The 108,066-nt window shown below is 39.6% G+C and overlaps 2 protein-coding genes across 2 annotated transcripts; one reads left to right on the plus strand and one right to left on the minus strand.

The window, feature by feature from the left end:
* Positions 1-3,325: 3,325 nt before the first annotated feature.
* Positions 3,326-81,146, minus strand: ppm1lb (protein phosphatase, Mg2+/Mn2+ dependent, 1Lb). The gene is made up of 4 exons (XM_041805844.1): positions 80,146-81,146; positions 27,036-27,252; positions 9,312-9,473; positions 3,326-4,712 (listed from the first exon to the last, which is right to left on the minus strand). The coding sequence occupies exons 1-4, from the start codon at positions 80,542-80,544 to the stop codon at positions 4,372-4,374; spliced, it is 1,119 nt and encodes a 372-aa protein (XP_041661778.1). The 5' UTR covers positions 80,545-81,146; the 3' UTR covers positions 3,326-4,371.
* A 3,025-nt stretch (positions 81,147-84,171) lies between these two features.
* On the plus strand, positions 84,172-103,412 carry nmd3 (NMD3 ribosome export adaptor). The gene is made up of 16 exons (XM_041805832.1): positions 84,172-84,300; positions 84,671-84,772; positions 85,885-86,019; positions 86,103-86,199; positions 86,619-86,699; positions 87,452-87,580; positions 89,375-89,465; positions 90,350-90,428; positions 93,363-93,459; positions 96,808-96,925; positions 100,139-100,284; positions 100,620-100,732; positions 100,816-100,888; positions 101,109-101,215; positions 102,640-102,710; positions 102,889-103,412. Exons 2-16 carry the CDS (start codon positions 84,729-84,731, stop codon positions 103,020-103,022), a joined length of 1,515 nt encoding a protein of 504 aa, XP_041661766.1. The 5' UTR covers positions 84,172-84,300; positions 84,671-84,728; the 3' UTR covers positions 103,023-103,412.
* The last annotated feature ends 4,654 nt before the right edge of the window (positions 103,413-108,066 follow it).

Consider the following 108,066-nt stretch of genomic DNA (forward strand, 5'->3'; position numbering starts at 1 on the left):
TTGCCTTACAAGAAAAGTTTAAGACAAGCATTTGAACAATATTTTGTAAAATAATAGATAAAATATATGATTTTAAATCATATTAAATTTTTCTATGTTTTATGGAAAGCATCCCGCAACCCCCCCTTCACTGTCCAGCGACCCCCCTGGGGGTCCTGACCCCCACTTTGGGAACCACTGCTGTAGATTGCTTGTGTGAGTGAGTCAAGGCCATGTTTAGCATAGTATAAAGATGCCTGATTCTTTAACTACAACTACATGCAAAGGTACCTCTCTATGCAGGGGCGTAGCACAAGGGGAAAAAAGGGTACTGATTACCCAGGCACACAGTAGAAAGGGGCCCTTGAGGAGCCTGCAATGAAAAGTTTTCATTTATTTTTTCTTAATAATTACTGTCATTATTGAATCATAAGCCACTAAATGAATCAGTCAACAGCCTGCAATTTGCATCAAATAGAGTAAAATACAATATTGAGGGCCCCTGCTCCTTACTTAAAATGTCCAAATGGTGTAGTACAGCACTGAAAAATTAAGCAAGTAAATTTAAGTTAATCGTAGTAAAAATATTAATTATTGATGGGGAAATAAAGGTTAAAAAATACATTAAAATGCATAGATATTTGTAAAAATAATGCAACATTCATTGCTTGGCTAGCCGGCTAAGGTGGGCCCTTTGTTATATTTTTTCTGGGGGCCCCAAATCCCTAGCTATGCCCTTGTCTCTTGTACAAATGTTGACACAACAAATTTGTCTTTCTAGAAAGAAAACAAGAACTCAGATTTTGCTAAGAAAATGCTTTTTTCTAGGTGTTACTGATCCTTGATTTCCAGCAACCCAAAGGCAGAGTTCTTTAATCATTTGAATGGATTTAAAGTGTAATGCAGGTGTGGTTATAGTAGCTTCACCTGTAGGTGGTGCTCAACAGCTTCATGGCAGAAAAGCTCACAGCTGTCAGACAAGATTCCTGTACCACTGAAAGGGCGAAACTCAGCCTGAGCAGCATGTAGCCAGCTCTACAGTGAACCACCCCCTAAACATTGTAGACATTAGTTTAGACTGAGGGAATCTTTCAGTGTTCAATGATATCCATTCATCCAAGCCCAATTGTATCTAGGAACATTCGTTCTCACACTGCTCCAAGAACAGACCACTCCAGAGTTAACTTTTTATTTACATTTCAAAATTTCAGTATTCTGTCTTTTATTTTCTTTACAGTTTATTAAAGTCAACAAAAACAGGTACAAATGTCACACAAACATTCTGTAACATACATTTTCAAGGAAAAATCTCAACTTAAAAAGCACAAATAAATCTTCGTCTTTTATCTGGTTTATATCTCTGAAGTTAAACAATCCATGGACAGGCGCATCGCTGTATAAACAATGGAGGGTGATACTAACAAGAGGACAGTATGTACATTCATCTTACAATTTTATGTCTCTTAGAGATATCATTTATGCAAACAATGCTTTTCTTTACACGAGTTGGAGAGATATGACACAAGGTCGTGCAGTGTGCATGGTGAGATCAACCACGTTACATTAAAAACTGAGACGTAATTTGGCAGAAGACTTCATACCAGGAAATGAAGAGTTAAAAACATAAGGCAACAATAACGTATTTCATTCAAATGCTTGTTACATTTTTGTGACGTGACCTGCTTCAGAATAAAGGACACTGACACACTGAGGAGTAAATGATATGAACATGAGAAAGTCCTGAATATTAATCTAATACTGAAATCATACAATGCCACTTTAATTAGGATAAAACCCAACTGTTACCTTCTTGACAGTTTTGATGAACCCTCAGTGTTACCTTTTCATTAGCATACAATAAACTGAATGTAGAGCTGGTTGGATTAGATCATGGCCACAATATCTGAGTAGTATTGCTTTAAGGGTTGAGTTTCATGAAAGAATCATTTGAAGTCACTGGTTTATTTGCTTAAGACAAGAAAGTGAGTGGAGTAGATATTTACGAAGAGATAGTGGACAAATAAATCCATACAAGGAGTTACAAGCTGGATTCAAACTCTGGCTGCCTGCTTCAAGGATTGGATATGGGGTCCATGAACGAACCACAAGATCACTGGCACCCAATTTAATGTTGGGTTTGATTTCAATTTGCCAGCCCACTTCGTTATTCAAGATGAGGACATTACTACATCTGATACATAGTGTGGCTGGAAAGGGTGATAGATTCAAGTGGAATCATTGGGTTGTTTCCCACACATAGACAATACTTGGGTGGGTCACCCATGTATATTTTCTGACCATTTTTTAAAAATCTGTGCATGCTAGAGGGACATCCGCTACTTCATCCCTCCTGTAAAAGCAGGAGGCAGAGGTACCATATGGTATGTTAAAAATTAAGCATAATATGCTGTCATTTCATTGTCCTCTATAAACTTCTTCTTGCCGATATTATCCTGACAGATACACGACCTCACCAACAGTAAACCTTCACATGCAGCTCTCCTGCAACGATTACTGACTATCAAGTAAAACATTACAAAAGGCAAGTGATGTTACTGGAGTGTCTTTATTGAGGAATGCATGATATTATTGTTATAATATTGGTAACGGCAGCTATTAGCTTAAAAAGTGAAATACTGGTATAGGCAGATATTATTTATTGCTTAAATCAGCTGTAATTATTGGCCATACAAAAAATAATTTAGTGGAGTTTTAGACCGGACCAAAAGACCTACACCAGCGGAAGTCGGTTTCTTTATTCATCATCATTCCTCACAATCGAACTGAAATTGGTTTATTTGTTCGAACATTGTGTGTTACAAGGACCAAAATTTTAGGTCTGAACTGCATTTAAATATTGATATCAGTATCTTTATCAGCTATCGGCAAAGTTCCAGTATCATGCATCCGTAGCCATTATATACTAGCCTTGTAAAGCAGATGGAAACGCCTGTTCCCGTGTTTCTCACTGAAGATCCATCTTGCAAAGCTCCTGTTTGAACTGTTTAGGGTCCAGTTAGAAAGTGACAAGACTAATCAGCGACGAGGGGCAGTACTTTTGGTTGGGCGGAGTCGCGACATAAGCAAGCAGCGACAAGAGGCTGGTGCAATTATGGCGGAAAACATTGGCGTGAATGCTGCTAAAGCGCAAGTTTTATCAGAACTTGACATTTTTTCATTAACAGAAGAACAAAGAACAGCAGTGAGTTGTTTTCTTTTTAAAAACGACAAAAGTTGTGTACTGACATGTCTACAGTCGCCATGGTTCGCGTTATGTAGTCCTCTATGGAGTTTACTCTAGCGGCTACGTGTTTTGTTGCTCTGATTGGCCCGTAAAGATGTGACAGACAGAACGTTCATCCAATCACCTCCGAATTTTTTTTAAAGCCTCTGCCCTTTCCCAAACACTGTCTATGAGTGGTTTACCAGATGGATGTGTGAAACACATCCATCTGGCATGTCAGGTTAACAATGTACTGCTTTAAAGTCAATGGACAGAATTAGACAGGGCTGCGTGGTCATCCTTACCACCCAAGTGCATTGTCATTCTGTTGGAAACACTGAAAAGTAAACAATTATATCAGATACAAACTTTATCAGCACAAAAAATAACAGCAATGATAAAAACCGTCCTCTAACAGTCAATGAAATGTAGCAACTCAATGTGGCAGCTCAAAACATAACATAAGAAATCCATCATGACTTAAGTGTGATATGACTGTGATGGCTTCTCTTGCTGTACAATATGAATGGTGATAGCTGGACAGTCACATGCATTTTCTCATCAGTGTTTATTATGTATGAATTGAAAAAGGATGATTTTCACTGGTGAAATGTATTTGATCTTGGAAAAGACCAACCAGCTGAAATGATGTTTGACTTTAATAAAATGAGTCACAGACATTGAGTAAAATAACGTGGAAGGAAAACTCCATGCTGTCTCATACATGTCTTATTATTTGTTAGACAGTGACTTGGATGTTGATGTGACACTTGTGTGCAATCATCACAGAAAGACTGACATCTATCACTGTTTCATCTTTCAGTCACTCTCACACACGCACACACATAGACATACAAATTTGTGCAGACTCATGGAACAGCTGCACAGCACTGAATCTGTTTATTTTGCATAACAGTGACCCAGTTTGCATTAAGGTGTCCGAACAACATTTCTAAGCCTAAGTTAAAGACATTTTACTTTTCATTAAGAATAAAGGAGAAGAGACGGTTCATGTTTTGATGCATTGATAATTAATGTCTGTAAATATCTGTGATAAAAACAGTTCCTCTCAAAAAAAGTTGCGCTTTCTCTTTAAATTTTAACTCTTAAATCTATTTATTATTAATTATATTCAAATATTATAGTGATACTGTGTGGTAGATCAGGGTCTACTTCTCGCTGGTCTTGCCTTTGAACTTGACCACCATGACGGTGATGTTGTCAGGGCAGCCACGATAGAAGGACTGGAGGACAATGCTCTTGGCGCCAAAATGTGGCTCATCCAGTCGTTCCCTGATGAAGCGGACCGCCTCCTCGTTGCTGAAGGTGTCCCACAGGCCGTCTGAAGCCAGGATCATGAACTGGGGCTGCAGCTTGTTCAGGTCGAACGACATGATGTCAGGATCGGGAATGACCACGTTGAGATTCTTCAGCGGGTAGTCGCCAAGGGAGCGGGACATGGCCAAGATGCCCTGAACACGCCATGAGCCGTTGAAGCTGATGAAGCCTCCTGATGAGGAAGGAAAAAAGGAAAATATTTGGAAAATGATTAGAAAAGGATCAGGATGTGAAATAAAGGGCGGAGGTAGAAGAGAAGAAGAGAAACATGAAGTAGAGAAGCAGATGTTTTCCATGTTACTGCCTTTAACTGAAGATTAAACATCATTTTTGTTCCAGTCAACAAACTGGCAGCGTGCCTTTTCATTATCTATTATACATCCATTCAATGCCTGTCGTTCATGCTCATGGAAAATCTTGTTTATATTGGATACAGTTCAATTTATGTCACATCCTGAAGTACAGCTGTGTGTCCTCTATGGCTAACAGATCTGCAAGCAGGGAATAGTACTGGAAATGATTCGAGGAGACTTCCATTTTCAGTCAGGCTGACCTCATAGTTACAAGTCAGCAAGGCCTCAGCCAGCTCTTTAAAAACAGAGAGTTGGAGAGTTCAGGCTATGAAATGTTGTTTTCATCCCAAAAGAAATCCCATTACGTGTAACTTTCTATAATAAACTGCACTTAAGTTATCTAAAAAACCCCAAATGCACAGAGAACTCAGAGAGGATGTGACCTGTTTGTCCTCAGGAGTTTCTACTTTGGCAGCAGCTTCCTTTTTAGCTGCATAACTGTTCAGATTTCATTTAAAAAAATAGGGATAGCACATGAGAATCAACCATTAAATAGAGACACTCCTTTTTTAGTGCCTATCATGCTCTTTTGCAGTTTGTCACATTCAGACATCTAAAACTACATGAGCATAAATCTATCCTGATATTGAAAGACTTTTTTGTTATCCATTGCATATACATTTCATATCAGTCTTGGAAACCTCCCATAGTCTGTTCATCGGTAGGGCAGACCCTTAAAAGAAATTCTCATAAGGTGATTAGACAAATAGTCTGTCAAACTTATTTGAAGCCAATTAGAGTGTATAAATACATGATGTAGTGGTCGCGCAAAACTTCGGTGGCTAAAATACATAACAAGCCTAACAGGTAGGTGCTGTCGTTTACTAAGTTGGAGCCAATTGGTTAAAAAAGCTCTCAGTGGGGTTTTACCCTCTCTGTATAATAAAGAAATTTTGTCCAGTTCTTTTAAACCTGCTGCTATAGCTCATCCTAGCTAGGCTCACCAGCAGTTATTAATACAACAAAACCATCCCTTTTTCTCCTCAAATGGCGCTGATTGGTCCATCATTTCTCAAACCGAGTACAAACATCCCAGACTGGAGCACTGCATTATGCACATGCCTTATAACTGCAAGTTTAGACACTACTTGCTGTAAATGTAAAGGTGATCCTGGATTACTTGTAGTACTAGTCATGGCCTGCATGGTCTGCCATCTTTTGATATAGTCCAAGATTTAGATTTGCCAAATGCAAAATTCCATGTGTTAGCCTTTTCATCTTTGGCAACTGTACTGACTGTAAGTGGAAGGATCCTGTCCCTCAATCCTTAGAGACAAAATGTCTTGCTTAAATCTGGAGAACATCTGCTCCCCTACCTGAGGAATGGAAAGTACATTTTATACAGTGTGGCACCCCTTATTTAAATATTCCCAGAAACCATACAGGCTACCTTACCATTTCTTTATTAGGAAGGACTGTTCTTTCCTGTCTGAATGTTTATCTTATCCTTCAATGATTAAGAACAGCTTCCTTTGTGACCAGCTGATGAAGTATGTTTATTTTATGTTGGATGTTATGTGACCTAGATGAGCATTCTTGTTATTGTGGGAAGAGAAAGGGGGCCATGTTTAACTGTAAAACTGATGTCCTTTTCATTGTTATCTTCAAATGAAAAGACCTTTGAAAGTAGGAAAAAGGGATATGCTAAAGTCAGGAATAGAGCTATTGAATGCATTTGTTATTGTTAACTGACTTCTTATTGTCTTCACATAGCTGCTGCTGCCTTGTATATATTTAAAAAAAATCCTCTCATATTTAATTTATACCCTACACAGTAGATTCAGTAAAAAAAAATACATTGTTAAAGTAAGAGCCTTGTTTAAGTAGACTGAGATCACACTAAGAATATAATGACAACAAAATTTAAATAATTTGGTAGCACTTTATTTTTATGGGTCTTAATTAACATAGAATTATATAATAGTAAGTGGTATTTATCTAGTAATTTCTCAAAAATAAGGTAGTAATTACCTTGTATTAAGTTGACAGTTTAATTTATATATTTAATGTATAACTTGTTGTTATGGCAATATCAAAGAAGTATTTTCCTGATAAAAATGCATTAATTATCAAGTAATACCTCATACTATTGTGGGAGTTCTCTGGTAATTAGGTAATATTTTGACCACTAATTTCTTATGCAAAATAAAATAAGAAATAAGATGATAATTTTCTATAGAAGTTGCTGGCTAATTATCTGGTACTCTCTTTTTTTGGCCCACTAAATTGAAGTGAGTCCTCCCTGAGTAACTTTCAAGTAATTTTTAGGGTTACGGGGTTAGGATTAGGGTAAGGGACTAGGGTGAAATACCATATAATCAACTGAGAATTGCCACAATATTACAAAGAATAACTTGATAATAAATAATTTATTACTAGGTAAATACTACCTAAATATTACCATATTTCTGAGTTATTACTTGTAAAATACCAACTTAATAGTAGGTGATTACCACCTTATTCTAGAGCAGGGGTGTCCAAACTATGGCCCAGAGACCAAATGCGGCCCACAGTCCATTCTTGATTGGCCCCACAGCAAATTCTAGAAATAAAATGAAATATGGCCCACATGCTTGTGCTCAACTGGTACTTTTTAGTTTCAGCACTAGTCAGTGCTACCATGTTGATTCTGTAAACAAACATTTTGACAAGAACATATCTTGAGAAATAATGTCCTGATAGATTATAGTAGCACCGATAGCATTTCAGGGGTGGAGCCAGTGGTAACCAAGGCCAAACAGGGCTCCCTGAAATCTGATTGGCTCCCCCGAATCCTGAAAATTACTGTCTATTTGCCTTGTCAGCCATTAACAAGCCATTTAGGTGGATTCAATCGCTTAGCATGTATTAACTTACGCTGGATTGGTCTTACTTACTTAAATATCCTCAAGGAGAAGAATATCACAGTGGCCCCACCATTCTTATACATTTCTTTATGTGGCCATCCGTGGAAAAAGTTTGTACACACCTTTTCTAGAGAAATTACTAGAAAAATACACATATTACTGTAAGATTATTAGGGCCCACTGAAATAAAATGCTTCCAATAAATTTTGTACTTGCAACATGACAATCACAGTAAACGTGAAATAACAGAGACAAAAAGTCTTGCTGACTTAAATAATCCCAACTTTGACTTTTATACTGATTTTTTGAGATCCCAATAATGGGTTTAAAATAAAAAAATACCCTGCCCCTCATGCAGCTTGGCCCCAGAAAGAAACAGCAGTCATCACCAAACTGTGAGTTTGACTGGACCACTGCTGCTTTCTCTCTCTTTTGCTGTCCGCAGCTTTTGATAAGGAATATAAAGCAAAGTTTCAGGGGCATGACAACTCAGCTGTGCCTCTTGTGGTGTTTGCATAAATTCCAACCAGACTATCTCCCTCCATTTCATTCTCATATTCTAGACCTCTACTTCCCACCCTTTTTTTTATCAGTCTCATTTTTTACTCCTATCCACAGTGGGGTATGTCTTGCCTGGGAGCATCCTGCATATCTGTAGTTATTACTGAAATCTGACAAACTTATTTTTCAAAAGTCTTAACACTAAAAACTGTCAGTGATGAGGATGATTTTTCCAACTAATTAGTGTTAAAGATGAGCCGTAGTCTGTTGCTCTTAAATTAAGTTCTTGTTTCACGCTGCGAGGTTGTGTTTTTTCTTTAGCATTCTGAGCTCCTGTTTCAAGTGCAGTCGGCACTTCATTAAGAGTCATAACAGTTTATACAAAATGAGCTTTCTCTCATTAACATGTTAATTTATGCAGCAAGGTGCTGTAATCTCTAATCAGATCATCAGCTCTACCTCTGAAGCCTGTGGTGCAGATGTAAAGTTTCTTTGAGTGATTGTTTTTGAGTTTCTGTTTTACAGAGAGACAAACATCCTCATAACAACAGAGTGTGACTACATCAGCAGCATTTGAGTGGTTCTTATGTAGGAGAATGTATAATTTAAACAACAGGGAATCATATATTTACAGCTTTATATGTGTCACTTGATATAATGTGAGCTAAACTGCTTTTTCTGTACCACATAAGACCAGAAGATGGAGCTAGAGAGCTGACTGAAGTCAAACTGACTGATCTGGCATCCTGCCTTGAAACTCTTCTCAGCACAGTGAGTATGCAGATATGGTAGCAGGGAGAATTATGCTCAGAAATTCACCTTAACTACAGTGCACACTTTGTGGCTGCATTTGATAACACGCTGCCTTAGAGGCCTTTTGTGTTATCAGTCAGTGGAGTCTGATGTCAGCCTGAGACATAGGATGATAATGGTATTAAGCTTTGATCATGAGAAGACTTATTTCACGCTCTCAGGACAACAATCTGTGAGTTTTAACTAACTCCTTTTGTTGTTCAGCTCAGAATTAGTAAAAAAAAAGGCTGCAGCTCTGGCCTGCAGCTGTTTCCTCACCAGCCTTCTTGATCCTCTTGCGTTCTTTGAGTTGGTACGGTTTGTGATCATGGGATAGAGGAATGGCATTACCATCTTTATCACACAGAACTCCACGAGAGTCTCCAACGTTGGCCACCGTCAGCTCCTTATCAGACAGCAGGGCCACCAGACAGGTAGTACCTGGAACAGACAGAGGAGGAGGAGGAGGGGCAGAGGAGATGGGGGAAAAGAAAAGAAGAGGAGGAGGGAGGGAGAGGTTGTAATAAATTGTCAGAAAAATGTAACTGCTTTCCAGGCATTTGGTTTTAAACACTGACAGAGTTTCAAACAGATGAATGCACAGCAGATATAATCAAAGGACCACAAATTTAAACATGTTATTCAGAGGGTAGCTGACTGCTAGCTGACTGCCTTCAAGTGGAATGCATAAGACAGAAGACTGGACAGTTTCAAGTTGGTGACAGAAGACATGGACTTTGTCTTTTTGACATCTATTTATTCATTTACTTTTACTCAGTTATGGATGCTCTGTAAATTGTAGCTGACTACAACACATCCCTAATGAGTACTACAGTAACAGCGAAATTAATCAAAAACCTTCCCGACTATGGCAACACAAATGAATGTAATTTGTCATGTCTGTAACTCTGTTGATTGTGCTGCTGCTCATCTTAGCTAGGACACTTGTAAACGAGATTCTTGATCTCTGTGAGACTTTCCAGGTAAAATACATTTAAATAAATAAATCTGTTGATATACCTAACATACATCTGCCATCCAAAATTATGCTTATTTATGAGCTCAGAAATTGGTTGGAGCTCCTTAAGCACAAATTACTGCCAGTAAAACCACAGTCAGGAACAAGTTTCAGGTAGTTTTGGCTTCACTATGGGCAGGGGCAGTCCTGCTGGAAAAGGAAATCGCTATCTCCATAAAGCTTCTCAGCTTCTGACTGTGGAAACTGAAGACTCTGGACTTCAAGCACCTTGGATTCTGTGCCTTTCCAATGCTCCTCCAGACTCTGGGACCTTGATTTACAAATGAAAAACAAAACTGACTCTCATCTGATAACAGGACTTTGGACCACTGATCAACAGTCCAGTTCTTTTCCTCCTTAGCCCTGGTGAGATGCTGATGACACTGTCTGTGGTTCAGGATTGGGTCAACACTAGGAACATGATACTTGAAGCCCATTTCCTAGACTGAGTGTGTGGTGGTACTTAATCCACTGAATCTAGCCTCAATCCTCGTGAAGCTCCCCTGAGTTTTTGAATCTGCTTTGCTTGACAATCCTCTGAAGGCTGTCCTTTGATATGGCCTCTGAGAACAGCCTGCCCTTTAAAAGTGGCTGTGGCTTACCCTCCTCAAGGAGGGAGTCAATGATTGCCTTCCTGGACAGCCGTCAAGTCAGAAGTCTTCCCCATGATAGTGGTTTTGTGTACTGAACCTGAGCGTGAGAAGTAACTGGCAAGAACTTGGACTTTTCAACAATATTCTAATATTTTGAGCTTATGTGTTTTAGTTTTTTTGGGGCTGTAGCTGTAATCAATCAGTCTTGCAATTTTATTTTGAATTTGATGAATCCAGACTATACTCTTGCCGGCCACTTTATTAGGTACACCTGTTCAATTGCTTGCTAACAAAAAAAAACCTAATCAGCCAACTGCATGGCAGAAATTCAATGCATTCAGGCATGTGGAAGTGGTCAAGTCGACTTGCTGAAGTTCAAATCGAGCATCAGGAAGGGGAAAAAAATGGGATTTAAGTGACTTTGAACGTGGCATGGTTGTTGGTTGGTTTCAGAAACTGCTGATCTATTAGGATTTTCACACGCAACCATCTCTATCTCTGCAATATTACAGGGCAGGCGCAATATCATATTTTATCTGTAACTCTCTCTTATTCTGGGTCAATGTGGACCACTGTCTGTCTGTTATTGCCTTTTTGTTTTTGTTTTCTTTTCTTGTGATGAATGTATTGATTGTGAGCAGCAGTGCACTTATGTCCATGACAAATTTCCCCCCGGGGACAATAAAGTTTATCTTATCTTATGTTATCTCTAGGGTTTACAGAGAACAGTCTGAAAAAGGGAAAACATCCAGTGAGCAGCAGTTGTGTGGACAAAAATGCCTTGCTGATGTCAGAGGTCAGAGGAGAGGGGCAGACTGGTTCAAGATGATCGAAAGGCAACAGTAACTCAAAAAACTACTCGTTACCCCCAAGATCTGCAGAATACCACCTCTGAATGAACAACACGTGGAACCTTGAAGCAGATGGGCTACACTACAGCAGCAGAAGATCACACTGGGTGCCACTCCTCAGCTAAGAGGAGGAAACTGAGGCTGCAATTTACATGGGATCACCAAAACTGGACAAAAGAAGAATGGAAAAACGCTGCCTGGTCTGATGATTCTCAATTTCAGCTGTGACATTCAGATGGTAGAGACAGAATTTGGCATAAACAACATAAAAGCATGGATCCATCCTGCCTTGCATCAACGGTCCAGGTTGCTGGTGGTGGTGTAATGTGTGAGGGATATTTTCTTGGCGCACTTTGGGCCCCATAGTATCAACTGAGCATCGTTCGCCCCTGCCTACTTGAATATTGTTGATGATCACAGTGTACCCATCTTCTGATGGCTACTTCCAGCAGGATAATCCGCCATATCACAAAGCTCAAATAAAACTGGTTTCTTGAATATGACAATGAGTTCACTGTACTCCACAGTCACCAGATCTGAATCCAACAGAGAACCTTTGGGATGTGGTGGAACGGGAGATTTGCATCATGGAGCAGCCGACAAATCTGCAGCTGCGTGATACTATCATGACAATCTGGACAAAAATCTCTGAGAAATGTTTCCAACACCTTTTTGAAATTGTTCCACAAAGTAGTAAGGCTTTTGTCATCAAAAGAGGGGTGCAACCCAGTACTAGAAAGGTGTACCTAATAAAGTGGCCAGTAACACTTTCCCCTGCAAACACCAATGTTTGAGAACAACATGAAGGGTTGCAGATGTTTTTTTGTATTAACTGTGCAGATTATCAGTCTGTACTCTTCTTTATTGAAAATATTTCTGAAGTAAAAAATCAATTAGTCATTAACAGTCCTCCTTAAAAACCATTTGGCTCCTGAAAGAAATAATTTCAACAGATGGTATATCAACCCACACTAAATCACAGAAACCTTCAATAAAATCAAAGAAAGAAGCAGAAAAACACCATCTTTGTGCCTGACCTTAGGAAAGACACCCACTGCAGTATACACATGTTCCTCCTGCATTAAAATGGAACACATGAAGACGTGTGCAAACATCACAAAAACCCCCTTTGAAGTAACTTCCCTTCCTCGCACTGCTCTCCAACCATGCTTTTCTTTTCTTCTCCTCCTTCCTCTCTTTGTTTAGCTTCCCAGCCAGCCAGAACAGAGTCTGGACTCACAATCTGAGGACTATTGTGTGAGATCCAAAGTCCTGTAGAGAAAGAACAGATCTGCCTGCTCGGCCATCTGCTCACATAGAGCACAGACAAAAACAGGAGAGAGAAAGAGAGACTGAGGGGGAGCAGAGCATAGGAAATAAAAGAGGTGAATTCTACTGGGCTGGACCACCTGGACAGAATGAGGGTTGGGATTCAAGGACAGAGACGGACAAATGGGACATATAGTGAGACTTTCACAATATTTTAATGTATAAAATGTCCCAAGGGATATAGAAAAGCTTAACACAGCTGGCTTAAATGTAATCATAAGAATGTGAAAGAGCTACAAAGATTCAGCCCTTCCTTTAAAGTCCCACTTGGTGTGATACTAAATGAATAAATGAGAAAACCTTTCTTTAAAGAGCAACTAAACCCTCAGACCATTTTCAAAAGCTTTATTTGTTTTTTTTTTTTGGCCTTCATTGGAGAGATGGGACAGTGGATAGAGTCGTAAACAACAATGAGAGAGGGGGCAATGACATGCAGTGAAACAGCCACAGGCAAAACTTGAACCTGGGCCGCCAGCGTACATGGAGCGGGACCAAACCACTAGACCAACTGAGCCCCCCTGGACTGTTATTTTTCAGATTAAATTTAAGTACATGTGGATTTTGCATCACTGTTAATCAGTTAGATATTTAGTCTACATTTATTTGGTAAAAAGTGCATAGCAACTGCCCTCTACAGGTTGGAATCGCCCACTTCAGCTATATTGTTTTGAAAAAATTTGATTGGACATAAGTATGTGATGCCATGTGTTGTCACTACAAAGCTCAAAAGTTGCCACCCACTGTTTTCCCAAACATTCATTTTTGCTAACAGCCATCCACAGCTGAAATTCGCACTCCACCAATTAGAGATGCTGCTGCATTAAAAACAGGAATGATTCTGAACAAGAAATCCCTGCATGGGCTCAGGGACACTTCCACAAATCATTGTCTGTCAACACAGTTGGCCATGCCATCCACAAATGCAAGTTCAAGCTGGTTCATGCAAAGAGGAAGCCGTGTTTGTGTCCAGAAACACTGCTATCCTCTCTGGGCCAAGGCTCATTCAAAATGGACCAAGGCAAAATGGAAAACTGTTCTGTGGTCAGACATTATTTGAAAAGTTTTTGGAAACCACGGATGTCATTTTCTGTGGATTAGGAGAGGGACCATTCAGCTTGTCATCAGTGCGTCAAAAGCCTGCATCTCTGATGGTATGGGGTTGCATTAGCCTCTGATGTGGGCAGCTTACACATCTGGAAAGGCACTATAAATGCTGAATGTGTATAGAGGTTTTAGAGCAATGTCTCTAGGTAATTTAATTTACCATAATTTTGGTAATTTAACTGTGAGCTGTGGAAGAGTGCATCAATTCCACAGCTTCACCAGCCAGCTCCCCTCTGCACATGATTTGGCTCCAAATTATATCACCAGCATAATATGTCAGCACCTGCTGTAGGGGTATTTTGGCTTCACTTTTGTTCAACAGAAAGTTGTAATATATAGGCTAGTCAAAGGACAGAAGAGAGAGGAGTAGAGGAAGAGGTGGAGAAAGGAAGAGAAATGAGGAAAGATAGAGGAAAGAAATTACTTCTCTGCAGGACAATGCTTTTATTATTCCCATTTAAAGCTAGGGGACAGAAAAATAAGTGATAAACAGAGAACTGGGATGAAAAAAGGAGAGAAAGAGCGGTAGTGCTTCCCCGTGGAATGAAAAGAATATTGATGCCACTTAATTGTCAATGACTTACTAAATCTTACACACAGTTTGTGAAAAAATCAATTTCTATTAGTTTCATCATGGTATGCATCCCTAATCCTTCTCCTCCCGCTATAGCTGCTGCTGCTGCTGCACTGTGCCATGCTGTCCAGCCAATTATCCTTATCTAGTTCCCATGGCGATTGAGATAATGGACTGAGGTGCCTTGCTAGCACACCCTCCCCCAATTAGCCCAGCCATGCCAAGCACACTTTCAGAATTCCCCCATTAAAATGGCACCATGGCCGGCATGCACCCGGTGCTCATGCTAATTATTGGCTTGGCTCGGCCAGGCACACCTTCAGCCCTTGGATAGGATTACCATCTCAGCCCCGGATAAAGTCCCACTCCTATTTGTATGATTGCACTGATTCAGTCATTTGGCATTAGCAGAGAATCTGTGCTTGTGCTCTCATTTAGCCTGTAGAGTACAAGTGTCCGCTTCAGTAGAATATTCAATAGACTGATATTCTTAAACAAGCTGCTTGGCTTTTAGGTTGAAATGTGGAAGCAGGACTGCCACTCTTCTACAGTCTCTATAAAACACCACCTGTCAATTAGTAGTCCAACAGCATCGAGTTTGTTGAGCTGCATACTGTCTTACCTGCCCTTCTTGGGTTGTTAACATTTATAGAGGTGCTATTTTTAGCAACAGCTTAAGCATCTTGAGCCACTTTATCAAGTCTGTGCAACACTTTAAATTTACATACTGTGTCACTATAAAGCTTTCAATGACTTTGCTTTCTATAACATATAATTTTATTCCATTCACTCCTTTCAACCCGAGCTCTGAGCCAGCCTCAGCCTATTTGGAGGCCGATGTGAGATTTTGCTGTGGGCTCTTGTGTCCTTTTTTTTCTTTCTTTCTTTTTTTTTTTTAACCACCCACTCCTTTCTCCACTATGTTTTGTTCTTTTGATGATTTTTCTCTGAAAGAAGATGGGGATATAAGTTTTTATCATGAACACAGCAACATTCAGGGCAGGAATATCACACATCACATTCAGTCTTGTTGACTGGGTGGTCTAAAAAGCACTCCTTATAACATTATAGGAGAGCTATAACCCATTAAAACACAAAAAGGTAACCACAAAAGTCTCTTTTAACCCCAAATTATTTTGCTTCTACAAATTCCAGCTCCCTCAGTACCCACAATGCAACCTGACCCTGCTTGAAATCTGTTTTTACATAATTAGTTGTACTCCAAGTGACCCTGAAGTCTATGTGTTCCACTTAAAGATAATCAATCACCTGAAATCCTTTCTTCACACAACTCAGTGGGTGCAAAACAATAAAAAGTCCTTGGGCTAGGCCCTAACACAAAACATGAAATCCTTGGGTCAGACGGTTGGAGCAGCTTCAATGCCAAACTTGCAAAAGTTTCTTCAGCAGGTAGAAAATTCAGCACAAAGAAAAATCATCATCATCATGTAATAGAGCTTCTGTTGTGAGAGTTGTGTTTGAAATTCAGAAGATTGATGACAAAAATGACAGGGACAATCTCGTTATTGAATAAAAACTGTGTGAAAAGCCTGCTAATATATAAACCTTTGAACGCCTTGCAGTAGGGTTCAGTCTGAGAAACTTTTGTATGCACTGAGCTCGAAAGGATCAGGAGCAGGCTGGAGTTTTTGATCACTTAATTGTGTGTTAATGAAGACAGAGTTTTGCATGTTTATCTGTTCATTATTGTACTGTTTGATTTGTGAATATTTAAGATGTAGTGATGTTCCTTACAAAGGCTAATTCCATTGAGATTTGGTCCTACGAATGTGAAGTGATTGCTAAAAAAGGGCATCATACCTAGTGTTATGTTTTATGGTGTGTTGTACATTTATGTTGTTTACACTTGTTGATTTTCTTTTTCCTTTAGAACCATACATAACCATGTACTGTGTACAACTCTTTTGATTGAAAGGGAGCAAAGAACCACACTGAAAGCCTGTCTTGGTAGAGAAGATGTTTTTACACTTTTTCTGATGGCCTCAGCATGAGTTTGATCTACCAATTAGCTCCACCATACGTAAACTATGACAGCACCTGCCCGTTGAGCTCATGTTACTTAACAGAGCTGCGCATGCGTCAAATTCATTTTTTTGTCACTCTGATTGGTTCGTAATGAATGTGACAGACAGAACATTTGTCCAGTCACTTACCTAGGATGTTTTTAAAAGTCCTGCCCTTCCCAAACACTTTGTATGGGATGTTACCACGATGAATGTAAAATACATCCCATGCCATGGATATATGAAACAGTCTATCTCAGGGCTATTCAATTACAAAATCAACTGGGCCATATTTTCAAATTGAGAAATTTAGCCAGGCTGGACATGTTGGCGCCCAGTAAGCAGCTGGCAATATCAAATTCTGAACCAATACAGATCAATTTGATGAAAAATGTGCACTTTTCACTCATAATCTCCCTTTTAAATTTGGCAACATGACAAAAGCCCATTAAAAAATTGGATAAAAACACAACAACAGAGCAGTATTTAAACATAGCCTGAGGTAGTAAAAATGTTTTTTTTCACTTAAATAAAAATAAAATAAAATTCTGTAAATAATATTTTTTGTCACATCTTACCCAGGCATATTTTAAAGTGCATAAACACTAGATTGGCACAGTTGTAGGTAGACTGTTGCTAGGCTATGTAGAGTGTTGCATTTATGGCCTGAAATACTGTGGGAATTTATGAAAACTTGAAAAATAGGTTAAAGATCCTGTTAAGTGAAATCCAAAGTTTTTGTCTTAACACTCTAGAAATGTTGGAATATGGTCGCTGTAAACATGTGAAAACTCTGAGATCTACATGAGACTAAATTCTGGACTTAGGCCATTTCATCACCTCTTTCCTGGCTTGGTTTCATGTGGGCAGGGCCAATGTGTAGGCTCACAATGTCATGAGCCCACAGTATGACCCCGCCCCTCTAACACGACAATATTGTGGAAGGAAGCAGTCACCTGGAGCAGGGACTTCTGGCTCATTTTGTGCAAAGGAATTCAGTCTTGTAATCTTGAACCGTTCTATAATGTTCTTGTTTCAGTGCAAAGTTATAGTTATGCATGTTTTATTTAATGGTTCATGTTTAGGGGAAAATATTTTTCCAAGTATGACACCATGAGTGAGGGGGTTAATGCTTCAGACTACCTGTGTCCTGAGTGGGCGTGGTTTCAGCTCATTTAATAGACACGCCCACACCATCCTGGAGCAGATTTTACTGCCTCATTTTTCATGATTTGAAGCTTAATTTTATAAACTTGGAGATGCTTTATGTGACTGAAATTTGACCTGGGGGTTCATAACACAGTGATCTATCATACGACAAACCTAAATACAGATTTATTTTTACTTTACAGGGTCTTAAAAAAAAGGGCTAAAGAGGGATATTTAGTCTTTAATCAGACCTTCTTTTTTCCTACACCTCTGTTTCTACTCCTGATCCTGGCTCAGTGGCCGAACAATGAATTTGAACTTCAACTGCATGAACTTTTTTCCATGTCAGAAAATGTTTATGTTCAGATCTTTCACTTTTTGTAGTTGCAGCCACTGTTGCCGAACACCTTCCAAAATGCAGAAGATGCCAAGTACTCTCCAAATATTATGAAGATGGCAAAAACAAATAAAGGATTGTTTAAAGTGCAGAAAGATTAATTGAATCTATGTGTACACTGTAATATCCAAGAGAAGATGAAAACGTAATGCCTCAGCCATCAGGCAGCTGTATACGGTAAAGATTAATGAGATCCATTCTGAGATTACTGCTTGCATTAATGCTGATGCACCACGCTGCTGTGCTGCTGCTGGCAGTTTAACCTCCTCCACTCCAACCACCTCCTTTATAGCATAAAGCTTGTTGCACCTTCATATTTAGATTCATGCTACTGTGGATTAATTGCTTTTGAACTAATTTTATTGTATTCAACATGCATTGTCATAAATATATCTATCCATATGGGGGTTTCTAGCCATAAGCTCCCTGGAAAGTCGAAGCATGCTGCTCGTCTAACACAGGGAGCATCTCTTGAGGGGAGCCTTCTCCGCCAAGTAAAATTGTTAATGTATCCATGAAGTACATTTCTCAATGGAAGACTGTTGCTTTGTCTTTATTTAAGTGACACAGCACAGCCATGAAATCAGAAAACTGTGTTTTTTATTAAAATGATCAAAGCCATCTGGTCTTCAGTACAACTACGTTTTCAGGTTCAGTTTAAATCTACAGTTCTCCACACAAAACCCCAACAATACAGCCTCAGCGTTCAGTTCCACATGAATTTTTTAGACTACTGTCAAATGAATTTAAATATATATGTTCGCTTGTGAACATTTCAATAAATAGCAAACAGGCACTCTGTTTTGAATGGGTTACATGGCGATAACCTACATTCACAAGTGTGAAAAAGTTCGATGTACATAGTTGGGATTTTAAAACTAAAAAAGGGGAACATTTTTCATTGCTGCCATCAGTTTAAAAGGCGCATTACTTGAGAAGGAAACACTCAGGAGTTTGAACAAAGTGTGGTACACATTCTTGGTGTGAGCAAACATTTAGTTTAAGGGGACTGGAATGTAATGGAAAACAACAAAGCAAACAGAGACTGACATCACTGGAGTCTAAGCAAAAGAAAAATGATTGATAGCAATACAGAAACTGCTGACAATGACATCAGCATGCAGTTCATAATGATCATACTGCAAACAAATGCAAAGCTTGGAAAAGCAAAAACATAATGAATGGTACTTAACCAAATGGAGCTTCACTCAGAGAAGAGTTTAATGATGAAGCTGCAGTGCATTTTCAAAAGATTTATAATGTACTGGTGGATCAGGAAAGCCCTGGGGTTTTATCCTTATAGTTAAACAGATGCACTGTTCAATGAAATTTTTTTTCACAACAATATTGAATAATAGTCCAGCAACAAAAATAAGAATATATCTTAACTCACAGCTGAGGCTTATTCCACCATGCTATGAAATTATGACTGTTTGTCATGGTGCTGTTTGAGTAAGAGGATATAGTCTCTATACACAGACTGTTTTGTATTATTCACCAATGAGGCATAAGCACTTCATAATGCACTGATGTACAAAATATTTTACCAAGATATTTCTGCAGATTCTTCCAGTAACTTATCTGAAAAATAGTCCAGTGCCAACTTCCCCTTTACTTTGAGGCCCTGGCATTTTATGCAAGATATGGGTACATTTTCAGCCCAGTCTCTATAGCGCTGCTCGCAACTCTAACTAATAAGATGCTGTAACTCACAATACAATATGATATGATACCATACCATACCATGCAATAATATAAGATACAACCAGACAGTACAACAAGACTCAATACAATAAGATACGTTTACATTAGATATGGCACATCAAGAAATAACATGGCATCGTATGACATGATATGATACGAAAAGATACAATAACATAAGATTCAATAGAGTAAGCTAGTCTGATACTCATATTTGTCTAAATAAGAGTTTCAATGGTTTTTGTTTACAAAATAAAAATAGAGGCCCTGTGCTAAAATAAGCTCATTCCATTTAACTTAGCAGCTATTATTGCTGTGAAACACTTCTAATCAAATTTCTACTCAGAATAGTGTAATAGCTCTGTTTCACTTTTATAATTACTCAAAAAATCAAGTTACATGTTCACCTACTGTAGTGTAGTATTTGAATTAAATCAGACAAGAATCTAACCTTGCAAAAGCAGATGGATTCGCCAATTTCTGTGTTTCTCACTGGCAAATCCATCTAGCAAAACTGCCATCTGAACCGTTTGATAGTTAAAGATAGTTCAACAATAAGGCACTTCTTCAAAAATGGATACAAGACTATCAAATGAAAAGTCTCTAAGAATGGTGTCAGATTCACCTCATCTCATGATTCTTCACCAACTGCTGACAAACATCTCACTGTCTTCTTTTTGCCACTGTTGTCATCTTATCCTGTCAATTAGGCTAACTATTCACATTACCCATGCACGCCATAGGCAGTGCTATAGGAGTTATTAAGAAATGATGCTGTGAAAAAATCTGCAGGGGAACCAGCTGTTGAGCACAACATGAGTCAGGACAATATATTGTAGTATCAGTATTTCACCCCACCACTACTGACTTCACATTACAGATGTATGTATTGCACTTTTGTGTTGTAGGTGTGTGTCCTAAGAGACATGTCACACAGCAAAAAGGTTAGTACTACCATCAGAACATCACATCAAAGAGAACGTTTCCATAATAGACTCTAAGCTCCTGGCATTTCCATCAAAGTCCTATCTCTCTTATCTTTCTTTCAGGGGTTTTTGTTCGCAGATAAACAACGGAGGGATGAACGAACAAGAGGGATAAATCTGATAGGCTGTTGTCCTGGGGACTAAGAGGTGAATCTCTCTATTTTCCCTCCATCTTCTCTCCATGCCAGTTTAATTTAGGCCCCAATCGGAACAGAAAGCAGGGAGGTGCTCACCCTAAATGATGTGATTGTGATCAGATACAGGACCAAGAATGCACAACAATTACCTGATCAGCAGATCAGCCCTCTTGAGACGCTGACAAGCATGTTAAGACAAATGCTGCAACAAATCCGATCCCTGAATGTCTAATGTTTGTGGTAGACAACACAGGCTTGTCTGTTAGTTTTATCTCTGACCTTGGTGTCAGTCCCTCTTTCAGTGCAGTCCAAATAAAGGATGATAGGAATATTGACGGAGAGGAAATAGTTTTGGACAGATCTGTGGAGCCTGGATGCAACAGGTCATGCAGCTAAAGAACAGAAGTAGGCAGAGGGATCAGGAGGGGAGATTTTCTCAGTAGTTGTTTTCAGAGCAATGGAGATCTGAGAGCAGATGCGTATCTGCAGCTGAGGAAGAAGTGAAGGAGAGGAGGATGAAGAGGTCAGGAGTAGGTGAGAGAAACGAAAAGCATACGTTTTTCTCTGTCAGGAACTCATAAGCCTTTAAACCAGACGGTTTATTCAGTTCATCAGTGAATCATATGACCCATCATTCTTCTGAGGATGTGAGGCCCACTTAGAGCACCTTCATACCAATGAAGCCCCCCTCACCAACCTGCATATGAGTCAGATGGCGGCTGCTCTTTTAGCTCTTACACTGTTCAGACTCTTAATCTAAGGCTCTGTTTGCATTTTGTATTAACTAAATGTTTTGGACAAACAGATATCAGGTGAGTTCACTTAGTACTACGTACATCCATTGCATAAAAACATACATCTTAAGTGAACACCTGATAGCAAAACTCACTTGCCCTTTTTCTTATGTGAACAACATATTTCAGAGACTCTCTTAGCATGACTTGGCCTTCCTGCAGGGTATGAGCAGTGTGGCTGCTGGAGATAAGAACAAATGGAGGCGAATTAGCCACAAACTAACAGGCTATTGGTACCTCTTTAACGGCTTTTCTTCCTCATTTTGTCCTTTGCATGATTTGAAAGTACACAGTGACATATTTCTTATTAAATGAATCCTGTAGGGTACATGATAAATTTAAATGACAACTTAGATCATGATGTCAAAGTTACAGGGAATCATGATGTGTTATATGCTTTCTAAGAGCTGGATCCTTTTGTGAGTGACAGGGGCCGGCTCTTGTTGAGAGACGGTTTCCCTCATTTCATTTCGTTGGTCTTTAAAAGTCATATCAATGTCAAAATGGTACCAAATAAAGAACTGTTTGGTAACTGAAAGAACGGCTCTTATCACTAAGCTGAGCTAAATAACCAGATCTCTAAAAGAGTTGCAATCCCCATCACTCCCATAGAGGCCAAATAAAGTCATTCCAAATTACAAAGTTGTTCCAAATTATTATGTAAATCATACTTTTCTCTGGTTTTACTAAATGGTCGATGCAAATGACAGTCAGTATAATTTTCAAGTCATCAACTATAAGAGCATAATTCAAATTCTATTAAACAAACCTCCCAGTGATAGCTATGTTTTTTTAAAATAAAAAACTCTAATTGCACTGTTCCAAGTTATTATGCACAATAGAGTTTCAGAATATTTTATAGGTTGTAAAGAACTGAAAATGGTCATTTGTTGAATTTGCAGCATTAGGAGGTCATATTTACTGAAATCAAAGCTATTTCAATCAAAAACATCTTAACAGGCCAACTTACATGTTAACATGGGACCACTTCTTTGATATCACCCTTACTTTCTTGCATCCATTGAACTTGTGAGTTTTTGAAGTTTCTGCTTGAATTTCTTTACAAGATGTCAGAGTAGCTTTCCAGAGCTGCTGTTTTGATGTGAACTGCCTCCCACCCTCATAGATCTTTTGCTTGAGGATGCTCCAAAGGTTCTCAGGTCAGGGGAGGATGGGGGCCGCACCATGTGGTTCTCTCCTTTAATGCCCATAGCAACCAATGACACAGAGATGGTACTTTGATACTTTGCAGACGTCATTTTCACAGCTTCAGGGACCCTAAAGGGGCCTACCAGCTCTTTCCCCATGATTCTAATCCGATGAATTCGTCTGGGAGAAACCTTCCTCATTATGCCTTTATCTGCACAAACCTGTCTCAGTACAATGATCACGCTTAAGTTTTCATGAAATGTCAAAAGTTTTCATACCTTGTCCAAGGCATTGCACTATTTGAGGCTTTTTGGCAGCAGAGAAATCCTTTTTCTTTCCCATGTTGCTTGAAATCTGTTACTTGCTTCATAACGTGGAATGTCTTTCTTAAGTAGGTTTCCTTTAATTGGGCTTACCTGGCAAAATAATTACCACAGGTGTCTAAGATTGATTTCAGTGATCCAAAGAGCCCTGAGACACAATACCATCCAAGAGTTCAGTTGAAAAACAAAGAATTGAATGTTTATGACACTAAAATCCAATTTGCATAATAATTTGGAACGCGGTGTACACCACGCTGGCACGTCAGTCAACAAGCAACTCTCCTTGTGAATTACTGCTAGCCTTCATAAAATCAAACAAACAAGTTAAAAAGTCATTCACAGTCTCACGCTCCTCACCCCGATGGCCTAATCAGGCCAAATCTGGTTATAACCATAGACTGTTGAAAGAACTGGACAAACCCCATGTGACGTCAGTCGTCTGCTTACAATAGGCGGACTCAAATGGCTTTTGAAGCCAATCCATGGAGGCTTCCATATTGAAATCGCGGTCTCAGCCGAACTTTGGATCAACCTAACGGCCCGCCCACTAAGCACGACATCCTGTCAGCCTGCTAGCTAGCATTCTGGTTGAGAGAAACGGAGCCTCTGCCTGCTGAGCTATCTGTCAATCAAATGAGACTGGCCCATCAGCTTTCATCCTAAATATAATCCAAACGGTCATGGTACAAAAAAATTCACCCCCCCGTACAGTGGGAGCACAATAAGACACTAGCTAATGAGACACGCTTGGTGTTTTGAACCAGGCTGTAAACCAGTTTATTTTGTGTGTCAAAACCAGCTGTTTAACATGTGTGCAGACGGGACTTCCGGTGTTCCTGCAGCCAGCCTCAAGTGGACACTCGTGGTATAGCATTTTTTGGCACTTCTGCATTGGCTTCATTTTCAGGACCGGAGGTTGCCGCTTGGTTATAAACCAGGCTGTAAACATGCTTATTTCTCAAGTAGAACATAACCTTTTTTTAGCACAGGGCCTCTTAAACCAGCCTCAAGAGGACAATTAAAGAACCACAGGTTTTGGTGCTTCCACACTGGCTTCATATTTCAACACGAGAGGCTGCAGCTTGAGAAGGGGTCATGTTTTCCACTGTTTACCATCACTACTTCTTTTAATAACACTCAGACTGGAATGGTGTGTCATTTCCCTTTCAAAATGATAGAAACTGCATAATTTAGTTCCCAAAACACTTACAGAGCATTGTTCAAAGAAGAAGTGATGCCACTCAGTGGTAAACATGATCTTGCCCCAACAAGTATTACTTGCACCAAATTCAAAAAAGGGATCTACTTTTCCAAAAACCATGATAATGCTCAGTTTCAGCATTTGCTGTGCTATCCTTTAACTATTTCAAATTTGATGGGGATTAGGTGTTTTGCAAATTAACCCACTCTGCTGGTATTCATGTTTTGCACATTGTCCATACTTTGGGGTTTGGGCTTGTAAAATGTTGGGCAGTCTTTTCCTTTATCTCTCATCTAGAGGAATCTTTTGATGAATGACTTTGGACTGATTCTTCAGCCATCTTTATGTCTTGGCTGTAAAATAAACCTCACAGAGCAACTTTATGCATCTTGTACAAGTTGACGTTGCTGCATTTAAGTCAAACATGATATGGAAACACATAGAGATAGATTATAAACAAATTTCTACAGATTATGTGAACATTCACAACTTTGTTTCAGAATTTACACCAGTTTAGACTAGGACACCAACTATTAACTGCAACATCTATGGTCTGAATAGTGCGTTGATTTTAGTGATGTCTTTTAATACTTGCACACATAACAAAAAAAAAAAAAACTATATTAAAGAGCCAGAATGCACCACAAGCCAGTGGACAGGGCTGATGATATTTACATCCTTCAAGTGGCGTATGACTGATGTGATCATCCTGCATGTAATTAAGCTGCCTCATCGTATTTTCTGTTTGTATCTTCCCTTCAACTTAGAAATCAGCTGAGTGAGTCAAAATGCACAGCGATGTAAAGGCAAAAATTTTCATCACAGAGTCAGAATCAGTCATTTCTCCCTTGGGACATCCACAGCACGACCAGGGAGTCATGGCAACCCTACTACCCAGCCTGACGGTACCCTGGGCTAGGGTTTCTCGAATAGCATGCCGTGACATCCTGAGGAGCCTGGAGGCTCAGGGGTGCCTTTAAAATATTCTAAATTCCATCAAAAACTACAATGAATGTTAAAAATTGATCAAAGTTGTCTCATATACCCTTTTCAGCATCAGGGTCAGTAAATAAAGGGCTTATGACAGAACACACTGTGCAAGAATCATGCGTTTTGTTTTACCCCAAATTGGCAGGTGTGCCAGAACATTTCAAAGCGTCTTTCTAAACGCCTACATGGCCATTTCATTAAATTACAGGTATTTTAACTGTTTTAAGAGATTGCTTTTGAGATGTATCTTGCAAAATCTATGGCCACACCTTTCTAGAATTACAGGGATGTTGAATGTTCTCATATTATCAGCACATTTTGACTGGGATGACTTGAGATTTTTTTTAAATTTTGAAAGCCCCCAGCTTTATTATTATTTTTTATTTTGTCTCTAGCATCAGCCAGATAAAGGGAGACAGGAGTCTTGTACTAAGTAAGAGGCTAGCAGAGCCCCTTTAATATATAAAATATCCCTATGTTGTCAAAAACATGCCTTTAATTAAAACAGTGTTATACCTTCAACTAAATAAACCGTGTGGGGTATGCAACCAAGTCATGATGTGCTGTTCTATGAAACAGTTCTTTAATGGGAGCCACAGTAGCTACCTTATATTTGAATGCCTGATTCCTTTCCTCCCTTTTGTTTTTTCTTTTAATTCACATTCAAAAAGTCAAATTATTCATCTTTTTTGACTGAATATTTCACTGTTTTCTGGACATAAAGCTAGCTTTAGAATGTTTTCATTTTCGTACCTTAAACGCCCTGCATAGTTGTAAATAGCACAAAACATGATAGCATTTCTTTATGCCAAAATCACATCTTGCCCCCCATCTAGAGATTTCCTCTGCTGCGTGACGTCATCTACAAAGAAACTGGTTTTATTTGTCTCATTTAATATTCTATGCTGCACTATTGTCTCCCTACAATATTGATGCTAATCAGTATGAAACTCACTACTTCTCTGGAGCTTTACCTCACATTAAAGCCTCTCTGGTGTTTATAATACCACTCATAATCTTTAGTGTAATCTATCAATCATCTTCATATGTTCTTCTTTCCTTTCCCCTTTGTCTTAGCTCTTCTCTTTACTTATTCTATAACTCTTCCATGCAAAATGTCCTCCTACTAGGCATTACATACTTCCCTCTGACCCTTCTCCTACCTCTTTGCATCCAACACACACTCTCTCTCCCCCTTCTTTCCTCACCCCTCCATGCCTCCCTCCAGAGATAATTACAACAAGCTTTGTGAAGATCAGCTTGTATTTAAACAGCTGAATAAGCAAGGCCCAGGGCTGCTGACACTCACTATTCAACAGTCAAGTGAAACAGTGGAGGAGAAATTAATAGTTTGCGTGCAGCATCATAAGAAACATGTTTTAAAACAACGCCCTGCACTTACAGCTCCTTCCTTATAGTGTCTCTTGTAATCAGTAACACTCTGGGGTAAAGAATCCATTTGTGCGTGGCCTCTGCCCTTGAATAAGGCCACACCAAGCAGACACGCATTTGCATCGTTACTAATAGATGAATCAGCATAGCATCTAGATGGACAAAACAACTGCATGGGAAGTTTCCCAAAATTGCCACAAGGCCATTAGTAATTTTTTTTTGTATGGAAAAGCTTTTATATGTATAACTGAAACAGTTTTAGGTGCTGCTGTGAAGAAAAACAACACATACCTGCTTCATTGTAGGTGGCTGACAGCTTTTCCAGCATTTCTCTGTCCAAATTCAAGATCTGCTGCTCCAGGATGGACGGATAAGACAGCCCGCCTCTCTCCTTCTTCTCGTCTTTTTCCTTGTCTTTCTCTCTATCTCGCTCTTTCTCCCGTTCATAGGTCAGCAGCTGCTGGCGGAGAGCCTCGGGCAGGTGGGCCTTGGCGAAGTCAGCAGCAGCCTGGTAAGGGAGAGCACAGAGAAGAATGAAGAATTAGATTGCTGCAGCAAAAATATAACCTGCTCTGTAAAGAAACACTATCCCAGTTGAGACAAAATATATTCTGCTCTTGACATGCAAATGAGGGGGCAAATTGGGGGTTAACTTATGACATGATAAATGAATAAATAATCGACCCTAGGGGTAATTTCAGCAGAACAACATAAACAACAAAAGGCATAAACTTCCATACAGGACAGCACATAAAACATTAAACAAATTCAATAATAAAACCTCCCCTAACACCCACATAAATGGATGAGATGTAACTCTGCATGCTGAATACAAGCACATCCTTCATATTCCCATCCATATTTACTGAAGTTTCTTGTCAAAAACTAATTTTTCCCATTTTTATGTGACATTTAAACATATCATAACATATAGAGTATTGTCATCTAATTTACTGAGGTTACCTGAATGCATCATATTCTCCTCCATCTCGTTAAGTTTGCTAATAAACTTCAATTCTGCCAATTCCACCATGGATTTCTACACTGGATTAATGCTTTTAACAAACAAGACTTGCTACAAAGTTTGGGAGCATTTTTCAGCATTTATCTGAGCAGCTGAAGAAGAGAACTGTCTTAAATCAGCTGAAGACAGTGAAATGAGTGTCTATTGCTTCATGCAATTTACAGGTGGAGGCTTTTTTTCCTCAAGCCGACAGATGAAGGAACAACACTCTGTTGATGGACAATACTGATGTGCTTTTAGTTTACGTTCCCCCTGAAAGAACTGATGCATTTTTTTTTATACCAGTTGCATCTTAAAATGACGTTACGTCACAGAGCCCATGAGACTCGACAGCAGTAATAATAAGCTAAAACGTTATTGATTTTTAAGGAATTAGAAAAATATAGAACCGGGTCCATCCTTAGTTTTACAATGCAACATTCAAAGTAACTTAACTCACCTTCTATCCCATTCTGATGCCTGCTTTTAACTTTAGCAGATCATCATGACCATGTTTGAATGCCAAGAAGCACTGGTTGCTGCCATATCATTGGCTTATTAGATATTTGTGTAATAAACAGTTTGACAAGTATACCTAATAAAGTGGTCAGTCTATATAGTAACTGCATGGGCCAAAATCTGGGGTATTTTGCCTGTAACCTCTTTACTGATGGTGGAAGTGGGTGTATCACTCAAGCTCAATTATGGATTTTATGGATCAGGTGTGTGTTTTATGGTAAGTTTTATGTTGCTTGCACTATTGTGGACATTGCTTCGATGACTGCTTTGAATATCAATGGTTTTTATTGTAGTGTTGTCTGCCTGTCAACAGCTCAGCATTGTTAACATTGTCTGCAACCTACAGATAGAGGGGCACCAGAGGGCTAGACTATCCAATGTGGTACAATACGATCCAATACAATATGATATGATTCACTGCAATATGATATGATTTTATATGAAATGGTACGACACAGTAGAAAAATAAAATTAACAATATGGTACAACACAATATGACACAATAAGATACAATGCAGGAAATAAAATTAAACAATATGATATGATAGGCTGTGATGCGATGCCATAGACGGTAAAAAAGAATTGGACAAAGCCTGTGTGACGTCAGCTGTCTGCTTACAATAGGTGGATTCAAACAGCTTTTGAAGCCAATCTGCAGCGGCTTCCATATTGAAATCACTGAACTTTGGATTGACCTAACAGCCCGCCCACTAACTCAACTTCCTGTCAGCAGGCTAGCTAGCATTCTGGTTGACAGAAAGGTAACTTCTGCCTGTCTGCCTGGTACAATACAATAAGACACAACAGGAAATCAATTTTAACAACCTGATATGATTCCAGTAGATGTGATGTGATGTGATGAAATATGATACAAGTCATTATGGCACAACACGATAGGACATGACAGGAAATAAGACAAAACAATGATATGACACCAAAGGATGAGATACGATACGATATACTGCTGTGATGCAACACAGCACAAGAGGGAAAAAAATTAACAACACAATACGATGCAACACAATTCTATGCAATGCTATAAGATATGATGCAGAGGATACAACACGATTGTATGTGATGCAATAAAATACAACACAACAGGAAATTCAATTAAACAAGATAGCACATGATGCCATCAAATCACTTTGTTTTAATGAAACAAAGTGATACAATATGAATCAATACCAAAAGCTACAAACAACACAAAAGGATGCAATACTATACGAAACGATGCTCAGCACCTGACTGATCTTACCAATAGATTTCATGTTAAACAGCTTTTTAATGACCATCTGCTCAGCTCTATTAAAGGTCTACTGAAAACAGCAGAGCCACATGAAGTTGTAGGTCAGTGGCACTTTAGTCTAAAGAAACCAGCTTCACCTTTCTTTCTTGCTGAGGCAGATAAATCACAGATAAAACAGTAGATAAAGAAAGAAAAAGTGCATCGCCAATCAAACACACACAGGCTTACCTTCACATCCTGCTGCGGAATAGAGCTGAGCCAGAGAAACTCAAGCCTCACCTCTATCCTTTTCAGTCTAAAGGGCAACACCAAATATCCCAGTTCTCCTTTATTTTCCAACACATTCTCACTGCAGTTTCACAGCCAATCATGTCTCCCCTCTTCTGGCTCATAGCTGAACAGGGGAGACGAGTCAGTCCAAGGTTGAGAGGTTCAAGAAGTTACAAAAGCAGGATAGTATTCTGCCTACTTGTCACTGATCTTCAGCAGACTCATACAGCTCATATTTCAAGCATGGATTTCATTTGCAGCAATTAAACAGATGGATGTAGAGAGCGCAAGGCGGTCCAGCCTTCAGGAGAGAAAACAATTTCCTGTCGCTGAATATAATGCTGGGAGGTCATATGACAGGGACCCAGAGATGAACTTTTATGTCTCAAATGTTCTGGAGCTGTCCCCATTTCGCTCTCTCTTCAATCTATACTGCCTTTTCTCTCTCTCTGTGCCTATACCTCGCTCTGCTCCGGGAAATTACTTTTGAGGACTCAGATAACCCTGTGTCCTCTGCTTCTTCTCGACGCATGAAAACAACTCATCCACTTCTCTTGTTATTTTGTGTTAGTGTTATTGAATCTTTCCTCTGCAAATATGTCACTCTTCTTTTATCGTCTGCAAAGAAACCCAAACACTTGTGATGTTTTCCATTTGTGGGTATCTTCTTTTTGTATTTTTCATTTTCCTTTTGGTTTTTTTCACTCATTTTTCCCACATTCCCTCTTTTGTCTCTTCTGAAGACAATCACCTTTGTCTTTCCTCCATCCTATGGTTACTATTCAGAGAATTGGAGTCATAAAATGGGTTCAAAAGGTCATAAATAGAATATAGAATAACAGAGAACAAGAAGACTTTTGTCTGCCAGGGTTTTTACTGTGCTGATTATTGAGCCGGTTAATTGTCTGCCTGTCAGTCCTTTACAAAGCACAGAGGGGGTGAAGAACCCTTTTCCAGCTACCCCCCTACAATCCATTTGACCGTACAAGCACGTGGACATACCACTCAGTGTGAATGTGTTAGCCTCACTGACTGACTGAATGAGACTGAGTGGAAGCTAAGTCTTGTTAATCTGACCATCTAACTTGCTGGCTAACCACATTGATACATCCAACATCTGCAGGATACAGCTTCTGCTCAGGGATGAGGGGAGGGAAGAGAGGATGAGGGAGGGATCACAGTTTGGAGGAGGATGAAGACTGTGGGATAAAGGGATGAAGAGGGGGGTAGAGGGATCAAAGGTAGTTAAACAGCAGGAAACAAAGTGGAAGATGAGATTAGTGGGTAGGGTACGCGCACAACATAGGAATCAGGAAGGGTAAGAGGAAAGAACAGAAATAACTGAGTGTAAAGGAAGAGTTTTTCTATCTGTAAGAGCTCAATTACCTTTAATGCAAACACTCCTGGAAATTTCTAGAAAGTTTTAGGACAGTCTGCCCCTGAAATCTTCCTGGTTACAATTTTTTTGTGGGAGATCAAGACATGGCTCACTAAAGCTGCTGCTTGGTGCTTTAATGCCTGTGATGTTTCTAATTGCCAAATAGTGAAAGTCCAGCAGTGAGTTAAGAAGAAGGGCTTGGGTATTTTCCATGGTACAGATGATTTAAGTAAGAGAAGCCCATGGACAAAGCCCTTGACAAAGCCCTGAATTGAAACACACTGAGAATCTGTGGGTTGAACTGAAGACCAAGGTCCATAAAAGAAGAGCATCAAATCCGGAGGAGCTTGAGAGATTCACTAAAGAAGAATGGGCTGGGATTCCTTAGGAGACATGTCTAAGACTAGTTCAAAACTACAACAAATGACTGCAGGCTGTTATCCAGCAAAAGGAGACTATTAGCATCAGGGTAGTTTTTGTTTTTGTCAAATAACTGAGTTTCTGTGTGCAAAGTAAAATAATGAAAGAATCCAAAATAAAACTAAAATGTTTGAAAAAGCTGTTTAAAAAGTCCTTGCTCTGTTTAACAGCACTTGGGACATACTTACAAAAAACAATAGTAGGGCTAATAATTTCATCCTCATCTCTATGTGCAATGTAGGAAGAAAATCCCACAAACATTTCTGAGACATCACGTTCAACAGCTGGGATGCGCACAAGCTCAATGACCTTTGATGTATTATTTCTAAATTTTTCCAGCCCTTGAGCCAGGAGGAGTGTTTGTGTAGAACACTCTAAAGATATAGTGTTCACAAGAATGGCCTGGAAAGCAAGGGATGAACATGAGGCCTAACTACATTGCTTTTATGCTGCAGAGGTCCTTACTATTTATAAGATATCAAGATTTCATTTCAGTATGCAAACATGATTAGAACATGAGATCAGTTTTATTTTTTAATGTGCAAAGACCTTCAGAGTGGAAGATAACTTTTGGCAAAAAAAACCCACCTGAAGCTGCTTTACTCCTGAAAATCATCCAAACTTTAAAAGAGTGGCTTAAAACAAAAAGAAAAATTAGCCAGTAAAGCCAGGTAAAAATGAAATATTTTTATTGACATATAGTGTGCAGCTACTCTCTGAAAAATATGGAATTTTATGTATGTATGAGAAGTGAGGGTCAAAGAAAATATTTTATCTGATTTTTTTTTCAAAGCTTAGTTTTATAGTGAGAGGTCATGGTGTGCCTGCAAATACTTTATAATCACAATAAAATGCCGGCAAAACCTGATATCTGATGTAAGAAAGATTTTTTTATCAACCTACAGGTAGTTTTTTGCTCATCCATCTATCCGTTATCTGCACCGCTTGTCCCGTTCAGTTTGGGGCTGGAGCTGACCAGGGTACACATTTTGAAATGGTCACATAGAGACAAATAGCCAAGCACACTGGCACTCACTATGGACTAACATGACCCAAAACTGTCTTTGAACTGCAGAGAGAAGTCAGAATACATGCAAACTCCACTATTCCTGCTGCTTGGCGACAGCGCTAATCGCTACAGTGCTATGCAGTCCACTTCTTGCTCAATATCAAGCCATTTTTCAAGATGAATGACTGGCAACCATTTCTACACAAAAATATCAATCTTTTAAAAGCCAGATGATTCAAAACGTCGACAATCTGAGTGGCTATTTTGTTTTTCTGCTGTTTTGGTGCACAGATTTTTTCAGTGGGAGTGGCTTCCATTTGAAGTTGAAAACTGATGAACAACAACAAAAACAAGCCCAAGTGTAAAAGAAATTTTACATAAGCTATCCATGAGAAAATCACAATTCTCTTAAAATAAAATCATTGATGGTTTAAGTCCTACCACCAAATGGGTGTGTATTTTTGCAGTGGTGAAAAGTATAACAGTGACTTGTAGTCACACCACAGCAGAGCTGGCTCAGGTGCAATCATTCATGGCTGTGCAGAGCATAACATTGTGCTCTCCTTCACACCACACTTCACCTGCACCATTCATGCAAGCACAAAGACTCGCGCCCTAAGTGCACAAACCCACATGAACAAACACATAAACCCTTCTATCTCAACAGGGCCACCTACACACTTTCCTCCCGCTGCATCATCTACCCCGTTAACCAAACCCTCCCTGCTGACTGCTAACTGTGAGCCACTCAGACGAACAGTCCGACAGAAATAGTCAGGCTTTTTAAACACTTCCATCCATCATGTCGCCGGGCCAGCAGAGAAGAGGAAAGTCATCTGAGTTTTCCTGCAGAATTGCCCTGAGGGAGTCTCATAACTGAAGTAGAAAAATCTCTTTCTGCGGTCTCCCTGACAGATCAAGCAGGCAGATGGAGAGAGGAGGAGAAAAAGAGAAGGGAGGGAGCTGAGGAGGAGTGTAAGAATCATTCATTAGCATCACTCAAGCACATCATTAAAGAAAGAGAGATAGAGACAGTCCCTCTACATTAAAAGACAGATCATAGGATAAGTGACAGAAAAACCATCAAAGCACTGGAACATAGAGAAAGCTGTGGATAATAGATAAGAAAAAGTCCATTTTCAAAATATTTCTCCATGCTCCTGGGATATCTACTTTATATATGATGGATTATCTTCACAAAATTGATCACTGAAGAAGTTATGTGTGCAGTTTCCATATCCCAGTATAGGATCACATTAAATTAAGCAGAAAAACTGAATAATTGTGTCATAATTATAGTTAAATTAAGGATGATCCACGTGATCCATGCAGAGTTGTACATCTCTGCTCAGGATGACTTTGCAGAGCTTGGTGTGTCCAGGGCAGACAGCAGCATGAGCATAGAGCCCTAATTTTATTATCTCACACCTGAGCTCTGTATGTGTCAAGGCATTGCCAAGCACAGACTAGGAGAGAAATGTGTGCGTGTGTTGGCAAATATTGTCTCTGCTTCATAAATAGATGACCTCTCATTTGTACTTATAAGGCATATGAATGCAAGCAAACATCACTGGGGTTATAAAGCAAACACACCAGTGAACACGCAGTTCTATCATCAGTTTAAAGGGTAGGACTGGAAATAGTTCACTGGTGTTGAAAATGGCAACAAAATACACATCAAGGTTCACTTTAGAGCTTATTTGGAGATTTAAGAGGGCAGGTACAGAAAGTTCTGAGAGTGGCACGATTCAAGTCCATGATAGATTACAAACCTCTTCTGCTTTTATACAAAAAGCTGCAAAACATTGCCATTCGTCAACTTTAATTATTCTTAGAGCTGACTTTCCTCTATAAGTACTATTATACTATTTCCAAGTTTTCTGTAGAACAAACAAACACAGTGATAAATCAACTTAATGTCTCACCTTCTGGCTCGCTGCAAAACTTTCAACCCTCTTACATCATCCAGATTTAGCAAGAGAGAAAGAAGTTCAACACCAGTACGATGGATGAATCATTTTGTTTATTCTGCCTTGATAAAGAATATTGATTTTAGTCATCAATCAAGTAGAATGTAAGCATTTGTTGCGAGAAATGTTTGACCAAATTTGTGGAATGTCAGACAGTCCACTGGGTGTTTAAAACAAGCTCACAAACAAACTAATTCTGTGGGATGCATAGCATGTCTGTACTACATGATGCAATACAACATCAAATGATATTAAGAGTGACAGGACAGGATAGGAGAAAATACGATACATTAAAATGCAATATGGAACAGTATTATATTACGGGTATAATGATCCGTCAATGAATATCAATATCTTCTATTTTGAAAATCCTCCCACATGCCAGTTGACAGCTTACCCCCAACAGCATGTCAACAATGTAGCGGTAAACAGCAGTTACTAACAGTTAGCAGCCAAGATGAATAGCCACTCTTCTCCCAGATGTGTGGACATATTTTGGACAAAGACTACACCAGGATGGGTCTTTTGCTTTATTTTGCCAACTATGTCTGCATTTTTAATCCATATACAGATAAAAACGACTCTCCCCTTGTTATGGCCGAAGTAGCGCAAGCGGCGTCTGATTCAGACTCTACAGATAAATGGAGAGGAAAAGTCTGTCAACATGTTTCAAGCAGAACAACTGCTCTCTGTCACCCAACCATCTTTTATCTACTCATAGCAAGGGAGACAGTACTTTCAAATTCGTTAACACTTTGTCCTTACTTCTCCATTTTTCAAATCAATACTTTTGTAGATCAAACTAATGTAATTTCACCACTGTAACATGATATGGTACAGATTTAATCAGCATTAAAAGCTCAAGGTATTACAAAAATTAGAGTAAGAAAGGCTAAAATAGAGCAGAAATAACTATTCAAGTCCATGTGTGTAACAGGAAAAGTACATATTGTTTGTTTAAGACTGATCAGAGTACATGAAAGGAAATAAAAATGATATGTACTTAAAATGTTTGCGGTCAGAAAAATCAACATGTTTTTACTCAAATGGCCTTAGTGATGTTCCTAATTTAAATGTAATAAGATGTGCTCACCTGGATTGGGATGGGTTTTTGTTTCTGTTAATTTTATTACTTCATCATTATTGTTTTTCCTTTTGTTTGTTTGTTTTCCATATACACGTATGATTTAACATGTTTACGTATGGTAAGGGGCTGCATACAACAAATGCTTGTCTGATATGTTTATGTACTGGTACCCAAAAGGATTCAGAAGTGGACTCAAGCACATGTATCTTGGTATGAAGACATTTATGCCCCCCAAGCTCTGTAATATTTACTGTTTGTACTCTTTTTAAATTGTCAAAATGGAAATAAAAGTTTGATCACAAAAAATGGCAGCCTACTGTGGTGAAACACAGGTCTCTGACCTTTTATTTGTCTAAAATTAAACACATATACTTATAGAAATTATTAAGATTGATGGTAGAAGATTTTAACGTATTCTTTATTCCTACTCAAAGTCCTTAACTAAAAACTACTTTAAGAAACTATTTCACTTGTTTTTAGCAAGTGACAGTTAAACTGTGTTGCACCTCAGTAACTGCCTTTCTGCAGATTGAGCCTAGAACCAGATTGGGAGCTCTTGCGTGGCCTTGAAATTGCCTCCTTGTGTCAAAACACAGACATGCTACCCAAAACTATTTCACTCTCCCTTTCTTTAATTCCAACAGAAACCCCGGGAAGCACTTCGAGCACAGATGGTGGGTGGGACATCGGTGGTGGTGTTGGTAGCACTTTGAACTCTAAATCTCAAACTGCCACGCACAAAAAAGCACAAACAGACGCTGCAACTCCAGTGCAAGATACATACAAAAATAAACCACTCTGAGCAACATTCATATTCAAACATCGGCCTTGTTTCAGAGGGAGCATTTAATAGCTGACACTGTGCTAAAGTAGACAGAAATGCTGTCTGTAAGTGAATGAGGATTTCAAAATTGAAAAAAATGAAGAGCTATAAAAGTGGATCATGATGGGAAAGTTGAAAAGAAGTCCATTAAAAGTGTCAGGAAATACTTCAGTGCCTCCAACCTTCAGCAGGAGAGAGAGAGCTCGACATGAAATACTGCTTCTCCTCTGAACAGAGTCAGCCTCAGCTCTTTTTCTGTCTGTGAAAGAATGAGAGGTGAACGGCTGGCAAAATAAGAACATCTGGTTATCACTTCTGCAGCTGCCAAGGCCTCTGATTGGCTGAACATCTGTGCCATCTCAACATGCATCTCTTCCCCTTAAACTTTGGGTCAAACAGAAAGTCCTGTCCCTGAGAACAGCAGGCCATGGGTTGTTGGCTCATCATCTGCCAGTAAAGCAGATTTTACAGCAAAGGTGACCGTCTAGCATCACACATACAAACACAGGTGCACACTCACAGTGGCACACAAACAGGGTCAGAACTCGTCCCCCTTTCCTCATAAAGAAAGGCGACTGTTACAGATGTGATTGGCATTCAGGCAGTGAACAGACTCAGAGCCATCATCAGTCTGAATCTCCTCTCTTACTACCCACAACTTAAGAGAGAGACCTCACTGTGTGTCCTTCCTGAGACAGCCGGCTCCATTAGCGGAGGTGAAAACCCATATTAAACCTAAACAGTCTATTAGACAGAGGCCGTCTGGTTGATCCATAGCTTCCTACAGCTTCACAGTGAGAGCACCTTGTCAGAGTCTATGGCCAGGACTCAATAATAGACTGATGTTTAGTTTAAGAATGGAGCCTCAGCATTATTTCAAGGCCCTGTGATGGCACAAATGATTCACATAACTGCTATAGCATGCAGGGAAATGAGCTGCTTGTATTACAGCCTGACTGATACTAGATACCTGCTGATGACACTGGTATTGATAATTGATTACATTAAAAATAAAAATTAGATTATAGATTTGATGATAAGATCGATATTTAAGAGACATTTTTGTAGGCTTCCTTTAAAAAGTTTCTAGTTTTTATAAACTGACAGGCTCAGTGAGTCAGTGTACGGATGCACCACTACACTCTGCTCTTGATTTGATATTGTCATGATGCCAGTGCAACAGTTGTGCAATGTCTCTTGGATTGTGTAATGACCCAGGTATAAACTTAATCCCTTTAACATGGTCGAGTACATTAGGAAGTTAAAAGGTTTTTGATTCTAGAGAGGATGTGAGGTTTTACATAAATTCCTTTGGTTTTCCACTTCAAAAGTTAACTTTTCTACATCCATGGCGTGGTGTTACCTCTGACTAAATTATGACCTTTGGCTTATACCACAGGATGGGCTGTCTTCGGAAATAGGCCTGGCACCTACACTTAATAGACAAAAGCATTTGGCGTCCTGACCATTACACCAACAGAGACTGTAATGGCATTGTGTTCAAATTCATATATGGAGTTTGCGTCCCTTTTGCAGCTTTAATAGCTTCCACTCTTCTTGGAAGGCTATCCACAAGATTTTGGAGTGTTTTTGTAAAACTCTGCTTTTGTGGACAGATGAGACTAAGGTAGAGCTTTTTGGGAAAGCACGTCATTCTACTGTTTACAGAAAATGGAATGAGGCCTACAAAGAAAAGAACACAGTGCCTACAGTCAAACATTGTGGAGGTTCAAAGATGTTTTGGGGTTATTTTGCTGCCTCTGGCACTGGGTGCCTTGACTGTGTGCAAGGAATCATGAAATCTGGAGACTATCAAAACATTTTGGGCCGCAATGTAGGGCCTAGTGTCAGAAAGCTAGGTCTGTGTCAGAGGTCATGGGTGTTCCAGCAGGACAATGACCCCAAACATATCTCAAAAAGCAACAAGAAATGGTTGGAGACAAAGTGCTAGAGAGTTCTGAAGTGGCCAGCAATGAGTCTGGATCTATATCCCATTGAACACCTATGGAGAGATCTCTAAATTGTTGTTGTAAGAAGGCACCCTTCAAATCTGAGAGACCTGGAGCAGTTTGCAAAAGAAGAGTGGTCCAAAATTCCAGTTTTAAGGAGAGGTGTAAGAAGCTTGTTGATGGTTATAGGAAGCCATTGGTTTCAGTTATTTTCTCCCTAGGGTGTGCAACCAAATATTAAGTTGAGGGTGCCAACAATTTTGTCCAGCCCATTTTTTGAGTTTTGTGTAAAATTATGTCAATCTGCTCTTTTGTGTTGTTCCAATTCACATAAAGGAAATGAACATGTGTACCAAAAACATTTGTAAATTGAAAAGAAGGAGCCAAAAAGGTTACGCCCTCCTCCTCCTTCTTAAAAAATGACAACATATTATTGCCCATACTTGTATTGATTTTAACTACATGGAGAGGTAAGGTTACATCAGTAATTCTGTCCAGACTCTGTTCTTGTAATATAAGAAGAATGACAAACAAAAAATATTAAAGTAATTGTTAATGTAAATCCAAGCTAAAAAAAATACACTGAACTTTCATGGATTAAAAAAAAGAAATTTGTTCAACATTTTGGAATTTAATTTATACTTTATTTCACAATTCATGAAATTTTGTGACACTCATTAGTCCTAGTGGATACTGATGCAGATTTAAAACATTAATCTAGGCTATGCCTTTGCTATTACACATGAGTAACTTTATTTTTTTTTAACTGAAAGCAACAAGAAAACTGCTGCCTTTTGTTCAGTAGGGAAGTAATATAAGGTGCAATGGTGTTGAAGTGGCACTGATGTTCACACATCTCCAGCATGACAGTAAATCACATCCAGACATCCATACTGCAGCCTTCTTCAATCACACACTCAAACACTCGTGCACAAGACACACATTACACTCACAGACATACAGAGCTGCCACTGGTTAAATGTGGCACCCATGAAATGTTACGCCAGTCGTTAAGCACTGTAACTTCTCAGGTGATAATCTACATAGTTTTGAGTGTTAAGCAGCAGTATTGCAGAGAAATAGAATCTTGCTGTGTGCGCAAGAATGTGCATGTGCTGAACCGATGTTAATGTGTGCACTTTTGGTTTCACAGACAGACAGAAACAGTTATTACTTTTGGCCTGGGTGCTCCCTGTGATGCATGCCTGTCTCACAAAGCACAGGGGCTGCAATTAGAATAACTCTGACATAAATCAGCATGTGCCATAAACACCCCAGTGAGAGAGAAAAGGGGAGTGATGAAGGTAAAAAGAGGAGGTGAAAGGAGGAGAGCAGAGGTGATAAAATCATTCAAGGTGTGCAATCAGGTGAGAAAATGGGATGGAGAAAAAGAGGATCACTTCATACTCAGATCTGCTGCCAGATTTCTTGCAGGTGCAGATGTGTTTAAAAATACACAGATTTTGCTTGCCCATGCTTCTAAGCTTCATTTATTTGTCTTTGTCAGTGTTGTTCTAAGAGCACTTACTCCAATGTAGCCATCTTTAGAAGAAGAAAGATAACACTAAGTGCAAAAAAGAGAGTCACATATGACCTGAACAAACACTGAAGCTTCACAAGCCTGGGCAACAACAGGAACTGATTCATAGGGACACTTTGCCTCCAAACTGATTGTTAGAGCTGGATTTTCAATAAAGTATCAAATTAATATCCTGTGTAGCAACACTTCAGCCATGATTAATGGTTATACATGCAAGGACATGATGTTACTGTAAGAAGGTGGTGTTTTCATGTTGTGCTGCCAGCCCCCACAATGCTTTAGTTACTTTCTCATCCTCCTACTCCAGAAAGTCTATTATTACCATCAACAGCAGCACGTAATCCCACGTCTTCACTGCTGCTGTGAGAAAACAAAGGATAATTCTGAATAAACATTACACATTCCTACTACATGGTTGAGAAAAAGAAGATTTCCCAGGAGTGTCTTCTCCCGAGTTGTGTTTGGGAAACTATAGAATGGCCATATTAGCTGAAAACAGGGAGGACGGGTGCAGAAGGGAGGGCTGCAGAAACAAATGAAGCAATGTTACCAAGTTGCAGGGTCAACATTTCTAGTGCACAGAGGAGGCTGTCTTTTAGACAGGCAAAATGCATTATTGATTGTTTAGTGCAAGCCAAGGCAGAACAGGGTATAGGAAGAATGATAGCCCTGTCAGTCTTATTAATACAATGAGACATGGTTCTGATTATGTTCTGTAATGCTAGTTTATTGATCAGTATAGAGCTAAAATAAAAGGGTCATTAAAATTCCTGTTGATCAACCGAAAAGTTGGCAGATATGTTGAATATCATTGCATTGTTTGGTTACCTTTAACAACAACTGTGTCCCATCCACGTACTTTACATTTTTTGTCCACTAAGATGAAATCTGTTGGGTTTTGAGCATTTGTAAACATTTTCAATGTTGTGGGAATATTATTTGTGTTTCAGGTGATTTATAAGATACATTTATAAACTGATTTCATAAAGCTTGGAAAAACTCCCTCAAAAGACAGACTACAAAAGTGAAACCAAAACATTTGGAGCTCCCCCTGCTGACCAGGTGACGTATAAGATATTAAGTTTGCCTCCTCCATGTTAACAGATGGGACATGGGTTAAACTAATAAGTAAAAAAAAAGAAGTCATATAAATTTATTTCAAACATGGTTTCTGTTATTATGGTTAGTTCAAAACAAATAAAAAGAGAACAGACTTCAAGTTGATGCAACTCTATTTCCATAACTACAGATAACCCACAACATTACTGCTGACAAAATCTTTCATCATCATAAAGCGGTGGTTCTCAACCGGTTGAATCTCAGGATTCACCACAACCTTCTACATGAGAACCCAAATTTTTGCCAATGTTTGAACCACTCAATTTCGATATGTTAAAAATATGCAGTTTTGATCTTAGAAAGAAAAAAATATATATGATGTGCATGCAATTATTTTACTCAATTTTCCTATGAAAGTGGGAAATTTTGGTGGCCTAATTTCTTCAGGAATGACCTTGCTCTCCAAGTCTTGTCACCCAAAGACAAAGGAACTAACTCATGCTTTGATTTCCTCCCACCTAAATTACTGCGACTCATTATACACTTCTGTTAGCCAAAAGTCAATCCAACACCTGCAGACAGCGCAAAACACAGCAGCCCGGCTTTTCACAGGAACTAAAAAATGTGCTCATATTGCCCTGATTTTAGTGCCTCATTTTAGTGTCTCTCCGCTGGCTGCCAGTTGGTTTTAGGACTGCTTTTAAAATTCTTTTACTAACTTTCAAGGCACAAAATGGGCTGACCCCTTGCTATATTTCAGAGCTTTTATGTCTGTATGAACCAGGTTGCTGTCAGAGACCCTCCTGTTGAGCTCTACTGGCTGTTCCAAGGGTGATAGAGCTTTTGCTGTCAGAGCCTAGACCTTGTGACAGCCTGCCAGAGATCAGACTTGTAGAGTCGGTCCCTCATTTTATTTCTCGACTCAAGACATTTTTTTTTTTTTTTACAAAAATATATTACCCTCTGATTTTTATTTTGTATTACCAATACTGTATCTCTTATCTCTCTGATTTATTGTTTGATTGGTTTCTTATATGATTGTTTATTTTGACTGTGCTCGTTTATGTTTTGATATTTGCTGTGAAGCACTTTGAAAATTGCTGTACAATTAAAGAAGCTTATGCATACGTTCAAGCAGGAAGACTGTTTCGTTTCAATTCACCCTTTCATTCATTAGTAACCACTGACTCACCTGTCCCCCCTTTTCCCGCACCTGCTCCTGCTCTAGTAATCATCAATAGGCCTCTACTCACTTAAGCTTTGAGCCAATCTCTTTCAGCCACAACCTCTCTCAATCCAATCATCCTGCAGCTGTCATATTTAAAATCTGTTCTCTTTCCTTCACAGTCAGTCGTTTCAGTGCGATTGCTGCAACCTTCCTCCTCCCCAGCCACCTCCATTATATCTTAGCAGCATCTGGGTCAAGCTCCTCTGAAATCTACTCCTCAGAAGTCTCTTACTCATCTTATCTAATATATATTGCCAAACATTTCAAAACTTGTAAAATAAATCATTGTTAAACTTGTTAAGTCTCTCTGATTGAATTACTGTTATTGTTGTCTTGGATAAAACAGCTTTGCCATCATAGTAAAAAAGATATGTCAGTCACATTTTAGTTAAAACAACCTAAACTTGATGTGCATCTTTTAAGTTTTCCTCCCCATCACAGGCTCGATGCATTTTCTTATTTTCAGGCATACATTCATGACCCAGAAAACAAAGTTATGACTTACTTTTAGGCCCTGACCCACCAGTCAATTTCCATCGTCATAAAGAGTAGCAAAATATACAAGAAATCTTTTATTTCAGTCACTATTTTAACCAAAAAATGGGAAGTTTTTGTATATACTCTAATACTTCTCTTTTGACAAGTTTCCTATTCATGATGTATTTATTAAGTTTACTCATGTGATGGCTGCCAGGACATTAGCATTTAACCCAGCCAGCAATTTTACCATTATTTATTGTTTATATGTCATACAGCAGTTATTATGGCTTTCAAACTTTACTTACTGAGCACTTTTCCATGATGTCATGGATGAGTGCTTAGGTTGTATCCCACATATGGCAGCCAGTCTTCAAAGTGGGCAGCAAAGGTTTGGATCAGACTAGTTTCTCCTTTCCTACATTATATTTCCTGCTCCCTCCCTGGTTTCTAACACTATCTACTGTTCTGTATTCTTCAAATAAAGGCAAAAAGTCCATAAAACAACTGTTAAGTTACAAACAGATAAATAAAGCAGTACAAATAATGGATTGACTACCATACTTGATCCATAAAAAGTTCAGTACAATGGTGGCAATGTTCATATATAACAGAGATTGTCTCGCATTGGCAAGTAGATGGCAGATTAATTAAGTCTGAACAATGAAGGAAACAAGTAAAAAAGCTGTGAAGTGAAATATTACAGGAAGCAGACTGAATTATTGCACATTTGCAATTTCCTTAAATGAACAGATGTGAAGGCTACAGAATGATGACTGCCTGTGTTCAGGGCCCAGAGGGTTTGGATAAGCACTTCTCAGATAGCCATCAGCTCGCAGATGTCCTTGTGCTGAGGACAGAGATAGTGCTGTTAAGTTAGTCAAACACCTTTGTACAGAACAATACATTCAAAGACTTAACCTGGCTGCACATTATGCAAAGTCCTGATCTATGAAGAGAAGAGAAGAGAAGAGAGGAGAAGAGAAGAGAAGAGAAGAGAAGAGAAAAAAAAGAGAAGAGAAGATAAGAGAAAAGAGAAGAGAAAAAAAGAGAAGAGAAGAGAAGAGAAGAGAAGAGAAGAGAAGAGAAAAGAAGAGAAGAGAAGAGAAGAGAAGAGAATGACGAGACTCTAATCAAATATAGATGCTTGGTGTCTCCATAGGCTTGTCCTTTGGCATCTATTAGAATTCCACTTGTCCTCCAGACCCAAACACCTACCACTGGTCTATTTATATACATACACCCCTGCACAACTTCTCTGTCTATTCAGAATATATATACTGCTGACATTTACTTGTCGTCATTCTCCTTTTTGTTTAGCAGGGAAGGAAAAAAACCAGAGGGAGTATATTTATATTACACCAATCAGCTGCAACATTCCCCACATGCAGAGTTTAAATTTTGTCTTCCTGTTCTTTGAATTGCCTTTATGTTATTGCTTTGTTCAAGTATTTTAGTGTTTACAGACAACCATTTATTCCAACTGTATTTACAGAGGTCTTAAGTTCCCTGATAATAACAACTATTTATTACTTCCTCAGGGACCCCTGTTGCATTCTTTCATATGCTGAGAAGTGTAAGTGTAAACGGGTGTACATTGATATCACCAGCAATAGTACCCACATAATCAATTAAGAATCATGTGGCTCACAATAAAACAGTCATTTCTTATTTTTAATGAATAACAACCAAATCAAACCAAAGAACGTCACGGTCTAAAAGTTGTAATTTCACAGAAGAGGCCACACACAGGTCTGGAGCCGTGCAGGATTTACGTTGGGCTTCTTTTTTAAAAAGAAGGGAAAATGCAGAAGTCAGATACCTAAATAAATCAGAACTGGTATCTAAAAGTCACAAAACCAAATAGATCAAACCAGCTTTACCAGAATTAAAGGATTATTTCTTCAGATGTTAATTCCAATGAGTCATTCTAGGGCAGTCAGAACCAGCACTATCACTACCTGGAGCTTGCACGTATGGAGACATGACCTGATGAAGGTAGCGATGTTGTATGGGCACTGATGGCCATGTGGTAGGATGGGCAATATGGTGGTTGTGAGAGCCAGCATGGGGGATAGGCTCTGGAATGCTGGATATCTGGGCTTTAACTGTTGAGGCCTAATCACTGAAAGTTGAGCGACACACTTCAACATGTGCGTTACACATGAATTTATGGCTGAAATGTGGTAGGTAATTTGCACTGGAATTTTTACTTTGTAAATTACAGACATGGTGGATTCACACAGGATTTAAAACACAGAGGCCTGCAGGATTATTACAAATTACCAGAGGTCCCTAGGCAGGCCTGCGGCACTGGCTGGGCCCCTGACAACCCTGTTGTGATTTACTGATGGTATCAACGCATACTGTATGTGTTGGACTGGTAACATTTGCACTAGCATGTGTTCTTGCTAACAGTCACCCTATTTTGGTGCTTTTGCAGTCACAATTATTTAAATATGGCTCTTTCTACACCATTTTAACAACTTATTCTGCCTATTTTGGCACTATTATTGGCCTCTTTTCATCTATTTTTGTTACTTTTCATCCATTTCTGGAACTTTTCACCCGTTTTACCACTTTAAACCTGTTTTTGCCACTTAGACTCATTTTTGCCACATATAAACCCCTTTCCATTACTTTTCCCCCTCCCATTTTACCATTTTATACATTTTTGGCATTTGTAACCCCATTTTGCTGCTTTAAAACCCCCTTTTGCCACTTTTTCTGCATGTTATTGCCACTTTTAAACCCCTTTACCAACACTTCTAATGCCAATTGTTGCCAGTTTCTACCAATTTTTGCTACTGTTATCTGCCTCTTTTCATCCCTTTTAGAAACTTTTCACCCACGTTGCCTCTTTTTACCCATTTTTGCCACTTTAAACCCTTTTTGCCATATTATAACCCCTCTGTACAATATAACTTTTTTCCTGACCATTTCTGCCCACTATAAATACATTTTTGCCATTTTGACCTATTTCTTTGCTGCTTTAAAAATCTCATTTCATTGTCTTTTCCACCAATTTCTACCACTTTTCAATCTTTTTACCAGATTTTCTGCCCATTTTTGCCATAGTCAACCATTTTTTTCCAACTCTCATAACTCATTTTGGACACTTTAAATCCATTTTTTCCCACTTTAACCCATTTTTGCCAACTTTATACCCATTTTTTCCACCTTAACAATGCTTGCTTAACAATGGACAAATGATTTTGCTGACCCCCTTTTGAGGGGTCTTGTCCCTGGGTAACACTAATCTTGCATGAATAGTTAAACACACATGACAATTTGAGGTTAACACCTAAATGCCTATTGTATCATATTTGATACACACTTTTACGGGCCAAACAAACTCTACCTAATCAAAATGATCAATAAATTACTTAAAAATCTTTTTAATACAGGCAGATAAATTATAAAAATCTTTTTAATATGGGCAGATAAATTATAAAAAATCCCTACAGTGGATTATCAGTTGCCAAAAACACCATAATGTATCAAATGTGATACAAAAAAATATATGTAATTTCATGGCAATTTTTCTTTTTTGGACTTGAGTAGAAGGTTAAATAAATATTTCAGTTATAAAAAAAGAGAATTTTCTGGCTATTATTTGTGTTAACAGGCTGTAAAGGGTTAAACTAACATGCTGTGATAATTATAATTCCAATACCAAGTAAACTGACCAAACAGCTGGTTGATACTAAAGTTCCCACTCATTATTCTTTTTTAGTCCGCAGTCATTCTCTGGTCCGTCATCTCCAGCGATACTGTACTCTCACACACAAAGCTTTTTTCATCTGTGCACTCAGAATGTAACACAGTGACGCAGGCCGAGTTTGAAGACAGCAGGGGAAAGTTTTAGAAAACAAGAGTGAGCGTTCCTCTTTTGAATGTGGGGCACAAAAAGCCTAGAGGAGAAGAGCTAAGTAAATGTCAGCTACGCCTCTCTTTCTCTCCCTGACACACACACACTGACACACACACCTATCGCAATCTTACACCCTCCCCATTGCTCATGCACTCCGGGGCCTATAATCTCCCTCTGCGCCCACACACACAGATCACACACACACAATTATAAACACGCACAGACTTGGCGAGTGTTCTTATTTGTATTCCTGCGATCTGGAGCCCGCTTTCTCTGGCAGACACTGATATATCAACATGAATATTCATTTAGCAGTCAGAGTGGCAAGCTTCAGCGGCCCCCTCTCTCTTCTCACTCACAAACGCGCACTCATTTTGTACTCTGGCAATGCATTCCCAACAATGCTAACCTTCCAAACAGCATGCACGGTATGTGAAGACTGTTTCAGCAGGGTCTCTCTCCATGAGCTAATGAACCATGTCACACAAAGATTATCTATCAGAGGTGTGTCTCCGTCTCTCCTCCCTTGATTGAAGCTGGTTATCAATCATTTCCTACTTGATTAATTTATGCAGCGGATCATCTGGTAGATTAATCTCACAGTCAGAAAGCTGTTTAATGTTTGAGCAGTTTCAATGAGTAGGCTGAAACCCGTGATTGTACACATCACACAGAGTCCTTAGATACCCTTCTCAAGCCATCCTCCAGAATCCTATGATTCAAAGAAAAGAGGGAAGAAAAAAGTAAATTATTCAAAACACCAAGGCTGGGCTTCCTCTTTTTCTCCACAAACGTTCACCATTATTGGATTTTGATCTGGACGCTGACGTTGTCAGCTTCATCAGAGTGGGAGTACAAATCCTCCTCAACACTTGTGGGTAGGAAGCTGTTAGGGTGCTGGTAGTGGAGACACAATTCAAGACCTCTGTCAGAGTGCATTCGTCATCTCCGCACGCCAACTTTCTCTCCTACGTCTTCTCGGCTCATTGCTCCCGACCCTTGCTTCCTCTCTTTTTTCTCCCACACACAAACACATATGTCGCCGCACACGCACACAGCGCTCCTCTGATCTGAAATATCAATTTGCATTTCTCTCCACTTGACTAGCAAGCACAATGCATGTCAACACAGTCACCATATCACTCACTCTGAGTGAAAGCTCGTCCTTGTTCTTTTCCAGCTGAGATTGAAGGCGTGATTATGGATGTGGCCTTCAGAGAGCAGGATCTGAACTTCAAATTCACTTATCCTCTCCTCAGGTGGAAACAACCTCTGCTCTTATCAAAAGACAAAAAAAAGCAATATGATTGCAAGATGAAAATGAAAGTGAAGTGAAGACAGCTGGACCACAAAGCTGGCACTCCCGGTAAGAGCTACAGAGGATGGTGCAACACAAAGATTTAGAGATGAAGAGGAGAATAATAGATAAGAGCATTTCTTGTGTTAACACCAAAGCTGTAGTTTAAGAGGAAAGCAAACAGTTTTTTGTTTACAGACTCCTGTTGTGTGAGCGTTTTATCATCTGACAACGCCTTCATGACAGCACGATGGGAAGGAAGGAAGGAAGGAAGGATGGAGGTGTTTACTTTTGATGTAAACACACACTGGCCTTCTGTTCCTACTGCTCCTCCTTTCCCCAAATCTAAGAAGGAGTATGTAATCAAATGCACACCAGCACACTGTGGCCAAAGCTTGGATAGTGTATAGCTTTTCCTAATTTCTTCTTATCACTCCATTCAAAGTTTAAATCACAACTACATCTTCCAAATTGCTTTTTCTATTACTTCAATGTAGTAATAAAAAAAGGCAACAAGTTAAGAAATGAAAAAGTTAATAAAAGCCTTCAAATGCCATTAAAGGTGCAGAGAAGTTTAAAGCAGGTCAGATATTGGATTGTGTAAAAGCATAAATTGCAGCAATAATTAAGACTTGCAACAAATAGTTATATTTCATTTTCAAAGAGCCAAATACCAACTCTTTTTGGAATTAATAAACATCACACCTGCCTTGTGGAATAACAGCCGACTGAGCACAAATTTTGCAACACTTTAAAGTTTGCTGAATGTGACAAGACCTTAAGATGAGCTCTCTACATTTTCTGCCTAGCTGTCTCTCACTATCAATTATGAAGCAAAAAGGGTTTCATATGTTTCCTTTGCTAAATCCTGGCACACACTATGGGGGTCAGATTCCCCTCTTCCAACTAAAAAGTTCAAACACCATTTTGTCCTTCTTGATTTCAATTGCAACACCAGAACACTGGGTATCGGCCGATACTGAGTACCAATCTGATACCAGAGTTAATTAAGACAGCTATTTTTAATTTTAGTCTCAGTATCTGATTTTTTCTCTTGCCTAAATCTGGTACCAAGTCATGGTAGTGTGTTCTTTGCAAACCTGCATACAGACGAGAGGCAGAATAGCTACAGATGCATTGTATTTTGACAGATTTACAAACAGTGGATAAATTTTATGGATTTTGAATGTCTGACAAAAACTAAATAACATTTTAGTGCAGGTTTTAGTCATCCTGATGAAAACTGAAATACCTTTTCGTCAGTTTTAGTCATCAAAGATCTTTTTTTTAGCTAGTCTTAGTCTAGTCTTTCTCATGTAAACTTTCTGGACCAACTGTACTGGTGAAAACTGGCATGTTATTTTAGGCCTTAAGAATACGGCTCAACAAATACAACTGTAATTTCGCACTTTTTCCTGCTAGTTATTGTGAGCTTTAATACTAAAATAACAATGACACAGAGGGCCACATCACAGGCCATCTATTCAGGCTGTCTCTATAATGATTTGTACGTTGAAGCATGCATAGTTGAAACAGCTTGCCATTGGTTGACAGCGGTGTTAATTTTGTCGACTAAAACTATGACTAAAAATGTTCGTCAACAGCCCTTTTCTCCATGACAAAAACTAGACTAAAACTGACTTAAACTGACTAAAAGTAAGTTTAGTTTACGTCTAGTCTAAAGCTAGACTAAAATGTAATGTAGTTTTTGTCAGACATTTAAATTCTGATATTTCTCCACTGTGAGTAAATATGTCAAAATACAATACATCTGTAGCAGTGGCGCTGGTGCATTTTTCTTGGGGGTGGGGGGGGGATGCTACAACAAAATCCCAATTTGATATGTTATCTATGTAAGGTACATCAAAAGATGTTACTACACCGAGAGTTAAGTTTTATTAATACGCCTTTTACATCTGTGTTTTTTTTGGAAGGTGAACAAACATTAAAATAAGATGGCTATAATAAGGGTCATCAGCAGCCACAAGTAGCTAACTCTTATCACAGTCAACTTAAATTTTTAACTTATCACACATTATCAACTCAATACATGACAAAATTATGTTAAAGAGCTGATTGAATGTTTATTTTAAATAAAAAAATTTACGAAAGGCATAAGGTGCAAGTAGTCACTGCTTCAATAGTGACTGGTTGAGTAAAAAAAAATATATACCAGACCTGAATGCAGCAAAAATGCTTAAACCCACAAAACTATTATTTATTGATTGATTGACTTACTTACTTCTTAATATTAGTCACAGCTTTGTTGCTTCATCCTGATATCTGGCCGGTCAGGTCCAAGCTCTTTAATAGTAAGATTCTCCGCCAATGTCCTTCTCTCAAAACGCGTTATTCTTGACTGACTTTTGCTATTGCATTTTGCTACCTGTCTTCCTAGCATCTCTTAAAGAGCTAAACAATGAATGCAGGTGCAATTTCTGGCAGAAAGCTAATGATGTACCGCCACAGTGCATGACTTCCTCTGGTAATCCCTTTGGGGGCGCAGTCATGTTGCGCCCACAGAGCTCCTGTCTCTTGTATTGAAGAGGAGTGAATACGCATGCGCAGCTTATAACGAACGTCTATGGAAGGCTGTGGGTGCAGGAGCCCTGCGCCCCAGGGAGGAAATGGGTGAACAGGAAGTAAAGGCAAACGCTTAAGATCTTACTTAAGATCTGTCCTCTCTTTATGGAGAGTCATGGGGGGCGTCGCCCTAACACCCCCTGTTGACCAGCCTCGACCTGATCAGTAGCTATTCTGCCTGTAAGCTGTAGAAAGCAGGGACCCCAGGTTAGACACACTACCATGATTTCATACAAGATTTAGGCAAGAAAAGAAATGCTTTACCAAAAGTAAAGACTAAAATGTAAGGACTTTTTATGGACTAAAACTAGACTAAAACATTTTTGAGTTTTCGTTGACTAAAACTGCACTAAAATTGAAAAGTGGAGAAATGACCAAAATGTGACCAAAACTAAAAAACATTTCATCTAAAGACTAAGACTAAAATTAAAAATTGCTGCCAAAATTAACACTGCCCCTCAGAAAGCATTCTGGGAAAAAAACATGGCCATTAGCATTTAAGCAAGTAGCAATAAATGATCAAACCTTGTATAAAAAAGGATTAAAAGACATTCAATACTGGCAGACTGGAGTGGATTTATTATTTGAAGTTCCCGAAAAGTCACTCAAGTTGCAGGATTGCTAGAAATGCTTTCGTAAAGGCTACAAAGGCATGGATAGCATCAATGGTACTGCACAACAGCTAGCTTCAGAAGAAAAAGTAAAAGGCTATGATTTATGGTTAAAAAATGAATTCGTTTTTAATTCAGATGCATTCAAATACTGCCGTCGGAATCAGAAACAATGCTACTTCCAACTAATGTAAGCAAAAGCCAGTTTATTGTATTGTTCTGAAGTATATCTTCACAGATTTTCCTGTGGTGTGCAGTGTGATTAGCTTAGAGCCATTCCATTTTTAAAGCTCTTATAGCCTCCACTCTTCCTAGAAGGCTTTCCACAAGATTTTGGAGTGTTTTTATGGAACATTTTGCCCATTTATTCTGTAGAGCAATTATGAGGTCGCACACTGATGTTGGACAAAAAGGCCTGGCTCACAGCCTCTGTTCATCCCAAAGGTCCTCAACGGAGTTGTGGTCAGGGGTTTGTGCAGGCCAGTCAAGTTCTTCTACACAGAAATCATCAAACCATGTCTTTATAGTTCTTTCTTAACATCGCCCTTCACTTGAGATAAGGACTGCCAAACAGAGTGGTGTACTGTAATTTATCATTCCACAGAACACGCTTCCACTGCTCCACAGTCCAGGAAGTTCAAAACTCTTCAGATATGGAATCAGCAGAATATTGGCGACTTTAATGCACCACGCTCCTAAGCAGTCATTGACCGTGCTCTGTGATTCTTACATGGTCGTCCGTTTCGTGGCTGAGATGCTATGCCCATGTCGCGTATATCCTATTGTGGAATTACTGAATAACTGTTCTATTTCTATATAGCATCATTTTCAATAATAATGACACCTGGTGATTATTAAAATGCAGATGCAGTCTTCTCAGTCGTTTATATTCAGAAAGACTTTTGCCACCACAAGGCAGCACTCTCTGCCAAGTGCCACTTCCACCATCCTGAGTCGACAGCTTCCTGCGCTCCATTCATCCCTTCCTGTGTCCATCCATTCATAATGGCTCTCATCTCCATACAGCTGGCTTCTCTGGCACAACAACTCTTTCAATTAAGCAACAAGGCTTATGAGAAAAAAATCCAACAGCAAGCACATGGTGCAGAATAACCCTGTGCATTTCACACGCACACATGCATATCATTTCCATATACACATACAGTGTGTTGAGCTGCAGCAGGCAGCAGGCTTGTAATTGGGGCACCCATAAATAAGGAACAGAGTGACGCCTGGATTTCTGCTGATCTGTTTTGCACAAGATGCGTGTGTGAATAAATTGATTTTTTTTTTTTTTTTAAATAGTGCTTTACTCTGCTAGTGTGATGTGGATTACTACCCCTCTCCCCCCCTATCGAATGCTTCCATCCATATCCCCCTCCTATTTCTTAACCTCAACCTCTTTCTCTCGCTGTCACTCTGGAGACAGATGTTGCATTTATCACGTTAATTACGATCCGCCTTCTTCTTTCCTCGGTCTGATTAACAGCCTAAAAAAAGTGCCACTGAAGAAAAACTCACAAATAGAGAATCTGCAACACAGATTTTATGTGCGAGTACACACACTCAGTTCATCATAAATACTAGCCTAGCCATAAAATTTTAACTTTCCTTTACTCATCCAAACACAGGCATCTTCCACACTCTGCATTCCTATTAATCTGAGCAACACACAAAACACAACAATCAATGAGATGCCTGTTTGTGTGTGTGACACAGAGCAAAAACCAAACTGTGGCTGATAAACATACAGACATTCATAAAAATCAATACTCATCTCTAGTCCATCCACTGCTGCAGCGCTCGTAAACCTTTCCGAAGAAAATAAAGGCTTTTCAGAGCGCATGTAACACTTCGCGAGGAGAATACACCTGTTTATACAACACCATCTATCAGTTTTAATAAACTCTGTTTTCAAGTGGGTTCGAGATTGAGGCGTCACATGATGAAGGTGTGAGTAAACGAACAATACAGAGTCCCCATGATAACCACTCAGTCACAAATTTACTATGATGACCACTTAACAGTCACTCTAGCTGTGTTTCCATTACAGAGGGAAACACATTACAGCGGTTGCCTTGATAATTTTGAACAAAAGACGAAAGCAACGGATGATAGTTCAGGGGCAAAGTCCGTAAAAGCCATGTATAAGGGTGTAAGTATGATGTTGAGAAAAGTCTAGCCTCCTCTTCTGTCCACATGTACTGTGCCATGTTGTCTCGGAGTGAACTGGTCATGTGACACCATACGTTACATCCTGTAACTTGTAAATGCGGAAAAAGTTTTGCCATTGCAGTTTTGCGACATATTTCTATATTAAAATCTGATACCAAATCATGGTAGTGTGTCTAACCTGGGGTCCCTGCTTTCTACGGCTTACAGGCAGAATAGCTACAGATCAGTGGTGGCTGGTCAATAGGGGGTGCTAGGGCGACGCCCCCCCATGACTCCTCATAAAGAGAGGACAGATCTTAAGTTCATTAGATAAACTAATTTTCTTAACATTTGCTTCAAATATCAATACATTTACATGAATACAGATAAACTCTATCATGCACTGTATAAAGATGATTATTAAGAGATTTAAATGTATAATGTGCAATAAATCAGTAGATCACAAACGTTCTAAACATTTGCCTTTACTTCCTGTTCATCCATTTCCTCCCTGGGGGAGAAATACTTTTAAAAACTTTTTTGAATCTGAATTTGAGAAAAGGAAAAGAGGATGGGGGTAATATTAAAGTAAAAGAAGCAGCTACTTTCAGCGTGAGTCATGGGAGAGTCAAGGACAGTCGCAGAGGTAGATCCAGCTTCACATCAGTCTGTGTCACAGGACTGTAGGAGGCCAAGATGTCCCTTTCAACACTCCAGCAGAGGAGACTCCAGCTTTGAGGAACGGATGTCTCTGAGACATTTAAGTCTGATCCAGGATCAAAATGCCTTCCTACATTAGTCCTCTTATAGTCTGGAAGCAGCAAAAAAAACAAACAAAAAAAAAAACAAACAAAAAAAAAAACTCACCAACACTGTGCCATTTCTAATGTTCCTTTTCTTTCTATTTATACCTCAAACTTAACTACATCTCCAAGGTCAGGCTGATTTAAGTGTTAAAAAGCTTAATGACAGATGATGAGGTGACACATGCTGCTCCATGAGGGCTCTAATTTTGGGCACAGCTAAATTCCCACATAACATAATGAGGACAGGAAGCGTAGCCAAAGAGCAGAACCCAGTGCCCACTTTCCAAAACATTCCCTCTCAATACTACGCCGTGGGCCTTTACGCTGGCTGCATTCAGTAGCCTAAATATTTTGTGGAAAGCTTCCAATAACTCTGCTTTCATTAGGCTCCAACTAATGAATTGAATCAACGCTTATACGCCGAATAAACTCACCCACGTAGGGAATAATTTTGATTTGTTTCTGATTATTCCTGTGCACTTTCTGTTTGCAGGCTCTTGACAGATTGTACATTTGTTGTCGTGCCCGTGTGGTGAGGGAGGGCTGCAGGCACACTGGTGGGGCCAGCGGGCGGCACGCCACGGGTCTCCAAGGCAGCCCAGTTTCCACAGCAGGTGCACGACAATAATGGAGAAGACTCACTGAAACTTTGGCCTGTTCACTGTTTCCAGGCTTTGACATCACTGCCCCCACCTCAAGAAACAGCATGCTAAGAATAGAAAAAGGACATCCAAGCCTTTTGCAGCACTGGTTTTGTAATTCTTCTGTTTCTAAATTTAGCTCTACCAACTTTTTTTGTGTGAATCTGATTCACTTAGAGCTTGTTGCACTTAGCTTTCTACAGGTTGCAAAGCTCTTTGAAGAAAATACTGGAGCAACGCCTGTGAGCTAGTTCAGGCACTCAGCCCAAACTTCACTGTTTACATCATTCTTGTCTCATTCTGCACAATTATCTGATAAACATATCCTCCCTATTTGGTGTTCTATTCAAAATGCAGGATTTTCCCATCTCTCCCTCTGCTCTGTCAATGGCACTACTGCCAGTAATGCCTTCATGCTCAGAGCACCACCACTACCCTTGCACCCACCTGCCTTGATTTGGCATTGGCTTGGGGAGTTTAGGATATTGTGTCGCTACTCCTCAAATTTCTGCTTGCAAGTAAATAAATCTGCTAGGGGTAATAAAGTCTGAGCCTCGATGCCAAAGTAAAACAGCGTTCTGCTACTGCAGTATTTGAAGCGTGAATTAACTGACTAAAGAGCAGTGGCGGCTGGTCAATAGGGGGCACCCCCCATGACTCTCCACAAAGAGAGGACATTATTCATTGAATAATTTTTCAAACATGTGCTTTAAATATCAATACATTTAAATGAATATAGATAAACTCTATTCTGCACTATATAAAGATGATTTATTAAGAGATTTAAATGTATAATGTGCAATAAATCAGTAGATCATGAACGTTCTAAGCATTTCCCTTTACTTCCTGTTCACTCATTTCCGCCCTGGGGCGCAGGGCTCCTGCACCCACAGCCTTCCATAGACCTTCGTTATAAGCTGTGCATTCACTCCTCTTCAATACAAGAGACAGGAGCTCTGTGGGCGCAGCATGACTGCGCCCCCAAAGGGATTACCACTAACCACTCGCCAGACGCCAACAGGTGGCAGCAGAGAGATACGCGCCATAATTTGAGACACAGAAAAAGTCATGCACCGTGGCGGGACATCTCTGGCTTTCTCCCAGAAATTGCGCCTGCGTTTGTTGTTTATCCCAACAAGAGATGCTAGGAAGACAGGTAGCAGAATGCAATAACAAAACTCAGCCGAGTGTTTAAGAATAATGTGTTTTGAGAGGAGGACATTGACATTGCTGCATTCAGGTCTGGTATACATAAATTATTTTGTTTTTACTCAACCAGTCACTACTGAAGTAGTGACTAGCTACTTGCACCTTATGCCTTTCGTAAATTTTTCTATTTAAAATAAACATTCAATCAGCTCTTTAACATAATTTTGTCATGTATTGAGTTGATAATGTGTGATAAGTTAAAAATTTAAGTTGACTGTGATAAGAGTTAGCTACTTGTGGCTGCTGATGACCCTTATTATAGCCATCTTATTTTAATGTTTTTTCACCAACTAAACAACAGCAGATGTAAAAAAAAGGCATATTAATATAACTTAACTCTCGGTGTAGTAACATCTTTTGATGTATCTTACATACATGACATATGAATTTGGGATTTTGTTGTAGCCCCCCTGAAGAAAAATGCACCAGCTGCCACTGCTAAAGAGTGACATTATTTTGGTCAATAAAAATAAAACTCAAATTTACTTGTAATGACACCTGTTCTTCTATAATTCAAACTTTTGCCAGCAAGAAAGTAGTGAAATTGAGATCCAACCTACAAAGGTTGTTTGGTAACAACACAACTCAAGAACACAAAGGTATTTGTTTGGTATATGATGAGGATTATAATACAGGTACTTAGAGTGGTACAGGTGTCAACACCCAGGTATTGTGCAAGTGAAGTCAGGACGAACTGTGACAAATTTGTGGAGTTTCAATCGTAAAAGTCATACTCACTGATACTAAAGTTGCATCTAGTTATATCCCCACTCTGATTTAAAATGCTGTCTGACAGTCTAAGTAAAAAATACCCCAAAGTTGAAGATTCTGCTTATGGTTCTGCTCTCTGTGTAGAAGTGTGTGGAGTTGGATGATCAAAATATCAAAAATGTCAGAAATCCATCTGACTGCTGGTTGGACTGTGATCGGGTCGTAATTGGCTGTACACAGCACGACAAATAACGCCCTCATGCCACTCAAAAATTGTGGCTGAATGGGATGAAATTCATGCAGTGCATGTCTGGCTTAAGGGATACCAAGGTGGACCAACCAACCTTCTATTTTCCTGTATGTGGACCTTAGTGGGAAAAAGTTTGGATACCAGTGGTCTATGGGGTGCTGCTCAGATGGGTGTCAACATATCCCATGGCATAGACATGTGAAACTGTCTAGGTGTGTAAGGTTATAGTAGTTCAGCATTTTTAATGGAGCATCCTAAATGCAAAACCCTCAGCATCTCCCTCAACTGAACAAAACCAAGAAGGGGGGCTTTGATATCAGATTTGTCAGCAATAATAGTAGTGGAGAAAATAATCTGACTTGTCTTCCAAAGGTTCAGCTGCTAGATGGAAGTTGTGACCAATGCAAGGATCAGATTTTTGTATCTTATTTTAATGTTTTCTTGTTGCTGTTTCCACAAGTACAGGGAAGCATAGGAAGCTGTTTAAAACAGACCTAACAGTGACGATGAAGGGAAGTAGAATTTATCCTTTGTAACATAGCAACAGTAAGGTGAGAAGCACTCTAAAACAAAAGTTGTGGGTGCTAGAACAGCCAAAAAAGCTGTCAACAGACACAGACCTTTCTTCAGTTCCTGTGCGTTTGAGCTTTTGTTCCTTACATTTTCATTCTGAAGTTATTAATGTTTTTATGATATGGATTCTCATTTTGCAACTCTTGCGCCTGCTTATTGTTGTCTCTGACATGTGGATGTAACTGTGTGAATATTGCTGTGACTCTGTTGTTTCTTTTCTTTGTTTTATTCTCTTGACTTGGCAGGCTGTGAGACTGAAATGTCCTTATGGGACAAATAAAGCCTCCCTGTATCAAAAACAGAAATACGCTCACACTCAAGAAGCTATTAAGTCTGAAAAATTAGCTTGGAAAATTATTAAAGTGATCACTGACTTGTAGTTGCAGGTCACTGTTCTGACAGTCTACTAATTTAAAAGGGCTCTAATCTCTTAAAGTCTAGTCAGGACTCCTGTGTTTGTAACACAAACCAATTTTAACTGCTGTCATGTAACGAATAAGACATAAAGCAGACTGACAGACTCTCAGGAAAACAGGGCAGCAAAGTAAGAAGACTTACACACAACGTTGTGCTGCAGAGCGGGTGCCATCTTCTGAAGACATCATAATTTATGTTGTGTGTGTTTGCACATGGGCGTGTGCTGTAAGTAAAAGTTGCGGACTCCCCCTCAGGACCAGAAGGCAGTCAACTCTTTAATATTTCAGAGCGGTGATAAATAAGTCAGACAGACTGCAGAGAGATAAGGTGACTCTGCGGATAGGGGTGAGGGGAGGGAAGGAGGGAGACAGAGGGAGAAGGGAGAAAAGGGGAAATGGATATAGGAAGGTTGAGGGAGATATATAAGGTAATGGTGCAAAAGGTCAGAGAAGATGTGGAGAAAAGGGATGAGGAGAGGAGAAAAGATTTATTTCGCTATATAAGGCAAAATTAAAACACCTCCAGCAGAAAAAGAAATACCTGCTTGGCATATAAACATTTTATGGTGCTAAGAACAGTCAGTAATATCAATAACTAGTGCTTCAATTAGATTTGCAAAGCTTTGACCTTCACTGTCCCTGTTTCTCGAACTCAAAAAAAAAACAAAAAAAAAAAACAATCATAATCTCCAGTTGCACTCCCCTGACAATACTGACCCTCAGCTTGAATGACAGATTTTGATTTCTGAGGACAAAAGAGATCACAGGGGGATCAGGAGCAGAAAGGAGATAAGAAGGTAAGGCGGAAGGAAAGTAGGGAGGGTGAGAAAACAGAGATGGTTACTGTGAGAAAAGGTCAACAGAGGCGGAGAGACGATGAGAAACTGAAGAATGAGGTGGGGAAAGCATGTCGTGCCTTTTCTGTCTCTTCCCCTGTGGTGCCGTGGCCTCCGGTTTGACAAGCTTATGATCAAAAGATGAAAAAGCCCAACTGACGCTTCATACACGATCTATCTCACAGCATGATGTATGGTTACTGTATGTTTAGCCTCTATCTGTCAACTCTTCGCTCCATATGGATTTTTTTTTTGCAGGGATTTTAAACAAGCATGGTGAATCTTTAGTCTGGGGTTACCATCTATGTTCTTTACCCTATATCCTCTAAAAGCTTGGTTATCAACTGGTGGGTCCGGGACCCAAAAGTGGGTTGCTACGCCATTTTCAGTGGGTTGCAGACATGTGCCTGGGAAAATAATGTGGGGAAAAGTCTATGATGTGCATTTATTTTGAAGATTATGTCTTCATCTCCATTTCATCACATCTTTTGTTCCATTTCAAGTTGAAACTGCACCATTTGCATCAGAGGTGGTGGGTCCTGACTAGGGCTGGGCAGTTAATCACAAAACACATTACAATACAATATGGCAGTGGTAGGCAACTGGTGGCCCGCGGGCCAAAATTGGCCCACCGCCAGTAATACCTGGCCCACCAGATGACATTGATTTAAAAACTGATTAAAAATATATATATATTTGCTATCACAAAACTGACAATTCCACACAGATTTCAGAATATTAATTCAAAAGTCATGACAAAATATGATAAAATAAAATAAAGCAGCATCTGCTTGACTTCAGACGCACACTGGCTTGAGGTAGGAATTTAATTGTGCTCTGAGAAAAAGCAGAAAAAAAGAAAAATCGCTCTCTGTGTGCCACTGTAACAGACAAAGTGCAAAATCTGTTTCATTGAATTAAAACAAATAACGAGCTTGGCTCAAAGATGAAATAAATACATAACAACAGCTTGTAGCAAATTCATTGATTTTAAATTAATAACTTTATTAAATTACGTTTTTGTACAATTATAATAGTAATGATGAGAAAAAAAGTTTTTTTTTAGTAGGAAAGACAGGTGTTGTCTGATGAAGATATAATTTTGGCCCGCCATTGAGTTGGTCAGAAAAAAATTTTGCCCGAGGCCAAATTTAGTTGCCGACCCCTGCAATATTGCTTGCTGCAATTTTCAAATCGCAGAAGTTGCAATATTTCTTTAACTTGAAATATGTCAAAATACCAGTTTAATAAATATTTTTTTGCAGTGGCAGCGATTTTATGCACATTATGCAAACATTCAAGTGTCATTTTTTTATGATGGTTTACAAAAATCCTCCTTTTTGTGGTCTATGTTTTTTTCTCAATCAAAATGTGTGACATAAAAATGATAATGCCCTTAACAAAGCAAATGACATCACATTTGCAATACGAGCAAAAATAGTTACTTTATTCTATCTAAAACTGGTGAAACCTAGTGTTACTTCATGAAAATCATACCCCAGCTGCGATCAGCTGGTAGACAGCCTCACCTCCCCCACCCAAGCTGCCCCCTTTATAACCCTAAGCCTTGTTGCACCCCATATTCAGATTCATGCTAATTTCATTGTTTTCATTATTTATTGCTTGAATTTATCAAAGATTACATAAGATTAACCCAAGAATAATCGCATATTAAATCACAATAAATAAAACCCAGTTAGATCATTTTTGCAAACTGTTCAGCCCTAGTTCTGACTCTTAACCAGCTGAGAACCACTCCTCTAAAAGAATAACTTCTCCCCTGTTTTTTCTCCATCAAACAGCAGCTTGAATCCCCCACTATCTTCTCTTATACTTCTGTAAGCCTACAGCGCCTTCATTTATCTTATTCAATTTCCCCTAATCTATTTTCAGATTGAAAAACAAATAATGCAGGATAATTACAGCAAAACACGCTGGGGAGGTCAGAAACCCAAGAGTCTCATTAAGGCTGACTTTACACTCATCTGATTTTTTTTTTTGTTTTGTTTTGTTTTTTTTGTCTGGCTGTGCACTGGGGTCACATCCAAAAGATCAGATGTATCTGATTTAGTACCACATAGGACAGTGGCCTGAATCCGACACAAATAGATCGGATTCAGTGTGACTTGTGCTGTTTACACTGTCAGAAAAAAATCAGACATGAGTCACATATGAGCTAAAATATCAGTTTTAACTTTTAACTGCAGTGTGACCTAGCCTTATTAGATTCGTTCTAGAAAGCAATGGAGGTTAACAAGAAAAAGGAAAATTTACATAGAGGTATACAACCCTAGTTCCAAAAAATTTGGGGTGCTGTGTAAAAAATCATAAAAGAATGCAGTGATTTACAAATCTCATAAACCCATATTTTATTCACAGTTTAGGATACACAATACTGGATTTTTATAGTTCAGAACTAAAACAACAGGTCAGTAAGACTCTCTCATAAAGACTCTCAGACATAAAACTAATCAATCTCCCAAACTTCCTCTGGATTAACTAAATCTTATGTAAATAAGTGGGACAGGTGGCAACCCACACAGTATTTCTCAGATAATCTCCCTCCTCTTCTCTCCTCTTGGGCAGCTTTCCCCCCTCTGTCCTCCTTTCACTTCTGACCCCTATGAGGGCACTTATCATCCATGCCATCATTTCCCCCCTCTTCTCCCACCCTAAATAAAACCTCTCTCCCCTTTCTGAGCAGCTGAAGGTAAGGCTGCCAGCTTCAGCTGTGGGATAAGCTCATTAAATCGAGTCATGAAGAGGGCAGCATACAGACTTCTGAGGAGAATAAACACATGCAGGTACTGGATGTGTAACACTTGCACTAGACAGAGAGGGCAGAATCTAAAAATATCAAAAAGTTCAACAAAGAGGGAAACAAGAATTAATTGGGGGAATAAAGAGATTGGAGATTTGGAAAGGGGATGATGGAAAAAAAGAAAGTGAAGCCATAGAGAGAATGTATAGTCCCAATCTCCCAAGTGGGATTAGTGTAAATCTAATCTGCCCTGCTGTCTCTTCTACTCCTTTTAGCCCCAGCTTAGAAACGCTCTCAGGAAGAGAGCAGGGAGCCTAAGAGCCTTGAGTTGTTAGCATTAGCTCACATCACCGTAAGCTTCCTCTGCACCACACTAATCAATTACCAACCCTGCTTATCTGTCTCTAAACTTCCCATCCACTCAGCGCCATCATCGAGCCCATGACCCTCACACACAAACATGCACACAGAGCTTTTTTAACCGAAACTCATTAACAGACACACTGGATATGATAGACGATGTGTATCTGCTGTGCTAATGGGCACCAGTCTCTGGAGCAGCACATCATCACAGTCAGATTTACATTTTCCCAATAACCAGCATTAACGTGATAACCTGCCTCTGCTGTATAGGAATAAAACAAAAAGACATACACGGGGAGGGAGGGCATAGCTTCCACAATGACCTGAGATGATTACTAGATGATTGATGATCTAATTATTTACAATCTGTTTATTGATTTTAATAATAACTCTTCTTAAAATTATAGCTTCCACAAGTCTCAGATTTTCTCTCCCATTTAACTCGCTTCACGAGGGTCATGGGTCAAACTAAATAATCAATATGAATATTATGAAGACTACATCTTGAAATTATATTGACTTTTTATGATGCATTTTATCTATAGCCAAGCTGTTTTTGCATCTTGCATGCTTCTACAGCACCAAAGAAGGGAGCAAATAATAATAAAACAATTGTATATATTCAGGTGATTAGACACTAATTTAGATAGGCCTATTTATAACTATTTTGTTTTATAACCACTTTTTTCCATTTTTAGCAAGTTTGTTCCACTAAATGCTATAAGGCTAAACATTACACACTGCAACTTTAGGTAGTCATATTTGTATTCAGTATTGGCAAGAACCCAAATGTACGACGTTCTTGTACTTGGTCTAAAAAATGTTGTACCGGTACATCCTCAATGAAAAGGTATTTTAATGTGAAAGTCCGTAAAAAGGACTCACATCAATGTGTGAGGGATAAATACGCCAAAATAAAATGATACAAACGACATTAAAAAAGTGGAGAAAAAATACAACCTCACCACAATGCTGTATTAGTGGGTGCAATGTGGGCTCTACTTCTGTCTCTCTCCAATGACATTTGTTTTTTTACTCATCTTAACTAGCTTGTGGGCTTATTTTCTGGGTAACGTGACTGTATCATGTGACAAGCATTTTGACACATGTCACGAGGTCAAAAGACAAAGATGAATGAAATAATGGAAGAGCATCTGGTTGCCTCTTTAAAATAGATCATCTGTCTGATAGTCCATCCACTGTCTACATCGCTGATCCCACTTGAGGTTGTGGGAGGCTGGAGCCTGTCCTAGCTGTCAATGGACAAGAGGTGGGGTACATCCTGGACTTGTCGCCAGTCAATCATAGAGCTGACATAGAAAGACTCTCATACTCACACCTATGGGCAATTTAGAGTTGCCAATTAACCTGATGAACATGACTTAAAGAATGGTTTGATTACCAAAATAATGCAGGCAAACCCCTGCCTACATTGGCAGCATTACAGTGCTGAAACAATTTCAACACGTCAGTGCCATTCAGACGTTGCTCCCCTCTGACACTGAAAGCAATCAATAACAAATCTTGTCATAAAATATATGCTAAAACTTCTACATTAATATGTAGGAGATCACCACTAGCACCATAGAAACAGATGTGCATAAGAGGAGTGAAGTCTCTGGAGTCAGACCATGTAAACAACCCATTTCTGATTTTTGGATGAGGCCTATGATTCCTCCAGAGGCCTCAAGTATTAGCTCTGGTAGCCAGTAGATAGTCTATCTCTGACTGGGATGTGATTAAATACAGGGTTTTTACTCAAGATTGCTGAAGACTTAATATAAACAAAAGGTTGAATGAATCCAGATTGGCATCTGCTTTAAATCCCAATGAAAGATTGTCATAAGTTTAATTGCTAGAGTTACTCAGATGAACATGTGGGTTTCAATATGTTAGCAAATGACCCTCAATCTGCTTCTGCACCTCTCTAGTCTCTTCTTTGTCTTCTCTCCTGAATGTCATCTGTTTTCTACATAGGGCTAAGAACTTTATCTAGACCTCATGTAGCAGATGGTTCAACAGACAGCCCAAACAGTGTTACATTGCCCCTGCTGTACCACCATAACAAAAGGGCATGGGACCGTAAAGGGAAACAACAGGGTGAAAAAAAAAACTCTTTAAGGGTCATAAATCTAAAAATGCCACAGTCAACAGTTTGTGGCACACTTCCAGCAAGACTCAGCAATGCAAACAATCACACCAACTCAGCCTGAGAACGCCTGGGAGTACACACAAACACATTTATGCACACAAAATCCCTCCTGCTCCAAATTTAAATCACAAATAAATGACATGCTTTAGAGCCAGAACTTATCCTGTGAGCCTTTGTTGCGGTGTGAATTAAAGACAACCTGCATCAGAGTTGGCCTGCTGTTTTTGAAGGTTTGTAGCTCAAGGAGAATAGAAACCACGTGGAAATATCAAACATTCATATTAAGTGCATTCCTCCTGTCTGGATGGAGTGATGTCTGGAAGGCTGTAAAGCACATGTGTGCTGCAGACTGTACTCCCACAAGTGAACTTAAACCCTTTGTGCAAAACAGAAAAGTGCATTCAAATGAAAGGAGAACTCAAAAGGACAACAAACTTGGATTGTGGCATATGTAGTGACAAGACAACAGCCGACAAATACTACCAGAAGGCCTGTATCTATTTATCAGGATGCACCTGCTTTACGAAAAAGCCCATCTGGCCATCTTGAAGAGAGGAAGAGGCACAACTGTGAGTGTTACCAGGCTCTTTGTGCACACAATCACACCAATGTCGCGAACTCAGAACAGCTGCGACTTACTACCTTCTCTCAGCCAACATTCTCCTGCCGCCGTGCTTCACTGCCAAGACAGCGAGCAAGCAGGCAAAGTCCAAACTGACTCATCTATTTTCTCAATCCAAACAGACAAACAAACAATTGTGGGGCTGGCACTGGCTGGTAAGCAGACTAAGGCTCCTATAGTCGGATTTAAATCGTAGACGACGCTCAACAGGAAAAACAAGCCTTGTTTTTATTTCAGCCTTTATGTAACAGCCTTCTACAAGCAAAACAAAGTATAAATAAGACCAGTCAAATTCCAGCCATGTGATTAGATTTAAGGCCCTGCTAATCAGCTATACGCCAAAACAAACAAACATCCTGTAAGTCTGTGCAATCTAATAGCACCGCTTTGGACAAATATAGCAGTGCTGGAGGCGAGCATTATGCATTCAGAGCCAGGCTGGCTTCGCAACCTCTACAATTGGATTTTAAACCTACACTTCCAACACAATCAGCATGCTTGGCATTTAAAATAGCTAACACATCACATGGGGTGGTGTGTTAGCACACAGACATGGAGCGGCTGCAAGTGGCAAGCGGCCGAGCAGCGAGTGTGGGCGCAGCAGGGCCGAAGGGGGGCTTCTATAATAAGGGGGGACAGCAGGTTGACATTGCCTTGGAGGAGGAGTTTTTGTGGCGTATCATTCCCTGCCAGCACCCCTCCCTTAGAGAGAGAAGGAGACTGACAGAGGGAGGAGGGGAGGAGGTGAAAAGAGAAAACAGGGTGACACAAAGGAGTGGGGATTGGCAACTAAACACAACAGCTCCATTACCAAACCCAGCCTGCAGTGCCATGTCAGCTCAGAGTCACCCCACTGGGAGAGAAGTGGACAAAATGGGGGAGTGCAAAGAGAGGCTAAACACCATGAAGATCCAACTTTACCCACAGCTTTCTGAACAAGACCTCTCTGCAGAAATAGAAATAAAAAATGAATAAATTAAGCTACACTATGTAGGAATCTGACATGCAGTTGCCGATACACAGAGGTAGTGAAGCTGGCAGACACAGCAAGAAGCCAAAGAACCAACAAGGTACGGCAATGTTACTGAATTTCATGAAAACACAACTTTGTCAGAGCCTACAGCCCGTTGTTTGTAAACTGCATGTGTACTGAATGTGTGTTAAACTGTTGCAAGATTTCTATAGGCCATGGCTAAATGGCTAAAGCCTGGTACACACCACAAGATAATAGTGTCAGCTTTTAGCCTTATCATCCCCTTCAAAGAAAGGGGTCTGGCTGCAGACCCTACATCTCTGGTGGACTCTCACAGACAGTTAATCTGGGATATCATCTACTTCAGAACAGAAATACACGCTAAAACTTACAAAATAAAATTGGATTGAACTTCCATTTAGGGTAAGGATAAGGGTTAAGGTAATGGTTAGCATACCAAAAGTTAAAAGATAAAACCTGACCTGTCAAACCTGATTAAAAAAATGAATAAAGCTGAGTAAACACTCTGCTTACAGGAAAAAAAGCTTGGCCTCCATAAAAACACTCTAACAGAGCAAGAGTAGATAAGGCCATACAAGGCTTCTTGTGAAGGAGGCCCACTTCCAAACTGAACATAGTGTGAAAGGCAGGCAACTGGGAAGTGCAATGGGGTACACCATTCTCCCCCTGCTGAATGTAACTATACTGTTGGATCAACTTGAAGCTACTATTTGTGGAAAAGTTGTAGCATTGTTTTAAATGCACAGTTGAATATTGCTGCAGTTACAGCTTGATAATGGCTTCCTTTTCCACATTACAAGCAATGGGGGAGAATAAATATAATGACAGAGGAATAATAACCCATTTTTGCCTCATTTTAACAGTTTTTTTGCCACTTCTAACCAGTATTACCACTTTTTAACCGCCTTTCATCATTTTTCTGCACGTGTGCCCTTTTTTACTTTCCTAACTCATTTTTACAGCTTTTATCCCATTATACCACTTTTAACCCCTTTTTTGCCACTTTTTGCTGATTTTTACCGCTCTATTACCACTCTTCACCCCCTCTTTTCTCACCAATTTTTGCCTTTTTTTTCTTTTAAGATCCTTTTATTATTATTTCAGTTCTTCCTATCTTATTCTCTGGCACCCTGCTGTTTGTCCAGCTCATGGCTTGGCTATGAAGTCTGCCATTACTTTCTAAATGGTTCAGTCAATGTGCTTAGTCACATCATTAACTTTAGCAAAAAAAAAAAAGGTTATTCTGTTTTCAGCAAAAGGGTTAACCTTTTGAAAAAGGCAGCATAAATAAATGCATAAAATTAATTTTTGTTTCTTTGATAAAAGTGGTTATTATTCTAGCTAAACCTAAAAAATATGGTTATCAGTCACGGACTAACTTCATAATGGACCAGAGTTTTCCAGAGCTCCATGGGCCCCAGAAAGCCTCTTATGCCCCCTTATGAGGCTTTGCTTCCAGGTCAAAACTTATAACTTGGGGGTCTTCACAGAACACCTAAGTCAGCCAACTGAGCATGAAAATGCAAGATCAAATAAACCAGCAGCATTACCAAGTTCTTCGTCCAACTTCCAGAAAAAAAGTCAATTTGTCATTGGACTATCACAATAAATCTTTTTTTTCTTTCTAACAAACGTACTGATGATTATGGGGCGTGAGAGGTGTGAAAACAATGGCCTTGTTGCATCCTTCAGCTCATAGGTCTGTGTATATTTAGTCAGAGAGTTTGAGAAGAAGCGTTTGACAGAGCGGGTGTTAAATTATTGAGCAGTCACAGCCAGCAGGGAAGGACAGCACACTGAGGCTGAAGAAGGCCCTCTTATCTGGCACTACATGCTGTTGGCTGGCACACACAAAACCTGTCAAAGAGACACACACACAAATCAAACCAGAGAAGTGCATGTCCTTTTAATAATTCCAATGTGTTTATTTGAAGTGGGGAGAAGATTTTTATGCGCAAAGACACACTGGAGACTAAATATTACCGAAATGCATGGATTTTTGAGGGAGCTTTATTTATTTATTTTATGGAAAATAGATGACTGTGGAAAAGAAGAGATTACAGATGTTTAACTCCAGGGCTAAACATTTGACAACAACAGCCTCATTTATGCTTTTTTTGGTGTGTATTACTCTGTGCCTCCACTCCTCAGTTGCTCCCTGTCAGTCCTCCTGCTGCAAGGAAAACAAACCTCACCGCCGGGGACAAATTACCAAAAGGTCAGAAGACTTTTCAGCAGAACCCTCCAGCTCTCCACTCTCTTCTCTGCAGAGCGAGCATTTTCCAGCAGAATTCGACCTCCTGCGTGCGTTTTACTTTCCACTTGACTATACATCAAGGCAGAGCTGAAATATGGAGTCAGTTTTCGCCACAAGTGACAGAAGTAGGTACTGAAAGACGGCAGCAGTGACAAGCGATTTCACTCATCACCATTAGATAAATTCCTCCCTTCTACCCTGGTGAGCCAGTGTGCAGAGTAAAGTGCTGGCATTACCAGGGACTCAGTTCAGCTCAAGGACACTTCAGAGTATGACTAAAGCTCTGCTGTTGATGCTTCAGCCAGAGCCTGGTGGTGAAAGGACTGTCTCCTTCTTCACTCTGCATAGTCATGTCATAGTTTAAAGAGAAAATGTGTTTGCCAGTTTCCCCTGCAGTACTTGAAATCTTGAAACGTATAACTTATAAATTGGCCACTTGAAAGGAGCAGATAAAAGCAGTAAAATCAGAGCATGGAGACATCAAGACCTTTTAAGCAAACTTTACAGCAAACTGTGGGCTGTGGAGGTACTGCAGGTGGGCTGCAAGATAATAACATCAACCATAGATATAATTTTTTAAAATCTAAATCAAATCTAAATATTTCCTTGTTGTAACAATGACTTTTGACACTAAGTCTCATACCATTGGAAAGCTTGTGTATTTCCCTTTTAAATAGTGTCACATTTGTAAGGAACATGCATTTGTGGGATGAGCAGCAGAGCTGAGTATGTGGGTTACACCTACGAACAAATTCCTAAATCTTCTCTGCCAATGTCAAACAGCTTATTCTCACATTCACTCTTGTTTGATGTTTAGTAGATTGGGTGATTGAAGTCTGAAGAAACAAGACATATTGGCAATCTAACAATTTATCAATGTAACAAACAGAAGCCTCAGTAGTGTGAAGAACCATACACAGCCACAATAACCTGGGACATTCTCCTCATGCTGGCCAGCCTGGCCACACACTGCTGTGGGATGGCATCCCATTCTTCAACCAGCATTTGTCACAAGTCAGCCACTGTGGTTGTGTTGGTCACTCTGGCACAAACAGCATGCCCAAGCTGATCCCACAAGTGTTCAATGGACTTCACTGCTGGCAAGCCATTCCATCCTCTCCACTTCCAAATTCTGGAGGTAGTCTCTGATAAACCCGGCTCTGTGGGGGCGAGCGTTGTCATCTTAGAGGATAAAGCTGGTCTCAGACTGTGGAGATATGGGATTGCCACTGGCTGCAGAATCTTGTCCTGGTATGTCTCCTCATTGAGATTTCCTCCAAAGATGACAAGCTTCGTTTTTTCCACTGGGGGAGATGCCACCCCATACCACAACACTGCCTCCACCAAAAGATGTTACTTTATCGGTGCATAGTGTTCTCCGCGTCTTATCCACACTTTGACCTTACAACCCAGCTATGCTAGGCAGAATCTGGACTTATCGTTGAACTTAACATTCCTCCACACGTTCAGGTTCCAATGCACGTGTTGCTGACACCTGCACAAACAGGCCTGACGGTGAAGGGCACTCATGGCAGGCCTCCTGGCAGCCCATACGAGACAGGAGATTGTCGGGGTGCAGCCTGTTCCGGATTGTCTGGATTGATTGGCAGAGAGCCGTTGGCCATATCACCTGCACACCTTGACTGCAAATCTGTAGAAACAGCCAACAGTTCCTAGGTGCTGACTGTGTTGTAGGAAAAGGTTTTCTTGGGGTGTCACCTTCTTGAGACACCCACTTCTCGGCCTGTCTCTGGCATATGGAACTTGGCCTTCAGTTTGGAGATGGTACCAGGGCTCACTTCAAGTTAAGTCGCAACTTAGTTGTGTGAAACACCAGCTTGAAGTTGCCCTATCCAGTTCAGTCAGACCTGGTAGGATGACTCTTGGAGCAGACACCTACTGACCACTGTAGCAGGGTCCATGCTCACAGGTTCTGACAGGTGGCAGGTGAAAATCAGGCACCTAATTGTCAACACCTGGAGGTACCAGAAGCTCAAAACAAGATTCAATCTCACAAATCCATGTTCCTTACAAATGTGGCACCATGTAAAGGGGAAATAAACAGGTTTTCCAACAGTATAGGATTTATTGTCAAGAAGCATCATTACAACCCCCTCAAAAATGAGATGCTGCATCTCAAGGGGCTATCCTAAATAAACTGAATTGAATTGAACTGAACAAAGGAATAATCTACCATACTGACATAATGCCATACTACACAGATTTAAACCAGCACAGTAGACAGATATTTTGAAGGAGCTGAGTGATTTGTTAATATTCTGCACTAGTCCTAATTTCAGTTTATGTGTACCTGACCAGGGAACACCCCTTGGCTTGTTTGCATTTTTTGTCAGTCCCGTTAAGATTTTAGCAGTGTTTACAATTCATGAGACACCCTTAAATATTCAGTTTTTGTAATTCATTACTCATTCAGTCATAGAGACTAGCTGGAGGCACTGATGTCATGTGAAATAGTGTGCAGCAGGTGTCTGCTCCTGATAGGCCTTTGGCATTTCGGTCTCTCACGGTGACTTGGTCTCTCCCTGGAAGTCCAGATAGCAGCAGACTAGCCCTCTGATCTTCCATGAAAGCAGTGCACCTTCTTATGCAAGCTTGAAACACACACACACACACATACATATTCATGCACTCACACACACACAGTGCTTTCTTTGGTCTTCACACACACACCCACACACACACCCACACACACCCTCTCTTCATTTACTCTCTCTGTCTAATCCTGTAATGCCAACAGAGCAATTAGTCACATACTGGCTCTTTCTTTCATCTCTCCAGGGAGAGCAGACTCAGGAGGAATTCAAACTGCTTAGTATCTTAACTATGTAACTCACCCCATGCTCTGCCAGTATAACACAAACATGAACATAAGCACATTAAAGGATCTAATAGTCAAACAGCAGACTTTCTGACTGTGATATATGCGCTATTGTAAAGCGAGGAGAGTCAACTATATTGCAGCTCTGCTTCATTTACCCTCTAAAGTCCAACCTGCTTTAAAATTCAAGAGACGATAGCAATGACGCTAAGATTGAAATGGCCACTCAGCTCTAATATACTGCACAGCAAAAGTACAGCAGGATAAAATAAAGACAATCCCTTTCAAAATGATAATTGTTCCTCTAGTTTAAGCACTCTTTCTTCTCCTTTACTACTCTGCACTCTCCTATCACCTCCTCTTTAGTTCTATCTATCAAAGTCCGGTTACAAACAAACACCACTGATTGAAACAGCATGAGAGAAATCTGTGATAAAAACTAACAAAAAACAGCTGAAAGGATGGCAAAAACAGACGGAGAAAAAAAGCAGCCCCTGCACCTCACAGCCTTGTAGTATTCTCTGTACTCCACAGCTCAGGTGATTCTGCAGCGCCTCAAGCTACAACCTGACAGTACAAGGCAGGGAGGAGCAGAGTACAGCTGACTCTCTTCATGCCAGTAAGGAACAAATGGCTCATGTTGCAGTTATATAGATGGAGGGCCCAGGGTTATCACTTTCATGCAGGTTATTCCCATATGTCAGCTGGAAATCTATCTCCATTTAGCAGATAAATCCCTCCCCGAGCCAGCGTTTAATGTGACTGAGGCTGCCCATGGATATATATACACATTAAACACTGATTTTTAACACTTTGAAAATTGAATTTGGACTGCTTTGTGTGTGAGAGAGGGTGTGTGGTGCAGAAATATGGACAGAAAAGGGAGATACCTACATCTAATTTAGCAGTAACTGAACAACACACCAATTGGTTTGAGTAAGGTGTTAAAAAAGTGGCTTGGTGGAGCATTTAATTTTCCTTTTTACTTAAAACTATTATTTTCTTTACAAGATGCAGGACTTGCTGCAATATACAGTACTGTGCAAAACTTTTAGGCATGATTGGGCCAAAAAATGAGGCTGAAGTAAGGCGTAGATGTGGCGAGTAAGTCACACTAGGGTAACATCTGGTGGGAAAGTGGACTGACACAACCAGGGGCATGGGGAGAAAAATCTGTTGAAAAACGAATAAAGACCACACCTTCTGTACAGAGTGGTGGATATGGCAAGTAGGGGTACTATCAGGGTACTATCCAGTGGGTAGCAGGCTTGCCAAGAGCCCCTGGTCATGTGGTCAATGTCCCAGGAGCCCAAAAACCACCAGGCGTATTATCAGGGTGAAAAGGCCTGGACAAAAGAGATGCCGTTAAGCTTGACCTTGGCTGCCAAGCGACACACATGTTGACTTGTGTCAAGCTTTACTCTAATTGAACATCCTCTGGAGTTCAGTTAAATCAAACATCAAGAAATGGAAGGAATATGACACATTTATGAATCTGCCCAGATCAGGCCATACTCACAAAATGACTGACATGCAGAAAGAAAACTACTGAGAAAGGGCCCAAGACACCTATTACTACTCTGAAGTAGTGGTAATAGGAAAAAAAAAAAAAAAGAAACATGGATTGGATTTGAATATAAAACTGTCATTAATGTCAAATGTAAACAAACACCAAATAAACTTAACATAAATACATCCAAATAAAAAATACAATAGCTTATTTAAGGAAATAAATAAAAAAGAAATTAGGTTGAATAAATAAAGTAGGTAACCTAAATCAAAAGGAGTACCAATTTTGTTAAATTTTGTTCCTGCAGAGTTTGCACCCCTTCTCGAGGCATTTCATTTTACAGGGCTTCCAAAAAAAAAAAAAAAACCCTAAAATATCCCGATATATTTTTGCTATATCCTGATACACGACATATATAACGCAATATTTTGAAATGGCCTCTCAGTAGCTGTATTTAATTCAGCACCAAATCGACACTAGTTTGGTGAAAAAAATAGACTGTTCTATTGGATTTTTAATAAAATTGTATGTAGAAAGTAAAAATCAATATAAAGTCAAATTTAGCCGTTTTATTTTGAAAAGGACTTCAGTCAATTTTTTACTAATATATCAAAAACACATAAGTCATGAAATACTCTGTCGTTTACAGTGTATGGAAAGTCCTGAAATGTTTTCTGTGTTATTTTTACTATTGCTGACTATAAAATGATTATTTTCCTCATTAAGGGTGAAGCAAACCTACACAAAACTCAGCAAACCTGCATGCAGCCAGAGGCCAAAACCCTGCAGTCTAGTCCTCCATTCAGGCTCACAGCTGTGATCATATTAGTCCGTTATCTGTGCTGATGAATGCTGGACCAGTTTCTGAGAAGTTCATGACAGGAGAGCATCTTTAGACCTTATTCAATAAACTCTCCTGTGTGATCATGGAGGGGAAAAGCTCATCTGGATGCAGGAACATTTTAACTACATGTTGTCGGTGTTTTGAACTGTTAGGCTGGGATAAGGCTCCGCAGCTGTGGATCACATTTGTCCGCTGCTGGGCCGTCTTCTCTCTGACGTGTACGACTCTTGCAGGGAGTTTTCAGGAAAATGTTTGCACCCAGGCAAATCTTGTATTCTGTGTTAAATGTCTTTATGAGACTTCAATTCCTGGCTTTTCAACAACACTGGACTCACGTCTTTAGCAGTGTGTTGTGTTACTGCTGCCGTTATCTCGGAGTCATCTTGCGGCGTATTTAAACGAGTACGGCGTGAGTTAGACCTCTTCCTTTTAAAAGTTGAATGACTGCTCAACGCTGCAGATCCAGCGCTGTTTCTCATTGTTCGTCTTAAAAGTCATCTAACTAGCCGCTAACTTGCCACGCTGCTCTGTTTACCTTCTTCTCCCTTGCTTCTCTCACCGCTGATATAAAAAAAAAAAACGGCCACATGTGCAAGAGTTTTCTGGATGGGCGGAGGAGAAAGAGACAGCTCTCTGCTGTGAGTGATGCATTGAGGGACAATGAGGGAAGCGAAACTCCAGTGAGAAATGCACCCTGGCGGCTCAAAACTTCCCCATAATTTATACTCGGATGTTCGCGATACAGTCATTTTAACTACACGCTACATTCACAGAGCGAGGGCGAACAGATAGCACCAGAATCTATTTGTGGCAGACCTAACTTTTTTGTGGCGGTCTGCCACAAATACATGAATGTATGGGAAACACTGCCTTCTACTAATTTCCCTAGTATCCTAATGTTTGTGCACAACATAGCTTAGTTATGCAGTCTAACATTAATTTCCCTATGGTTTAGTTTAATGTGCCCATCCACATTGTTAAAATCACCAAAAAAGGTAATTCCATTTCAAGAAAATTGGTTTACATATTTTTACAGAAAAATACTATATTGTACCGCAGCATAATTAGGCTATTTTTTTGTTGTTGCTTTGATAAGTGTGGTTATTATTCAGGTTAAAATAAAATATGGATATCCCAGATTAACTTTATAATGGACAATGATTTTGCAAACCTCCATAGGCCTCCAGTTTGGCTGGGCCCCATAAAGCTCTCCCCTTTATCCCCCCTTATGGGCAGCCTTGAGCCCACCCACTAGAAAACATATTATATTTTTGTCCATTAAGGCTTTGCAAACACTGGGCCTATCCAAGACCTGTTGATGTTGATTCCAAGTCTTAGTAGCTGGGCAGATGGTGCCACAAGTTTGACATTGCTATAATGACTGTGAATGCTTGTGGTTTTGATGAGTAGAAAACGTGTGTGGGAAGAAATTAAAACGTCCGACACCTCGCTAACTAGCCAGCTGAGGCAGCCTGTATTCCTGATGTTGCCCCGGGCCACACAGCATCTCTGTTGCTTTATTGTATGCCCTGTGGCTAGAAAAAAAAATATGTTGATTTGCTAAACAGAGGAAGTTGTTTCTGAAGCTGCTGTCTTGCAACCATTTCTCACACTTCAAACAAGGCGTGGGAATGAAAACAGACCAAATTGTTGCCTATGGACATGCAGTGATAAAGCAGCCTCTCGCCTACACTGGCAACCCTTCTCTCCGTTCTCTTACTCTTGCCATTGATGCTCTCCCACTCATTTCTCCTTTCTCTGTCACATATACATCTACTATTCACTACTAACTTCTCCCAGACTTATAACCACATGTATATAAGCTGTGGCAGGGTTGACAGGTTAGGCAGCCTGTCTCCTGGGAGTATTCCACAGAGGAGAGCAGCACGGGGAAAAGGCCGCAGGGAAAAACAATCCAATGACCACTTTTGGTCAAAAGCTGCAGCAGTCAGCACTGCGGCCTAAAATTTAATTTCCCCTAAAAGAACAGCTATCCTCCCTGCCTTTGCCTGCCTATTTTTAGCATGTTATCGTTCAGCCTCAATCAGACCACAGCAGTCAAACTCAGAGGGAAGACGGTCCTTGCCTGTCAGACTCAAAGCAGCATGAGGTCCTTTCATATCCAGGGCAGGCTGATCAAAAAGAATACATGATGTTTAATGTAAAAGCTGAATGAGTGGAGGGAAAGGTTGGAGGAAAATACCGTGTCACCTATGTTTTTTTCTGTGTGACTCTGCTGTATTGAGCTGGGGTCATGCTGCTGTGCTGGGAAACAATGGCAGTGTTTGAGAAAGCCATGACTTCATGATAAATCAGCGTTTTCATCTTCTCGCAGAGCTGTGGCGTCATCTCCAATGCTCTTTGTCGCTTCCACTGACATATTTTTTTAAGGCTTTCATTGTGGGTTGCTTTGTAAAGCTGTTCCCTTGCTGCCCTGCAGTGATCATGCCCTCATGTCAGAGGACAATGGAGGGAAAAAAAGATTTCTTAGCTGCCAAATAGTATCGACAGGGGGTGGACAGAGACCAGCAAATCAGTGATCTAATGACCCACTTCAGTCATGATGTCCTCACGGTTCTGAGCTGAAGCACACTGAATCAAGTTCATCCCCCTGCTTCTTGCAGTAATCATGTTAGACTGTAAGGCCTCTGCTGTCTCCATCCAAAAAATGTGTTCTGGCACAAAAAAAGGCTTAAAAGTATTTTCTGTCTGGATTTAAAGCTCTAAATAGATGAGATTTGGTTGCCCTGCTATGTGGAAGCAGGGGGGTAAATATTTGAGCAACAAGGAATTATCAGCTCCTAAGCACAGTCAGGAAATTCATCCTTACTTCTCTAATTATCCATAAATACTTGATATACACGAGGAGATTACCAATTTCCTCCAGGAGCCCAAAGACATGCAGTCTGTTTATCAGCTAATTCCTGCTAACTTCATTTAAACCTGAATGGGAAGATGCAGTCAATAATGCAGAGTGTCTAGCTCAAGGCTCTTAAGTTTTGTGATTTTTGTCTGCACTCTTCAACTAATTTTTTGTTTAATTCAATTACCATGTTAACAAAATCTGGATAAATAGTTCTCCTACAGTACAGTTTGGGCCCCTGTGACTTCCTAACTCCAGTGCTCAGCTGCAGATGGGTTTAAACCAGAGTTAATTGGAGAATTTAACTTGCAAAGCCTGGGAAAAAAAAAAGCTTTACAATGTTTATGATTGAGCTGTGAAAAGAACGTGTAGCTTTTTCATGTAATGAATTGAGCTGTTTAACCACTGCTGCTGTTTTTCTGGTGTCTTGTCATCACATGAGGGTTGGGTTGCTTTGTGAAATAAATTAAACTAGGGCTGAAAGCAGCACTGAACGGGCCTTCGCTCCTTCCACACCTGCTGAAGCACTCCTCCAGATCTATGGATCACAGAAAAGTCAAAATTTTCTGACCTGTCATGTTCGTCACAGCCAACATTGAATGAGAGTTCCCAGTGTAACCAACTAAAGCATGTTATAAAAATATTGCTTGGTCTTGACAAAGGCGGCCCATTGAAATATTCTGTATTTCGGCGAAGGACCACCCTGAGTAAATTTTTTGCCATGCCCAGTGTCACAGCTGGGGACGCACAGACAATACTATAAAGGATTAACTTTCTAACTCTCCTGCATTCTCATACAGCACAGCTTTTACTGCTTTTAAACAAAAGTGCATTTTAAACAGTGCAGCCGTTAGAGTAGAGATCATCACATGTAATGCTGATTGACCAATCAAGTTTCTTTGCTCAGACCAGGCTTGAATGTGAATGCAGAAACACACAGAAGAGCAGTGCAGACAGGATGTGGATAAACAGAGTATATGTCAGTGACAGTAGAGACAGTTCGCACAGTTTATAAATGTACATGAACTAAAACTTTACATTTTTTAAAATTATTTAGTTGAAAAAAGTTGAATGAAAGAAAATCGGACCAGATAAAGCTGTTTACCTTGCACAAGTCCTTTGAGAGCCTAATCCAATGATACCTCTTACTGGGGGCAATAGGGAAGCATCTTTGATTTTAGCCCAGATTAATCACATTATCATTAACATCTGGACTTAGAAGAGACAATTCTGTAAACTGAGGTTATCCAACCACTGTTTTCAGTTTGGTTTCTTGTAAATATTTGACTTTACAACGTTGTAAATGTATGGCTTTAAAAACTAGAAATTTTTGAGTTGATGTATTTATTATAACAATGTCAAGATTCCTAACATTGTAAACATACAAATTTAAAGTTTTTCACGTAAATTTAAAACTTTTAACTTGGAAATTCAGAATTTAGTTACTTTAAAAAAATTCAACTTTATAACCTCAAAAATTCTATTTTTTTCCCCACAAAAATGTAGACGTTTTTCTTCAAAATTAATGGATCCTCTTTATCTCTTTTATCTTTAATGTTGCCCTAATTTTACATCAGATATTGTGTTTCTAATCATGATTTAAAAAAGTATGTACATCTAATTTAGACAATGTCAGAGCAGATAGGGCCCCTCAGCCCCTCGGAGATCTTTGGCACCTGGACCCCCCTCCCCTCGTAAACAGTATGACATCTAGCACTATAAATCTGAATGCAGACAAACAGAAGTGTGACCCTTTGAACTGACAAACCTTTGATAGCTTTGTGGGGAATAGCCTTGTCTCTGTGTTGACACAAGTCAGAGCATAACATTTAATGCATCACTATCTCCACTTGTAAAGCAAGCTCTGCTGAATAAAGGAAGAGAAAGAAAATCAAAGAAAAATCTATTCCAGCACCCACTGCCTTGGCATCTGCCTCTTTTGTTTCTCAACCCTCTTCAAGCAAGTAACAGAGAGGAAAATAGGAATGGAGTGACAGGGAGATGAACGTGCCACATCACAAGATGCTACCTTCAGGAACCAATGTAATCAAGCTAAGTTTGTCACTCGCATTAGGTGTGTTTAGGACATGACATTCAGGTTGCACAAATGTACTGGTTTTAAATCCTTATCAGTCCTGTTGACAAACATCTACCATTGGCAGTAATGTAGTATAAACAGACATCAGCAGCCAATGTCATCTATTCTGTTCAATTAATTTCAGGCTTACATCGAGCACACATAACAAGTGAAACAAAGAAGAGTCACCTGTTGCACAAACTGATCTGTTTTTGTGATCAAACACAAGAGAAATTGTTGGCACAGTGAAAGTCACACACAAAAGAAGTAAAAGATTAATATCTGCTTAATTTTCACAACCACTGCATCTCCAATCACCATTGGTATCTGACAACTAGGGAATAAGAATAAGCTGTTTTTTTGAGTGACATAAGGTTCTGAAGAGGAAGGAAATGTGCGTAATTAAAAATGTTGTGTCAATACACTGTGCAGACTTACCCTACACTTACAGCAGAGTGTTGATTTTTAACCAGTCTTTTTATGTGGATAATTACTGAAATGAACAAAAAATGGCTGTAAGAGGGCAGCAGTATTTTCTTTCTCTTTAACCGTGCTTCTCTGCTCTACAATTTTCTATACTAGTCCCACTTTCTGTCTTTTAAATGAAAGCATGCCCAGATAAGAGATGAGTCACAATAGTTCAGTGCTAATGTAGGGAATATAATCATAGATGTCCTTGCATCCCTTTTAAGAATTCATATGATTTACATGTATGTGACTGATGCAAAATAAATAAGCAAAGCTGGAATTCTCTGCACTTTCCCGTTTACAGTGCAGTATGATGTTATTTTAGGTCATTGCAGAAGAACAAGTTGGCAGTTTGTGCATAAAGCTCCAACCTCAATTGGATCACCAATGATCCCAAGCGGTAGAACATGCATTGTTTACAACACCTCAGAAACCATAAGAAATACCTCTATGGAGTAAATTGTGATTGGAAGCTTAGGCTACATTTTTTGCCAATCCACGGACAGCTCCTGGTATTTATATCCCTTCCAAAACATTTTTAATCCATGCACGAAGCTCAGTGTTTATTTAAAGCTTTGACACTACAAATCCACGTCATTAAGTCCATGATAATATGGCTATTTACGACATTTTTCACAATGAAAAACATAGCAATGTTGCTAACAGTCCTGTATTTTGACACTAGAAGCTGAAGACAGAACTTCCTGTCAGTCTTTCGGCCAGTCATGATGCTTAAATCTATTGTTTTCTTAGCTGTAGTGACCAATCAGAGCCGGCCAAAGATCGACACAAGACAGGGAAGTTGGCTATAAAAGAAAGCCTGTTCATTGTTGATCCGGGTGTGATTTGTAGAAAGTTTTATTAGATTCAATTTCCAGTTCGTTATTTTACATGGTCTTTTGATACACTCCTTGCAGCACACATACTCTGATAGTCCAGGTTGTTGAAAACAGATGTCTACTGTGCTTTAAAGGGTTGAGATTCTACATGCAATTCTGCATAACACATACAGGCAGACCAAAAATAGCAAAAACTGGCTTTGGCTTTCAAGGGTTTAAGCTCCAGTGTGGGACTTTTGGTTTGTGTTGATTTTGGCTCCCTCTGTGGGCAAAAAGATGCTTATTTGCTGCTGATTTTGTCCTTGGCATGCATTCTTTCAACTAAAATCTCATTTTTCTCACCTTTAGCATTACAACGTGTCACTCCTTAAGAATATTACCCATCAGAAAAAGTTAATAAAGGGCTGTATCTGCATGCCTGACACCTGCACCTATAGTGTTCAGATTCAGCATACAAAATAACCATAAAAAGTCAATCTTCCTCATGACCTCCTTTGCTGTGATTGCTAATGAGGCTTCATTATGGCGTTCTGCCTGTGTGTCCGCAAGCTTAAAACCCCCTCACATGAGCTCTCATTGAATAATTATTTGCCTTAATTCAACTTTATTTTATTTTATTATTTTTTTAGAAATTGGCACGTCATACTGCAAAGCAGTTAGAATGGCTTTCCTTCATTCAGTTACTGTAGATGTAGTAAATCAAACCAGTCACCCCCCATATTAAGCTTTTCTGTTGTTCAGCTTATTTCAGTGTGAAGTCATGCAAAGTTGTGCTGCTAACTTTGGATACAGGTTGAGAAAAGAAAAAACTGAGTTGGTGCCTTAAATTGGGGCATCTTCCCCCTCAGCCTCATCTCCTCAGACCACACTCACCTCTCCTCCATGACCGTCAAAAATCCCAAATATAGACGGGTGACTCTTGTTGACCAGGTCTGTGAGCACCTCGAACCGATCCTCCATGTGCTCTCGCCGGCCTTGGATGGAGTACACAGCCACGTTGTTGCTTTTGAACTCCCATGTTTTGGAGAACTGTGCATCCAGGACGTCCAGCCCGCCGAAGCGCTCATTCTGCATCATCTCCGCCACTTTCCCCTTGACCATCTTGACCGCATCCCGGCTCGACTTCACGATGGTCTTCACTTCGTCCGTGTGGAAGAAGTAACTCCACAGAGCCAGGCTGATACACAGCAGGAACAAGGTCTCCGGTCTGAGCAGAAAATAACGCATGATCCTTCCTAATAGAGACAGCAGGGTCATTGTATCCTCTATCATTTATTTATTTACATGCAGGAAATCGCGGCAGGTTGTGTGTCGCTCGCCCCCGCCGCAGATTTCAGTCCATCGTTGGTGGCGTCGGTGGCTTGGTAGCGGTGAAGCAGGAGCATTTAAACGAGCCTTTTACAGCGAGAGACATTAACACTACAGTGACTGGATGGTGACACTATACTGCTCCGTTAACTGGACACACCAGGCAGGAGGTAATTTTGTTAGCGTATGTGCAGGGACAGGCAGCGGGGGAGCAAACGCGGTGCTCCAGCAGGTTCCCTCTAGCATGCAGCCCCGCAGTGAGCCACCAACGGCTGTCCGCTGACCATCTGATGCGGTCTGAGAGCACCGAGTCTCCGGAAAGAGCGCCAAGGTCGCCCTTCAAAGGAAGCCAGCGTGTTCTTGGCCAGGAGGGAGCAATGGGCAGAGCTTCTCTTCTCTGCCTGCTCTGCTACTGTGAGTTTCCAGTCCTGAAATAGCGGTCTGTGTGGAGGCGCTCACATTCCCAGCTGCCGCTCTGCCTGCGACGCTTTGCTGGTGCCTGACTACACCGGGGTGCTGCCTTCAGGAGCAGCTCGTAATTTTCCGCGAACACAGGGAGCAAGTGCTCAGACCACAAAAACAACTGGCACAGTAATCCTCTTTAAGATTCAGTCTTCTATAAAGTCTTGTATAACATTTTGCCTGATGCATTCTTATGATACATTTCTGAAAAATATTTGTTTCCTCAGGAGTATTGAAGTTTTCCCAAAGTACTCAAATGCAACAAGGTTCACATCTTTAAGCTGCTGATTGTTTTCACAACTATTAGATTCGACCAGCCTTTCCCAAACTTCAGTATGCTGCTGCCCAGTTTGTGACCTAACAGTCTTCTGGGGCCCACCAAAATCCGTGTACAGCCATAACATGAGACTGAGACATTGACTTTTTATTGTCCCGTTTTTGTATAACAAATAGGGATTTTCAATGCAAACATGTGGCTTTCATATATGTTAATATAAGCTTCATAGTCTGAACTTCATTTACTTTTGAAGTAATACAGAAAATTATTCTACAGCTTGAGCAGCAGTAAAAGATGTCCCAATGGCATCAGAACTTTAAACAGTAATGTATAAGCCCTACATGCCCTCTGATCAAAAAATATCCGAAAGCCATGATGTTATGGTAACAAAATGAGATTGAGTTTAAGTCATGCTAATGGGAAAAATACAGGAAATTTGCATATAATGTGCTTTATGAGACATTATATTTGGAACACTGCAACAATCCTTCAAATATATTGGTAATATATTTCTTCCACAGTGATTTTAGAGATGATTTCAAACATTTAGTGCCTCCTGGTTGACTTCCTGTGGAGGTCCCCCAGGCTGGTCCATCTGAGAAGAGACCCAGGGGCAGACCCAGAACCCACAGGGGGGATTATTCATCCCATCTGGCATGGGAATGCCTTGAGGTACCCTGGGAGGAGTTGAAAAATGTTGCTGGGGAGAGGGATGTCTGGGATGGATGGATGGCTGGGTGGATGGACATTCAGTTTATTACATGTAATTTGTCTTATTTATCAGCCTTACATAACTGCCCATCATGTTTTTCCCAAGACGTGTGTTGACTATATGTTGTTTAAGAGCTTACTGCATCAGAAGGGGTTTTCCTCATTGCAAAACACATCAGAACAACAGGTAGAATGACAAAGACTGTCAGCACATCAGAAACCCATAGAAATATTTTGCCACGTTAAGCTGTAATACCAACTATAATGACAAGGTTTTCAGATTGTTTTAACAAAATTTTGAATCCTATTTTGGGGTAATACTTGATTTGGAACAGAGTTTTAGTAATTTTTTTGTTGGCTAACTTTATCGGAGACTTATAGTGAAGTAAATTGAGGGGTTGAATGAGGTCAGCAGATGATGTTTGCCTAATATAAAGCAAGTTTAACTGACCCTAATTAGCTTTAGGGGAGACGAGTAGTGTAAAATTTATTATTTTAATTACCAAATCAGTCCTTTAAGTTTTGATTGATGATTTTCATAAATGTCCACACTTGAATCTTAACAAGACAAAGGAGGTTGCATCTCTACATCTCCTTTCCCTTTTATGTCTTCTTCATCACATTAAAGTCCCTGTAAAGTAATTTTAAAAAGTCTTTCTTTTAGGTTTGTTGTGTGACAGGTTACTGTTTTATGAACCTCCCGGCCAAATTTCGATCAAATAAAACATCTCAAGATTATAGAATTACACCTCAAAATCATGAAAAATGAGTCTGTAAAATCTGCTCTAGTATGATGTTGGTGTGTCAGTTGAATGAGTTGAAGCCACACCCACTCATGGGAAATATGATCCTCTCACATTAAAAAAGTGCTTCTATCATCCATAGAACCTCTTGCCATAATAGCAATATTTGGAACAGTGCCGCAAGCCCTCAAAATCAATTCATATAATGAAAAAATGCTAGCATTTTCTACACTCCTGGCAAGGAGAATCATACTACTAAAATGGGATTTCCTCCAACCTTCAGCACGTGGATCGGAGACCTCATGTACCATCTGACCTTAGAGAAAATTAGGTACACTACAAGAGGATGTGCTGATAACTTTTATAGGATCTGGCAACCAGTTCTTAACCAGGTGGAAAAGATGGACCTTTAGATGTTTGAATTGTGTACATGTGTAGGACCCCCCCCCCCCCCTTTTTTTAAATATCTAAAATTATTATTATTATTATTATTATTTTTGTTGTTGTTGTTGTTGTTGGTTTTGGCTCGTTTGCCTTTTAAAAAAAAAATTAATTAATTAATTTTTTTTTTTTTTTTTTTTTACTGTTTAGTTTGATGTCAAGCTGGTAATATGGTATAATAGGGAAAGTGGGATGAGAGTTCATGGTTATGTTCTATACAAAAAAAACGTATCCAATTGTATGACAGATTGTATGTCCCTTAAGTTTGTGAAACTAATAAAGATACTTTGCTTAAAAAAAGAAAAAAGCTTCTGATCAGAGCCCAGCTGCCTGGCTCTGTGCCAGAGTAGACAGAAGATTGGGATGCAATTTACTATTTTCTGGTACAAATCTCTCTGTTATGATGCTTTTAATGAGTCGTATGCTTCTGTGACTGATAGATAAAACAGCATGTATTTGACTGTTAACTTTCAGTAAAGGCAGTGACATCAGCTAACAACAGACTGCACTGAGATGAACTGCTCAGTAAATTTATAGTGTTGCAAACTTAGGGGGATGAGGCAATTCCCCATCAAGTCTGGTGATGTCATGGGCTCATATATTCTTTCTCAAATAAAACAAAGCTAGGAAAGAGGTGGAGAAATTTATACTGGTCTATATCCAGAATTCAATCATACATAGATCTCAGTGTTTTCACATGTTTACAACAACCTTATTCCAACATATCTAGTGTATTAAGACACAAAGTTTGGATTTCACTTTACAGGGTTTTTCAGTATTTTCCATGTTATGCTATTAAAAGGAACATATGCAGTAGTTTTTCATTTGGATTGACTGGAACAACTTTACCTAATTTCTGATAGGCTTACGTAAGAACTGAGTGGTATATACACATTCTTACATGCTGAAATGCCTCAAAAATTAATTTGAGTTTCATTATGGCGGAAATTTATTCAGGCAAACGAAGACAGCCTCGGGGTCCTTGAGCACGTCTGACGTCACCAATTCTCCCTCGGTCCTCGGTGGGGAAAACGTGGAAGAGTGTAGTTCACGTTGCGTTGTGAATTTCCCAACAAACTGACTTTTGTGAGTATTGTCACGGCCTATTTTTATTATCTTTAGTCACCGAAAACATTTTGTTATCCTTGTAGACTTCTGTCCTCGCTAAAAGCCTTTAAATCTCCTTATCCATGCTAGCAAGTTAGCCTTCAATGCTAACTAGTTAAAGAGCAACCACTGCGTTTTTCAATGCTTTTTGAAGATATCTCAGTTTCTGAGCGAACATCAAGGCGCTTCTACTTCATTTGTACCTGGTATTACTAATAGGTTTTCTAAGCAAAGCTATCAGCCAGCATAGGCTATTACTATAAATGTTACCATGTGGCATCTTACTGCTGTCAAAATCATGTAGTGTTTGACATGGTCAGTGGTTAATCTGTCTTGTTTCTGTCCTCAGTGATCGGGGGGTTAAGCAAAGATTCACGGACTTAAACCCCCTTACCTCGCTCACAAGAATGGAGTACATGCAAGCTCCTGCTACAAGCAGCCAGGGGAATATGTAAGTGAAAACACTTGAGACAGATATCCTAATGTGCTCTGATTTGTTGTTGTTTGAGACCTGAAACATTTTCTGCACATTGCAAATTGTTACATTGTCTTTAATTGGGCCAATAAGCCAGAATATAAACTATACCTGGCCATCAATGATTAAAAAAAAACAAACAAAAACCCAACTTGAATTAAAACAGTCTTGACATCTGACACATTTTAATCCCACTGGCATCCAGTAGGGACTTGGCTCTTTTATACTGTCCTGACCAGTGGCATTTATTCAATATAGAATGATTATCTATACTGTTATACCAAAATACAATAGAGTTGTATTGTATGGGCATGGTTGTTGGTATTAAAAATCTGTGCAGCACAAACCCAAAGGTGTATACACAATACATGAGAGTTCTCTGAAATTTCTAAGACTAGGATGGAGAGTAGATCTGAGAACTCTGAGCTATATGGCTGGTAAATGTTTGTACCAAAACAAGGTTAGAGGTTTAAGCGTGTAGCTGCTGATTCTTTTTCCTCATCTTCTGTTGTCTGTGTGCTCAAAAAGAACATAAAATAATTTGTTTGGGTTTTTTTTAGATCACAGCTAGGGGTGCACAGTGTGATTTGCACAATATCAGTAGCAGTAGAAATTGGCCTAAAAACACTAAACATACGGTTGTAGATAGCATTCATATGCATGACTATGTTTGTGTGGTTTTAGGTAGGACCAACAGACCTATGTCAGCTGGGTTTTTTCTTTGTTCATCCTCATTCCTTAACTCAGACGTGTGTACTGAGGGCTGGAGTTTGTGTCTTGGTCATTTCTTAAAATTCAGTTTGTTTTAAGGACTTAAGTGTTTGGTCTAAATCATATATAAATTTTGGTATCGGCTAAAATGTATTTGTAAATACCTGCAAATAAGATATTAAAAAACATCCAATCATTAAGCATCTCTAATAATAGAAAACATGTTATTCAGATTTTTTTTTTTCATCTTCAGTGTTGAACTTACAGGTAGTAACCGTCTGTTTCCGTTTATACATGCGGCTTGCTCCCAAATTTGTTAGCTCATTTCAGGTGTTTCTATTTAGTTCACTGACTGTTACCAACATCTCTCTCCCTAGCCTGTGCTGTACCTGTGGTATCCCCATTCCTCCGAACCCCGCCAACATGTGTGTGGCCTGCCTGCGTACTCAGGTCGACATCTCAGAGGGAATCCCCAAGCAGGTCACGGTGCACTTCTGCAAGCAGTGTGAAAGGTTTGTTTCATAGTCTTTATATTACCATGTGATACACAGATGCATGATACATTTAGACTTCACATTTGAACTTCCCTGTGCAGATACTTGCAGCCTCCAGGTACTTGGGTGCAGTGTGCTTTAGAGTCCAGGGAACTGCTGGCCCTTTGCCTGAAAAAAATAAAGAGCTCTATGACCAAGGTAAGTTTGAGTCTTACTACACTAGTCACAAAACATAGCAAGATTCAATTCAGCGGGTATCTCTTTAAATGTGTTTTGTGTTTTTTGTTTTCAAGTCCACTTTTGTCATTGATATTTAAAGGGAAAGGCATTTCCACATAAACAGTAGACAACAATAGACAAAAATTTCTTAAAAGACTCATGAAAATAACGCTGCTTTAATTCTTAAAAAAATGGTCAAATAAAGTTGACAGGGTTGACAAAGTTCATGTAAAAATTGACCCTATAATATTCATATTTCAATTCAGTTCTTTCTAACCACTCTGTTGTCAGTTTTATTACCTTTATGTGCATTTGCCCCATATTGGCCAAAATGCTCATTAAGCACCAATAGATACTGATGGTGATTCTGGGACTCAACAAGCCCTTTCTCCTCACAGGTACGTCTCATCGATGCTGGCTTCCTGTGGACAGAGCCGCACTCTAAAAGGATTAAGATGAAAGTGACCATCCAGAAAGAGGTGAAAAAAACAGAGAAGGAGATAAGTGCAGAATGTGACATTTAAACAAAAGGACAAACTCTCTTTAGGGACCTGAGCTATGCAGGTTTTTAACATCTAAAGGTTATCTGGGTTATTTATTAAGGTGGTAATTGGCTACAAGCACTATGTTTGAATTTTATAGGGGTTTTGTTTAATATATGTGACAGTGGCTGTCTTAACAGACTCACATTAAGTTTCTAAGTGACATTTAAATCATCATAAATGCTGCCGACTTCAAGAAAACTCTTTTAAAGGGTGTCGTTTGTTCCTGACCTTGTTCTCTGAGTTGGAAAGAAGTGTTTTCTGTAGTTGTCATCATATCTTCTTGACCTTTAGTGAGAACCTGAGTCCTGGGCTTCTCAGGGCCAGCTCTTTTGTTTGGGCTGTTTAAAAGTCTGTGTAGCACTGTTTCCAGAACCATTAGGCCTCTTCATCTAAATGAGGTAGAAACCGCACCATGCAGACTGCTTTTTTTCTCATTTAGAAGTGATCATCTGTAGATGCAGAGTTTATGTCTCCTTTTATCCTTTTTTAATTTAATCTATACTTTTGTAGACAGAGATGAGAGAGTAGGGGAGAGACATGTGGGAAAGAGCCCAGTGGCCGGTCTTGAACCCGGGCCACCCATACACGGGGAGCGACTTAACCGCCAGGCCATCTGTGCCCCAGAGTTTGTGTCTTCTTACAGTTGGAGCATATGGTCTGACTTGTTGCTGCCTTTGCCCCTCCAGGTGATGAATGGTGCCATCCTACAGCAGGTGTTTGTGGTCGAGTTTGTCATCCAGTACCAGATGTGTGACGACTGCCATCGTGTGGAAGCCAAGGACTTCTGGAAGGCTGTGGTTCAAGTCAGACAAAAGGTAGGAGTCAGTTGTTTGAAGAAATATTTTGTGGATTGATGCTTTTTTTCTCATTTTGGTCATCTGTATGTATATATGAGCCGTAATCACATTTTCAGATTTTAAATATATATTAAATTTTCTATGCATAATCCTGTTAACTATTTATTAAGTACATTTGAGAGAGTAACTCAGATTTTGAAAATTAATTTTCATGTAAGGCATGCAGCATAAGCAGTTAAATAATACTTACTTGGGCTAGAAACATGCATGCATGTTAACCAATGCTTTAAGGCAACAAAGTCTGTAAAGTTTGTTACACATTGGCATATGTGGCCTAAAATCTTACTGGATGGTGGGCACTCCATGTAGAGAGTGATCGCTGGTAGACCAACAAAGCAGTGAGGCAGTGATACCAGCTAAAGGTGTCTGGTACTTTCTTCAAATCAGGGCCCTAAGTCATTAGCTCGACTCTTCTCCTCTGTTGTCCCTCAATAGTTGAATGAACTACCCAACTCCATTCGATCCACAGAGTCCCTTTCTACTTTCAAGAGAATGCTTAAGACCCAGCTCTTTAGAGAACACTATACACTTAGCCGGACTCTAAAGCTAGATTCTCCACTGTTGTCCCCAGTGGAAGAATGAGTCTCCCAACAATAGACAGCTTGCACTGTCCTGCTCTTCTTCTGGGGTTTTTGTGCCCAGGTCTTTGTGAGTGATCCAGTACTTGATAATATGGTCACTATTTGTTTCATAGCGATGCTGGGAGGTTTCACATTGATGATTGGTTATTTTATTGCTGTTGTTTATCCTTTTTAGAATAATAATTAAAAAAAAACTTCTATACACCTTGTACATTGCCCCTTGCACTGCATGGCAGCAGCCTTGTCCAGTTGGACTTGAAGCACTTTGTGGCACTTACTGTTGTTGTTCTTACTCTCAGTTGTACGCCGCTTTGGACAACAGCATCCGCTAAATGACACTGTAACACTGTATGACAGGAAATACACCTCTGTATTTTAGGGTTGCATTTCTTTCAATCATCCAAAGCTTAGCTACAATGCTCAAACATTAGTTGACCTTTAGAGAATGTTTTCTCAAATTGTGCTTAAAAACTTTGGCCTGTTGGTGAAAGTGGACACCTTCTGCAGCTGCATCTCCATAAAAGCCAAAGACGATTCTTCATTGGAAAGCTTTTACTGCCTCACCAAAGGCTGATTCAGGGTGCCATTTCAAGGCTTGGTATTTGTTTTGCCTTCACTATGAGCGTAATAGAGCTGAAAAAATAATCCCCACTCTGGGCCAGCCTCAGAGACAGGAATTGAGGGGTTACGGAGGCAGGAATCTGATTGGAAAAGCCAGCAGGGGAGCGCAGTGTTGTGGGAATGTCTGACTGTTTGCGTGTGTGGAGCACTCTCTCGCAGTCCCACAACGTCATAATACGATGTCAACTTACATATGGGGTTGCCCAATATCACGCCATCATTGAATTTGTATGAATGTCCTGAGGCATAATGACAGTGGAGCTTCATTACAGTGATGTCAGGGGATGCACTGTTAAAACACCCAAATAGCCTCATTGTTCTCCCTTTGTTTTTGCTTTATGCTATGCTCCCACAGTGTGCCCTTTTTTAGGTGGGGTTAAGTCTTTGAACACTGTGAACATGTTTTTGAAAGTTAACAGAGGTGGCCAGATGAGGTAGATTCTGCTTTATTTATTCATATTTCATAACTTACTGTGTTAGATGATGTTTGCACAGGGCCGAAGGGATCTGTATCATTCTCCATGTGACCATGATGATATTTTTCATGCAGACTCTTCACAAAAAGACTTTCTACTATCTGGAGCAACTGATCCTGAAACACAAACTCCACCAAAATGCCCTTAATATCAAAGAAATCCACGGTAGGTCAATTCCATGTGTTTTTTAACTTACTTTTCTTCTATGATAGAGTATATGTCTCTATCATGTCCCTCTCACCTTCATAGTATTATTCTGAAAACCCAGAGATTTGTCCCGAGCTAACAGGCATGGATCAGAACTAAACAGAACATAATGATGTGTCAAGTGTTAATTACCTCCCTTCCCGTACCAGACAGCTAGCCATGCATGCATATCACTGGCGCCAATCAGTCCATACAGCTGTCCTCATGTGGGCCTCAGAGGGGCATCGTTGTGCGTCTAATCACTCTGCTGTAATCAGAGCAGGCATGCCAAACCAAATTCCTGCAACGCAAGCCTGATTCATGCTCTATTTGGAGATGCTTAATCCTACATCACACATGTTTTTCCATCTTTTTAACAGAATTCACCTTGACTAATATGAATTTCCTGAGTATTCACCTTTACCCTATCAACTTAACCTAAACCTAACTTGAATGTATCATGATTCAGATTTGTGAGCTTGTCTCTTCTTCCTACATTGAAGCGTAGTCCCAATGTTTATTATTTTTATGTCCTCATAACATCAGTAATGCATTCAGACACACCCCAACAGAGGCATCCAAACACTCAGGCTCCCACTGAGCTTTGACAGACAGCCCAGCAGCAGCTCTCTGCACTCTTGAACATCACAGTGCGGTACAGATTTGGCTGGAAATGTCATTTTAAATCATCTCTGTATCTCGGCATGATAGAGCTTTACAGAGGTTACAACACATAGCTGCCATATTTGCTGCCTCTGCCCTCATGTTTGGTTTTTAAACATCTTTAAGTTCTAAATGACATTTTAGCTTACTTGTGATTAATATTTGATCAGAGAAATTATGGTTTTACTCTTCGCTTTCAGAGGGCATTGACTTCTACTATGGCTCCAAGCAGCATGCACAGAAGATGGCTGATTTCCTTCAGTGCACTGTGCCCTGCAGGTGAGCAATGCTTCAGCCTGAATCTATGAAACTGTTGTTATTAAGAAACCCAGAATTAAAGCAACATTTTACCTTCAGTCATACTGAGAGATTTCAAACTGATTTTTAACCAAGTGTTTAAACAGTTTTTATGATACAAATATAACATAAGGTAACATTATTCATACATGTAGTAGTTTACAGTGAGGGAGTTAGCTTCATAAATTTTACCATCAAATAAAGAAGGACTTCAGCTGACATAGGTCTGTTGATCCTGCCTAAAACTCCACATACGAATTTATACTTACAGCTGATTTAGGCAGGTTTTATAGCCAAAATATTGGTTGTAAATATCAGGGGAACTTTTCATATCTGCAGATACCACTAAATCACTTTTTAAAGCTAATACCTGTCATTATCAGTAAGATGCCAATAACATTGTGCATCCCTGCCTGCTATGTGCTACAGTGTAGTCAACAGAGGTGAAGTACAGGATTCTATGTACTCAACTTAAAGTAGTTGTTCCAGTTAAAACCAAGCGGCAACCTCTGGTCCTGAACAATGAAGTCACTGCAGAAGTGTCCACCTGACGCCCAAAGGTCCTATCTGAACATATGTTAAAAAGCCAATTTTTTTCACTAGAAATAAACGGGTTTACAGCCTGGTTCAAAAAGCCAAACGTGTCTCATTAGCTAATGTCTTCAAGTTCTCTCACTGTACGGGGGGTGAATTTTTTGGTACCACAGTCGTTTAGACTATATTGAGGAAAAACCTCACTCCGCATTGATTGGCGTGTGTGACTAGGTTGACAGATAGCTTGACAGGCAGAAGCTACGTATCTGTCAACCAGAATGCTTGCTAGCTAGGTGACAGGAAGTTGGGCTTAGTGGTTTGATCCAAAGTTTGGTTAAGACAGTGATTTCAGTATGGAAGCAGCCGAAGATTGGCTTCAAAAGCTGTTTGAGTCCGCCTGTTGTAAGCAGACGGCTGACCTCATACAGGCCTTGTCCAATTCCTTTTATAGTCTATGGTTAAAAATGACTGATTTCAAAATGTTCTCAAAAGTACAAGTACACAAAAAAAGCTACTCAATTACAGTAATTGAGTAAATGTTATTTGTTCCTTTTCACCTCTGCATAGGGCTTTAGCCCTAAAAAGGGGTAACCTTTTGTAAAAACACGATAAATACAAGGTTAACACAAAGAAGTTTGAAAAAAGATTATAACATGAAATATTGAAAAACAACAATATGAATTACACTAAACAACCCACATCATTCATCAAACATTAGTCATTTGTTAGACAAATACAAAATATATATATATTCAGATTCTGGTCATAAACTGTAGGAAGTATTGGATGAAGCCTGAGTGACATCAGCTGTTTGGTCACTGAAGGGGGGCTTTTGAAGCCAATCCGTACCAGTCACCATATTGAAAATCCTGCCTCAGACTAGCTCTACATCAGCTGAGAAACAAAGAGGTGAGCTGAGGTGGGCCTAAGGCCTTCTGAGCTACACCATGCTGGCTTGCAGATACATCAGCTAAGCCCTTAATTATGTGTAACTTTTATTCTTATTAAAACCAGAATGGATGAGTTGTAAAGAATTCACCCCCTGCTGTTGATATAAACCTAAACATATTCATCTCTGCGGAGCAAATACACATTTTGATACAGATTGTGAATGTGATTTCTTGTGCTACTAGGTCAGCCGGTACTGGACAGCAGTTTTGTTTTTTTGTTTTTTTTCATCATTTTAATTTTTCAACCGTGGAGTTTGCTGCTTGGTTTTGTGCCTGAAATGCTTTTCCTTGTTTATTTGTTTACACTTTTCTACCCAATTTAAAAACTGCTATCATATAATACATGCTATCGTGGCATATATCAGAAATGGACAAGAAGCCGAATACAGGGATCTGAAAAGTGCCTTCAGGGGCTGGAGTCACAAAAACTGCCTCCTACTCAACACCTCAAAGACAAAGGAAATGATCATAGTTTTCTGCAGATCCAAACCCCCTCTTCAACCAGTGAACACTTGTGGCGTGGACATCAAGGTGGTGACCTCACATAAATATTTAGGTGTACACCTAGATAATAAGTTGGACTGGTCTAAAAACGTAGACTTCATCTACACAAAGGGGCAGAGCCGCCTCTTTTACCTGAGAAAACTCAGATCAATAGACATCTGCAGTAAGGTGCTGCAGATGTTTTATCAGTCTGTGGTGGCAAGTGTTCTGTTTTATGCCACAGTTGCTGGGGAGGCAGTGTAAAACACAAGGATGCAAGGTGTCTGAACAAACTGGTGAAAAAAGCTGGCTCTGTGGTCGGAATCAAGTTAAACTCATTGGACGATGAGGTAGAGAGATGCACAGTGAAGAAGGTAGAGGCCATTCTGGGGAACATGGATCATCCACTTCATTTCTCCCTAAATGACCAAAGAAACAACAGTGGTGGACGGCTCCTCTCTCTTCGCTGCAGGACAGAAAGATATAGATCTTTCATACCATCAGCAATAAGACTATATAATTCTACCATAAACCGATGAGACTCCAGACAAGTGAATTTCCCTTCGGGGATAAATAAAGTTATTGTATTATTATTATTATTAAAAAGAACATAAAGTACAACAAAACAGGTACTTACAACCCAAACATAACAGGGCTTATCATGTCCATTACAAAGGTTGTTTTTTCATGCTTGCATCTGCTTAACTGTGTATGTTATTATTAAAGCCCGTGGGATGTTGTTTCTGGATGGCATGAACTCAGATATTACATAAACTGTCTACTGGGGTTAGAGGCAGCATGTTGACATGACCTCCCTCAGGTCAGATAAAGACTGCACAATGCAGTTCTGTGTGACTTATATGGAATTTCATTCTGCATTTTGTTAGTTTGTCCATCTGGATCAATATTCCTGCTTTACCTCTAAATAGCTTTACTTTCTGCTTTAAAGGTCAAAGACGTCCCAGCGCCTCATCTCTCATGACATCCATTCAAACACGTATAACTACAAGAGCACCTTCTCTGTAGAGATCGTACCCGTCTGCAAGGTACAGTGCATTGTTTTATATTTATGCTTACTGACCACTTCATTAGGTACACCTGTTTAACTGCTCATTTGTATAAATATCTCACAGTCAATCTGATGGTAGCCTTAGGTATACAGGAGAGCATTTCCGATGCACAACATATCAAACCTTAAAGCAGTGTAAATCCACGCTTGGCCTCACTCTCTTTGGCTGAGGACATGTCACTAAGGCTACAGCTCTGTCAGGCTCTCTAAAATTTAACACTATAAGACTGGAGAAGAGTTACCTGATCTAATGAGTCTTGAATTCTCCTGCAAAATTTATGTAGAAGGGTCAGAATTTGGTTTAAACGTGAATTCCAGTAACATCCAATTTCCACATACAGTGGCAGCACAACAATCCGCCCGCAAAACATACTGCAGAGCACATTGCTCCCTCTCTAATCAGTCGGAGCAGCTCCACTGCCCGTGCTCCGATCTGGCTCTGGCACATCTAAGAAGTGCCACTCCACTTAAGCATTCACATATGGGGCTTTCCCACTACAGCTTTTGGCTGCACCGAGCCACACTCAAATGGCCCTGCTCATGAGTAAGGCCAAAACAGGTCAGCCCCATCTTCAAGCACGCCGCGGTGACGTCAAAGCACTTCTCAGGGTCCTGTTTGCTGGGGAGGATTTACCCCCTCTGCTACTGATAATCCTGCCATGATAAATTTTCACCCCACGGGGAGACAGGTAAGATGTGTTTTATCCCTGCCTCAGCTCCAGCTGTCCGTAACTCTGTTACGGTGGTGTCAGCATTCACCGTATGAATTAAATGTTTATGACACAAAACCATAACTTGAGATTTTTGTGCTCATACCACAGTCCGGTAGTTGCGCACGGCTTCACACACTGATGAGTGAGATCAGGGCGGACCAGGCGCAGATCCAGGATTACACCTTTTTCTGCACTTGCTAATAAAAGTTTGACCCTTTCCCCTTCTCATAGACAAATGAATTCTAGACGTTTAAAAAATCAAATGCTGGAGATGTTTGTAACATTTCGCCCATGACAGTCAGTCTTTAATTTATTCTGGTGCTAGTAAAGTATGCTGTTCTCACTGCCCAATCCAAAAATGTAACTGTGTTCATTTTCTGCTTTTTAGAGACCCACAAATCAATAATAATGAGACTGTTCTTTATTTTATATGCAGGAAAATTCTCTCCTTTTGGTGATAACTGCGAATTATTGTTGTTTACTAATTGCGGATAGAGAGAGAGAGAGAGAGACAGGGAGAGAGAGAGAATGTAAAAAGAGCAGCTTGCAGCGCTATCGGTCTACAGTTTGATTTTTACTTTAACACGATATAAAGCTATTCAGACCAGACAGAGCAGAGAGATCGAGGAGGGCTCAAAATACTGCATCATCAGCTCTAGACACGCCCTCAAACGGATAGCTCGGTTGTGGTGGAAAAGCAAATCCCATGCTGCGCTGCGCTGCTGTGCTGAATCAAGCCATGTAATGGAAAAGCCCCAACAGAGCAAATCAATCCAAACAGTCAGAAAAACGTGCAAAATATCAGGCCAGCTTCAAAATACAACGCAATGCACAAACTGCTGATCGTAAATTATCACTATATCAACATTACGTCTCCTTCTGCACAAGCAAAAGGTCACTGGGAGGTTAGTGGGTCACAGAGCTACTACTACACTAACCTGACCCACCAGATTGACTGTTTCATATATTTACTGCATGGATATGTTTCTGGGAAATCTCCCGTAGAAAGTGTTTGGGAAGGACATGACTTTTCAAAAAGGTCTTGGAAGGTAATTGGAGGAATTGTTCTGTATCTCACTTTAATTATGGCCAGTCAGAGCAAAAGAGATAATTATGTTTTATGCATGTGCTTCTCATGAGCTGACAGGTTATTGTGGCTGTAGATTGTTATTTGCGAAGCTTCTATGGCTGAGTACATTTATGGCAAGGCTGGTGAGGAGATGTGTAAAAAGCATCTTCTCTGCCAAGACAAGCTTTTGGTATAGCTCTTTGCTTTTGTTTTAGAAAGGAATCTGTTCCAGTTCCGATTAAACTGCCGAGCTGATAGCTACCGTGACAGCAGCCATTGAATACACTGGACAACCCTACCCGTAACGATAGCAAACCCATGTCAAAGGAGACCAGGAGAATAGCAAAAGCATATTTTTTGTCATGAAAAGCTTTCATGGTTGCTCTCTGCCCTTGTTTGAATAAAGACATGTTGTCCAGTTCTGACAAAACTGCAGCTGTGGCTAAGTCTGAGCTAATCACTCCCTTAGCAGCCATTGCATACAACACAACCACTCACACAACTATCCCATTCCCCCCATAACTCTCACAAACCATTGCCGGAGCAGGTCGGCAGAAGAGCGACAACCTCTCTGTCATCATGATGGGCATTTCATTTTAATTTTTTTCTTTTATTTAATGCAGAAACATGGTCAAGTTCTAGTGAAATTGACGCTTTACTAGAGCTACATCCAAGCTAATCACTGCACAGGAGGCAACCATTGCAAACGTCTCAATCCTCTAGCTAATGTCTTGTTCCCCTCAAAGGACGCTGATTGGTCAAACAGCATTCAGTTTGGCACAAATGTTGTGGATTGGAGCGTTTCAAGATGGAGTTGCCTGATGACAGAGTTGAAGTGTGGCAAATTCATCTGCTTTGCAAGGCTACTACTACACTATTGATGGGGAAAAGTTAACTTTTGAGGTGAAACCACACGATATTGGTAGCAAACAATAAGCTTTTAACTTCATAATGTACTCACCCATGGTGGAAGCAGTAATGCCATGGAATCATGTATGAAATGAATGGCATTTATTGCAAGGTTACTCTGTTAATTTCGATTTGTTCACTTTTTTTTTTTCTTTAGCTCTTGTTAAAATCGATGTCAGACTTCTGATCTGCAAATGGAAATTTAAGGCTGCCTGAGAAACTTTGTGCTATTTTACAGTAACAAATGAAACTCATCTTAAAGTTACTTAATTTGATTTTGAAACATAGCTTTAGGTCAGAGCAACAGACAGATGTGGGTGTATTCAATGACTGAAAAGGTCATTTTAAACAGACATCAGAAAAGAGTTATGCTTTCTGCCAAGTATCAACAGCTTTAAGGATTATTGTGTTCAGACTCATACAAACAGAAGTCTTAGCGCCTCATTTTTCTCAAAGTTTTGAGTGAAAACTTTTAATCAAGACACATTTTTCCTCCCCTGAAGGATAACAAGGGTTTTTCTCTCTCTCGAAACAAGCTGCAGGAAAGATTTTGAATGTTCTATAGAAAGTCTTTTTTACTTTTCTTTTGACCTCGCTCTGACCCCGGGGTTGTCTGCTTTTCTCCGGTTACCAGGACAACGTAGTGTGTCTCTCACCACGGCTGGCGCAGAGCCTGGGGAACATGGGTCAAGTGTGTGTGTGCGTCCGTGTGACCAGCACCATCCACCTCATCGATCCCAACACCCTGCAGAGTGAGTATCTGAGCTGCCAGAGCACCGCTGAGTTTGAACAGAATCTAACAAAAACAGAGACAAATATTAAAAACTACTAACACTGATGTTGAGATTGAGCTGCCAGCCACATTTTTCTTCTTGACTTCTTCCAGCCAGCATTTAAAATCTTGAACTTTATATGTTTAAGATAAACGAATACTGAGCATCTTTGCATGTTTGGCTTTTTTAAGATGTGTGAACTGAGACAAACAGCAGTAAGACATTTTGACTTATTTTCTTTGAAAATAATTTAATCAGCCACATAATCAGCTGTTAAAGCCCTAGATTAAACAATTAAATATTTTACTGATGCAACCACAAATACTTATTAATCATTTTAATAAAAGCTGAAGGAAATTAGAAAAAGAGCTTTTCGGATAAGCTGATTCCCTTAAGTATGTTTCTTTTTCCAAGGAATTTCAGAAAGGCTTTTTTCCCACATTTGCTAGAAATTACTTCAAAAGTAATCAGGTCTGAAAACGGACCAGACCAATCAGTGTCATTTGAGAAGAGAAAGGCATTACCTATGGGTCGGGTTTGGTTGTGTTAGAAGCAGATAGCAATGGCATCTGCTGGTGTAAAGGTTAGCTCAGATTTAGCTATAGTATAGCAACAGTTTTATCAGAACTGGACAATATTGTGATTGAAAAAACAAAGAACTGCACTGAGAGCTTTTTATGACTGAAAAGATGTTTTTGGTCTTCTTCCAACCTTCTTCAGCGTCAGTTTGCTATAGTTATAGATGAGGATTAGTTGTATTGCAAGCCAGTAGCAGTGACTGCTGCCTGTGAGGCTATAGGCAAGGCAGGTTTGATTGTATAGCAGCAACAAGGCAATTCAAAATGCTTCACACAACACATCAAAAACACAATGACAAAGGGAAAAAGACGTACAACAGAAAAAGTGAAAATAAGATAATGATTAAAACAGTCAATAAAACCCACCAAAGATTAAAAACAAAGATCTCAACATGTTGTCTGTTGTGGAGCTCTCGTCTCCCTACTGCCACCTGACCCCATTACAATTCAGGGTTCAGGATTCAGTAAGAATGAATTTCTCACTTGAAATGTATTTCACAGAGATTTGTTTTTCTTCTGAGGCAATGAAAGCTTAATCACACATTAACTTTAACTCTTGGCACCACTAATGACAGCAGATAACTGTCCCAAAACTTAATTTATGATAGAAAATCAACGTTAACACTCAACATTGTCAAAGAATGGCGTATAACTGCCTTAATACTAGGGTTTCAGAAATGCTGAATGCATGCTGACCTTTAAACATTCCTCCTTGGCTCCATAAACAACAACCTCAGTTTTTTCTTTGTTTCAGTGTTGAAAAATATGCTGTGTCCACTCTTTATTCATTTTTTATTTTATCTAACCATTGTTTAACCAGGAGAAAACTTCACTGAGATTAAAAATCTCTTTTTCAAGAGTGTCCTGGTCAAGACAGCAGCAGTAGTTCCAGACAAACAGAAAACAGTCATACACAAATAACAGAATACAATAAAAAGATATGTAGTTCATGTGCATCAAAGGCAGACAAAAACAATTTAAGCAGCAATTATTTACCAGAATCAGCCATATTTGTGAATTATTCAGATCATCTGCAGTCTTTCAACGTTCTCTTTCATTTGTTCAGTGCATTTACAAAATGCTTGTATGAGGCCATGTGTAGTTATAGTAATTTATTTTGTTGTTTCTATGATCTGAGCAAGTGGAAGCATATAGATGTCAAGCAGAATTGGCCCCAGGACGGAGCTTTGAGGGATTCTACAGGCAATTTTTGTCTGCTCATATGTAAAGTTACCTATAAGCTGGGATGTAACTTTAGCAAATGTGTTTTTTTTTTTTTTTTTGTTGTTATCAGATCTGGCCAGCATTTCTTTTAGATAGAGCACCTAAATGGCTCACTGACATACTTATTGGGGGGGGAGAAGATGTTTTTGCACTTAGTCAAACTGGCTTCGGTATGAGTTTTATCCAACAAGAAGCTCCATCTGTTAAACTTGGACAGCACCTTACAGCCAAGCTCACGTCACTTACTGGAGATTTGCGTGCCTACTACCTCATTTTTTTCTTGTGGCTCCGATTGGCCTGTAAGGAATCAGACAGACACATCTGTCCAATTTTTAAACAGTCCTGCTCTTCCTAACCTTTTGTATGGGAGGTTCTCAGATGAATGTGAAAAATACCTAATGTAGTGGATAAATGTAACAGGCTGTCTGGCCTGTCAGGTTAGAGAAATTCATGTCTGATCCGTCCATCAGGCAGTTACTGTAGATGGGTGCCAAGATTGCTTCAAATTTAAATATATAGTATACACAGATTGACTTTCTTTAGTGTCAAGTATAGAAATTAATTTAAATTCTGCACTCTGATAATGGCAAGTGCAAGCTTTGTATGTTATTTCCATGGTTATTTTGGGGCATTTGACAAAAATGCCAAAATAGTTCCTTATATTTCTCTGTTAATAGCCCTGAGAGTCACTGCTGAGGTAAAACTCTGCAGTGCTGCATCATACCGACCCCAGTCTGTAGGCCACATGTTCATCAAAGCTGTCTGAACTCACCAGCCTCCCTCTGCTCACGGCCGCGGCGTTCATGAATCAAAGCAGAAAGTCTTAGTTTGCATTACACATTATGCCATAGAAAAGTCAGCTCATTTAAACAGATTTACAATCAATACAAGCTTGATGACAGTTAGGGATGACGAGTTTCCCTTGTTATCTTCTCTAATCAGTTATTATTTGTGAGGCTGAGACACTCTCCTCTGCAGAAATATGACATTTTGGAAGCGGCACACACGTTTTTAATTACTCTTCAAAGAGCAGGCTATTTTTGCTTTAGAAAGTTTTTGAGCAGGCTGGGAGCAGAAAATGCCTCGAGGCAGAGCTCTGTTCTGCAGACATGGAGCTGCAGTCGGCAATTAAGTGCAGGATAAAAATATTTGGCCTGCTGTTTGTCTGCTTGCAGTTTACTCGAAATGCAACAGAAACATGTTTTCGTGGGTTATTTTGAATATGCACAGCTAGAAAACCCATTAATAGATAAAGAAGACTATAACCAATAAGTATTGGTTTAAGTATTCATGCTGTGTGTATTGCAACATGTGTTATTAAAATGTTTAGGCACTTTTCTTCATATAGATATCTGAAAAAAAAATACACAAATACTCTCCTATTCACTAGTTGCCGAGGTGGACGGAAACACGTTCTGGCGATACCCCTTCAGCAGTCTTTGTAACCCCCGGCAGCTGGAGGAATTCATCGTCATGGACATTGATATCATCAGAGACCAGAAGCTTGGAGCTGGGGCCGGCATGAGGTCCAATAAGGTGAGAGAGTTTTGCTTCGTGTGTCTGAGTGTGTGCTGTTGCAGAACAGATTGCATTATAGGTGGAACATTGCTTTTCTTTTGGAAGCAAAATCAATACTGCACCATTACATTATCCCAGAGTCTGTATGCGTGTTTCAGGCCAAAACGACACAAGAGTGTTTGTGCGGATGCTGCAGGGAATGAGGTTTGCAGGGATGCTGTTTGCTCTGTCTGAATGTTGCATTAGTATCGATGCATCTGTCTGGACAAATCCAAGGAAAATAACGAGTAATGTTTTATTGGCCACAAATGATGTTTATATTCCCTTTGTGTGTATTTATGTTTGTGTTTCAGCACACTCTGGCAGAGGTGTGGGTTCAGAAAACCTCAGAGATGGACACGAGTCAGCAGTATCACTGCCGCACATTCTTGGGCCACCTGCTCAACATTGGAGACCTTGTGCTGGGGTGAGGGGACGAAAAAATTCAGATGTTGGCAGGAAAGCACTGCTGTTAACATTTAAAAGGAACACTTATGTCTCATCCTGCAGGTTTGATTTTGCCAATTCCAACATCAACGACGAGTACCTGAATAAGATGAACCCTCACCACGTCCCTGATGTGGTAAGAGACTCCTGAATTCACTGAACATCCTTACATCTTCACATGATGACTTTAGTAGGTACTATCTTCTTGATTAACACTGCCCTCTTGTGGAAAAACTAATTTTGAACAAAGCACTCCAGCATGGCTTCATATAAAAATATTACATTAACATAAAACAGTGTGGAGACAGTCTGTTGTAGTGTTTTAATCTGTACCACCTGACTGTGACCCTCCTAAGGTGTTGATCAAGAAGAGCTACGACCGCAGCAGGAGGGTGAGGCGCAGGAACTGGAAGCTGCAGGAGATGTCTAAAGACCGTGAAGGCATGGACACAGACGAAGAGAGGTAGGAGACTAATGCAGTATGCGTCTATCCTCTGGATGTGAATAATTAAAACATGTCTGGTCAGCATCTCTGCTTTAAAGCTACTCATCTTCAAAGAGTAAGGCAAGCACTATTCAAGGCCAGCTAATGCGCTTGTCTATCATTGCTCCTTTATGTCTAACTTTATCTTTGAAAAAAGAATCAAAAACATGCATGAAGAAGACATACCTGAAGAATAACATTATAGTGAAAAATTAACCCAAACAGCTGAGTGTTACAGATTTGAATTCATGTAAGTAGAAAAGGAAAACAAGTGCTTTTGTTAAAGGTTATTTTTCAAATATGAATATATGTTTGGTGCTAAATGTCACAATTACAACAGCTAAAGTAAAATTGACTTGATTGAAATTACTCTCTATAGAGACTTATAATGTCTTAAATGCTTCTTATGTTGATTTCAACTCCCTGGAGCTTTCAGTCAAAACATGACAAGATGAGAGGCAAGACTTGTTGTTTGGTTGATGGTTCAAATTGCATTGCTATTATGACATTTCTATTTTTTATACATCTCTTTCTTCACTACCATTATTTTTGCTAATTCTGGTATTACAGTGACCACCATCATTTTCTATTACCATCATTCTTACTTCTATAATCGTTACTAGAACAGTTTAATTGAATCCAATAGAAATACTAATTGACTGTTATATTTATTATAATATTGTAAAGTGTCTTGAGATGATATAGGTTCTGATTGTATTGCTTTTGAAGAGCCGGGCCCTGGAGCCTCAGCTTTATGCACATGAGTCCCAGGCTCCATGCCAGGGTTCCATGTCAAACCTATGCATAAATACAAAACTTGATGTGTTACTTAAAGTGTCTTATTCAGAGATTTAAAAGAAAGCCCATTATGGCTTCAACATAGCCATGATTATCATCAAAAACAGTGTATTCAGTGTTTTGTTTGGAAGTTTGTATTTTTATAGAGCAATATTGCAAAGAAAAGAGCTCTATCAGGCTCTAGCTGCAGCAAGTATACCTTTTTTTTGTACACAGTATCTTTATTTTTTAACTCAGGGTTTGTTGACAGCAAGGAAATGTGGAATATGCCTTGACTCCTTGGAGAACCCTGTAGTCAGTACCATGAGATTTCTTTAAAAAAACAGAGATTATTAATTAGGAACACCAAGTCCCTAGAAAATACTGCTTGAAATAAACAATAGTTTAACCCTGGAGAGCAGTTTGCAGCTACGGGAAATTTTTTTTTTCTCTGCACAAATATCTTTAGCACATAAAATATGGGAAAACACTTAAGCTACCTGAAACAGTGACTCAGTATAAGGTATTGTTTTGGTTTGTAAGTGCACGGTCTAAAAATATGCAGAGTGTCATGTATCCTGTACATAGATTTTTCTGTGATTTGTAACCTGTTTTTCTGTCTCCAGACAATACCAGGACTTCCTGGAGGACCTGGAGGAGGATGAGGCGCTGAGGAAGAATGTTAACATTTATAGAGGTGAGATGCTGAAGACTCCTCAGTTCACCAGCAGAGAGTTCAGCCTTTTCCTGATGTGTTGCAACCTCATTTGTTAGGATACAACTCATTTATAGTCTGCAGCTGCCTAAAGGTGTAGTTTGCCTTTTTTAGATTATGTACTGGATATTTGATATATTGTATTTTCTCATGTCTCCAGATGCATCAAAGATCCCTGTGGAGAGTGACACCGATGATGACGGAGCACCTCAGATCTCACTGATGGAGATGTTGGAGGAGCTGAGCCTGTCGGACGCAACAGGAGGAGAGGGTGCTGACATGATGACGGACTGACCAATCAGTGACATACCAAACTGCTTGATAGAATTAAACATCTGAAAACCAGTTGGGGACAAATTAAACATCCAGAAATGATATGTTTCATGTGGAGATTAAACAACCCAGTGTGGTGTAATGACACATTACACTTTAAACCCAAAAACATAAACTGTGCTGGTAATGATAATAGTTTATAGAAAAAAGTTTCTGTTCAGAAACTGGACTCTCAGTTTTTTTAAACTGATCCTCCACTCCTTATCCTCATGGCATGGAATTTCTATACAAACGTCAACAAAATCAAACATATTTCTCAATTATTTTTCTCCTATTCATGCGAAACTGAACTGATGTGAGAAATGACAATTCTAGTTCAGCATATAGAAAATAAATATATTTCCATATGCATACTTGTCTGAACTATTGTCTTTTTTGTGAAAGAAATCAGCTTTGACTCTAATTAAGTGGTTCCCAAGCTTTCACTGTTTTGAAAATGGTTTTTTCAATCCCCATCACCCAGCACTGTACATCAGCATGTAAACATAGATCCACATGTTTCTAACACAGATGTGGAAAAAGTACACAACTGTTGTTCTGAAGTAAAAGAACAGTTACTCTGGTTAAAATTGACCAAATTAAAGGTATCGGTCTATAAATCTACTCAAGTAAATGTTAAAAGTACTCAAAAAGAGAATAGATCTCCATCCAGGTTGTTCAGGTAAAGTCACACATCTATAATAAAGTAAAATAGATTGCAAAATTGACAGTGTTCATTAAACTTAACACTGTGTTTACTTGTCCACACTATATATCACTTAACTAGACTTTTGAACTTGTTCTATTTTTATATTTGACAGAGCTGCAGTGATTCTTGAAAATCTGTAGCAGAGAGTCAACCTCATAGCAAGGTAATACTACTGATAAAGAATATGCACTATGTGCCCTTAAGGATTGGCTAAAGTCACAAGTGGTAACTCTAACTCAGTGGATAACTTCACTCATCAGCAAAAGTATCCCACATCAAAAACAAAAACCCACCTGAAGCATGGCAGAAAGAACCACAGCAGAGATCTGTACAACAGGAATCATCCAAACACAATTAAACACTCAGCCCATGGGGAGCATCATGGGGAGCTCTACCCAAGCATAGTGGGTGGCACTTAGATCAGTTGACAGAGTTGAATTAACACTGGTGGATCAACACTGTCAAATAACTTCAACACTGAAGACCATTCCGCTCAGAATGGAGCTAAAATCAAAGTTAAAGTCAACTCTGTTTGACCTCGAGATTTAAGTTATTTTTAAGTGCAAAAGTTGCCTCAGTTTTGGCTCATTCCATTCTAAGAGAAGGAGGCTTTACATTTTGAAACGGGGTAAAGCAACAATAAAATTTGTTGTTGTATTGATAAGATTTAGGTTTAGGTTGAAAATAACATAGTTATCACAGCTTATGTGGTCTGGGATCATAAAGCCCCCCCCATCATGTCAAAGTGAATATCCGTGGGCCCACCACAATGTGGTCTCGCTTATTACCCACAGTCACACAGGGTGAGAGGGTGATTTGGATATCACATTTGCACTGCTGACATTTCATTTATCTGGCAGTTCTTTTACAAAATTCTTAAACTTAAATATGAGTTAAAATCAAAGGTTATCAAGACTGGGTACTTTAATACAGCAACCAAAAAAAAACCTGTATGTCTAATATTAGTTAACATCTTGTCAGTTAAAAAAATACAGGCAAACTCCCAAACACTGCTGAAATTGCACAGATATGATGCGCAATGAAGCAATATGCAGGAGATTGCCTGCAATTCTGATGGTTTAATTCCTTTTCAACATCCCTTTTTTATGAGATAGGAGTTTTTTTTAAAGATTTGGCACTTCCTGTCACTATTAACCATTAAAATATTGGGGATTGTGTTAAAATACAAGGTATCAAGGTGTCACAAATCTTCTCTGCATTGGTGCAGAACTGTTTTTATTTAGTCTTAGTGCACCCTTTCAATCACATGAATCACTTGCTTACTCATTCTGTAATTAAATACAATTTGTCAAATACGCTGATGTTGGTAAGCTTGTATGTATTTCTCTCATTCATCCATTCATCCACAAGAGGGCAGTGTTGCAAATAGCTGTACTTGTGTTAAGCAGAGCCCGGCTGGTCAATGTTGATATTTGGCTAGCACTGAAAATATTCAAATACTTTCCCATCAGTACTGGCGTTCAGACGGAGAAAGTGCTGTACTGTGATACAAATCAAAGCTGGAGATACAAATCAGACTTAAAGCTGCACTGAATAACAGTTATGTCCTCATATGAACCAGAGTGATGTGCATCTGATTTCAGTTGTAGCTCGTGTGCAAACAACTCCACCCTGTCTGCAATCAAACACCTAGTAACGCAAATATACAGATCCAGACATCATGTGTCTTTGCTAAAGACACATTAATATGGCTGATAACTGGTAACACTGAGGTTCCCCTCTAGAATAAAAAAGTATTTCTTAGATGGACTCTGATATTTGGACACTTTCCACAATGTCCTATTAGCTTTAAAACTCAAATGTAGAGTGTCTGAAAAGTTTGAATTAGTCCTTGAACGTGAATAGTATTGATCAGCCAAAGTTCAAACTTAGCATCAGCACAGAGAAGAAAGGTGTTGTACTCTAGGTCACTTCGTGCCATTGCTGTTAGTGGTCTTGCAGGCCCTTCTGCTGTTTACACCAAATTCCACTACCTTTTGAATGAAGTGGCTGAAATCAAGACTCACTAGATCAGGCAACATTTCCCAGTCTTATACTGTACCATTTTGGTGAGCCCGTGTTAATTGTAGCCCTCATTTCCTGTCCATCTGCTTCAAGGTTCAACATGTTCAGCATTCAGAGGTGCTCTTCTGCATACCTAGGCTGTAAAAAGTGGTTATTGGAGTTATACATGCAAGGTTCTGTCTGTAAACCCTGGAAATGGTTGTGCTTGAAAACCCAAACAGATCAGCAGTTTATGAAATACTCAGACCAGCCTGTCAAGCACCAATAACCATGGCAGGTTTTGAATGTGCAACATGTAAAATTGGGGATATTAGCAACATTTTAAAAGAAAATTGTAGATTACAGCTTTGATTTTACTGCTGGTAACAAGTAGAATTTTTAAGAATGCATAACTTGTTTGGTCCCTTCTGTGGTACAGAAACATGGTGGTGCAAGATGTCAGTCTATCAAGCCGCTTTTATTCCTCTCTATGTAGGAATAAAAGTCTTATTTAAGTCAATGAAATTTAAAAAAAATCATACATAGTTACATGATCAAACACTAATTCAAACATACCTATAGATACTATGATCTATTTTTACCAAATTTGATCTGCTAAGTGCGACTGAATAATACACTCTGTACTTTTAAGTTACATGAACCACCTTTTTCCTTCATTCTGATGCTCAGTTTGAGCAGTTTGAGCTTCCATGTGATAGGCTGATTAGATACACTATATGGACAAAAGTTTTCATCTGCTTGACCATTATACAAACTGTACTGTGGACTGTGATGACATTGCATTGAAATGCATGTACTTTAATATGGAGTCCGCTTGCAAGCAGCTGCTCTGGCATGGAAACCCATTCCATGGAGCTCCCACTGCACAGTTTTTATGCTTACATTAATGTCAGTGGAAGTTCAGAACTCTTCAGCCATAGAATCAGCAGAGCATTGGCGACTTTTACACAGAACGCACCTTAGCAGTCACTGACCCCACCGTGAATTTATATTCTCTTCTGCTTCATGGCTGAGTTGCTGTTGTTCCTAAATGCTTCCACTTTTAACAATATCACTTACAGTTGACAGTGGAATATCAAACAGGAATGAAAGTTCATGAACTGCGTTATTGTAGAGGTGGCATTCATCACAGAGCCAAGCTTGCTATTCAGAACAGCCCATTTTGTATCACAAATGTTTGCAAATGGAGACCGCATGGCTAGGTGATTCATTTTATACACCTGTGGCAACTGTCTGATTGGAACACCTGAATTCAATTAAATAGCAAGTGTCCATATAATGAATTTGTGGTAATGCAATTGAACAGGTGTACCTAATTAAGTGGTCGGTGAATATTTTTTTATTAAAGGAAGGAAAGAAACTGTTGATAAAAGAGGGCACAAAAAGTTCAAGGTTAAATTTGAAATCTCTCTATCAGTTTGAAGATTTAAAAAATTATAGCAGTTATATATAAGCGGGCAAAGCCAACAGCTTTAACAGTGTCATTCTGTAGAGAGTCATTCTCTGTTTTCTGTTCAGAATGGTTGTAGGGCGTAGTAAAGAATCTGCCCTGCCTTTTAGTTCCACTTCAAAGGTAAAAAGTCAAGGCTTTATTACTCAAAACTACAAAGAATACAGATTACCATAAAAGAAGATGAAATATGTGAATAATCCATAATATCTAAGAAATTTTGGAGCGACTTCAGGGCAACAGATGGTAAAGGTTTGGGTAAATTGTAGGAGATCCTTAGAGGATGTAAAAGCAAATGCAAAAAGCAGTTTGAACTATTTTGAAACCACATCTGTGTCTTTTTGGTATTACAGACATGCATACCAAAGCATTATATCCAAACCATAGTTTCGAGCATTTTCACCAGTTTGTTTTCGTATGGATATGAAGCTTTATGTAATCTTAGACAGCAGAGGAATATGTGTATCCCATTCTGCATTCGTGTGTGTGACATGTCCCATATTCAAACTAGAGGAGGAGGAGCGGTCTTGTTTTCCACACACCTGAGCTGCTTGTTAACTGTAATCTGATCTACTTGGGAAAGTGAATGAGGTGAGTCCCCTCTGGGTGTTGTGTATGTGTGGGTGGATGGGGGAAACAGTGTAGAGTAGGGGTACTCCTTTTTTTCATAATTGCCCTCATGTTGACCTGATTTACTCGCCATCTTAATGCAAACTCAGCTCTTTTGGCCCAAAGGTTTCACCTATAGCTGATTACTAGTCTAAAAAATCCACCCCAAAGTTAAAGAAGTCCACTGTCCTGTTGCAGCTTTGTTTCTCACCAACACCTGTGCTTCTGAGGTG

The sequence above is a fragment of the Cheilinus undulatus genome, linkage group 2 (assembly GCF_018320785.1).
Source record: "Cheilinus undulatus linkage group 2, ASM1832078v1, whole genome shotgun sequence".
NCBI lineage: Eukaryota > Metazoa > Chordata > Actinopteri > Labriformes > Labridae > Cheilinus > Cheilinus undulatus.

What these genes read in the sequence shown, in the direction of transcription:
- ppm1lb (XM_041805844.1), bottom strand. Translation starts at nt 80,544, where the DNA reads ATGATAGAGGATACAATGACCCTGCTGTCTCTATTAGGAAGGATCATG. An exon ending in AGCCACCTACAATGAAGCAG is followed by an intron (nt 9,474 to 27,035) that starts GTATGTGTTGTT and finishes TGTCTGTTCCAG; the next exon opens with GTACTACCTGTCTGGTGGCC. An exon ending in CAAGAGGATCAAGAAGGCTG is followed by an intron (nt 4,713 to 9,311) that starts GTGAGGAAACAG and finishes CTTCCTCATCAG; the next exon opens with GAGGCTTCATCAGCTTCAAC.
- nmd3 (XM_041805832.1), top strand. Translation starts at nt 84,729, where the DNA reads ATGGAGTACATGCAAGCTCCTGCTACAAGCAGCCAGGGGAATAT. An exon ending in ACAAGCAGCCAGGGGAATAT is followed by an intron (nt 84,773 to 85,884) that starts GTAAGTGAAAAC and finishes CTCTCTCCCTAG; the next exon opens with CCTGTGCTGTACCTGTGGTA. An exon ending in CGATCCCAACACCCTGCAGA is followed by an intron (nt 96,926 to 100,138) that starts GTGAGTATCTGA and finishes CCTATTCACTAG; the next exon opens with TTGCCGAGGTGGACGGAAAC.